The sequence below is a fragment of the Ochotona princeps genome, chromosome 1, assembly GCF_030435755.1.
Source record: "Ochotona princeps isolate mOchPri1 chromosome 1, mOchPri1.hap1, whole genome shotgun sequence".
In the NCBI taxonomy this organism is placed as follows: domain Eukaryota; kingdom Metazoa; phylum Chordata; class Mammalia; order Lagomorpha; family Ochotonidae; genus Ochotona; species Ochotona princeps.
Window position 1 is genome coordinate 158933366 of NC_080832.1, and position 143188 is coordinate 159076553.

The 143188-nt window shown below is 49.1% G+C and overlaps 2 protein-coding genes across 4 annotated transcripts; both read right to left on the reverse strand.

Annotated features, from left to right (window-relative positions):
* Positions 1–13129: 13129 nt before the first annotated feature.
* On the reverse strand, positions 13130–82107 carry GCNT2 (glucosaminyl (N-acetyl) transferase 2 (I blood group)). Of its 3 annotated transcripts, none has more exons than XM_058667968.1 (3): positions 81067–82107; positions 19517–19609; positions 13130–13757 (listed from the first exon to the last, which is right to left on the reverse strand). In XM_058667968.1, exons 1-3 carry the CDS (start codon positions 81989–81991, stop codon positions 13567–13569), a joined length of 1209 nt encoding a protein of 402 aa, XP_058523951.1. In that variant the 5' UTR covers positions 81992–82107; the 3' UTR covers positions 13130–13566. The 3 variants fall into 3 exon arrangements, with proteins under 3 accessions (XP_058523951.1, XP_058523954.1, XP_058523942.1); XM_058667971.1 differs by lacking the exon at positions 81067–82107 and adding an exon at positions 56609–57571; XM_058667959.1 differs by lacking the exon at positions 81067–82107 and adding an exon at positions 39148–40424.
* A 15370-nt stretch (positions 82108–97477) lies between these two features.
* LOC131481008 (N-acetyllactosaminide beta-1,6-N-acetylglucosaminyl-transferase-like) lies at positions 97478–98145 on the reverse strand. The gene has a single exon (XM_058667980.1). It carries the CDS (start codon positions 98069–98071, stop codon positions 97484–97486), a length of 588 nt encoding a protein of 195 aa, XP_058523963.1. The 5' UTR covers positions 98072–98145; the 3' UTR covers positions 97478–97483.
* Positions 98146–143188: the final 45043 nt, after the last annotated feature.

The window sequence follows — 143188 nt, forward strand, 5'->3', positions numbered from 1 at the left end:
AGAATTGTCCTCCAAGGAGCCCTTGGAATGCACGAATTTTTTTTTTTTACCAACACTAGGGAAAAGTTACATTTCTTTTAAATTATCTTATCTTACTTTATTTTGCAAAAATTACTGATTTTTTTTTTTTTTTTGGAAAGGTGGATATACAGAGAGGAAGAGAAAAAGAGAGGAAGATCTTCCTTCCGATGGTTCACTCCCCAAGCGGCCGCAATGGCTGGAGCTGAGCCGATCCGAAGCCAGGAGCCAGGAGCCAGGAGCCAGGAACTCTTTCCCCTGGGCCTCCCACATGAGTGCAGGGTCCCAAGGGTTTGAGCTGTCCTTGACTGCTTTCCCAGAAAACATGCAGGGAGCTGGATGGGAAGTGGGGTCACCGGGATTAGAACCGGCTCCCATATGGGATCCTGGCGTGTGCAAGGTGAGGACTTTAACCACTACGCTATCGCGCCGGGCCCTACTGATTCTTTTTTTTTTTTTTTTTTAAGATTTATTTTTATTACAAAGTCAGATATACAGAGAGGAGGAGAGACAGAGAGGAAGATCTTCCATCCAATGATTCACTCCCCAAGTGAGCCGCAACGGGCCGGCGTGCGCTGATCCGATGCCGGGAACCAGAAACCTCTTCCAGGTCTCCCACGTGGGTGCAGTGTCTCAATGCAGTCCTCAACTGCTTTCCCAGGCCACAAGCAGGGAGCTGGATGGGAAGTGGAGCTGCCGGGATTAGAACCGGCACCCATATGGGATCCCGGTGCGTTCAAGGCGAGGACTTTAGCCGCTAGGCCACGCCGCCAGGCCCGGTACTGATTCTTTTTTAAAAGATTTATTTGTTATTAGAAAGACAGATTTGCAGAGAGAAGGAAAGACAGAGAAATATCTTCCATCCGTTGATTTATTCCCCAAGTGACGCAACAGCCGGACTGGGCCAATCCGAAGCCAGGAGCTAGGAGCTTCTTCCAGGCCATCCACATGGGTACAGAATCGCTAGGCTTTAGGGAACCCACTGCTGCTTTTCCAGGGCACAAGCAGGTAGCTGGATGGGAAGTAAAGCAGCCAGAACAAGAACTGGTGCCCGCCCATATGGTGTCACAGCACTTGAAGTTGGAGGATTAGCAAGTTGAGAGATTGTGCTGGGAGAGAAAGATCTTCAATTTTCCAGTTCACTACTCAAAATGCACACAATAGCCAGAGCGAGGCCACGTGGAGGCCAGGAGCTCCATCTGCTGCTTTCCCAGGCGCAAGTACGAGGAGCTGGATTAGAAGCCGAGCAGCTGGGACTTGAACCAACCCCTGATATGGGATGCCAGCATTGCAAGAAACAGCTTAACCCACACTGCCATAATGCTGGCCTATGTTTATTTTTGTTTTATTCAAGAGGCGGAGAAACAGACAGAGACCTTCCATCCACTGGCTCACTCCCCAAGTGCTCACAAAGGCCACAGTTGGCCCAGGATAAAGTCAAGAGCCTGGAACCCAGTCTGGGTCTCCCCCATGGAAGGTAGGAACCCAAGCACTTGACCCAGCACTGCCACCTCCCTGGCACACACGAGCAGGAAGCTAGATTGAAAGTGGAGCAGGGGCCCGGCGGCGTGGTCTAGCGGCTAAAGTCCTCGCCTTGAAAGCCCCGGGATCCCATATGGGCGCCGGTTCTTATCCCGGCAGCTCCACTTCCCATCCAGCTCCCTGCTTGTGGCCTGGGAAAGCAGTTGAGGATGGCCCAATGCTTTGGGACACTGCACCCACGTGGGAGACCCAGAAGAGGTTCCAGGTTCCCGGCATTGGATCGGCGAGCATCGGCCCGTTGCGGCTCACTTGGGGAGTGAATCATCGGACGGAAGATCTTCCTCTCTGTCTCTCCTCCTCTGTGTATATCTGGCTGTAATAAAATGAATAAATCTTTAAAAAAAAAAAAAAAAAAAGAAAAGAAAAGAAAGTGGAGCAGCCAGGGCTCAAACCAGGTACCCTGGCATGGGTTGCTGGTGTCCCTGCTGCTCCAGGTACCCACAGCAAGGGAAACGTTAGTAAAGTCAAGTCCTTATGTGCAGCCACAGCTGTCATGATTCATTGTGGGTGCCGAGACGGGTGTAGAAAATACCACCTCTATAGGGACAGCTTAACCAGAGGAGGTGCATCCCTGCAACCCGCCCCCCTCGCCCCTGCCCCATGTGCTGATCAACCCAGCAATGCCCACGTTTACCTACCAAAATTAATTTACATTTTAATTCCTCTTTCCATGAACTTAAAATAGTTGTGTACCACCAGGCTTCGCTTTATTTTTTTTTCTTCTCAGCACTTAATCACCTAAATTGTCTTGTTTGCTGGCTTGTTTTATAAATTTTCTTTCCTTTCCACTACAATATGCAGAACAAATCAGCTTTTGTGCTTTATCTTTGCATGGTGACACATGAGGAGAGATCATGTTGGAGTTACTTCAGGTAGAGAGCAGGTAATATTTTAAGTACAGGTCATTTAGAACCCTTCGCATCTTTCTGTTAAAAAAAAAAATACAGCAGAGTTCTTTAAAATTCCCAAAGATACACTAGCCATGAATTTCCAGGAGGTCGAGACTTTGATCTGTTAATCTTCAACAACCACCCCAGTGCCTGGTTACTAGCAGGTACTTAACTATTTGCACGTGAACCGAAATTGACACGGGGCTGTCTACAGACGTGAGTCAAACAAAGTTCTGAAAACAAAGCTCACTGCTAGCAAATATTGACCGCTTTGTCAAGTGCATCAGTCGTGACTGGGTGAGGCCACGCCAGTCTCAGTACCTAGAAGTGTATCTAGAACCTGGCCTGAGGTGTCCAATCATTGACGAAAGCAGGAAAGGAACTTTCCCACTGAGACATTCTACAGCAACAGCTCTGCATCTTTACCCCCAGTTGATGTTTGTGGAACTTTTTCAAATGACATTTCTCCAGACACCTACCATTCCTTCAAAAGGTCCCCTGATTATATATTCAGATGGGAAAATTCCCACACCGTGTTCATGGTTTTGTAAATTTCCTATATTCTGAAATACATTCGTACATTCTCTCCCAGCCTCTTGTATTGAAACCCTTGTGTTGCATTTAGCGTGTGTTACCCTCAAACACTTTTATATCGATGTTGGGTTACTCTTTAACCAATTTCTGATAAATAACCCAGATATTGGAATGTCTAAATATATATGTTAAATATGTATCCATAGATATAATCTATAAACCAACAATTAATGTCAGAATACTTAAGATCTACATGGAAAAACTGTAAAACCTACTATACCCTCAATACACTATGTTAACCTGCAAAGGGGAGGGAGTGCAGGGAAGTCTTTCAGGACCATAAAAAGAGTGAGAAAAAAGTACAATATAGCCTATCAAGATCAAATCTGGTAATTCATAGACAACAGACTCAAAGCGGCACTAAACAACAATAAAACTACTATACCAATGCATGAGGGGGGAATCGGGTGCGATCCTGACAACCTCTTAACAGGAGGTCATGTGCGTGGAGCAGGGGGGCACTCCAAAGTGGAGCAGGTGGTAAGGAGGAAGCTTAGATCCCAACCTTGAAGACTCCCAGACCTTCACCACAAACTATTAACACGAGCAACAAGGACTATATCCCAACTGCCAAGGAGGCCACAGGGAGTTGGATGCCCTCGGAGGCCGAGTACTCTGAGATCACCCACCCCCAACCGGAGCTTCCGCAGGGGATGGAAGAAGTCCAAACACTACCGTGCAGAAACCAACATCATCGGAAAGACAACCAGAAGCCCTGAGCGGTTCGCAGAAACAGAACAATAAATGTCCTTCGGGACCAGGGAGGAGGGCTTTCCCTGGTCCGAGCCTGGCTGCAACTCTGGACACCCACCCTCCCTCGCAATGACCATCGGGATCGCTTCGAAAACCCCTCACAGCAAACAAACAATCATACAAACTAAAAAAAACCTAAAATAAATAGACACAACAGAAAGTAGAGCTTGAAACCTGACAGGAAAGAGCTGGCGTGGATTGGCTCATGCCTCGCTGGGTGGGACACAAAGATTAGTCACTCCTCACCATGGTGTTGGGGATTTCCCTGCACAACCCCCCCCGCAAAAAAGATGTTCTGCACCTTAATTGTCGACAAATGTCTTGTTAGAGTTACAAGCCAGTCTAGATTATCCTAAAATCTGCCAAGATCAGCAAAATTATACTTCAACACAACAAATGGCTAAATACTAAAATGAAGTAGACACGAGACAGCTGAATGGTACCCTATAGCCATTTTAAGGTATATAGCAGCCGGTCCTGTATATAAACTAAAATTGAAATGTCAATGAGCTAATCATAGGTTGTCGTTAGGACTTGCTTTTTTTTTTTCTTTTTTTTTTAACATACTGGTTACTCAAAACCATGTCAATTCCATAATATTGCAAATTGCTGTTGATGTTATATTGGGACTCTTAATTGACTGGGATGATATTCTACCAGCTCTGACTTCGGACCAGAAATGGTCTCCCCAAGAAACTGTTCAACCCATCCGGACAATAAGTAGCTGGACTCTATGCTTGGTATATGTTTGCAAGGAAAGAATCTTGATTGAATTTGAACTGTAATACTGCATCAAGGTGGAGAAATCCACCAGGGGGGGAGGGGGAGGGGGGAGGGGTGGGGGGATTCCCAGAGCCTATGAAACTGTCACATAATGCAAAATAATTAAAAAAATAAATAATTTAAAAATATGTATGGATAAATTTTTAAATAGACACATTAGATATATATATTTTAGGGGCCAGCATTGAGGCATAAGCTCCCATCTTCAATGTCAGCATCCCATATGGGTGCAGGTTTGTGTCCTGGCTGCTCCACTTCCAATAAAGCTCCCTGCTAACAGCTTAGGAAAGGCAGTGGAAGATGGCCCATGTATTTGGCCTCCTGCTGCCCACACAGGAGACCTGGAATAAGCTCTTGGCTCCTGGCTTTGGCCTGGCCCAACCCTGCCTGTTGTGGCTATATGGGGCGTCCAACAGGGCTGGCAAGGACTCATCAACACTCCAGCCATTCCTGCTGCGTGCATTGCCTTGGCCTCCCTGCTCAGGGGTATGCAGAGAGGATCGCAGAAGGCGTGAGGCGCCAGAGCTCTCTGTGACTCATCAAATCTAATTAGTCAGAAATTGAATTTAAGGAAGTGGATCTGAGTCTGCGAGGCTGTCAGATCAACAGTGACGTGGCAGTCGCCAGACACCTGTTTTTTCCTCCACCTGTTCACCCACAGGATCATGGTTCTGCTCTTCCCACCTCCGTTCCATAGCTTGGAACAGAGAACGTTCTAATATTCCTTTCCATGTGTCAGTCGTTTAGGATTGCCGTAACAACAAAAATACTTTAAACTGAGTTGTGTTGGCTGGGAAGCTGCTGGTGCAGTTGGCGTCTGGTTCATTGCTGACACCTTCTTGCCGTGTTTCCATGCCATGGAAGGGGCGTGCTATGAATCCCTGATCGCTTCCTCAAGGCCCCACCTGCTACCATCTGCTCCTTGGTGATCAGGCTTCTGTTGCTGGATACAAACACTCGGATGGCTGCACCGCAGAGCCGCTGTCCTCAGGGCTCCCGCTGGAGATCAGTCCCTCACTGTTGCGGAGTCCAGCATGATGACCCTGCTTGTCACAGGGACTCCGCTCACCCATCTGGCCCACTCCGGGCAAAGGCAAGGTTAGCTGGCCTCCCCACACAGCCAGTGCACAACGAAAAACAGAACGGAACTGGTTTTGAACCTCACTTATGTAAGATGTTACCATAAGGAGATGCTGGGTGAACGATGGGCAAGAACTCCCTGTACTGATTTTGTAACTTTTCCCTAAGTCACAAATTCTTTTAAGATAAAATATTTTCTAAAAATCCTCTAGAATTTAGGTTTTTGCCTAGCTTACAGCTATTGATCTGAACTTGAGATAACTCATGCTACTTAACTTCACACCGGTGTTTTCCACTCTGTGTCCTAACACCCTCAGCACCCGGCAGGCCACATGATGCCTGAGGTTTGCACCTGCACGCTGACACCAGATGTGGCCATTGGTCAGCTTCTGGATGATGCTGTCCTCTCTCAGGTGTCCTTTCCTTCTGGATAGTTCTGCCCACCTGTCAGAAGCGGCTGCTAGGATCCCTCCTCTGATGCAGGTCAGATGTTACTCCAACAGTACTGCCGACAGTCCCTCGGGTTACCCACTGCCCTCAGAGGCAGGCCTCATGACAACATCAGCACAGTCAGCTCCCCCTACAAATTCCCCCTCTCAAAAACATTTGCCTCCCAGGAGAGTGTCCATTGGTGTTTTTCTCATTTAAAAAAAAAAAAAGATGTATTTTCTATTGGAAAGGCAGATTTACAGGCAGAAGCAGATACAAAGAGAACCAACTTCATCCACTGGTTCACTCCCCAAGTGGCTGCAAGAGCCAGAGCTGAGCTGACCTGAAACAAGGAGCCAGGAGCCTCCTCCAGGTCTCCCATGTGGGTGCAGGGTCCCAAGGCTTTGGGCTCTCCTCTTCTGCTTTCCTAGGCCACAAGCAGGGAGCTGGATGGGAAGAGGAGCATCCAGGATTAGAACCAGTGGCCAGATGGATTTAGCCACTGAGCCGTTGCACAGGGCCCATTGGTATCTTTCTCAATAGGCTGGGCCCTTTAGTCCTTCAGCATCCTGCCTGCAGAGGGAGTAGTGATACTGGAGTCTTCCCGCTCAGCCATCAGCCTTCCCAGGCCCAAACTTGGTTGGCCTCCTTCACATCACGTCCCATCTTTATTTGACCAACACCACTTGTGTTGAAAGCAGGAGGCACACTGATCTTCCTCCTCGTCTGTTGAACTAACATGTGCCAAGACAAACCCAAACGAACAGGTCACCCATAACTCTACTGGCCAACACCAAGGACATTAGGAATTTTAAATAAATGACAGTTATATTTGCTCTCTGATACTCTGATTCTTAATAAAAGATATCGGCCAGAATGCTGTATCCAATCTCTGCCATCATGCACAGTAGCTTCACACGCCCTGGAAAGTTAGAAACAAGGCAAGAACTGCTACCACTGCTTTTGAAAAAGATTTATTTATTTGTATGAAAGGAAGAGTCAAAGAGGGAAAAGCACACACACACGAAGAGAGAGAGATCTTCCATCTGTTGGTTTACTTGTTGGATGTTGATAATATGCAGCTCTGGTCTGGCTGAAACAAGTGAGGAATTAGGTCTTCCGCAGGGGTGGTGGGATCGAGGGCTGTTCCCAACATCTCCTGCCTTTCCAGATGCGCTAGCAGGGAGCTGGAGCTGAAGGGGTGTAGCTGGACTTGAGCTGGCACGCTGATACGCGGTGTGACTTCCCTTCTGTACCACAATGCCAACCAGGCAACCGTCATTTTTAAAACTTGTTATTGGGACATGAATAAGTCAAGATGAACGAAAGAAAGCTCAGAAAAATTCCCATAAGTGTGTGAAAATTAACAATAATGTTGACATTTTAAATCCATGTTCAAGAGATAGGGGCCCAGCACAATGGCTTAATCGGCTGATCCTCCCCCTTCAAGTGCTGGGATCCTATATGTGCACCGGTTCGTGTCCCGGCTGCCCACTTCCCATCCAACTCCCTGACTGTGGCCTGGAAAAGCAGTCAAGGAGAGCCCAAAGCTTTGGGACCCTGCACCCACATGGGAGACTTGGAAGAAACTCCAGGCTCCTGGCTTCTGGTCGTTGCAACCACTTGGGGAGTGAACCAGTGGATGGAAGATCTTTCTGTCTTTCCTCCTCTCTGTAAATCTGCTTTTCCAATGAGAGAGAGAGAGAGAGAGAGGGAGAGCATGAGGATATATAGCTCTAAAGAAGTTAATGGGTCCCTATTAGAAGTTATTTGACAAAGTAAATTTCAGATGACATCAACATTCACAAATAACAAGAGGGGGTAGGAAGAGTAAAGAAAACGTAAATGAAGCTTTGCACCATGTCTGGGTAGGGACCAGGTTACAGGTAAGGTTCTTCAGAGGTAAAGCTCTCACATGGAGAGGAGCATTTGCAGAGCATCATGAGCCTTGGGGGGAAGTGAGGGACTCAGGACTGGGCAGGGAAGTCAGACCGTGATGCAGCCACAACCAGTTTACCCTGCAGGGAGCTCAGAAAAAGCAGTGAGTCAGGATGGGGCAACGGCTTTTGGTCCCCGTAACCCTACCTTACTCAGGCTCACCCCAAAACGGATGTGATCTTGTGTTGAGGTGCTGTCCTAGGCCGTGAGTGTTCAGGTCAAGGCTTAGGTGTTCAGGTCCGCCAGACCCCTCTGTGCTCCTGTCTGCATGGTGTACCTCCATTCCTTCCTGTTAGTTTAGCAACCAGCGCCTCTACTTGGGGCAAACCCAGGAGGATGAGTAGTGTGAGTTCTCCTTCCTCAGTTCTCATTATAGGTGCCGCCTGTCCCCTGCGGGCACCACTGCCCATCTGCACGGCTCACTGCTGCAATGACCCGAGCCCTCCTCCCAACGGGGTGGGCCTCTGCTCGACAGACTGTGGCTGCTGCACTTGACCTTCTAGTCTCAAAACCCGATGAGAGAGCACCCAGAGAGCCCCGGGCAGCAGGCATCCTGCCCAGGAAGAGACCTCACACTGACAGGGCATGTCAGAGGTACCAGGAGCCAACAGAGTAACCAGGGGCCAAAGCTTAGGCAATATCGGAATCAGTAACCAAATGCAAAGTAAGTAAAATTATATATGCATTAGACTCTAACCTAAAATAGAAACTATATACAAACCTGGGTCCAGCGTGGAAGCCTAGTGGCTGAGGTCCTTGCCTTGTGTGCGCAGGGATCTCCTGTGGGTGCCAGTTCTAATCCTTGCGGCCCCATTTTCCATTCGGCTTCCTGCTTGTGGCCTAGGAGAGAAGTCGAGGATGGCCCAAAGCCTTGGGAACCTGCACTCGCATGGGAGACCCGGAAGAAGCTACTGGCTCCTGGCTTCAGATCAGTGCAGCTCTGCTGTTGCAGCAGCTTGTGGAGTGAATCAGCGAATGGATCTTCCTCTTGGTCTATCTGACTTTCCAATAAGACTAAATAAATATCTTTTAAAATGTGAAAAATGAAAATATATACAAACTAATGTAGATAAAAGCAGATGGTTGCAGGGCTGGCTCGATATTAGGGCTGAAATATTAATCAATAGCTAGTGAATTCTCTGCCTACAAGCACCAGCATCCCATCTGGGAGCCGGTTGGTCTCCCAGCTCCTCCGCTTCCCACCCAGCTCCCTGCCTATGGCCTGGGAAAGCAGTAGCAGATGGCCCGTGGCCTTGGCATCCTGCATGTATGTGGGAGACTTGGAGAGGCTCCTGGCTCCTGAACTAGCTCCTTCAGATCGGTTCAGCTCTGGCCATTGTGGTCATTTGGGGAGTGAACCAACAGATGGAAGATGTTTCTGTCTCCTCTTCTCTCTGTAAATCTGCCCTTCCAATGAAAAGAAATATAAAAATCTCAAAAAAAAAGATGATTGAATAGAGGCAGAGATACGTCTACAGAATTTCTAAATAATTTAGCCTCTAAAGGAGGCAGACTATAACTCCCTACTCCTTAAGTTTGGGTGGCAAATAGTCATTTTCTTCCGAAGAATAATGGACAGGAAGAGGAAAGATTAACCTCAGGGCAGAGAACTGTGACCACCTGCTCCAGCCAGGTGGTCCTCAGCCGTGTGAGGCTGTTAGCATACACCCTGGATAGGAGGTCCTGACCATGGCACTTGACCTCTGAGGACTGCTTCCCTGAATACTAGAGTCCACTCCAACCAGAAGAGCATCAGAAAAAAAAAACAAAACAAAAAAACCCATTTGGAGTCATTTTCTCAAACTAGTTATGCCTCCTAACTGTTGAGGGCATCAGAAACAAGGCAGGCTGCCGAGGCAGTCACAGCCGCCTGGAGACGGTGACTAAATCTAACAGCACTTCTGGATAAAATCCTGGAGAAGGACGTTAGGGACGAGGTACCGGAATTTGCATCAAATCTGATGTTTGCTCAGTAGGAATGTATCACTTCTTCTGCCACATACATTCATTCTTTTGTGTCGGCTTCTGCTTCCGGGGAACCCAACCTCAAGTCTCTGGATGCAAGAAGATGAGGTTTTTATCCTTGAGCATGCATTGCCTGGTGGGAAAAGCGGACGGCCCTCACCGGGGCAGGTGGGGGTCAGGGAATTGCTAAAACACTCACCAGTGAGGGTGGGAGAGGGTCGCTGGGAAAGGGATGTGGTGGTGGGTTTCGTCACCCGGAGCACCTCCACCTCATGCAGGGAATGAGGGCCATGGATGGGATGGGGCTGATGGCTGGCACGAAGGACCACAGGGCATGTTCAAATGGTCGCCTTTGTGTGCAGGCCTAACTGGAATGCACACACACCACACACACACACACACAATATCCATCGTGATTAGAGATCAAAGTTCACTCTTTTTTTTCATCTATATTTTCCTGTATTCTTTCCACTTCTATACGCACACATTTGGCACAGTGACACAGAAAGGGATGTGGATATTCCATACGCCGAATCCCTCCGCAAACAACAGCAACAGCCAGGATGGAGACTGACCGGAGCCAGGAGCCAGGAGCCCCACCTGTGTCTTTCACATGGATGGCAGAGACCTGAGTCTCTGGAAGATCTTCTGTTCATTGATTCACTCAAGTCGCTGCAATGGCTGGTGCCGAGCTGATCCGAAGCCAGGAGTCAGGAACTTCTTCTGGGTCTCCCACATGGGTGCAGGGTCCCAAGGCTTTGGGTTGTCCTCGAGTGCTTTCCCAGGCCACAAACAGGGAGCTGGATGAGAAGCGGGGCTGCTGGGATACGAACCAGCGCCTATATGGGATGCCGGCGTGTTCAAGGTGAGTACTTTAAGCACTAGGCTACCGTTCTGGACCCCTACCTCAACTTTTGAGGTAGCTGTTCCTAACCTATTTTCTTCCTCTTTCTTGTCATTCTCAGTTATTATCCAAACATCTGACAAAGGAAAATTGTTTTTCAGTGATGCATGTATGAATGTATTTCTTCTTCTTCTTCTTCTTAATGGTAGAACTGCCATGTGAAACTTTTGGAGCCAGTGTGTTGTTGTTTCAACTGGTTAATCCTCCACCTCCAAGCACCAGGATCCCAGTGGGCACCAGTTTGTGTCCTGGCTGCTTCCCTTCCAGCTCCCTGCTTATGACCTGGGAGAGCAGTAGAGAACAGCCCAGAGCCTTGGGTCCCTGTACTCATGGGAGACCAGAGGAGGCTCCTGGGTCCCGGCTTCATTTCTGCTCATCTCCAGCCATTGCGGCTGCTTGGGGAGTGAACCAGCAGATGGAAGATCTTTCTGTCTCATCATCTCTCTGTAAATCTCACTTTCCAATAAAAACTAAATAAATCTTTTTCAAAAAGATGAAAACAAGGTCTTGAATGGACTTTTAACCATCCAGTAGCAAAACACAGCAGCCGCAAAGATGGAAAATAATTTATTTCCAAGAAAACCACACAGAACATGATTAAAAACAAAGATACAGTAGTTACAGGGCATCCCCGTGAGCCGGAAGAAATCTGTGAGCCAAATGCTGTGTTCTTCCAACGTTAACGCCTTTACGACGTAGGTGAGATGACCAGCAACGGACATGTAAACATCAATTCTAGAAAAATCCCTCATGCTAGTGGGAAAATCCAGTGTAATATGTTTTTTCTTATGTGCTGTCGCTTACATCGTAGGTTCAAAAGACACAGAGTGCAGACTTCAGTGTTGACCTTGGCTGTGCTCCATACGGGTCAACCCCTCACTGCCCGGTACAACACCATGCTTTTTTTTTTTTTTTTCAGTAGCTGGAGAAAAGGTTCTACTTCAAAGCCATTCCCTTTTAAATAGGATTAAAACATTCAACAGATAAAATCGCAGGAAAAAAAAAAACAAGAAATGTATTAATTTAGGATCTCATCAGTCACAGTCATTGGTTTTCATGAGAGCAATAAATAAATATTCCACAAGCCAGTGGATGTGAGCAATACCTCAGCAGACTTCACATCTCCCGGAGGCGGCGGGACTTCTCAATAACACTGGGCCCATTCCTCACACCTGCCCATTTAGGGACACTAAGTATGGCTGGACTCCCCCTCCTCTCTGCAGTCCATCTCGGGAAATGAATGGAGTGGAGCGGGGAAGAGAATCCCTGGCCCCCCTTGTGGAGACCTCATTTGCCCACATTCCCGTGCCCCTCTTGGCCTCAGCAGCTTCACCGGCAAAGCGAGGGTGATGACGTGAGCGAGCCCTCGGGAGTGTGGTGGGGTTCCCAGGAAAGGAACAGACAGCACCGCCCATGGGACTTCCCTCTGCTCCCTCCCCTTCGATCCCACTTGGTAACTACTGAGCTACTTGGCCTGAAATCACCATATACAATGTAGAAATAATCACAATACAACTTGTTCCTGATTGTGCTGCACGCAACGACTCTGCAAGACGTTCCCTGACAGGCTCTCCAATTTTGACATCATCGCAAAAATAGAAGTTCTGTTTTGCTACCTGTCTCAGCATCACTCCGGCACCTACCAGACAGTGGATGGGTGTAGGAGTGTATGACGGGTGGATGGAGGAGTGGCTGGGTAGACAGGTGGAAGCGGGCGGGGAGATAGCTGACAGACACTTGCTTAGAAATGAAGGCACTTCCAGGGTCAGCCAAGTCCCTTGGGGGACATAGCAGTGTGTGGGTATCAGCCTTGTAGGAGAGAACCCATAATTTTGCAAGTCACGTCGCACCGGGGCTAGGGATAGCGGGTGGGGAATTCTAGCTGCCGGGAGTGGTTTAGTCTGAGGGGCTTCGGCCGCCATCCTGGATTTGTGCAATGACACCTCTGCCAGAGATGTCTTTTTGCAAGGACTTTGAGGTTGACATGGAGAATCAGCACAGTCCGGCAAAGGCAGGGAGACATGCTGTTTTCCGATGTCCTTCTGCTGGGGCAGCAGGCAGTGGGGTCTAACGCATGGATGGGCTTGTGTTACGACTTTCCACCACATGCAGAACTCTGGACAGGGGCAGTCGGAAACGCCACTGTTGGAACTCAAGCCGATTTTACAATTCCAGGAGCTTCAGCTTTAACAAGATGGATGAGTTGCCCAGAAGAGCTGTCTGGACACGAGCAGAGAGGGGAGAAAGTACAGCTGCCACTCCCAATGCCCGAGTCCTCTATCAGCAAGCCTGGTTGAGAGGTGACAATGTATTATAAGAGACTTCCTTTTTTTTTTTCTTCGAAGAACTCAAATTCTTACTTTCCTAAATACTATTACCTACTCTTCGTTTTCATTAGAACATGTTCATAGGACGATCGGGTGCAAAGATATGACAGCATTTAAATTTAACGTTGATCAAAAGAACAGCGTCCTCTCGTAGAGTTAGCAAGAAAACTGTCAGACTGGCTAAGGTGCCAGGATAGCTCGATTCAGCCACCCTGCAGTGTATTTCAGAGCGTCTCAGCGCACAGTTCAAGTCCAGTTACCGAGCCAGGCCCTGAAGCCGCTCATACAATCTAGGCACGAAAGCTACATCTGCAACTTCCCCTCCATCTCGAGCTGTTGTGGGTCAGAAATACCAGCTGGGCTGTACTGCGGTTTCGCTCTGATTGAGGGCTCTTTCGCGAAGCCTCAGTTCCAGGCATTCCACGGTGAGAGGGTATGTGTTGAGCTCAAACTTGTTGGCAAACAGGCTTGGCGAACTCATCAGCCACTTCAAGTCTCCATTTCCGTAGATGCAGATGCCGTGTACGTAGTGGCCTGCAGGGGACAGAACAAGCGACACGGTGAAGGCAGCCTTGGGCTCAGAACTGGGGCCACACTTGCACACACTTGCCGCCTGTGCCGAGTGTTACGAGGTTCCAATGAGACACCAGCCATGTCAACCCACAGGGACATGAAACTCCACGAGGACAGCAGGTACCGGACAATAGAATACAATGAGACTTAAATGATACGAAACAGTAACAAGGAGCTGTCATAAGCCAGCTGCTCAGGGGAGGAGCGCCTGACTCCGTTGATGTGATCATGGGGGGTGAATCAGCAGATGAAAGTTTCTGTGACTCTGCCTTTGAAATCAACAGATAAAAAAAATTTTTTTTAAACATTTATTTTTATTGGAAAGTCAGATTGGATATAGAGAAGATAACAGACAGAAAGATGTTCCATCCACTGGTTCACTCCCCAAGTGGTTGCAACGGCTGGAGCTAAGCCAATCTGAAGCCAGGAGCCAGAGGCAAGGAGCCAGGAGCTTCTTCTGGGTCTCCCACATGGGTGCAGGGTCCCAAGGATTTGGGCCGTCCTCAACTGCTTTCCCAGGCCACAAGCAGGGAGTTGGATCATAGCGGAGCAGCCGGGACTTGAACCATCCCCTCATATGTTTGCCAGTATTACAGGTAGTGGCTTAACTTATCACAACACTGACTCCCAACTCCTCCTCTTTTTAGTTTAGTGTATGTATCACCAGCTGACAGAGTTCAGATTCCTGGCTTCAGCTTGGTCTAACCAAGGCTATTGTGCCACTTGGGAAATGAGTCAGCAATGCAAGATCTCTCTCTCCTCTTTCAATGTCATCCTGTCTTTCAAACAAACAAATCTTTAAAATAGAAAATACTATTCTGTTAATTATCTTTCCAGACAGCTGTGTCATCTTGCTCCCCAAACCGTTTTGTCTGCTTCTGCATTCTCTGTGTAGAACAACGCCTGGCAGATGTTAGGTTACAGATGGGCAGGTGTCACCTCCAGGGCTGGCGGGGACGAATGCCGTGTCAGAGAGTGGCCTGGGATAGACTGGAAGAAACGCCTGTGGAAAAGTCGGGAAGTGGCAGTTTTCTGCTAGAATACGACGTTTTGTTGGAAATAGGTTAGAAACAAGAATGAGTGAAAGTTGGAACTATTTTCCAGTGGGACAACTTTTGGTCAACTAGCTTAGACTAAAGGGCTGGGTGTTTCAAGCATGTTAACCTCAAAGATTTTTTTTTTTTCCCAATGAAGAATCAAATGATGATCTGAACATGCTTAAATTTGTGAGGTACATTCGAAACCAAGAGACAACAGCAATAGCTGGAAGCTTGTTCGAGAGAAGGCGGTGATGAGCGGCCCTCGGACATCTGCTGGCTACTGTAGCATCGCCAAGAGGAAGCACGAGCCAGGATTACATTAAGTTAATGACTGGCGGATAGCTGGCAAGCAAAGAGACTCGAAGATAGGATGCAGGCTTTAAACATTTTAATATATGACTACTTCTTAACAGTAAGTCTTAGTCGCAAAATTAGTTTGAGGGAGTGAGGATTATTTGTTTGTTTGTTTATTTTATGTGAAAGACGGAGTTAAAGGGAAGAGGGGGAGAAAGATCCTCTATCCGTTGGTTCACTCCTCAAGTGGCTCCAACGGCCCAATGTCTCAAGCCAGAAGCCCAGAGTTTCCTCCATATCTCACACTTGAGAGCAGGGACCCAGGGGCCTGGGGCATCTTTGGCTGCTTTCCAGGGACATCAACAGAGAGTTGGATTGGAAGTAGAGCAAAGGGACTCACACTGGTACCCATATGGGATGTGGTGCTGCAGGCAGAGGCTGCAACAATGGTGGCCCTGACTGCAGGCTCATCAGGACTTAACGAAACGCCTAGGGTTTATCCAGTGATTCTCTTATTTAAATGCATGTATTTCAGAGGGAGAGAAAGAGTGAGTGAGTCTGAAATAGCTAGGGATCAACTGGGCTAGACTGGGAATTCAATGTAGGTCTCCCACGGGATAACAGGAACTCAATTACCACTGTCTGCCCTGACCTGCAGGAGCAAAAAACGGAAATGAGAAGATGGAATTGCACAGGAAGCCCAGGCACTCTGCTAATCCCAATTCAAACAAACAAAAACATTTCAAACAACAACATGGTTTGGGCGTACGGAATATAACGCTGCACAGACCGTCAAAACCCTCAGCTCCCTGGGTACACTTATATTCTGTTCTAGAAAGAAAAGGTGGAGCAATATATTGTATGGAAACTGGCAGCAGAATGAAGAGATTACAATCAGAAATGAGGCCTCCAGGTTCTAGCCCATTCTAAGTGCCAAGAGGACTGATGAAGGACGTACGTACTGAAACGGCTTTGGAACAAATGCTAGTGAACGTCGCACTGCGTTGGCATGCAGTATTCTACCTATGAATCATTTGCTTTTACCTATACAATGGTTTGGAGAATTTTAATGTATTTAACCGCATACAGATATCAAATGTGCACTGGCATGATAGATGTCAGGGAAATGAGACATTCATCCGAGAGGAGCAAGCTTTGAATATCGGCTCCTGGCTAAGACTAGCTGTCATGGCTCCCCCACATGTCATGCGAACACTAAGGGTTTCTGCAAAAATGCAAACTCATTGGAGCAGGTATTTGGTGCAGTGGTTGAGAATGTCCATTCTTAGCTCTGCTTGCAATCTAGCTTCCTGCTTTGCATACCCTGGAGGCAGCAAGTGATGGCCCAAGTACTTGAGTCATTATCATCCACTCCAGAACCCGGATGCAGTCCCAGGCTCCTGACTTTTTATTTTAGTGTGAGCTAGTCCTGAGCTAGACCTGTCTGTCGAGCTCATTTGGACAGTAAACCACCCTACAGATGATTTCTCTTGGTTTTTCCACCTTCCAAGTCAATAAAAAAATAGAATTTTCAAGCTAGGCAAGCCTGTCTAGTCCATACCTTCTCTACTGGGGTAGATGTGGGTACAGGTAAGGCCATGACCCTGGGGTTGAACTCCCCTGCGGGGGAGAACTTCTGTGGTGGGGAAGCCTGAGCTGTAAGGTGGTAATGTCATGTGGGTCCCTGTGTGCACAGGGTTAACCTCAGGTTTAAGAGTGGTGAGCAGGTGGAAGGCAGGTCAGAGGGCAAGTGCACGGGACAGTGGCAGACAGGAAGGATGTGGGGAAGGTGACATGCCAACAGCGGGCTTGGCGTGAGGTCCGAGGGGCCCAAAAAGCCAAGAACAGTCTCCTCTGCCATCCTTCCACAGGGAGGTCAGGCCAGCATGGAGGAGGAGGCAGAGGTGCTGCCTTCTGAGGGACATGTGGGCCAGTGAAGGCAACCATAAGGCACACGCTGAAACCTCCGTGCAGGGATGCAAGGACACGGCCTTGCACAGGGGAGGGCGCTAGCTGGACACTGACTCACCGGTGGAGGATCTCAGGGAAGCAGCACTGTGATGTGCTCCTGAAACCTCAGGTGTACAGAAGACCAACTAATAAGCGAAACCCTACATGGAGTGGAAGACAGAGCCTTGTGAGCAGAGGGAGAAAGCCAAAGCATACACATTATTGTCTCATTCATTCCATTGGGTGCATCTTTATTTATTAAGATTTATTTACTTATTTGAGGGCCCGGCAGCATGGCCTAGTGGCTAAGGTCCTCACCTTGAACGCGCCGGGATCCCATATGGGTCCCGGTTCTAATCCCGGCAGCTCCACTTCCCATCCAGCTCCCTGCTTGTGGCCTGGGAAAGCAGTCGAGGACAGCCCAAAGCCTTGGGACCCTGCACCCGTGTGGGAGACCTGAAGGAAGTTCCTGGCTCCTGGCTTCATAGCGGCATAGCACCGGCCATTGCGCTCACTTGGGGAGTGAATCATCGAACGGAAGATCTTCCTCTCTATCTCTCCTCTGTCTCTATATATCCGACTTTGTAACAAAAATAAATACATCTTTTTTTAAAAAAAGATTTATTTACTTATTTGAAAGGCACCATGACAGGCAGAGACAGAGAAAAGAAGTCTTAAGAACTGGCTTATTCCCCAGATAGCGACCCTAGCTGGAGCTGGGCCGAACCAGAGTTAGGAGCCTGAAATTCCCCCTGGGTTACCCAAATGGGTGGCAGGGGCCCAGTGGCTTGTGTCATCCACTACTGCCCCAGGCACATGAGCAGAGGCTCCATGGAAGAGTGAAGCAGCTGGGATTCAAAGTGCTATTCAGGTATGAGATGCCATTATCATAGGCAGTGGTTTAACTCACAGCACCAAAATGCCAGCCTACTGGGTAAACACTTAGTGCAGGCTGACTTGCTGTAACTCCAAATTTACATGTTAAATCCTAATACTGGGCCCAGCACAGTAGCTTAGTTGCTAGAGTCCTCGGCCTTGCATGTGCCGGGATCCCACATGGGCGCCAGTTACTAGTCCCGGCAGCTCCACTTCCCATCCAGCTCCCTGCTTGTGGCCTGGGAAAGCAGTTGAGGGCGGCCCAAAGCCTTGAGACCCTGCACCTGTGAGGGAGACCTGGAGAAGGTTCCAGGTTCCCAGCTTCAGATAGTCACAGCTCTGGCCATTGCAGTCACTTGCGGAGTGAATCATCGGATGAAAGATCTTCCTCTCTGTCTCTCCTCCTCTCTGTATATCTGGCTTTCCAATTAAAAACATAATAATAAATCTTTTTTTAAAAATCCTAACACTGGTACTTCAAAAGGGAGAGAGAATCTTTAAAAGGTAATTCAGTCAGAAACTAAGCTGGGTGATTGGACAAGACAGTCACTTGCAACCCAAGGGAGCGTCCTCAGAAGGACTTTGTGCTGCTGACACCTTGACCTTGGATTCCCAGCCTCCAGAACTGGCAGAGCCGTTTGAGCTGCCCTGTCTGTGCTGCTTGCTTGTGCTGGACGGACTCATCACCGGCTGCCCGCTGAGTGCTGGGCAGTGCTCTGTGTGGAGCGGATGTTATGTCAGAACTCCCTGAGGTTCTGTAGAAGTGGAAGTGACGTCATAGCTTCTGGTTCACGTCCTCCTGCAGAATACGCTCCTCTCACTAGCCACCTTTGGGGGAGCTGATTGGTGGTGCTCCAGAGTGGAAACACACCATCTCTTCCTTTAATGGGAGCAGCAGGAGGAAGAGATGCTAAGAAAGCTGGAACTAGTGGTGGGGAGTGGGCCTTGTGCTCTGGGTACTGCTGAACACATTGTGTCTCATCCTGAACCCGATTCCAGCTCTTTTACTTTGTTTTAAACTAGACTTTTTTTTTAAAGATTGATTTATTCTTATTGGAAAGGCAGACCAAATTTATGGTGAGGGGAGACAAAGATCTTTTCCACCTGCTGGTTCATTCCCTAGGTGCCAGTAATGGCTGTTTCCTACCGATGTGGACCATAGGAGAAGGGGGTGATGGCTCTAGTTACTGGATCCTGGCTACCTACATGGCAAACCTGGACTAACGTCCCAGCTCCTGGGCATCGCCTCCCCACCCCATCGCAGGGATTGTGGGCATGTGGCCTGGCACATGGAAGCTTTTTTCTCTTTTCTGAGAGTGAGCGAGTGCAGAAACCAGCAAGAAGAGAGTATAGTTACAATTTGAACTTCTATCGACATCTCCCTTGGTGATTACTGGCGAAACAAGGGTGAGATATTTGGTAAGCGTGCCAGACTACCTATTTGCCTGTCTGTTAGCAGATGAGCAGTTCTGCATCTGGGAGAACCCCAACAGGCCACGACTGCATCGATGCCATCGGTGACAAGCAGTCTGGCCTAAAAGCATGTAAGCAAGGGCTCACCATGACAGCCTCCGTGCTGGTCCTCCATGTCATTCCACTTCACCGCCCTGAGGTTCCCGGTCCACGAGGCATTGGGCATGGAGCCAGGGACATCTGAAACGTTGACAAAGAAGAAACACAGAGATGAGAACCACAGGGGAAGGGCCCCAGCTCCACCAGGGCGGCCTCCAGCGCTAACGACTTCCTGTCACATTCACACAGACCTACACATGGTTTGTTTCTTCCAGTTAATCTGATTGAAATCATGAGTGGCTGACTCGTTATTTAATTAGCATAACAATATCTAGGTCAAGTAATATGTGATCACAATTCCAATCAGTAATCTAGTATCTGATCAGGAGTTAGTTCTTAGTACAAGGGACTTCAAACAGTTGGTGGAAGGGATACGTGGCATCACAAAGCAGGTAAAACTGATTGGAGTGCCTACATCCCATTCCCGAGCACTGGTCCAAGCCCCAACTCCGTGGCTTCTGATCCAGCTTCCAGCTGATGGGCCTGGGAAGGCACCAGATGATGGCCCAAGTCCCTGGGCCTCTGGCACCCTTGTGCTAGACCAGGATAGAGTTCTGGTGCCTGGCTCTGGCTTGGTTCAGCCCCAGCTGAAAACGGCATTATCATCATCATCATTCTCTCTGTGTGTCATTCTGCCAAATAAATTTTTATAAAGGTTGATTGAAAGACAAAATCAAAATAAGCTGTTTGGTGCAAACATTTCTGAAATCATACATATGGCTTTTCCACACTACACATTTTTCATGAACTTTTAAAAAAACCCTGGCATACATGAACTTTTGAAAGGGTGTTTGTATGAAATGTAGTACTTTGAAATACAACACACTTGGGCCCGGCGGCGTGGCCTAGCAGCTAAAGTCCTGCCTTGAAAGCCCCGGGATCCCATATGGGCGCCAGTTACTAGTCCCGGCAGCTCCACTTCCCATCCAGCTCCCTGCTTGTGGCCTGGGAAAGCAGTTGAGGACGGCCCAAAGCATTGGGACACTGCACCCGCGTGGGAGACCCGGAAGAGGTTCCAGGTTCCCGGCATCGGATTGGCACGCAGCGGCCCGTTGCGGCTCACTTAGGGAGTGAATCATCGGACGGAAGATCTTCCTCTCTGTCTCTCCTCCTCTGTGTATATCTGGCTGTAATAAAATGAATAAATCTTTAAAAAAAAAAAAAAGAAAGAAATACAACACACTTAGCTGTTGTCTTGGCTTTCCCTGCTGCTCAGTGAGGGTGGGACGCTTCGGAGCTCTGGATGCTTTGGGCTGGCTAATCCTTGGATCTGGGGGCCTGGTACAAGGTTTGGCAGCAACTCTAGCCTGTACCCACCACCTGCTAGAAGAGCCTTCTTCCCAGTGTGACAACCAAAGTATCTGCCAGCATTGTCCAAGGCACATGAATGAACAAAGCACTGTGTCTGAGAAACACCGAGCTAGCTCTCATCAGCTCAACCCATTCTGAAGAGTCACAAAGACTGAAAGGGTTGATTTCACCACCTAGGGGAGTTATACCCCAAGATAAGAATATACAAATCATGACTGGAACAGGAGCATGGCAGCCCCTGCTGAGCTATGGGGGACACATTCCAAGGCCCTCCCAAGGGATGGATGTAACTGCAGAGAATTCAACCTCATGCCTGTTATGTTTTTCCTATACAGCAAACCTATGATAAAGTTTAATTTATAAGTTAGACACAGCAAGAGTTGAACAACAGTAAATAACAATGAAATGGGACAGTTCTGATAATGTACAGTGGTAAAACATAAGGGAGGGTCCGCCGTGATGATTCAGTGGCTAAATTCACGCCTTGCAAGTGCTGGGATCCCATCTGGATGCCAGTTCATGTCCCAACTGCTCCACTTCTACTCCAGCTCCATGCTTGTGGCTTGGGAAAGCAGTAGAGGATGACCTAAAGCCATGCATCTGCGTGGCAGACCCAGAAGAAACTCCTGGCTCCTCAGCTCCAGCCATTGCAGCCACTTGGGAAATGAACCAGTGGACAGAATATCTCTGTCTCTCCTTCTCTCCGTAAATGTGATCTGCTTTTCCAATAACAACAATAAGGTAGGTGAATGTGGTCTGTCTCTCAAAATACCTTGTATCTTTTCATTTCTTCACCTAAAGGCATCTCCTTACAGCCTCTCCTTGGCATCTTTCAATTGCTAACATTACTGCTCCTGTGCTTTGGGGCCATTATTAACTATGATACTGATGACCTGTACACACACACTGAGACACCATGACAGTCAACCTGATAATCAAAGTCACTACTAAGTGCCTAACGTGAGGGTAGTATATACACACAGATGCCTGTGCAAAAGGATGCTTTATATCCCGAGGGATGGAGCAGCACAGGTGCCAAGATTGGGCTGCTCAGCAAGTTGTGCAACTGAAAACGTAGGAAGCGCTTATTTCTGCAATTTTCCCTTTAATATTTTCAGATTTTGGAGTTGACTTTGGCTATGTGAACCTTTAGAAAGGTTAAGTATGGATGGGTAAAGGGGAACCGCTGTTTGTGGGAAGACCATGCAACCCAAAGGAAATCTGCTTCTAATGTTAGTTAGAAATTCACCCTGGTGTTTGAAAGGTGCTGAAGGAACAGGAAGCACCTGCGGAATGGAATGTAGCAGCAAGCCCGCCTTGGATGCTGCCAGTATGTGACACTACAACGTGCTGACTTTATGGAAAGAAGTCCCAGGCCGAGGCCGGCTACCCAGGCTGACACCACTGGGTAGGAGAACCCTTTGTCTGGGAGAAGAGGGCAGAGGGAGCAGAAACAGTGGGGAGAAGTGGCCACCATGCCTATACAAACCCCAGCCTGCCTCTACACTGCTCCCACGGTCTCCAATCCCTCCAAAGAGACGCTAAGCCCTTCTGCTGGATGTGCGACCTCATGAAACCTCGTTATCTGTTCACTGGTACCCTGTCTCATGACTGAAAGTCTTCCCTCACAGGAAGACGAGAGTCTGTATTTCGGTCCCCCACGCCAACACTCTCAAGCCCAGCTGAGGCCCAGCGCCCTGATGGGACACACACTGGCTTAGGCATCGAGGAACTTTGTTCTGACCCCAGCATTGCCTCAGTAAATCAGCTGGGTACTCCTGGGTGTCATTAAACACTTCCCAACCTCATCTCTCAAACCAAGTAGGTAGATTACATCAGTGGTCTTTCATTTACACAGCAGCCCGCTGTGAACAAGTTTCCATCCCCTCCGACACACAAAAAACCCAAAGTTTCACAAATACTTAGTCTCATCACCTATAATGTGTTTGTTTCTCAGTTTTCTAAGTTCAGTTTCATTTTTAGAGGTTTAGTGACAAGCTGTGTATGAAGTGTGGCAGGTGTTTGGCCCAGAGGGGAAGGCCCTCCTTGGGGGGGGGTCTCTGCGTCCTCCATTGGAATGCCTGGGTTTGCATCCCAGCTCTGCTTCTGATTTCCGCTCCCAGCGACTGCACGCAATGGGTGGCAGTGAGTGAGTGATGGCTCAGTTTCTCAGACCCCTGCCACTTCCCCAGAAGACCTGGAGTGAGTTTCAGGCTGTTGTGGGCGTTTGGGGAGTGAACTCACACATAAAAGGTCTTTGTCTCTCTGTCCTTCAAATGAATGACAGTAATACATTTTTGTGAAAAGGATTAAAGTGATTTCTGTTCCTGCTAACGGAGCACATTTGCTATTTGAAACATACCACTTCTGGTTCTAGCTGTTGTTGCAAGGCCTCTCCTTCGGGGCTGTCAGGGGAGCCATGGGATATGGGAGTTACCCTCAGGTCACAAGGATCCTCAGAAGAGCCAATTTTTCATTATTCCAAAAATGAGGTAAAAAAGAAGCTGCCAACATTATCAGAGAAAACATTTTAAAACTACAAAACCCAATTCCCTCATTTGCTCTTCCTAGGTTTATGTAAGCAAAACGTTTGAGATAAAGTTTACACAGCAACTAGGAATGTTTTCCTTGGAGCTCAGCTTTTATTAAACATGTAAGTCCATTTGTTAAATAAATGAACATGAAATGCAAGCTGTATTTAAATTCTCTTAGCTTCCTCCATATTGCTCTTACTGATTTGGTTTTACTTTGGGAGGTCTGTATGTGGTAACAAGTTCCAGCAACTGTTTATGATGTAAGCTCAGATAAACAAGATTTTTTAAAAGAATTATTTATTGGGCTTGGTGCGGTAGTCTAGTGGCTCAAGTCCTTGCCTTGAATCCCATATAGCCGCTGGTTCTAATCCCAGCAACTCCACTTGCCATCCAGCTCCTTCCTTCTGGCCTGGGAAAGCAGTCGGCTCAAAGCCTTGGAACCCTGCACCCATGTGGGAAACCCAGAAGAGGCTCTGGGCTCCTGGCTTTGGATTGGCTCAACTCCAGCTGTTGTGGCAGCTGGAGGAGTGAATCAGCAGGTGGAAGATCTTCCTCTTTGTAGATCTGACTTTCCAATTAAAAAAAAAAAAAAGAGTAAAAATGTAAAAGAATAAATGTATTCGTTTGAAAGGTACAAGTAACGAGGAGTGAAAGAGGTATCTTCCACCTGCTGGCCCACTCTGGTAATGGCTGCAGCGGTTAAGGCAGGGGCGGCCTGAAGCCTGGTGTCTGGAACTCCATCTGTGTGTCCTGTGTGGGTGGCAGGGGCCCAAGCTCGTGGGCCATCACCTGCTGCTTTCCCAGAAGCAGACCCTGGGATTCAAAGGGGCATTCAGATACAGATGGAGGCATTGCATAACCCCAAGTACAGGGCTGGTCCCAGCAATTTTGTTCTCAACCGTCATTAAGTGAAACATGGATTGTGCAGCGTTGTTTCTGTCCTTCTAATGGCAGGGCTGTAAATTGGCACAATTGTAGAACATCCATTTGGACACCCATAGGGAAAAAGCACCATGACTGACAATTCCCCTTGTTCCTTTAATTAAACATTCTCAAGATCAGATAAAGCAACCATTTTTAAAAGTCAGATTCCTATAATAAAGATGTTCGTAAAGGCACTATTATACATATAACCAATAACACAGATAAGGGGTTTTTAAGACTTATTGTTTATTTCTTAATTGGAAAGGCAGATACACACAGAGAGAAGGAGACAGAGAGAAAGATCTTCCATGTGCTGGTTTATGCCCCAAGAGGCCGTCACGGCTGGAGCTGAGATGAGCTGATCTGAAGCCAGGAGCTTCCTCCAGGTCTCCCATGCAGGTGCAGGGTCCCAAGGCTTTGGGCCGTCCTCAACTGGAGTGGGGTAGAGTAGGAAGAGCATCCTATGTTCTCCAGGGTGTTTAGCAGGGTCCCTGGTCTTAACCCAGTAGCAGTATCCCAATCCCATCTGTGAGAACAAGAATATATTCCGGATATTCCCAAATATTCCTTGAGCATAACATAACCTCTGGTTGAAATTAACTAATCTAGGGCTCGGCAGCGTGGCCTAGTGGCTAAGGTCCTTGCCTTGGTCCCATATGGCCGCTGGTTCTTATCCCGGCAGCTCCACTTCCTCTCTATCTCTCCTCCTCTCAGTATATCTGACTTTGTAATAAAAATAATAAAAAAAAAATTAACTAATCTAAAGTTAAGAGTATGAAATTATATACTCTTCCTTAAAAAATTATTTATTTTTATTGGAAAGTCAAATTTTTAGAGAGAAAGATCTTTCATCCACTGGTTCACTCCTCCAAAACGTCGCAAATACCGGAGCTGAGCTGACCTGAAGCCAGGAGCCAGGAGCTTCTCCCAGGTCTGACTTGAAGCCAGGAGCCAGGAGTTTCTCCCAGGTCTCCCATGCGGGTGCAGGGTCCCAAGGCCTTGGGCCATCCTCTATTGCTTTCCCAGGCCACAAGCAGGGAGCTGGATGGGAAGTGGAGCACCTGGGAGATGCCCCGGCATCAATATGGGACGCTGGCCATTGTAGACAGAGGATTAGCAAGTTGAGCCCTAGCGCTGGCCCAGAAATTATACACTGTTAAGCCACGAACAAATAATGGCATAGAAAATTTTACTGGAGGAGATACTGTTTATTTTTCTTTACTTATAAAAAGTTTTTATACTGTCTTTTTCTGAATAATTTCATTTTTAGAAATAAGACATACATTTGTTTTCCCATGCTGTTTGTTCATTAGTCACTTAGAAATTGTAATGCATGAAACTTCAACCCTTTACTCAAAACTTGCTGGGAAATCTAAGTGGTTTTTCTCTCTCTCTCTCTCTCTCTCACCCACACTCACACACACACACACAGGCCCAGCACAGTTCAGCTTTCTTTGCTATGCTAACCTAGATGTTGCCCTTGTCCATTGGCCGCCTGCCTATCTGTGTCTGCCTGTTTATCACTGTGGCCCTTGTCAAACACTCCTTTAATTAAGACTTTCCTGAGGCCGTGCAGGCCTTCTGCCTCCCTCCGCTCAGGCACCTGGCAACTGCTCTTCTTTCTTCTATGAAACTGTGATCCTTGTTGCAAAATCCTTCACTCTGATGGGTCACCTAACCCCACTGGCTAGCCCCTTCCAATCGTGGCTCTTAGAATCTTGGGTAGCACAAGAGCCCCAAACTGACTTTCAATCAGCCAGCAGCCCCTCAATTTATTTGGTTTTTGAGAATATTGTTGTCCCTGGCTCATGCCATCTCTGGCCAAACCTGTGTTAGGTGTGGACAGGTGGCGCTCTCTGGGTGCAGCCGGCCTGCATCGTCGGCCGTACTGCCAGCCAGCGGGCTCTGTCACTCGAGTCGGTTCCGCTGCCCTCTTAGTTTGCAGGTTACTTTGACCAGCTGGCCAGCGTCTCTCCTTCAAGCCAGCTTGAGATGCCCACCAGCTCCACGGGCAGCCACAAATGGAAGCAAATGTGTATTTGCCATCACCTGGACCGCACCTATGGACGCCCGTTTTGCCTCACAAATCTCTCTTCCAGCTCTCCTTTGGACTCTGCCTAAACCCAGTTCTGTTATTTCTTTGTTCCCATGGGTCACTAACCCAGCAATTTGCCCCAGGCTGCTCCTCAGAGCTAGCCCCACCCATCACCTCATTTTTCTTTCTTTTTTTTTTTTTTTAAGATTTATTTATTTGCATTGCAAAGGCAGATATACAGAGAGGAGGAGAGACAGAGGAAGATGACGGAAGATCTTCCTCTCTGTCTCTCCTCCTCTCTGTATATCTGACTGTAATAAAATAAATAAATCTTTAAAAAAAAGATTTATTTATTGACTGTAATAAAATAAATAAATCTTTAAAAAAAAGATTTATTTATTTTTATTGGAAAGGCAGATATACAGAGAGGGGGAGAGACAGAAAGATCTTGCATCCGATGGTTCACTTCCCAAGTGACCGCAACGGCTGGAGCTGAGCCAATCCGAAGCCAGGAGCCAGGAGCTCTTCCGGGTCTCCCACAGGGGTGCAGGGTCCCAAGGCCTTGGGCTGTCCTGCACTGCTTTCCCAGGCCACAGACAGGGAGCTGGATGGGAAGAAGGGCTGCCGGGATTAGAACCAGCGACCACATGGGATCCCGGCGCGTGCAAGGCGAGGACTTTAACCACTACACTATCGCACCAGGCTCTGGCCTGGCTATTTCAAGGGAGTGAATCAGCGGATGGAAGACCTCTCTGTATCTCTGCCTTTCAAATAAATAAAATAAATCTGACCAAAAAGAGAGAGAGATGTTTGTCGAAGCTAGAGGGAACAAGTGGACTGCATAGGGAAAAGGCCAGAACATGCCAGGAACTTTGACATCTGACAGCAGCCAGCTGGAGCAGAGCCGGCCTGTGGCAGAACCCACAGAATTACATCACCCTGTCTTCAAGCCGCTACATTCAGGAAGTTCTTTTAATCCCAGCGAAGTCTTAGCTTGTTGTTTTGCTTTTGGAAGTAAGCATCGACTGCAAATGATTGAGAAGTCAATAATCAATTCCATCCTTTGATTTTTACCTCTAACTTTAGTCCTAGGTCTCCCTGTTTCCTCATTGATTGCACGTTATAATCATCCATGGAACTTTTATAATACGGTACTCACTAAGCCACGCCTCCTGAGTATTCTGAACACTTGGGTCAAGGGTGAAGCCAAGGCACTGTTACCTTCTGAACTGCCCTGCCTGACTATCCTAAGTAGCCACAGTCGGAAACACCTGTTCTTTGTAAAAGGCTTTCATGCACCACGTCTTCACACAGGCATGAATCTGGATGGTACAATCAGTTTTATATGTCCATGGCCGACGAGCGCCTTGCCATGCCAATATCGCGTATCAGAGCCGAGCCGCTCCACTGCTGATCCAACTCCCTGCTGACGCATCTAGGAAAACAGCAGCCAAGGGCCCAAGTCCTCAGGCTCCTGCAATCCCAGCGGGAGGCCTGGATGCAGGCTCAGGCTGCAGGTTTCAGCTCAGCCCAGCTGTGGGCCACCTGAGGCGTGAGCCAGCTGATGAATTCTCTCTAGCTTTGACTTGCACGTCAACAAGTCAATCTTTTTTTTTTTTTTAATTCACCGATGTACAAAGCACAAATATAAAAATGTTTTAAAAATGTATCTGCAGGAAACAATTATTGATACAGCAGGTTAAATTATAGGCCTGACATGCAGGTACACAATACAGACGCCGGTTCGAGTCTCAGTTATTCCACTTTTGATCCGACTGCCTACTAATATGCCTGGGAAAGCAGCAGCCCCCGCCACCCACCGGGCAGACCCGAATGTTCCAGTATCTTGGCTTCAGTCTGGTCCAGTCCCAGTAATTACAGCCACTTTGGGTGTTAACCTGTGGATGGAACAATGTGCTGTCTTCCCCTTAATGTCATGTTACCTTCTAAATAAAAAAGAGATTTTAAAACATTATTTTGAGCAGTGGAATCAAACAACAAGTTTACAAGAAAAAAGACGGGGATGGGGTGTGCATGCTCAGCTTGGAGGCGTAGTGGGTCAAGCCACTGCTGTCCCAGAAGGTGTCTGGTCCTGGCTGTTTCATTTGATGTCTTTGTTCACCACTTGGATTAGGTATTTTGCATTTCAAATGGCATTTCCTAGGCTGTATGTGACCTTCAAGTGAAAGTACAATATCGATTTCTCCTCAAGGGAGAGTCCGCCCTTATTGAAACTGATAGAAAAACAGCCTGAGGCGGGACCGCCCTGTTCACGGCCTAGGGAAAGGCCCTCAACAGCTCCATCAGACAAACTTTCATCTTGTTCTTTCTTCACCTTCAAAACAGGCACCGGGCACCGGGCTACACACCCAGCTGGAAGCAAGTCAAGAATTCATTCTCACGCTGTAAAAGCTCCCCTCCTAGCCCCTGTAAAAGCAGCCAAATTCAAAAGCTTACTTAGTGGAGTTGTCTAATTTGAACCTCTACTTGCAACCCAGCTTAGAGCACAAGTCGCTAAAAGTCAGAGATGAATTCCCGTGCTGGGATATATATAGACTGCCCATTCTGGGAAGAAAGCTCGCGTCCACCATAGGCCTAATGTTTTATACAGTGAAGCCCAGCAGTTCTGTTTACAGTCCTGTGCAAATATGAGAAACTCCTAAATAAACTGAACGAGGCGACACATGGGCGGTGAACTCTTGTAGAATGCTTGGAATTTGTGGGCACCTCTCCCCCTCCTCTGAACTCCGTAAAGGATGCAAAAATACAGGATACCTAGACCTAGCCCTTCTTCCCGAAGCATTCATTTAGCCTGAACCTTTGGGTGAAAAAACACGAGCTGCAGTTAGACTATCACACTACAAAACAAAGCAAAGCTAGTTTGCGGGGTTAGGATAGCTGTTACTTGTGGGAGTGATGGCAGAGGAGGCTGTGTGAGGGCTGACTCCTCTGGCAGCAGGGTTGTACAGTGAGAGGCACTGTGAAAACCTAGCGGTAACAGATTGATTCTGACAGGTACACGGCTCCATATGTATTCGTATTATTCCAGTAAAAGGTTTAGGAAACCTACAAAGTGGACAGTAACACAATCACGCCAGACACTGGTGAAGTCAAACGGGAGACTACAACAGGCAGGTGTCCACTGAAGCCCCCCGAGCGTTCATGCCCGCATCTGTACATCAGGCCATTTCATATTTTAGAAATACCAAATCAGGGATGCCTTCAGCTTAAGACCAATATCTAAAATATTCCACTTGTGGGGCTGGCGCTGTGGTATAGCCAGTGAAACTTCTGCCTGCGACGCTGCCATCCCACGTGGGTGCTGGTGCCTGCCCTCCCTGTCCACCCCTTCTCAAACTCCCCCTTCATGTTGACTGGGAAGGCAGTCGGGGCTGGCCCAAGCTCGTGGGTCTCTGCACCCACATGGGAGCCCCACTGGAAGCTCCTGGCTCCCAGCTGTTGCAACCACTTGGGAAGTGCCTTTCCAAGAAGTAAAATAAAAAAATAAATAAAATCTTTGAAATCTTCAACTTACAGGAAAACATGAACCCTGGGTCAATCTACTCTAGCCTGAGACGCCTCTGAAGATGCTCTGATCCACGGAGATGTTCAGTAGGGTGCTCGTGTTGGCTCTGATGGGGAGGGGCTTGGATGGGGGCTTCAGAGAAGCAAAGATAGGACACAATTTTGGTCACTCTTGTGTTGTTGTTGCTGTTAAATTCTCATACCATCACCTGCTGCTCTGCAATCACACAGCTAGGTTGGAGGTGTGGGAGAGCTGGGACTCGGGCCAGGTAGGGACTCGGGTGCAGGGTGTGGGTGACTCAAGTGGTGGCTTCCCCGCAAGGCCCACCTCCCACAATATTATCGCACTTGGTTCTTTTTTAAAAGTTGCCTTATTTTTTACTTATTTGAAAGACAGTGCTACAGAGAGTGAGACCTTTCACATGCTGGTTCACTGTCCAAATGGTTGCAACAGTCGGGGTTAGACCAGGCCAAAGCCAAGTGCCTGGAGTTTCTTCTTGGTCTCCCATGTGCAAGGACTCAAGCCACCTTCTACTGCTTTTCCAGGCATATTAGCAGGGAACTGATTTGGAAATGGAGCAGCCACGTCTCAAACTGGTCCCCATATGGAAGGCTGGTATTGTAGGCGGTGGCTCACCTGCTATACCGCAGGGCCAGCCCCTACAGTTTTCTTCTAGTATCTAGAACAATGTGGAAAGAAATTGTGAGAAGCACTAAATATACATATGTAAAGGCAACTACAATGAAACTTACAATTTCCATCTTCTTTTATTTTTAAAGTCATGTATCTACATTTATTTATTTGAGAAGGAGAAGATAGAGAAACCTTTTTCGGTCACTACTTCACTCCACAAGCGGCCATGACCACCAGGTCTGGGTTAGGCACAAGTCATGAGCTGGGAACTCCATCCGGGTCTCCCATACAGGTGGCAGGGGCTCAAATACCTGAAGCATCTTAAACTGCCTTCCCAGGCACAACAGCAGGCAGCTGAACTGAAAATAGAGCAGCCAGGACTTGAACTAGCACTTGGATACTGCCATTACAAGTGTTCGTTTAACTTGCCGTACACAGTGCTGGCCCCAGAAGCCCCACTTTTCCGACCCAGTTGAGCTGCTAAAATCATGTGATACAACAAATCATTTCATCTCTTTGGGCTTGGTTATTGTTAAAGTAGGAGAATATCCCTTTTAACTCCAGCAGGAAATTACCCATTCCATTTCATAAAATTATTTTGCTTTCCTTTCCATTTTTATTTATTCTGAGAGACAGGGCTGTTATCTGCTGGCTCAATCCGTAGATGCCTGTGATGACTGGGGCTGGGCAAGGCCCAAGTTGAGTGCCAGGGAACTCCGTGCAGGTCTACCTTATGGGTGACAAGGGACCTAGGTAGTGAAGCCATCCTCCGTGCATTAGAAGGAATAGAGAGCCGAGCCAGGGCTGGGATCCAGGTGTTCAGTCACGGGGTCCAGATGCTCCAACCAGTATCTTCTGGGTTATGCTCGGCTAAGCACCTGCATCCCCTTTGCAACTTTCAAAGTAGCCTATCTGAGGTTGCCTATCTTCCACTATAGGCTTTGCAGTCCTGATCAGAGTTCATGTTTCACTTCACAGCACAAGCCCGCTTCACCCACTCCCCACAACGAGGATGGTACTTGTCGTTTCTCAGACGAGCAAACCAAGAGTGAACAGAAACTGGTCCCAGATCATAACAGAAGACACGAATATAGGGTCCAGCCTTTCGGAAGTGGAGTCCTTCTTCTTCATTCATTCTGCCCTGGTTCTCAATTCCATGTGGCCATCTGACACACTCCCTGCTACCCTGGCCTTGCTGGACACAGTGCCCGCAATCTCCCAGGGAGACGGGCAAGATGCCGCACACTGCGACACCTGTTACAGGCATCTGCGGCAGGTGCCTGCCCATTAAAGTGGAAACAATACTGCATTATTTCCTGAAGCAGAGAGAGTACACAAGACTGCGGTCTTTTGTGTTTGTTTCCTAGCACACACATTGATGCCCCCGCGAACACTGCTCAAGGTTCGGTTGATCCCACTCATTAGTGACTTTTCTCAGTTACTCTGTTCCCACCACCTCCCTGGGCAGAGGGAACCATGGGCGGTCAGTCGTATGGAAAGCTGAGAGAGGGGGGAAATTCACGTTAATGTGTGTCTCAACTCTAGAAAAATCTTTTAAATCCCTACTAATATTCTCAGACGTGTCTGTATTTTACAGAATTGCATTTCTTCTCCTCCCCGTGGCCTCTTTTCAGAGCAACTGGGTAGAAAAACAAACAAACAAACAACTCCAGGCACCATGCTAGGCATGAGATACATAGAATTAGTTCACAGTGATGATTTTATTAAATGCCCACTTTATAAATATAGCAAATGAGGTTCGGAGATAGTCCCACTTTTTCAACAGTTACACACACACACACAGCTTTGCAAGAATCGGCAAAGGTGGCAACTTAAAATTTCCAAATTCCCTTCAGTGTCAGCCCTGAGTCCCCAAGACACGCCCGAGGTAGCAGTGGGCATCCAGGAGCAGGTGTGGTTATGACAAGAAGAGAGAACTTCACTACCAGCAGACCACTGTAGCTTGGACCCCACTGGGCCCAATAATACATGAGGGAGACGGAACAGGGAGACTAAAGATAACAAATCCAGTAGCAGCTGAGCTCACGGCTGTCCCTGCATTGCTTTATAAGCCCTCACAACAATGTCACAATATCAGTATTGTCCCCATTTTATAGATAAATAAACTGAAGCTCCCCTAAGATCTCTCTCTTTTTTTTAAAAAAGATTTTATTATTATTGGAAAGCCGGATATACAGAGAGGAGGAGAGACAGAGAGGAAGATCTTCCATCTGATTTTTCACTCCCCAAGTGAGCCGCAATGGCCGGTGCTATGCCGATCCGATGCCGGGAACCAGGAACCTCTTCCAGGTCTCCCACGCGGGTGCAGGGTCCCAAAGCTTTGGGCTGTCCTCAACTGCCTTCCCAGGCCATAAGCAGGGAGCTGGATGGGAAGTGGAGCTGCCGGGATTAGAACCGGGGCCCATATGGGATCCTGGCTCATTCAAGGCGAGGACTTTAGCTGCTAGGCCACGCCGCCGGGCCCTCCCCTAAGATTTCTTAATGGCACGTGATCTCGCAGCAGATAAATGCAACCTAAGTTGGTTTCTGAAACTTTCGCTCCCTCCACTACTGCTTCAGACCAAGAGCAAAAGAACGTGGGAGTGGACCTCACCTAACCTGGAGAATGCAGAGGTCCAGAGAGGGGAAGCAAGGTCCAAGGTCAGGGACTGGATAAAGGCTGAGATTAGAATTCAAAACAACCACCGGCCCGGGGTTGCGCTGGGTAAACTGCAGCCTGAGGCCCAAGCAATGGTCCCTGCTATTCCACTCTGGATGCAGTTCCCAGCACTGTGCATTGGAAAACAGAGGGAATGGCCCACACGACTCGATTCCTGCCACTTCTGTGGGGGAGCTGGAGGGGATTCCTGGCTCCCGGCTTTGGCCGATCCGTTTGGGGAGTCAAGCAGTAAGATCTCTTTCTTTCTGTCCATGTCTCTGTAACTTTACCTTGCAAATAAATCTTAAAAAACAAAACAAAATAAAAAGAACTTAGGGCCTGGCATGATGGCTCAATGACTAAATCCTCACCTTGCAAGCACTGGAATCCTATACGGGTGCTTGTTCATGTCCCGGCTGCTCCACTTCCCTGCCTGTGGCCTGGGAAAGCAGTGGAGGACGGCCCAAAGCCTTGGGACCCTGCATCCGCGTGGGAGAGGCTCCTGACTCTTGGCTTTGGATTGGCTGAGCTCCGGCCATTGTGGCTACTTAGGAGATGAACCTTCGGATGCAAGATCTTCCTCTGTCTCTCCTCCTCTCTGTGTATCTCACTTTCCAATAAAAATAAACTCAATCTTTAAAAAAAAATAGAAATAAACAGAAAAACCCCAATTTTAGGTGAGGGTATCTAAGCCATTAGCCTGTAATACACGGTCCAGTGGCTGGAGTTTGGGGTAATTACCAAAAAAAAGGAAATGAAATACCCCTACATGGAGCTCATAATCCATTTGCTTAATATTACACTCTTGTTAGCTGGGTCGTGTGAACTGCTTCAAATGTCAGCGTTCTGGAATGACTGCTCCAGGGTGCACTGTCTGCTGACGTCACCAGGACCACCAGCTGCTCACGGCCCCCAGAGGACTGCTTCAGCCCTCCACAAACATCTTTGAAAAGAAATGTTAGCAGGTCACAGGCACTGCTATGAGAGTCGTTGTGTGCCAGAACTATTTCAGATCTACTCTGTGGGGACAGAGTTGAATTGAAAACAATCCCGACTTTTGAACACATTCTCAAACCCCTCCCCAAAACATTCCCCTGACATCCTGAAAGCGACATTAGCTGAGGCTTGAGCTGGTTAAGTAATCGGCACAGTGTTAGACAAGTTGCTAGCAGCTAGTCTGTGGCTCAAAGCACATTTCTTCTACTCCAAAGACCAGAGTTGGTCCCCACACCACCACGGAAGCTCAGTGCTTGGGGCATCTTTGAATGTCATGTGAGAAACAAACAAGAGAAGCTTGTGTAAGAGTACATAGAAACAGAGCTTGGTGTGATAGCGTAGTGGTTAATGTCCTCGCCTTGAGCGCGCTGGGATCCCATATGGGTGCCGGTTCGTATCCCAGCAACCCTACTTCCCATCCAGCTCCCTCCCTGTGGCCTGGGAAAGCAGTTAAGGACAGCCCAAAGCCTTGAGACCCTGCACCCGCGTGGGAGACCCGGAGGAGGCTCCTGGCTCCTGGCTTTGGATTGGCTCAGCTCCAACCGTTGCGGCCGCTTGGGGAGTGAATCATCAGATGGAAGATCTTCCTCTCTGTCTCTCCTTCTCTCTGTATATCTGCCTTTCAAATATAAATAAATAAATCTTAAAAAAAAAAGAGCACATAGAAATAGAAATATGTTCTGATATATTCAGATCAGTTCCATGTTGAGACACAGTGGTTTCATAAACAAACACGCTCATGAATTGAAAAGAACGTGTTTAGCCCTGTGCTAAGTGTTAGGGCGGGGACAACTTTATGAGACGCATTGGTAGCTCATGAGGAACTTGCAATATTACTATTATAGGGTTAATATACTGTCCTGGAGAAATACCAGCAGCTGTAACCAGCACAGCGAGTCTTCAGAGAGGTCCAATGTGCATATCGTAGAGAAACTATGTGTGGATTTCAAATGTTTTGCCACAAATTAAACTTACATTTTGATTACATTTTCCATGAATAGTTCAAGCTGTCCTTACCCCTTCCGAAATTCCTACGATCTAACACAGTAAGTCTACTTCATGGTTAAGAAAACAAACAAACAAGACTTATTGGACTCACAAAAGAATGTCAACTCTTTCAGCCCAGCTCAGTTAACCTCTGCTCTTAGTAAAACGGATTCGCTCCCATTTCCCCGACAGAAAGACAGATCCAACAGAAGGTAACCCCTGAGCAGAGGTCTGACCCTACCCTGACAAAAAGCAACTTTATTTGTTCGAAAGGCAGACTTAGGCGGGCGGAGGAGAGGGTAGGACCACTTCCCAAGGCCTTGGCCCCCACATCCACGTGGGAGACCTGGAAGAAGTTGCTGGCTCCTGGCTCCAGCTGCTGTGGCCATCTGGGGAGTGAACCAGTGGATGGAAGGGCTCTGTCTCTCCTCTGTCACTCTGCCTTTCAACCAGGAATAAAATCTTTAAAAAAAAAAAAAAAGGTTCTTGTAATTCCTATTTCTATTCTCACCAGAATTTATCTCCTCATGGACCAAACAAGGGCCACTGTGACATTGCCCTCAAGCCACAACAAACAGTGTGATTGTGGCCCTGACTCTTGAGGTGCCAGGTCATTAAGATGGCACTCCAGCAGCCCGTCCGTGTTTATAATTCTCACTCCCGGAGACAATGGACATGACTGAATGCTCCCATTGTGGTTCTGGAAACTGCATTCTCAAACTGGGCCGAAGGACTCCGAACACAATGTATACTTTGCAAAAGACTGGGATGGACCCAGCCACACCCAGGCCTCCAGCCCCATAACACCTGTCTTCCAAATAGCTCAGTGTTTACAATGAGAACTACACCTGCAGGAGTGTTTTAGATTTCTTTCTATTATTGTCTCGGTTTAACCTTTCATATCCTTTCATTTCCCTAAGCCTTTAGATCGAATCAAGCCAGAAGTGCCCACTGTAGGAAATGCAAAAGCCCAAGAAGAGCTGAATGGGTGTCAGGTGTGCCAGAAGCTCAACCAGGAGCACACAAGGCAGAAAGGAACTGGGACGTCCACAGGTGCTGCCTGTCGAGGTTCCCCATGGGCATCGGGTGCTGACACACGGAGAGCGGGCTCCCTACAGACAGGCTCCCAGGCAGGACTGTCCCACGCACCTTGCATCTGGAACTCGGCCAGGTGACAGTGGAATTCTAGCCCCAAGCGGTAATTTACCTAATTCTGTTTCTCTTCATTCTTACCATCGAAATTTACCACTGCCTCTCCGCCCAGTCCCCGCCAAGTTCTGGACACTTGCACCTGTTCCTCCTCCTCATCATGACCTAGCACATTCCTCCCCACACTTCAGCCCCAACCGTCCCACGCCCTGCTTCTCCTCGCATCAGGCAGGTACACAGAGAGAAACGGCAGGCTGGGGGCAGAGATGGGACATCCAGGGACAGCTGTCCCTTTGCTTAGCCCAGGCATTCAGCCACCGAGGAGGGAGGGTTCCTGCTGGCATTAGCAACGCGGGGACACAGAGCTGAGCACCAGCTACCTGGGAGGGCGCTGGTGGGAGACAGCTTCTGGAGGAGGGGACACTCAAGGTGGGTTAGAGGAGGAAAAGGAGTCGGAAAATACTTCTTAGCAGAGGGAAAAGCTGCAAAAATATATTTTTAAAAATGTATTATTATTTTATTGGAAAGGCAGATTTACAGAGAGAAGGAGAGACAGAGAGAAAGATCCTCCGTTCGCTGGCCTACTCCCCAAGTGGCAGCCATGGCCGGAGCTAAGCCGATCCAAACCCAGGAGCTTCCTCAGGGTCTCCCATGTGGGTGCAGGGACCCAAGGTTTTGGGCCACCCTCCACTACTTTCCCAGGGCACAGGCAAGACAAGGATTTAGACAGTAGACTACCACGCCGTGCCCCACCCCTCCCCTGCAAACATATCTTAAGAAACCAAAACAAGAAGGGAAAAAAAGGAAGGGAGGGCGGAGATGATGAGACCATGGAGGCGGGTGGCGACAGGTCATGCAAGCCAGCAGCCACACTTAAGAGATGAGACCTGGCCTTGAAGCTGGGGCAATGCGACTGGAGTGTTCCAAGCAAGCCTGGCAGTGCTCTGCCAGCTGGAGTTGTGCCACAGGCAGGGAGCCAGAGACCCAGCCTCACAAACTGCCCTGTCCTCAGATCTTAAAACACGTCAAAATAGGAAAAGGCTGCATTTTTTACGTGAAAAGCAGTCTGCGAGGCCTCCGCACATGATCTGCTCAGATAACAGCACATCTCACAGCATTTTTGAATCTCACTCACACACAACAGTGTACCTAAAATATTTTCCATTTGCTGAGTTATTTTTTTTTGGGGGGGGGGTGAGATTTTAAAAATTCAGGTGCAATGTTTTCCACTAGGTGTTTAATTACCGCCATTGCCAAGGAATGTAGTCAAATGTCCATAGATGAACAAGCACGAAGTAGTATCGTAAGCAGCCGATGGAGTGCAAGTTTGAACATTTTTAACCTTCTGAGTACACATTATATATATTTTTAAAAAGCTAATTTGAGGGACTAGCACTTTGGCATAGCAAGCTAACCCTCTGCTTGTGGCGCTGCCATACCATATGGACACTGATTATTCCCTGGCTGCTCTACTTCTTTTCCCAGGCCACTCACACAGAGCTGATCCTGGCCTAGGAGTTTGTCCAACTCAAGGGGCCTGACTACCTATGGTGGGTCCCTGCAGACTTCCAGAAACAAGAAAGGATAAGCGTGGTTGGGGTCAGAAATGATGTGAAATACCACACATCTGCCACAAACCCTGCCAAGAAAGCCAACCTCAGATGCCACGTGCGGAATATTTCCATGTGCTTCAAACAGGTCGTTGCTAGCACTCAGTGGGAAGGGCAGCTCTCCTTCCTGATCTGCGATTTCGGCATTTGTGAAAATCACCTGCTGCTGTGACAACACGCGAGCATGCGCCACCGTGTCTGCCTCTAAGTGGCTTCCTGACCACACCTACATGTAGGAGTGATTAGAAACCCAGGCTTGTCTTACTGCTGGGCGCCCACCTCCAGATGTCAAGGTGGCCTCAAGCTGCACTCCACTACCTGGCCAGATAACAGCCCAGCACACGAGAGCCAGGAGTTATTTGAAGAATGGCAGGCTCGTGGTCACCCTGGCAAAGGGCATTCAGCACCACCGCATCAGGCACAACACTGGAACAAGTGTAAAGCGGCAGCAGGCGCCAGCCTGCCCAGGACACGCAGACTTCTCAAAGAGGACCTAGCGGCTATTTTCTGTGTCTTGCTACCTGACACACCTTGACCCCTTCTCCAAATGATCAGAAATACCCACAAAGCTTTGACCAAACAAACAAACACACACAAAAAACCCAGCCCAACCGCAATGTCTAAGAAAAACCTGTGAGCTAAAAATGCAGGCTCCTCTTCCAAGGAGCTCCAGCTAGGACCTCCCTCTGGACGTTTCAATTCAGTTACCCACTCCTTCAAGAAGCAACCCAGCAAGCTATATTTACTGAACAGAGATGAATGGAGACCCGGGTCTTTGTTCTGCTCTTCACCCAGAGATATTTAAGCTGAGTGCTGATCTGTAGCCAGCCAAAGGGATTTCCAAACTTCTAGGAACAGTCACCACGGATTCTGAACCAAAAAAAACAAAAGACATCTCCTCTGAAGGAAATAACAGCTTCATCAATGCCTGAGTTCTAGGATGCTGCTTCAAAGATCACTTTCCTTGTAGCAGTGCTTATCAGGGACTGCAAGGGTATGAAATCAAGCGACTGGGTTAGACGGCAGCCGCTATGGGACACACCAAGGCAGTCAGGCCAGAGCAACTGAGCTCACCATTTCTACATCATTGTGTCACAAGTCTGTAAGCAACAGCTTTGGCACTAAACTGTCACTAAAAGCCACCAAATCCCTCATTTCCCAGTTATTTTTCCCCCCTATATAATTTCAAATGAGTCACCTCTTGGCAAACTCAATCGATCACTAAAACCGACTGGGAATGGAAATTGGTTCCTACCTGGAATCCTATTGAGCGTCACCCAGAAATGTTCATCAGGGCTGTAGGTATCTCTGGACCATTGGAGCAGATCAACGGCCCTTTTGTCACTGAACACAAAGTTGACAAACTCCCTGGTAAGGGCCACGTAGGCAGAGCCAAAGTAGATGGTCAGCTGATGTGGAGGTGAGGTTTTCAGAATATAGGTGTTTTTCACAAAAGAACGTCCTTTGCCTCTATACTCCCTGTGGCTGTATTTGGTCCTCCCAATGGCATGAGCTGGGGGCAGCACCCCCGGGGTGATGTTCTTCCCTTTAAATCCTTTCAGGTGCTGAATGATTTCCCGGTTGGTCTTCAGGGGGAAATCTTGCCCGCACGTGTTGATGAGGTATTTCCAGGGCACCGTGGAGGCCACGAGGTCCTTCATGCAGTTCAGGTCGGCCTGGAGCCTGGAGATGCCCCCGTAGACCACGGGCTCCGTCTTGGAGGCCAGAAAGGCGTTTTGGAAGCAGCTCAGTAAGCGCGACACGGAAAGCTGGAACTCCGAGGAGGCTTTCCGGTCCACGTGCACGCAGTAGACGTTCTGGGGCGTGTAGATGGCCCGGAAGAGCCTTTCGAATGTATCGAAGTCCTTGTGGATGACCATGACGTAGGCCAGGGGGAAGGCAGCTTCCTCTTCCGACAAGGGGCTGGTGATGAAGTGGTTCTGGACCAGGTACTCCCGGCAGGGGACACTGCCCAAGGGGGCTGATGGTGCTTTGCCCCACACGAAAGCTGTCTTGTCTTCCAAGGCGTAACTACAGGCATTTATTCTAACAGACCTCTCCCAGGACCTGTTCGCCCTCTCATTACTTTTCGACAGGTTTAATTGGCTAGTGTAAAATATCACGACAATAACCACACTGAGCAGAGTGAAAGCAAAAAAGTAATTCTTCCAAAAGTTCATTATTTGCACTTGCCTGGGAGGAAGGGAATCTCTGTGGCAGGGATCTGAGAAAGGAGATCACCAGTGTGCGCGTTTGGCCAGTCTGGGATGTCCACAGCTCCTCCTGAGGGCTGGCTGGCGTGCCGAGTCCTTTCAGCTTCGGGGCGTCTCGTCCATCCTCCTAGGGCTAGGCTCCAGTGATGCTCTCCCAACAGCTCCGGTCCGCCTCCCAGCAGTCTGAATCCAAGCTGCTCACCCGGGCACCGACCGCTCCACCCATCCCTCCCGGAAGCCTCCTCATTTGCATATGAGACGTCAGTGGTGGATCTTAGGTTCTGGAATGTCCTCCCTAGAACCTGGAATTCTGTGGCTCTAACTCTCCTCTCCTCCTTCCATCCAATCTATTGCAATCTCATCTCCGGCTTCCCAACCCAACCTCCTCTACCATGCTTTCCAGAATAAATGGCTCTAAATTTGTGGGGAAGGGAAGGGCTGGCTCCACCACCTGCTGTCAGCTCCTGGATGCCTCGGTTAGGACAGCTGCTCCTGGGGGTTCACTTCTCTTAGTCTTTTCATGTCAGTCTTACCTCTACCTTTGCACACAGGTAAGGAAACACACACACACGTCTTAAGTGGGGGATTTTCAGAAGCAGAAATACCTGTGATGGTGAGTTTTCTGGATGAAATCTGACAGATTCTAAAGGGGTGACAAGGCTTATTGTGCATCTGGTAGGCTTACTGGGGAACAGAAGGCGAAGCCTCGCCCCGGAGGGCCGGCGAGGAGCGCAGAAACAAGCTGAGTGGCTCAGCACATGAAAGGGTCAGTGTTGACGATAAATAATGCAGTAAACACACTTTAGCTTGCAGGCGGGAGAGAAAGAGGATAGCCATTGTTCCCAGAGGAGGATCAGCTCCTGTTTCCCAGACCTGCGCTGTGGAGGGCCATTATCTGGGGGGTGTGGCGGAACCCTGACAACTACAGATTGGAGGTTTTATCCCAGAGCTGGCAGGGGTTTTTTTCCCCCCAATTCTCCTCCCCCCACTACTCCTTCCCCGCCCCCCATCCTATACCCTGAGGAAACAACAAAAGCTCCTGGGCTGGTGCAAAATTCCTGGAAGTTTCAAATCAGTGAAACCCAGGGGAACCAGGAAGAGCAGGTTGGGTCACATTACAGTGGGGCTCTCTGAGCTCCAGGCGGCAGCACCAAGACGCTCTGGGAGAAGGTAACTGGTCCAGCAGAAGGGTGGGCAGCACTCCCACCTCCAGGTGTGTTACACTCAGCGTCACCCAGCAACCCTGCCTGCCCGGGCAAGACACAGCTGAAGGAAAACCTCGGGTGCCTAATGCAACACTCTCCCTCGCCTACTCCCACCTCCCACCATCCCTTAACTTCCTGGAGGATCACCGGAGGAACCGATGGCCGCGGTGGCAAGGACGGGATGGGTATTGATGTGGATGCGGGAGTTGGTTTGCACCTGAGGCAGCCCCCTACCAGGTGAGGAAGTTGAGACTAATCAAAGTACTCTTTGCAGAGTCCTCAGTGAAATGGAACCTGGGGCTCCTGAGTCTTCAAGTCGGGGGTTGGTCTCTTTGGCTCAATCTCAGGAGGTCAAGGTGACTTGGTTAACCTTTTTTAACCTTTCTCAGTACTGTTGGGTCCCACAGTACCAGGTTGTCTGTGAAATGGTGAACAACAGCACCTCCCATTTCACAGGGGGAAGATTAAGAGAGGTAGGCTTTGTTCAGGGCACCTAGTACATATTCAAGGAGCATTAGCTACGATCGCTGCCCTTTGTCTTTGAAAAAGAGCCAACACTGCGGAACCTGCTAATGGATCATAGTGTTTTTCATGGACTGATCTACTCTCAGGAGGTATGGCTTCTCTCCTTCCCTACTGCTCCCTAGAGAGGAGTTGAACACACGTAGACACACACGTGAAACTTTTCTATATGAAAGGCAAAAAACAGCCCCATTTTTATGCCTTCACTGCCTTTCATTCTGACGAGATCCACACCCTTTTTCTGTAAACCTTGTCCCTGGCAGAACTTGTGGAGGACACAAAAAGAGCTGGAGGGAGGAAGAGAGGCAAGGTGTTTACCCTCACTGCCACTCCCCCCGTCCCCCCCCCGCCCCCCATCTCCCGCTGATCCTCCAATGGCGAGCTCAGGTGGATGCCAAGGCAAAGCACGCCCAAGAAGTCTTTCATCGTGACCCATCTGTCAAGCCAGGCTGCCTGTAGTGGGGAGCTACAACATCATCTAGAGCTCCAAAGAGAGATATCAAAAACAAAAACAAAACAAAAAAAAAACTATGCCACTTCCATAATTTGCCCTGGCGTATTTACAATGGTCTAGATAAATAGCCTGAGATTAGAAAGCAATGCCTACTTATTGGCTGGTTCAGGCATCAGGTTTGTTTTGCCTGGTATCTGTGGTAACCGAACAGGCATTTTCTGCCAGCAAATAATTGGGTGAACGATTAACATCCACTGAGACATTATTTCTACTCCATTCGCTCTAGTTGGTTTAACAATATTGAAAATGTTGTTGAATGGGCATTTTGTCTCCTGCCTCTCTATGCCCCGGGATAACCTCTGTGGTCACAAACAAAGAGATGGTACAAGCCCTGCAGGTGACAACACACACCAGCCCGGCCCAAACAGGAAAACAACAGGGCTTGGGAGCAGGAGCAGGTGGCTGGCTCTCTTTCTCTGTACAATCTGCTTGGCTCTCATGAACCTTCCCTGCTCCTCCAGCTGGGTTAACAAGGGCCAAGGTGAAGGCTGCTCTGCAGAGGTTCAGCACCGACAGAGTTCCCACCCACTACACCACTTCCCAGATGCCCACGGAGTTGCAACTCAATGTAGTGGTCCCATGTGGGTAGCGGGAATCAAGTGCCTGACCCATCACTGTAACTACGCATTAGCAGGAAGCTGGAATTGGTAGCAGAATCAGGATTCAAACCGCGCAGTCCCATAGAGGCTATGGAGTGTCACAATCAGTTTAACCTACCACACAACACTGGTTGCATGAATAGACGTCTTATGCACCATTCCACTTATTTTCAAAGGCATTTCTAAAATGTTTAGTCAGTCATTTTTTTCTTAACTATCTTGTGCACAAAACAGTAGGCTATGATTAGCTAGAACAATTCATTACGACTAAAGTTTCTTTTTGTCCTAGAATGTTAGGCAGATGTTTCCCACATGCTTCTACAAGCGATAGCACTTCTTCGCTGACGGACCCTGATGTGGGGACAGGGAGGGGAGCTTGCAGGCTTTGGGCCTTGCACTTGGTCTCTGCAGTGCCACTGCTGCAGCATTCAGCAGTCCTCCCAGTGTGTGCCTGTGTCCTAGTGAAACCCTGCTGGGAGCGGCAACTGGAGCGCCTGCACTTTCCAGATGCCCAGCTTCCCCAGGCAGCTCCAGGGCAGTGCTAAGACAGAATTAGCCCAAGGGCTGTAATTTACTAATCTCTGCTCTGGATCCTAATCACTCTCCTCCAGGCTGACTTTCTGGTTCCCCATCCACCGCTCCCTGGGATCTTTGAAACCGCCTATGATGCCAGTATTTTTCCATTCAGGAAAGCGTGAAATAAGGGGACAGAATTATGTTGGTCATCCTGATGCTCACAGGAAGTCCTTTTTCAGTATCTGGGCTGCAGTTCAAAGTTCTAGACTTACAGGACCAACCCAAATAATTTTCATTTTAGCTTCAGGTTTCTTTCCTGGAAGGTAACACAAGCTACTTCATAGGGTGTGAGGATCGACTAGGATGGTAAATACTCAGACACGATCCTGACACCCAGGAACCACTGTTGTTGCTGGAGGTAAAAGAACTTGGAAGCAGACAAGCTTCTCTGGTCCAGACTCCATTTCCAGGAGATCACAAAGCCTCCCTGCCCATGGAAGCCGTGGTCACCCTTCTGCTGGATGGAGATACAGAGCCCTGACCTCATAGGGCTCTTAAATTGAAAAATTTGCTGGGCTGTGCCACTTCCTGCAACCCTGGCATCCCATGGGAGCACTGGTTTGAATCCCAGCTGTTCCATTTCTGATCCAGCTTACTGCTAATGTGTCCGGGAAAGCAGCAGTCGATTGGCCTGTACGTAGGCACCTGCCATTTACGTAGGAGATGTGGTTGGAGTTCCAGGCTCTTGGCTTTGGCCTGGTCAACTCCCAATGGCTGGGCCACTTAGAGAGTAGACCAGGCAATCAATGTCTAGCTCTCCTTCCCTCTAAGCCTGCCTTTCAAATAAAACAAGAAATCTTTTTAAATTTTTTATTCTTAAATTCTTAGTTCTTAACAGATGCAATGTGATTTGCAGATATACTCCTTTTTTTTTTTTTTTAGATTTATTTATTTTCATTGGAATGTCAGAATTACAGAGAGGAGAAACAAAAGACCTTCTGCCCTCCCAAAGTGGCCACAACAGCTGGAGCTGAGCCAATCCTAAGTTAGGAGCTTCTTCTAAGTTTCCCATGCGAGTTCAGGGTCCCAAGGCTTTGGGCCATCCTCTACTGTTTTCCCAGGCCACAAGCAGGGACTGGATGGGAAGTGGGGCAGGTGGGACATCAATTGGTGGCCATATGGAATCCCAGCGGATATAAGACTGAGCCACTAGGTTATCACGCTGGGCCTTGTAGATATACTTCTTTTGCTTTTTAAAAAATTATTATTATTTACTTATTTTTATTGCAAAGTCAGATATATAGAGAGGAAGAGAGACACCTAGTAAGATGATTCATGCCCCGAGTGGTCACAATGGCCAGTGCTGAACTGATCTGAAGCCAGGAACCAGGAACTTCCTCTTCCGGGTCTCCACACGGGTGCAGGGTCCCAAGGCTTTAGGCCGTCCTCAACTGCTTTCCCAGGCCACAAGCAGGGAGCTGGATGGGAAGTGGAGCTGCAGGGATTAGAACCAGTGCCCATATGGGATCCCAGCGTGTTCAAGGTGAGGGCATTAGCTGCTAGGCCACCGTGCTGGGCCCATTCTCCCTCTATTCTTCCTCACCCCCACTCCCCACCCCAGCTTATCTGCTCCATGTAGGCGCCAGCTGCTTCGGGCTACTTTCATTTCCTTCCTTTTAGGGGTTGACAGTGCACGTGTGATCCCTAAATGTCTATAGCAAAAGGAAGAGAACAAAATCAAGAAACCACAAGCCGAACTTCCACCGTAAATTTCCCAACACCATAAGGGTTAACAATTTGCCTTTCCAAGTCACTTTGCCCTGATGGCAAGTGTGTACTCTAGAAAAAAAAATGACCAATTCACGTGGCAGGGAGTGGACCTGGACGTCTGTCCTGATCTGGAACTGCTTTGGAATTTTCTTCTCAGGCCAGCCAACTCCTTTGTGCACTCCCAGACCAAATCTTGAGTGTGGAATTAATTGAAATCCCAAGGGGTCAGATTTTACAAGGAGCTTGTATTTTATAGTCCAGCTGCTGGGCCAGAGGTCTCTCTGAACAAGATCTCATCTTCTTTCCCTTCTGAACATCTTCACAGAGATTAAACAAAACAGTCTTAAAATAGAGAAGGCAGTCATTTCCCCCAACTCTGTGAAGTGCCCCATCAAATTCTTAATTTGTTTTTACTTTATTCAAGCCACTCTGGAATCAGCTTCATTCCCATGGAGCCTGTCACTTGCTTGAGTTTGGATAGTTTGTTGGGACAGAGTGCTTGGAAAAAATCCCCAAACATAAATGTTTCTTCTGTTTTCCTAGAATTAAAACTTGGAGCAAATTTGCTTCCAAGGTAGGTCGTGTGTTTGTAATTGAAGATCGTTTTTGCTTCTCATTGTCCCATTGGCTGAAGTACTTTTCGATTCAGTGGTTTACCAACCCATCCTTTTGCAGATGGTCCCTGAACTCAATACTCAAAAGCAAAGGGGAGATTGTCACAACAGAATAGGCACAAGACTGCTTGGGGCTGCGATGGCTAATATCGTAAATTTGCTTAGTATCCTTTAATGTGTTGTGACCCACCCCACTGAGAAGGTTCACCGAGGGTCTCTCTCCAGTGTTCTGCCAAGTGCTTTTCTGCAGAATCGCAACACGGAGGGTCCTCTACACAGATGCGTCCAGGAGGTGGAAAGGTGAGAGTTCCCAGTTAGCCCAGCACTGAGGAATTTCCCAGAACATGGGATTCTCAGTGTTTCAACTGAGTAACTCCTGAGCAAAACAGGAAGAGCAGGTCATTCTGAGCATCAGTGATCCCACCCACTCGCGGCACAAGAATGTCGAACCGAAGGTGTGACTGTCTAAACAATCTTCAGTAAGCCGTCAGGGTGGAGAGTGATCAAAATACAGCTGGCTCTCGGGGCAGGGGAGAGCAAATCACTTGAGTCAACAGTGCGGAAAACCTCTATGTGACACTCCTGCCCATTTCTGGGAACCACTGAGGCACAGGGAAGAGGTGACTGACACACGTGGGGTTGCTGTCTCCAGCAGGTGTAAGGGCATTTTACACCTACACAGGAATAAGAGAAACTCAAAGCATCCTAATTGTTACCATCATGTTGTTAGGATCTCTGGGGCGAGCACCGTGGTACACTGAGATAAGCTACCACTTGAGGTTCCCAGATCCCATACCAGAGTGCTGGGCCAAGTCCCAGTTACTCAGCTTTGGTTAATTCATCGGGAGGCAGCAGATGGTGGCCCAAACACTTGAGTTTGATGTGGGTGCAGTGCCTGGCTCCTGCAGCCTGGCACAACCCTGGCTACTGAAGGAGACTGGGGAGTGAACCAGCAGTTGGAAGATCTCTCTCTCTCTCTCTCTTCTCCGTGTCACTTTGCCTTTCAAATAAATAAATCTTTAAAACGCACGCACATACTCCAGATTGCCTCCCTCCCCACCACATGTGACCTGAGATATCTTTCTGTATGGGGTGAGATTAACAGAAAAATATGAGATTTTATGAATGGAAGGCTTATACTAAGATTTCTAACATCTGCGCAGTGAGGCGAGGAAATGCACACTCTCACCAGCAGCCTTTCGGTCTGTCTCACAACTTCCTAATTTGGACCTGAGGATTGGAGCTAACAGCCCTCTGGCCCTATTTGGCTCCGAATGCGGTGATCATTCTACATTCCGCATGGAATAAGGACGAGGCTGCTTTTACAGGAAAACTGTACTTGGGAGGATTGGTTAGCTTGAGTCATTGCTGGGGAAACTCCAAAAAGTAGAAGCCCAACGGAGCTGAGATAAACAGAGATGCCTTGGACACGGACTGCAGGGAGACTGGCACAGCCTGGCATGGGAGGGGAGGCACCACAGCCCCTTCAGGAGATGAATGACCCCTGGGTTAACTCGGCTCACTCAGAAGACCCCAGAGGACACCTGGAGTCCAGGCCAGAATGGGCATTCTCTGCAGCCCCCCAAAAGGACTTGGGAAACAGCCCAGATTTATATCATGGACAAAAAAATCACAGATTCTCTGGGAAGCGCAACTTAAATCTGAGCATTGAGACTAAGGAAGGAGATGGATAAAGACAAAATGAAGCAAAGAACATCCCAGAGGAGGACAACTAGGCCAGAGACGCGAGGATGGCCTGGGTGTCCCTAGCTGACCCAGTCACAGCGTCAGCTTTGTCCTATGATATTACCAAGGACAGGTTTTGAGCTCTTGAATCCAGCTCAAGAGACTATGGGGAATTTCCGGTCATGAAGAAGCTTGCCCTGCGAGGCAGGCAGCAGGTGACGGGCTCGGTACCTGGGTCCCTTGGGTTCATGTGGTAGATCCAGGCCAGCTGTTTCGGTTCGGCCCATCTTTCGCTGCACAGGGCATTTTGGAGTGAACCAGTGGATGGCAGACTCTCGCTTGCTCTCATCTCACTCCCTATCCTTCTCTCCATAAATCTGGCTTTCAAATAAAGAATACTTTTTTTTTTTTTAAGAATGAGTCTTAAAAAAAAAAAATGAGTCTATAGCATGGAAGATAGGACACAACACTAGATTAGAAGATGAGGATTTTTGCCCTTGGCTTTGGTGTTGATAAGAGATTCAACACTGAATGCCAGTACTTCATCCAACACAGAGGCAGGTTGCAAAGCCAGCAGAGTGGGCCAGCAATAACAGAACTCCTCCAAGAAACGCCCTGGGAACACGCCACATGCAGATGACATTCAGCCTCTCAAACATTTCAACACAGGCGGATGTCCCCTTCCTGGTGACCCTGGGGAGTTGCTTTCTGCTAAGGAGCAGCAGATGAAGATGCTGACATGCCACGGGGAGCAATGTGGTGAGGAGGCGGCCCGTGGGAACCAGCAGAATGCTTTGCTCCTGTGGCATGCCAGATTCCAGGGGCAGAACAGAAGTCAGAGAGTGCTGGCCAATGGCTTGGTGGAGAATAGGAAGACAAGCACACATCAGTGAGATCTGGGAGCCCAGGGAGCATCCCAGAAGAATCCAGAGCATTCTGGAGAGAGGCAGGGAGGCAGCCAGTGGTTGGCTGCTGTTCCCTGAGTGTTTCTTGCACACCACACACTGCCGAGCTTTCACACCCAAGGTCCCGTGCCATCTGCCAGTCACCCCGCAAACAGGAACAGTCAGGTCCTGGCAGGCCTCAAGCCTGGTCCAGCTCTGGCCCTCGCCCGCTCAGCCAGACACAGCACTCCTGTTGTCTTTCTGTTCCGGAACACTCCAGGCTGTCACTCCCAAGACCTTTGCAACCCTAATCGCTCTGCCTACATCCTTTCCCTGGGGTGAGTGGGGGAGGCTGGACCACTCTCACTGCACACATGCAATCTCTGTGCCATCTTTGCCAAGTTCCCCTTCTGCCTCTGGCCTGTGTGTTTCCGCCATGGCTGCATCCTGCTTGCCAGTGATATCATTCCCTGGCCTGCTTCCCTGGCAGGGATATGTACGCTGTGAGGCCGTGGACTGATTTGCCCACAGTCCCAGGATCTAGCACGGCCTCTAGGTGCTCCATAAATGTTTACTGAAGGAATATTCAATTCTATGGGTAATACATGACATGAATAAAATACATGAATCTGAGGATTCCAAATTCTGAAATATTCTGAGCACTGAAAGTGACACCATGATTGGAAAATTACACTTCATGCGCCAAATTACCAAAAACGTTATATGAAACTGAAGGCAGGAGTTGGGCCTGTTGGTTCTGATATCCCTCATATATTAGAGTTCCTTGACTCAATTCCTGGCTGTAGCTCTGGAATCAAGTTTTCTGCCAGCACAGACCCTGGCAAGCTGCAGATAACGCTTCAATCATTTGGGTTCCTGCCACTCACATGGAAGACCAAACGTGAGCTCCTGTCTTCTGGTTTCCACCTTGGGGCCAGTCCTAGGGGTGCAGGAATTTGAAAACTGGATCAAGGCCCAGCGGGATGACCCAGTCAACTAAATCCCCACCTTGCAAGTGCCTCACCTTGCAATATGGGCACTGGTTCCTGCCCTGGTTGCCCCACTTCCCATCCAGCTCCCTGTTTGTGGCCTGGAAAAGCAGTAGAGGATGGTCTAAATCCTTGGGACCTTCCACCCATGAGGGAGACCTGAAAATAGCTCCTGGCTCGGAGTTTCAGACTGGCTCACTTCCAACCGTTGTGGCCATTTGGGGAGTGAACCAAGAGATGGAAGCTCTCTCTTTGTTTCTTCTCTCTATAACTCAGCCCTTCAAAGTTTAAAAATATCTTTAAAAATAGGTTTTTCAATGCACTGTTTCAATTCCATGAAAAATTATTTACTTCTATTTATTTTAAAAGCTGAGAGAGAGGGCCTGGCTTGGTAGCCTAGAGGCTAAAGTCCTCGCCTTGCACACACTGGGATCCGATAGGAACATCATTTTGTTTCCCAGCTGCTCCATTTCCCATCCAGCTCCCTGCTTGTAGTCTGGGGAAGCAGTCAAGGACGGCCCAAAGTACTGGGTCCCTGCACCTGCGTGGGAGACCCAGAAGCAGCTCCTGGCTCCTGGCTCCTGGCTTAGGATCAACTTAGCTCTGGTGTTGCAACCAATTGGGAAGTGAACCAGAGGATGCAAGATCTTTCCATCTCTCCTTTTCTCTGTTTATCTGACTTTCCAACAAAAATAAACAAATCTTAAAAAAAAAAAAAAAAACAACTGAGAGACAGGTGGGGCAGAGAGAGAAAAAGAAAGAATTTCCATTCACTGATTCATGCCCGAATTGCCCGCCATAGCTAGAGAGGTGCCCGGCTGAAACCAGGAGCCAGGACCTCACTTCAGGTTTCCCGTTTGGGTGGCAGGGACCCACGCACTTGAATCATCCCTGCGGCCTCCCATAATTTGCATTAGCAGGGAGCTGGAACTGGGAGCAGAGCCAGGACTCCAACCTGGAGACTGCGATACGCAGTGTGGCTCCCAAGAACTGTCTGCATCGTGGTGCCGAACACCTGCCCTTGTTTGAGCGCTAACTTTAGCTTGTTCTGGAGCTTGGAGGGTATCTCAGTTATGTAAGCTTTGGTAAGTTCTGGTGTTTTAAAAGTTCCTTTGTTACTCTGAGTTGAATTTCTGACATTCACAACCGAAAAAGTCATCACACCCTCCCAAAGAATGTGTACTTTGTATATAAATAAAGGCATGGCTCAACAAGTAAAATAAATCAAAATAGGAAACATGCTATTTTTGGAATTTAAACGCGAGGAAATGTCATCACATGGTTCCTTTTGAGGTAATTTATTTGACAATGGAGCTCTGAAAAAAAATGTATACAAAATGGAAAAAGGCAGAGAGGTAGATGAGAACATTCTTACGGACACAAAACATCCTAGCGAGAGAAGCAGTAAGCGGAACACATGAGCCTAGAGTCGGGGGACAAGCTGAAGGCAACCACGGGGCAAGACGGCGCTGCAGCCAAAGCACGCCACAGCTGGGCGTCAGACTCGCCCTGCACTGGGACCAGAAGACAATCTAGCCCCAGGGACCGACTGTGGAAAAATTCAATCCAGGTCTCCCAAGGGGGTGGCAGGGACCCAAGTATGTGGACAGCACCCCACCTCCAGGGTGCAGCCTATCAGGAAGTTGTAGCAGAACAGTTAGAACTTGAATCTATCCCTTCCCTGTAAGGGAAGCAGGTGCCTTGGGCACCGCGCAATGGCTCTATTGACTAATCCTCCCCTTGCAAGAGCCAGGATCCCATATGGGCGTCGGTTCATGGCCCAGCTGCTCTACTTCCCATCCAGCTCATTGTTTGTGGCCTGGAAAAGTAAAGGTGTCCAAAAGCTCAGGGACCCTGTGTGCACACAGGAGACCCAGAAGAAGCTCCTGGCTTTAGATTTACTCAGCCCCAGGCATTGTAGTCATTTGGGAAAGAAACCAGTGGATGGAAGAACTTTTTGTCTCTCTGTAGATCTGCCGTTCCAATAAAAATAAATAAAATCTTAAAAAAAAAAAAAAAAAAAGGCCATGTGTCCACTCCCAATACCATTTTTGTCACACTGAAACGAGAAGACTCTCCAGAAAGATGACATTGGGAAAAGATCAGTGTGGGGGCCCAGCGTCATGGCTCAGTAGCTGACTCCTCGCTTTGTATGTGCCTGGATCCCTTATGGGCGCCAGTTCGTGTCCCGGCTGCTCCACTTCCTATCCCGCCCTCTAACGCACCTTGAAAAGCAGGAGAAGATCACCCCCGTGCTGGGGCTCCTGCCACCCACACGGGAGACCCAGGTGAGATTCAAGGCTCCTGGCTTTGGCCTGGCCCAATACCAACCATTTTGGCAATTTGGGGAGGGAGTGACCCGTGGTTGAAGAGATCTTCCTGTCTACCTCTTTCTAATCTGCCCTTCAAATAAATGTTAACACACACACACACACACACACTCACACACATTCACACACACACACACACTCACACACACACACACACTCACACACTCTCACACACACACATTCACACACACACACAGACACACACACACACACACTCACACACACTCACACACTTGAGTTATTTCAGACAGGGAAAGGTTAGGAGAGAAGAAATGGACAGACACCCTATAAATTCAGGCTTGCAAATAAGACACTGAGTTATGCTGACAGCGTTCTGTCCCTTACCACATGGCATGAAAATGTATTGCTAAAGAACCGATGTCTAAAATCCTAGGAGCGCTAGAACACAAACATTGGAGTTACTTAAATGTGCGGTTAGATTTTACGTTGACTTCAAAGGAGTCACAATGATTTATTTCTTTTTTAAATTCCTGCATACCCAGGCCACAAGGAGGGAGCCTGATGGGATACGAACTGGCGCCCCATGGGATCCCAGCGCCTGGGATTTTGTAATTTGGAAACATCCTGCCTGTGAGTGGTACAGCCACCCTCCCTGAACTAGAAACTTGTCCACGGTGTAAGAAAAGAAGGAGGCGGCAGCATGGCCTAGTGGCTAAGGTCCTTGCCTTGATCCCATATGGCCGCTGGTTCTAATCCAGGCAGCTCTACTTCCTCTCTATCTCTCCTCCTCTCAGTATATCTGACTTTGTAATAAAAATAAAATAAATCTTTAAAAAAAAAAAAAAGAAAAAGAAAAGAAGGAGGCAAAAGGCCTGGAAAAGTCATCTTATCAGGAAACCTATCCCTTGCAGAGTCAGACCGGATAGACACCTGCTGTGGGCGGTGCTCAGTTTTCTGTGTGGGCAGCTGCTGCCCAGAGGAGCTGTCACCTCCTCAATTCCTGCAAACAAAACAGGATGTTCTAGCCAAGTTGCAAGTGGCATGGATTCCACCATACTGCCCACTTTCTCTGGCTACATCTGGATTTGTGACATCTGTCTGACCTTCTCAGCATTTTGTCTTCTGAAGAGAAAAGTGCATTGAGGAGGGCTGAAATTATGACAAAAAAAGTTAAAAATGCTGCTTCCAATGCTGTCACCCCGGCATCCCCTATGGGCGCCAGTTCAAGTCCCAGAGTCTCCACCTCCAATCCAGCTCCCTGCCAATGCACTTAGCAAAGCAGTGGAGAATGGTCCAAGTTCTTAGGTCCCTGCTCTCCATGTAGGGAACACAGATGAAGCTCCTGGCTCCTGGCTTCAAACTAGCACAGCCCTGGCCATTGAGCCATATAGGGGTGAATCAACAGATGGAAGATCCCTCCTGTTCTCCATCTCACTCTATAACTCTGGTTTTCAGCTAAATGCATCTTAAAGTAGGAAAAGGAAAAGAAGGACATGGCATAGTAGCCTAGCGGCTAAAGTCCTTGTCTTGCAATGCGCTGGGATCCCATATGGGCGCCTGTTCTAATCCTGGCGGCTCCACTTTCCATCCAGCTCCCTGCTTGTGGCCTGGGAAAGCAGTCGAGGAGTGGGACCCTGCACTTGCGTGGGAGACCTGGAAGAAGTTCCTGGCTCCTGGCTTCAGATCAGCACAGCACAGGCCATTGCAGTCACTTGGGGAGTGAATCATCAGTCAGAAGATCTTCCTCTCTGTCTCTCCTCCTCTCTGTATATCTGACTTTCTGATAAAACTAAATAAATCTTATAAAACAAACAAACAACAAAAAAAAATCAAAGCAAAAGGGGCAAGTGTCGTGGTGCAGTAGGTTGAGCCACTGCCTGGGCCAACTGCATTCCATAGGGCAGTGCTGGGCCCTGACTGCACCAATGCCAGCTTCCTGCTAAGGTGCCTGGAAAAGCAGTGGAAGAACACCCAAGCACTCAAGGCCCTGCCACCATCTGGAAGTCCTGAGTTAAATTCTGGGCTCCTGGCTTCAAGTTGACCCAGCCCTGGCTATTGCGGGCATGTGGAGAGTAAACCAAGAAGATGGAAGAATCTCTATCTTTGTAATATAAATGACTTTCTTATTAAAAACACCTTTGTCTGGGTACAAGAATACGTAACCAACCAGGTAGCCTGTTGAGTTTCAGAGGAATACTAACAACAGTACAGAGCTCTTTGAACATGGACATCAACTTCCCTGTTGCCCTGGGGACCTTATGCCAATGATGGGAAAGGCAGGTCAGGAGTGGAAAGGACAGACAGAATGCATAGCCTGGAGTCAGCCAGCTCACCAGCCAGCACATCTGGGTTCCAGAGACCAAACCCGGCACTTGGCAGAGAAGCCTGGCATGTTTATCACCCAAGGCCCTGCCCTGCATCAAGGGTACCTACCAGTCTCTAACTTGGCAGGCCCCCAACAGCTAGAACAATCATGGCTTTTCTCCTGTTGTAATTACGCTGTCCACTTCATCAGTAGTCCATGTCACATATTTTTTAAAGATGTATTTTTTTTTTATTACAAAGGCAGACACACAGAGAGGAGGAGAGACAGAGAGGAAGATCTTCCATCCAATGATTCACTTCGCAAGTAGCCACAACAGCCAGAGCTGAGCTGATCTGAAGCCAGGAGCCAGGAACTTCCTCCGGGTCTCCCATGCGGGTGCAGGGTCCCAAAGCTTTGGGCCATCCTTGACTGCTTTCCCAGGCCACAAGCAGGGAGCTGGATGGGAAGTGGGGCTGTCGGGATTAGAACCGGTGCCCATAGGAAATCCTGGCACTTGCAAGGCGAGGACATTAGCCACTAGGCTACTGTACTATGACTCCAAGTCACACTTTAAATTGGACCCAAAGGACAACTGCCTTCCAAAGAAACCCTATCATGTTTTATATGTATGTATGTATGTATGTGTGTGTGTCTGTGTTTAAATAATATATATGATTAATAAATACCACGGAGACAGCTTGGTAAAAGTAAAAGGAATCTCTCTTGGAATCTCAATATTTATCTTCTGTAAAAACGTATCTTCAAAGGAAACCCTAGGGGCCAGCAGCATGGTGTTACAAAGTAAGCCTCCACTTGGGAGTTCTGGTCCTGACTGCTCCACTTCTGATTCAGTCCCCTCTCAATGTGCCTGGGAAAGAAGCAGAGGATGCGTTAGGTCCTTGGGCCCTTGTGTTCATGTGAGGGACCCAGAGAAATCTCCTCACTCCTGGCTTTGGCCCAGTCCAACTCTGGGCATTGTGGTGATTGGGGAAGCCAAAGGATGGAAAAATCTGTCTCTCCTCTCTGTGGTTTAATTCTGCCTTTTCAATAAAGTTAAATAAACCTAAAACAAAAAACAAAGGGCTCTATGGAATTATAAGCTTGAATTCAACAATATATATAATCCTGTATTTAAAAAACCAAAATAAAACTCAATACAGGTTATCTGACATATGCACAAGTCAAATATTTCTCAGCTCCCAGAGTCAGTAATACAGCTGTGTCTCGTAGCGAAGCCTCACGCATTGCTTTTCACTCACCTAATATCTATCTCATGGCCATAATGGCTGAGTGGGCCGGGAGCTTTATCCATGTCTCCCACAGAGGTGGCAGGAGCCCCAGGACTCGGGGCGTCTTCTGCTGCTTTCCCAGCAGCATCAGCAAAGGAGCTGCATGAAAAGCAGAGCAGCTGGGATTGGGAAAAGCCATCCTATGGGGTAACTGCCTCATGGCCAGTGGGTTAAACAGCTGTGCCGTAACGCTGGCCTCATCTAGTATATATTTATTGAGCATTTACTGTAAGTTCCAAGCATTGAGGCTACAGTAGTCAGCAAGCCAGAAAATGACCCCAATGTCGCCCAACTGGTGCAGATGAGGCCAAAAAACCAACCCAAGCAAATAGGACCATATCCGATGGTATAAAGTCCTTAAAGGGAATTCAGGGTGGGTAGCTGCTGACGAATGGCCCCGGGGAAGGTAAGAACCACGGAGCCTGGCAGCTAAGAGCTGGCTGCTAGGAGGGAGCAGGTGTAGGATGGCAAAGGTATATAGGACGACCAAGGAAGGGTCCTGGGATACAAGCAAGACTGACAAATCTAAGGGAGAGACAAATGGCAGTGTCACTAAGAACATCAGATCTACTACAGCAAAGACCAGATAAGACGATACACGCTGGCTGGGGCCTGGCAGCTCAAGTTGCCACTTGCGATGCCAGCATCTTGTACTGGATTCCGGGCCCGCTGCTCTGGCTCCCTGCTAATCGTGCCTTGGAAGGGGATGGCCCAATGTGCTTGAGTCCCTGCCACCCAACTGGGAGACTTGATCCTGGCTCAGGCTTGGGCCCCACCCAGCCCTGTTCAATGTGACCATTTGAGAAGTCAATCAACGCATGGAAGACATCTGTCCACTCTTTCTCTCACTCTGCTACCCTTTCAATGAAACAAACAAGCTTAAGGGGAAAAATATATCCTATATGTTAAAGCTTGATAAACTGTAAAGCCGTGTCATGGAAAGGTGCTATTTGGCACTGCTAGAATATTCACATTACCATATGAAGAGCATCATTCTGTATTTACAAAGACCAAGAGTTTAAATTGTATAGTTCAACCTCCATCTGTACGCAGAGGCTCAAGTGCCCTATGTAAAATCAAGTATATTTACGGGTAACCAACACCCTCTAACTCATCGCTAGCTTACCTACACTATTTAATACCACCTAAGGTCTATGTAAATAGTTATGCTGGGTTGTTTCCAGAGGAATGATGGGAGCTCAAGTCTGGATGTTGTTCAGTACCAATGCGATTGTTTTAGATCAATTTCCATCTCCTTTGGGTTGACCCAGTGAATACACAGGGCACAACCCCTGCAGGGAACATGTCATCACACCTACCTGGAATCCTATTGAGTGTCACCCAGAAATGCTCATCGGGGCTGAAGGTATCTTTGGACCACTGGAGCAGGTCCACGGCCCGCGGGTCCTGCAGGACAAAGTGCGCAAACTCTCGGGAGAGAGCCACGTAAGCAGAGCCGAAGTAAATGGTGAGATTGTGCGGGGGAGGGGGCTTCAAAGCAGTGGTTCTCACCACGTAGGAGACCTCCTTGCCCAGGTGCTCCCGGTGGACGAATTTAGTCCGCCCCAGGGCATGAGCTGGGGGCAGCACCCCCGGGGTGATGTTCTTCCCTTTAAATCCTTTCAGGTACTGAATGATTTCCCGGTTGGTCTTCAGGGGGAAATCTTGCCCGCACGTGTTGATGAGGTATTTCCAGGGCACCGTGGAGGCCACGAGGTCCTTCATGCAGTTCAGGTCGGCCTGGAGCCTAGAGATGCCCCCGTAGACCACGGGCTCCGTCTTGGAGGCCAGAAAGGCGTTGGGAAAGCAGCGCAGCAGCTGCTCCACGGCCCCTTTAAACGCGGCGGGCGCCTTCTCGTCCACGTGCACGCAGTAGACATTCTGGGGCATGTAGACGGCCCGGAAGAGCCTGGTAAAGGTGTTGAAGTTGTGATGGATGACCATGGTGTATGCCAAAGGAAACTCGGCTTCCTCCTGGGATAAAGGCGCCGTGATGTAGTGGCTTTGGGTCAGGTAATCCTTGCAGGAGGCCTTTTCGTGGATGGCGAGTTTGTTCCTCCACAGGAAAGGTGTCTTGCCGTTGATGAAGGACGTGCAAACTTGAGCCAGCAACAAAGCCTCGGAGGCGTTGAGCCTCGGGGAGCTCTGCTCGCCCCCGAAGCTGAACGCATAGAACACGATGAAAATGACGACCGTGGAGACGGAGACTACGAAGAGATAACGCATGGAGGGAGGCATGCCTCGAGACAGGGGCGGATGTCCGATGCCGAATCTCCAAACCCTCTGCCAGGTGCTTATTTCGGCACATACTCCGGTCCTTCCTACCCCGAAGAACGTAGCCGATTTCACACCGTGAATCCAGCTGCGGGCTCTCCCTCCCTCCTCATGCCCGTGTTAGAATCCGATCTGCCTCCCTCAAACTTCCTTTGTCTGAATCCTAGTAGCAGGTTGCTTAAGCTCAGCCCGTGCCTCCTCCCTCTGCAAGCTCGTTGGTGAGCTCTCGCACGGAAAACGCTGCTAATTCTCTTTCCTCCGGTTTCAGCTCTAGTTTTTTCAGAGCTCTCTCCTTTCATATCCCGCGTTCCTCCCTGCCCCCCTCCTTATTACCGCCCAGGGAACCGGCGCCGCGGTGGAAGCCGAGGCTGAAAATGATAAGCTCGGGCTTCGTCCCCTCTGTGGCTCATGGCCCTGTCGGCAGGCCAGCCCACGCCGTTGTCACAGCCTCTGTTCTGCTGTCTCATTGAAACAGGACTCAAGTGACAAACTCGAAAATAAAAGGAAGCCTCCCCCGTGGCAGCTCCATTGTAACGCTTTCTGGCCCGCCCCACCCTTTTCTAAGCCCCGAGCTCGCAGGGGGAGGAGTTCCAGGCCCACTCCCCACCCCCAACCTGAAATTGCTGGGAGTCCTAGACTTTGAAGGAACCGGTGGTGGTTGCCGTTGGATGCTGGAGTCCGCTCAACCAGCCCGAGCTACAAGCCCTGATTTGCATGAGACCTTAAAGTTACACGGGGAAGAACCTAAACTCCCTCACAAATGATTTTCAAGTTGGGGATTAGAAGCCAGGCGGGTTTTTTGTTTTTTGTTTTTTTTAAACCACCCAGAGAATACAATGGAATCCTCAGAGAATGCCATCTGGGAAATGCGTGTTGTTTTTTTTTTTCCCTTGCTGGAGCATATACCAGTGTCTTGGCAAAGGACCCAACCATTTCTTTTTCAACTTGCTATTGTTGAATCCAACGCATTCTTTCTAAGATCCTCTTAAAATGAATGACTTCTAAAGCACCCGCTTGACGACCCATTGCTTCCCACTTCCCCTCACTATTTATCTGAATTTACCAACTCCAAGCCTCCACCCAATCCCCAGGGTCGACGTCCGTTTTCGCCTCCTCCCTGTGGCTTTTTGAAAAGTCTCTACACAGGCCCTAAAGGAGGGACCGAACGCTAGCTGAGCCTTGGCTCTCCACTCCAGGAGAAGAACAAGAGATCCCCGACCCCCACCCCCCCGCCCCAGGAAGCACCATTTCCTGGGCACTCTGGAATTTTCATTCTTTTAGCTTTCCTGATTCGCCTTTTCTCACTTTCCCAGAGTACCTCTCTTTCTCCCTCCTCCCGCCATGGCCCTGCTCTTCCTACTCCACCCCTGGATTCTGCAGTCAATGCAAAGGGGACGCGGAGCCATTCCCTAGCTGCGGCACAGGAGCGGGATTCGCAGTGTTTTCCATGGAACGCAACAGTCAGAGCCGTCACAAGTGCCCAGGACCGAGGCATTCGGCCTCAAACGCCTCTTTTTCCAAACAATTATTTCAATACAATTGCATCTCTAAAAATATTTGTAGAATCTATAAAAGGAAATATGTGTAAGGAACAGACACGCTGTCCTATCTATTTCTGAGCAGCACAGTCATTTCAGCACCTTGTTTGGCAAAGCCTGTTGGTGGAGGGGTGGACATGAAGATATTTAGCACTTGAGAAACCGACAGGACAGACTCAGGGCCTCATTAGGGCAGGAGAACGGGTTCGAGTGTTAGCTCCATAGCAATGGGTTCAAATGTTTACAGGCTTGGGGGCAGGCATCAGGAGGGCTGAGCTCTCAAAAGATGAAGACTCAGCCAAATCAGGAGTTGTCATCATATTTCTGAATCCCAGGCAGTACTTCACATGTGCTGAAAAACAGAGCTGTTTCCTCGCAGCTCTGTTGGCTAGCCTTGGTTGATGCGCTCCGCCCTCAGCCTCTAGCGTTAAATCTCTCCAGGAAAACTTCTTGTTCAAGAAGAAATTGCTGCGTCTGGAAGAGGATCTGTCAGACATAATCTTTCCCTTGTGACACGCCTCGCACATGATCCCCCCTCCGGAGGGGACACTGTGGGCAGTTCAGCCTTCCCTACAAAGGGAGGATACTCAGTGCTTCTGCGGCCAAAGCTTGTCCCTCGCTTCGGAAACAGGTATTCCCAGACGAGGTAATTCATCAAGTGAGGCGTATTCACCCTTCCCTGGGCCTATCTGAAAGGCCTTCTCTTCATTCTATTCATATTTATTTCTGTGTGCAAATTACTTCAAAAAGATTGTGATGGGGCTACTTTGGTGACACAGTGCTTCCGGGGTGTGCAAGGTGAGGACTTTGGCCACTAGGCTACCGCGCTGGGCCCATAAACACATTTTTTCAAAAGATGTATTTATTTTGGGACCGTGCAAAGGCTCAATGACTAAATCCTCACCTTTTAGGCGCCAGGATCCCATATGGACACCAGTTCGTGTCCCAGTTGCTCCACTGCCTGCTCCCTGTCTGTGGAGATCTAGCTCCCTCTTTGTGGCCTGGGAAAGTAGTCGAGGACGGCCCAAAGTCTTGGGACCTTCCATCCATGTGGGAGGCCTGGGGAAAACTCCTGGCTCCTGGCTCCGGATGGGCTTGGCTCTGGCCACTGCAGCCATTTGGAACCAGGAGCCAGGGGACGGAATATCTTTCTTTCTATCTCTGCTTCTCTCTGTAAATCTCCCTTGCAAATAAAAATAAAAAAAAAGAGAAAGATTTTACATTCACTGGTTCACCCCTCAAAGGTGCGCAATGAAGCCAGGGACCTCAAAACTAAAGAACTTAAAACTGAAAAGGCAGCTTTTATTTGAAATGATGAGGGATTTAGGATCTTAATAAATAAGATAAATAAATAGAGGCTGGTGCTGTGGCATAGCAGGTGTACCTGCTGCCCGCCGCGCAGGCATGCCATATGGGTGCTGGCTGAAGTCTTAGGTGCTCCAGCTCCCTACTGATGTGTCTGGGAAAGCAGCAAAGGATGGCCTAGAACTCGGGCTCCTATAGCAACGCGGAGATCTGGAAGCCTCTGGAAGCCTTTCACCTCGCACAGCCCTGCCAGTGTAGCCATTTGGGGAGTGAACTAGCAGATCAAAGATCTCTGGCTCTCTCCCATGTTTCCGCCCTATAACTCAGTTCTTCAAACTAAAATAATAATGATAATAATATATATATTTTAAATATTTTATTTATTTATTGAGAACTCAGATATACAGAGAGGAGGAGAGACAGAGAGGAAGATCTTCCGTCCGATGACTCACTCCCCAAGTGAGCCGCAACGGGCCGGTGCGCGCCGATCCGAAGCCAGGAACTGTTGTGGGCTGAGGAGTTGATTTACATTCCTTAAGCTGAGCACTCAGGAATCGGGCCTAGGGCAGTAGCACCTAGCCTTTGCAGACTCATTGGCGTCCTATTGTCCTGTTGATGGGCTTGGGGGAAAGAGGAGATAATATGGTAATAAAGAGGCTTGTGGAGAGACGGCTCGGAGAGACGGCTCCCAGCACTTCTAACACCATCATGGTCTCCGTGTGTCGGTGCTTTTCACTCGGACATTCGCCGTGCCTACTATGCCGGCTCAGCTAGCCGCGACAGGGAACCAGGAACCTCTTCCAGGTCTCCCACGTGGGTGCAGGGTCCCAATGCATCGGGCCGTCCTCAACTGCTTTCCCAGGCCACAAGCAGGGAGCTGGATGGGAAGTGGAGCTGCCGGGATTAGAACTGGCGCCCATATGGGATCCCGGGGCTTTCAAGGCTAGGACTTTAGCTGCTAGGCCACGCCGCCAGGCCCAATAATATATTTTTTAAAAAGGAAAATACTCAAGGGACAATGGTCTAGGAGAATGGCCTTCTCTGTGCATTCAGGCCTTTGTAAGAGAAGGGGTCAACCAGCCCCGGCCTAACTCAGCCGAGGGACAGCATAAAATAAGTGCACTGGGCCTGAAGGAGCGAAGGTGAAATATCTCGCCCTGCCATGTGGATGACAACATTCTTTAGCTTGTCGTTTTTCCTTCCTGAAGTTTCTTTGGGAAAGAAAAACCCTCAATTATGAAGGCTCCAAGATAGACTTTGTCACCAGAGGCTAGCAGCCGGAGCTATAATGAGCTGGAGTAAGAACACATGTTAGAGCGACGCCTTCCTGCCGCCAGCCCTTCCCGCCCCACCCTCCTCCGAGGAACAGAACTGGAATGAGCCACTCTGGTCAGAATCACAGGTATCATGCCTTTTCTTTATTGATCTATTGTGTTTTTATCTCAAAAGTGCAAAGGTACTTCAAGCAGTTCACGCATGCTGTGGGGGAAAGAAAAAGCATATATGGATTTCAAAAAAGTTTGGGCACTAAAATAAACTTGGGTTTTAATTGTGTTTTCCATAACAGTATGAAGTCCCCTGATAACATCACCATACCCGGTTCATTTCTTTGGACTTCCCTGTCTTGTGAGAAACCCCATACACACGTGAAATTAACAAAACACACTAAGATCTGTGTTTGGGGCACAGTACGTTAAGCCACTGTTTGCAACGCCGGCATCTCATATGAGCACCAGTTCAAGTCCCAGCTGCTCCACTTCTGATCCAGCTCCTTTCTAATGTAACTAGGAAAGCACTGGAGATGCTTGGTCTCCTGCCAACCATGTGGGAGACCCGGATGGAGCTCTAGGCTCCTGATTCTGCCCTGATGCAGCCCTGGTCACTGTAGTTATTTCTCGCACTGAACCAGCAAATGGATTATTTCTCTGTATACCTCCATCTTGCAAATATATAAACCTTTTTTTGTTTGTTTGTTTTTAAAGAATTAAAGTCATGCAGTCTGGCACAGTAGCCTAGTGGCTAAAGTCCTCGCCTTGCATTTGGCGGGATCCCATATGGGCACTGGTTCTAATCTCGGCAGCCCCACTTCCCATCCAGCTCCCTCTTCGTGGCCTGGGAAAGCAGTCGAGTACGGCCCAAAGCCTTGGGACTCTGAACCTGCGTGGGAGATCTGGAAGAGGCTTTGGGCTCCTGGCTTCGGATCGACATAGTTCTGGCTGTTGTGGGCACTTGGGGAATGTATCAACAGTTGGAAGAACTTCCTCTCTATCTGACTCTGTAACAAAAAAATAAAACTTAGAAAGAAAGAAAGAAAGAAAGGAAGGAAGGAAGGAAGGAAGGAAGAAAGAAAGAGAAAGAAAGAAAGAAAGAAAGAAAGAAAGAAAGAAAGAAAGAAAGAAAGAAAGAAAGAAAAAGAAAGAAAGAAAGAAAGAAAGAAAGAAAGAAAGAAAGAAAGAAAGAAAGAAAGAAAGAAAGAAAGAAAGAAAGAAAGAAAGAAAGAAAGAAAAACTCATGTTGGTCAGCTTTGGAATTAATTCACTTCCGGGCTTCAGTCAGACTCACATAAGGCTGAAGGCAGGTGGAGGGCATCTCTCTGTCCTCAGCGAATTTTCTGCCTGCTAGGCTAAGTCAACAAATGAAGAGGCAGAAAAGACATTGTGTGTGTTATAACTAAAACAAAACAAAACGAATTGTGGCCTTCACCTTGTTGGCTGAGAGGCGCCCAGAAGCCTTGGCTGGAGGAGCGCTTCCAGGCACAGCCTGGCACGCGGTGGAAATGTCTGCGCTTGCCTCTCGGTGCCCCTTTCCTCTGCTCACTGCATGTGCCCAGACAAACTTCAGTATGCTTTCATAATTGTTCTGGGACTTGTCTTCCCATTCCCAATTGAGTTGAGAGAGAACTTGATGAGATGGAGGACTGATTAGAGACACTGAGTTGGTGAAGTTAATAGCAGAAAAGGCACATAGACCCCTGGCTAGTGTAAACTTTGCTGAAGTGTCATGGAGAGCCCAAGGCAGCTTGGGAGAAAAGGCTAGGTCAACGAGATCAGACCGTATCAGTCCCTGCGCTTTTCCGGGTGAGGGTTTCTCTATGTGATTTGCTTTGCTGCTCAAGCAGGCTAAATGACTCAGGGATTCATTCTTATAAGATACAAGGATCTGAGCGGGACCCAGGCACAATGGCTCAATTGGCTAATCCCACCCCCCTTGCAAGTGCCAGGATATCAAATGGGCATGGGTTCATGTCTGAGCTACTCCACTGTGGCCTGGGAAAGCAGCAGAGGACAGCCTAAGACCTTGGGACCCTGAATCCATGTGGGAAACCAGGAGGAGAATCCTTCTCAACTAAGGCCTTTGCAGCATTTGGGGAGTGAACCAGTACATGGAAGATCTTTTGAAAACAAAAAAAATAAAACAAAAGATCTGATCCTTCTCTTGAACTAAGAATTCAGGAGAGAGTACAGACTACTGGCAGTTAGGTTTACTTTGAACAGCCCATTTAATAATTCTGTTCTGGGTGGCCAGATGGCTTATAACTGGTACCCTTTCTGTTTTATTTTGTTTTTAATGGAGCTGATTAGGATGCTAAAGAAGAAAGAAGACATTTCCAAAGCAAGCCCCTAATTAAAACAACAATCCTCCCATGTCTAAGATATCCTCTGGTGGGGTTCTCTGGGGACACTCTTCCTTCTCTTGAGGCCCAATCATCTTGCTTTCCACACCACTCATCTAATCAGTGGTGTTACTGCTGCCTCTGGGAGACGAGTCCAGGGGTGGCTGTGCTAGACCACGCTGCGCCAGTGGGATCTGCACTTGGTTTAGACGCAGCTACGGTATCAGGGAAGCACGTCCTGGCGTCCTGGATGCTGCGTGACACTGCAAATATTTACAAAAGATCCTGCACAAACTATTCAATGCGAAAGCACTGTAGTTAGGTGGCAACCTTCTAGTTCAAAACATTCAACAATTACAAATAGGAAGACCCTGTCAAGGCAGGCGTATAGAGAGTGAACAGGCATTTCTGGACAGTTAATGCTTTAAGATGCAACTTATCAATGAATTTACATTTGGAACTATCTGACTTTGGAAGGGTATCACCAAAGCACAAGTATTCAGCAGAAGTGGGTATGGCTATTTTTTGGAGAAAAGTGGAGCCCCAGGCCTGGCAACATGGCCTAGCAGCTAAAGTCCTCTCCTTGAATGCCCCTGGATCCCATATGGGCGCCGGTTCTAATCCCGGCAGCTCCACTTCCCATCCAGCTCCCTGCTTGTGGCCTGGGAAGGCAGTCGAGGACGGCCCAATGCATTGGGATGCTGCACCGCGTGGGAGACCCGGAGGAGGTTCCTGGTTCTCGGCTTCGGATCGGCGTGCACCGGCCGTTGTGGCTCACTTGGGGAGTGAATCATCGGATAGAAGATCTTCCTCTCTGTCTCTCCTCCTCTCTGTATATCTGACTTTGTAATAAAAATAAATAAATCTTTTTAAAAAAAAAAGTGTAGCCCCGAGGAGTGGTTTCCAGTCTTCAGTTTAAGCCCATCGCCTGGTGTATGCTGTTAAAACGCAGGTTGCAGGGGTCCCAACCTTGCTTCCTGGGGAGTTTGGTAATTTGCATTTCAGTCACAGATCAAAGCGATCAGGCCTGGTAGCTTAGTGCCTAATGTCCTCACCTTGCAGGTGCCTGGGATTCCTTATGGCCACTGCTTCCAATCCCAGCAGCCTCACTTCCCATCCAGCTCCCTGTTTGTGGCCCAGGAGAGCAGCTGAGAATGGCCCAAAGCCTGGGATTCTGCACCCATGTGGGAGTCCCAGAGGACGCTCCTGACTCCTGGCTTCAGATCAGCTCAGCTCTGGCTATTGCGGCTACCTGGGGAATGAATCAGCGGACAGAAGATCTTCCTCTCTGTCTTTTATTCTTTCTGTATATCTGACTTTCCAATTAAAAAATAAATAATATTTTTATAAAATATTTTATAAAATGATATTTTTAAAAAATGAGCCAGACACCAAAATTCCTTTTCTTTTCCCCCCAACAACCTCACTTACTTGCCTAAGCCTAAGCAATTTAACAAAAGCACTGGGGACAAACCTCAATGTACAAATTGGAAACACATCATAAGCAGGAACTCAGACGATGGATAATTGGTACTTAGAGCAAAACTTTCTATGGAAAATGCTTCGTGGTGATGTGGGCAGGGCAGCAAAGGGCCAGGGAAATGAAAGTCTATCAGCACCCAAGCCACGTGCAAGCCCCAAATCCCACTGCCTTCCCTATAAACTCTGCCCAGTTGAAGGATTGGCCCTCTCACCAAGCAACTAAGCCTCATTTCCCATCATGCATCAAGATGCCATGACACCTTTCTGGAAAAATCCATGTAGGCTGAAAACTCTGCCGCCTGAGACTCACTGAGCCATGGCTTCCCTATACAAAGAGGATCCCAGTCTGGGTGGGGTGGGGCAATTCCTGCTGGGGTTCCCCGCACCCCTGTCTGAATACACGCTCTCTCTGCCTTTCAATAAATCCTGCTTTTCTGCTCTCCTCTGTCTGTGTCTTCTGGTTGAGGGAAGAGAACACGTAAGTGGGGATGCTGACCACTACAACAGCGCTACCAGGAACACTGTGAGCAAGTGGATGTACCCACATGCCCACTGTGGTGCTCTTTTGGAAAGAGAGCAAGCCTAGCCGGGGGTTGTCCCACCCCAGATGCCTTCTCTGATTACCACACAGAAGGCCCACACCTGTGCCTAATCCGCTTTCCACAAAGCGTGAAGCAGCATAAATGGACAGCAAACACGGCTGTGCCGATGAGAAGGAGCTGTCAGAAAAGGATTAGAGAGACCACGAAAGGGCGGGGAGGTACAGGCCCAAGATACCAGGATAGGGAGAGACACCACACATCTCCTGGGAAGCGTGAATTGGAAAACTGACAATTTTCACTAATACTAGGCAGATTTATATTTCCTTGCCCAGCAGACCTGTTCCCAGGCACTTAATCAACAGAAATGCAAAGATGTGAGGGGTAAGTATTGGGTGCAGTGAGTAAGAGGTTTGGCTCACTCCCACCCCATACCAGAATGCCTGGATTTAAACATGGTGACAGCATACAGAGCTTCCTGCTTAAGTGTCTCCATCCCACAACGCAACATGGGATGATTAAGGCAGTCAGGTACCTGCTGCCCACGTGGGTGACCTGGCATGCATGTCTGGCTCCTGGCTTTGGCTCAGTCTAGCCCGAGCTGTGGTTGACAGCTGGGGAGTAGTAAAACTGTTGATGGAAGATCTCTCCCTGTTTGTGACTCTCATTCTCTCTATTGTTCCACACTGCAAATAAATACAACTTGTATTTTAACAAACACATAAATCAAAATCTGTTTTGAGCATCAACACAGAACTGGATTGTTTAAGGCACGTGTACAACCTAAGCCCTTTGGGCCCGGCGGCGTGGCCTAGCCTTGAAAGCCCCGGGATCCCATATGGGTGCCGGTTCTAATCCCGGCAGCTCCACTTCCCACCCAGCTCCCTGCTTGTGGCCTGGGAAAGCAGTTGAGGACGGCCCAATCCTTTGGGACCCTGCACCCGCGTGGGAGACCTGGAAGAGGTTCCTGGTTCCCGGCTTCGGATAGGCGCGCACCGGCCCGTTGCGGCTCACTTGGGGAGTGAATCATCGGATGGAAGATCTTCCTCTCTGTCTCTCCTCCTCTCTGTTTATCTGGCTGTAATAAAATGAATAAATCTTAAAAAAAAAAAAAAAAAAAACCTAATCCCTTTAAAGAGGGGACCTTGGCTGCACAGAGCAGCAAAGCGGGAGGGGGAACCAGGAAGCCAGAGTGATGAGGCTGCCTGCTGGCGCCTGGGGCTGTGATGATCCAGGAGAGAGCCCTAACCTAATCAGTCATGCACCTGGCAGCGATCCTGAGGAACCAAGTACCCAGCCTCTTCTCTCTGCGGAGAACAAGTGACCACGCCCACCCGCAACACCCAAACCCGTGTACATGAAGGATGTTGGCATCACAGAGGGTGGATCCACCAGCTACCCAACAATGCCAGCCCCAGAAACACTGTATGTGTTTCTTCTCTATGATCCATATTTCTGTCCTTCTTTGGTAATTTCTTACAAGAAGATGTATGGATGCTTTTAAAATTTATATGTGCATACTTTTCTACATATAATTTTATGAATGTTTATTATATTTACGATTCTTAAGGATACATTGCAAATGAATAATAAATATTGAGCAAAAATGTATATTTAACATGAAAAAAAGGATAGAGGATCTGGCATAAAGGAACCTCTGAATCCTCCTCCCCCGTGGGAACGGTAAGAAGCAAATCTGGTAAAAATGGTGAAATTCGAAATTCATTCAACGGAATAGCAATCCAAGTCCCTAAGGACAGACATTAACAAACGCATGGGAAAACAGCATGGTCTGTGTTATCGTTGACAGGAAACTCCTAAATACAGCAGAAGAAGGGGCCAGAGTGTCAAAGAAAATCATAATTTGATAATCATCACAGTAACATCAATGGACATCAACGGGTGTCCCACTAGCAAGTGAACATTTAACATAAACAGGATAACTACATAGTCTCAAAGTGTCGTCTCAGAAAATGCTACTTACTCCATCATAAAGTCAAAATACTTATTAATTATCTTTGTAGGAGAGCAACTTGGTAGAAGCGACCTTAGCCAAGCGGGATCAAAACATCAACTCATCCCTCTGTGTTCAACTCCATACCGCACGCTCCCAGCACCTTATTTCTGTGGTATCTTTGTCCAAAAGGCCTAACTCCAGTCTGCTCACAGGAAACCATCGCATGAGCATTCCTTAACAGTGGTTAAGATCCTAAAAGGCAAGGAGATGCAGAAACTGCTCCAGATCGGAGGAGAATAAAGGGACATTCTGGCCTAACGAAAATCAAGATTCTTCATCAACAATCGGTGATGCGGAAACGGGAGTCTGTGGATGAAGCTTCAAGGTCACTGCCTCTTCTGTTGGCTCTGTGGCTGCTAGGGGTCTCTGCTGAACCCCCACACGCTGAAACAGGAGCAGAGCATCAGCCAGAGGTTCAGGACAGATGTGAGAGAGGTGGCTGCAGGGGGGACTGGGAGATGTGACACAGGGTTTGGGGACTGTGTGTAGAGCATAAAGGAGAGTGGTACCACTCTTGTCAGTACAATACATTTGGAGCAGCTTAAACGATCAAGGGCAGGCATGTGGCGCTGGAGTGACACACTGCTTGGACGGCCTGGGTTTTCTATTTGAGTTCTTGGGGTCAAGGCTGCCTCTGCTTCCAGTTAATGTGCGCCTTGAGAAACACCAGAGGATGGATCAAAAGCTTGGATGCCACGCAGCAGAGACAGACTGCTCCTGGTTCCCAGCTTGCTCACAGCCCAGGCCTGGCTCTTAAGGGCACCTGGGGACTGAACCACCTGATAGAAGATCTCTCTGTATCTCTCTCTCTCTTTCAAATAAAATAAGAAGAAACAAGAAAATAAGAGGTGGAAACTTCAAATCTTGAACTACTTGAAAAAAAACATCATTTATTGGAAAGGATAATTTATTTAAACCTCGAGGAAATCATTTCACCTGTGCAGTCTCAGTTTGCTTACCTGCAAGTTGGAGCTAACGGCACCTCCCTCAGAGGTTTTCTGAGGTTCAAACTCTTTAATTAAGTGAGTAACAATGTTAATCTTGTACTTTCTCATGAAATTACATAACTTTTTCATTAGAAAAACATGCAGGTGACTTCCTCAATACACCGATGGAGGTCCGGTGGTTCCTGGCGTGAACCAGTTTCCCCATTCTACAGAATTCACATACAATTTCCACTACCACGTAATTCTACCTAACAAAAAAAACAAAAAACAAAAAACAAAACAAACAAACAAAAAGCAAAAACAACAACAACAAAAAACAATGCTCTCTTATTGGACCTGGCTCTCTCCTCTCTTTTGTGATCACATGAAAACCTTGCCTGAGATTTTTTAAATCTACTGTCTGATGTGGGGTGGGTTATGAAAATTCATTTACTAATGAAGAAATTTGTATTTAATTATAGAAGGCAAAATGTTTTAAAAGATTTATTTACTTGGAAGGCAGAGTTACAGAGAGAGTTGAATGGAGTGAGAGTGTGAGAGATTGAGAGCTGGAGAGCTTCCATCTATTGACTCACTCCCCAAATGGGTAGAGGGACTGGGGCTAAGCCGAGCCGAAGCCAAGTGCTTGGAACTCCATATGGATCTCCCCGGATGGGTGAAGGAGCCCAAGCACTTGGACTATCTTCTGTTGTTTCTCCAGGAGTGTTAATCGCATCAGGGAAGGAGCAACCTGGACTCAAACCAGCGCGCATGGCACTCCAACCTTGCAGGCAGCAGCTTAACTCGCAGTGCCACAATGTCTTCCTAAAATAAAAACTTCCCATGTCAAAAATAAATTAAGTTTTTAAATTCCACTTTTGACAATATGTTTAATATTAATGGCAGAGAAGCAGGAAGAGAGAAAAACAAAGACAGAGATTTCCCATCTCCCCAAGTGCTGGCGAGGGCCAAAGCTGGGAGGTCAGAACTCGAGCCAGGTCCTGTGGGGATAGTGGGGACCCTGCTGCCAACTCCCTCACCCCCTGCAGGGGGCACATCCGCAGGAAGCTGGACGCAAACCCAGGAACTGTGATACGGAACATGGGCACCAAATATGTGCCGGTCCATGAACTTTTTGAAGAACCTTCATAGCAAGGACAATTATTTGCATCTGTAAACAAAGACAAAGCTGCACTCAGCCAGAGATGTCCCGCCAAGGGCTCCAGCCCTTCGCAGAACGCCCGCTGCTGTGTGCTACACCGTGCAGCCACTCTGCAATCCAGCCCCAGCTCGGTGGGCCTGCAGAGCTGTGGGCTGGCCCTTCAGCAAGGCTGCCATAGCAGGAGGTCCCACACACAAACACAGGAAGAAGATGGAGTGCCTTCCAGCCATCGTACGGTTAGGGTTGTGAGCGCTGCTGACTTTGGAATCCCAGGAGTCTGTCATGCTCTCATCCTGCCACTGGTGACCAGTCACGGAAGTGGTCCCATTCCTAATCCTGCCTTTTCTCCCATTTTCCCTCCTGTCTTCACCTCCCCCTTCCCTTTTATTATTATTATTATTATTATTGCTGCTTCAAAAACACCCTGCCTTGCTCCTCCGCTTGGTTTTGCTTGATTCGCACGCCTGCTGTGCTGGAGTCTGGCAGAGCAGGGCTAGGGGCTGTGAAGTGGCTAAATACAGCCTCACACGGCTCCCTATTGGAGTGGAAAATTCTACAAGGGTGACTGATTTACCCTCCATAAAAAAATGATTAGGATTTTCCATCAAGGCTTGAAGCAGGTTAGAGTTTGGATGATTGTGGCAATTTGAGTTTTACTTCCTGCCTAGTAAGGAGAAAACACATTTATGAATCCCCGAGGTCACGGCTGTACAATCCCGTTAGCTGCTGCCCTAAACTTGTCAAGTCCAGGCATACAAAAATGCGCATTTGAGGCTGTGACTATTAACAAAGGTGCTAGGCTCAGACTTCAGCCGGTTCCCTTGGCAATCTCTAGGTGGCTAGGTGGAAGTAAGCACAGACCAAAGAACACACAGACGAGGATTCCTCTGAACTGGAGGAGACCAGACCCACAGGAGTGGTGCCGAGGGCTGTGGCACACACCCCTGGGCTCACAGCCACCGAGTGGACGAAAACCCACGCAGGCTAAGGAGCTGGGATACAGCCGTATCAGGAAGAAGGGAGCAGCAGTTATGGCTTGAATAAAACCACAGAAAAGGTGTCTTGTCACATATATTTTGTATTAGGAGACACTGGGTTGCTTTATTTTCTAAGTGCATCTTAAAGAATTGCTTGATCCAAGGGCACAGGCAGTAGAAACGTGATGACATTTTGCCCAAGCAGTGGGTCCTTCATTCAACATTGGACAGTTTCATCTCTCAATTGATACTTTGAACTGGCCAGTTACTGCCTTGGGTAAGTAAAACAAGCCCCCCAGGCCTCAGTTTCCTCATCTGTGAAATAAGGATGGAACCGTAACTGGCTTCCAGGATGATGTCCAAAGGCAGTTGGTTCTCTTCTGAGAAGACCTATGGTGGCCAGTTAGAAACAGATACCAGTTTGCAGGCAGTGTTTAGAATAGATAACATGAAAATGGCCCTAACAAGTGTTGACAAGGATGTGGAGCAGGTGGAAGCCCCAGCCACTGCCAGTGACCATGCCAAATGCTCTGTCGTGGGGAACAAGCTTACAGATCCCCAAAGAGCTGCCTGTCCCTAGAGGTCTAGCACGTGGCCTGAGCATTTCGCTACCGGCATGAGCCAGAGAGACAGGAAGACGTGAGTCCCCACAAAGATGTGCACAGCTTGTCGACAGCAATATCGTTCACAACAGGTACAAAGTGGGAACAACTCAAACACGCATCAAGAGACAAGAGCATCCACGCCGGCAGTCCATGAAATGCCACGGGACTCGTCCACATCAAGGGTCAAGGTTCTGATTCATGCCACAACATGAATGAATGCCCAAACCATCAGGGTGAGTGAGCGGCCGGTGTTGCTGTCCAGCCAGTTAGCCCTGTGCTTGGAGCATCCCTCAGTAACATGCTGCTTTGAGCAATGGCTGCTCTGCTTCTGATCCGACTTCCTGCTAATGTGCCTGGGGAGGCACAAGCAAACACACAGATCTTTAGAAATAATCAGAGCAAACAAAAGGGGCCAGACACGAGTGAACCCATGTTGGGTAGCTCAATTTACAAGAAAGGGCAAACTTGCAGAGACAGCAAAGTAGGAACGCTTTGGAGAGCTAGCAAGTAGCTACAGACAGGAGTGAGGGTTCCCTGAGGTGTTAAACAGTCTTCCAAGTTAGATTGGGGTCATGGATGTACAACTCGAAGGGTATTGAAAGTCATTGAATTTCACACTTAAATGCTTTGTGCTATTTGAATTTTATGGTGTATAAATAACACCTTGGTAAACTTGATGGTATGTAAAGTATACCTCAGTCAAACTTTAAAGGGAAAAGCAATTTGTCATGCCTGACGTTGGAAAGACTTAGGTTGCAATGGCGACTAGTCCCCAACCCTCTAGAAAGGTGCCAAAACCAGCCAGCGACATGGCTGTCATGTAAGTTCTGTCCGAGCAGTGGACAGTCGAGTGTAGCAACCACACCGTGTTTAACACCTAGTGCCAGGTGCACTGCTGCTCCGAGGACCAGCTCCTTCCCCGCCCAGTTAGCTTGCATCAGTAAGAGGGGTGCCGGGAGCACCCTTCCCCCAAGCCTCAACAACAAACTCACAAACTCCAGCAGGAAGCTGTCAGTCAAGGGCAGCAAGGAACACCTCAGGCTCCGGTTGGGGTCAGGTGTGGGTCAAAGGTGTCATTGCTGAGTAGAACTTGACAGGGCTTCCTCAAATCAGCAGGATTTTTTCCAGGCAAATAAGGACCAAGGCGGTTGGAGGGGGGGAATCAGCATGAAAGCACAGAGCTCTCCCGAGGGATTAGCGATTCTACAGCAAATTCAAGCAGGAGGCAAATCAACCACTCTCCATCCGTCTGCCAACGTTCATTTCCAGGGTCCAAGGAACTCGGGCTGGATTTCACTCCCCTAGACCTCGTCCAAGTACACTGTCAGTGCTCAAAGTATACCAAGACAGTAACTGGCAAAATCTCAGCCACCTCCACAGACCACACCCACTCCCCAGAGGACTGGACGGCGAAGTAACAGAGGTGGCAAAGGAGTTCTGCGCTGGGAAAGGCAGGGAGGGAGGGGCGTGGGCTACTGCCTCAGGGGCTGCCTGACTTTTCTCAAGCTGGAAGGCTTTCCTCCTTAGCAGACAACATTCTGAGGCAAGCAGAAGAGCAGGGCTGCCTGCTGGTGTCCCAGGAGCCTGACCCAGGGTGTCCCGTGGGAAGCACAATCTACAGACGCTCCAGCCTCATGCAGGTGTGCAGTACCTGTGCCCAAGCGTCATCTGTGGGTCACTTATCCCACCTGACACAGCGCCAGTGCTGTGGAAATAGTCATTAGCCTGTGTTTAGAGAGTCACAGGGAAACGGTACAGATTTCAAAACAATGTTCATAGCTATTCAGCTGCAATGCCGTCTCTCTCTCTCTCTGTCTCACACACACACCACACACACACACACAGAATATCTTTCATCTGCTGGATCACTCCCCGAAGCACCACAACGCCTGCGGTTGCGCCAGACGGAAGCCTGCAGCCTGAAACACGCTCCAGGACTTCAACCAGCATTCCTATGGGATGTTTAGCCTGCTATGCCACGGAGTGCCCGCCAGAGGCTTTGGCCTTCTAAACCTCACCAAGTGAAATCCTGTCTGAGCAGGCAGGATGTCAGTTCACTTGTTCAACACACCCCAATGAAGTCCAGCGTGCACTCTAACGGAGGACCACTGATAGGGAGTAACTTTTTTCTCCCCTTGTCTGCAATCTATTTTTGACTTCTTCGCTATAAAACTAAAACAGGTCACCACAGGAAGAGGTGTCATTCAGTGAAATGTTTTATAAATTTTTATTTATTTGAAAAGCAGAGAGCGAGAGAGCGAGAGAGAGAGAGAAAGCAACTGAGTGCAAGTATCTAGCTACTGGTTCAATCCCCAAACACCTGCCATGGTCAGAGAGGGGCTCTGACCTAACCTGGGAGCTAGAAGCACAGCCCAGGTCTACAGGTCGTAGCAGGAACCCAGCGACCTGGGCTCTACCAGCTGCTTCCCTGTGTGTTCATAGCAGGAAGTAGGTATTGGGATTCAAATTCAGGCTCTCTGACAAGGGGATGTCGAACATCTGTCTCAGAAATGTTATTTTTTCGGTGCTATAGGTTAGTGGGCCAATCGTCTGCCTTCAAGCACTGGCATCCCATGTGGGCGCCAGTTTGTGAACCACTGGCTCTGCTTCCCATCCAGTTCCCCACTTGTGGCCTGGAGAAGCAGTCAAGAACAGCCCAAAGCCTTGGGACCCTGCACCCACACGGGAGACCTGGAGGAGGCTCCTGGCTCCTCAGCTGCAGCTATGTGGCCCTTTGGGGAGTGAACCAAATGGTGGAAAATCTTTCTCTCTGTCTCTTTCTGCCTTGCAGGTAAAAATAAATTTTTTTTATAATAAAGAAATGCTATCTTTTGATTTTACTCCTCCTGCTGCTTGGAGGAGTAACAGAATACTTTTTAAAAAGATTTATTTATTTTTATTGGAAAGGCAGATATACAGAGAGGAGGAGAGACAGAGAGGAAGATTTTCTGTCCACTGAGTCACTCCCCAAGTAGCTACAAAGGCTGGAGTTGAGCTGATCTGAAGCCAGGAGCCAGGAGTTTCTTCTGGGCCTACCACACAGGTTCAGGGTCCCAGGCCTTGAGCCGTCCTTGACTGCTTTCCTAGGCCACAAGCAGGGAGCTGGATGGGAAGAGGGGCTGCCGAGATTAGAACCAGCGCCCATATGGGACCCTGGTGCATTTAAGGTGTGAACTTTAGCCTCTAGGCTACCATGCTAGATCCAGAGAAATGGAATATTAAAACAGATTTATGTCTGTGGCTTTTGCCAAGATCCTGGAAGATGGTATAATTAACACAGTGAAAGTGTAATTACACATTCTCATGGCAGTCCATTTTTGATGATGATATTTGTGGAAACATAAAATAAGTTACACTATCTATTGAGGAATTTTTTAAAGATTTATTTATTTTCATTGGAAAGGCAGACATACAGAGAGGAGGACAGACAGAGAGGAAGATCTTCTGTCCAATGGTTCACTCCTCAAGTGGCTGCAACAGTCGGTGCTGTGCCAATCCAAAGCCAGGAGCCAGGAACTTCCTCCAGGTCTCCCACGCGGGTGCAGCATCCCAAGGCTTTGGGTCGTCCTCGACTGCTTTCCCAGGCCACAAGCAGGGAGCTGGATGGGAAATGGAGCTGCCGGGATTAGAACCAGCGCCCATATGGGATCCTGGCGCATTCAAAGCGAGGACTTTAACTACTACGCCACTACGCTGGGCCCATATTGAGAAATTTTTTAAAAGATTTACTTCATTTATTTGAAAGGCAGAATTAAAGAGAGAGAGATCTTCCTTCTGCTGGTTTACTCCCCAAAACGGTACAATAAACAGGGCTGAGATAGGTCAAGCCAGGAGCTTTTACATTTCCCATGTGGGAGGCAGAGGCCCAAGACCTGAACCAATGCCCATATGGGGGATGCTGGCATCTCAGGTAGCAGCTTAACTTGTTATGCCACAGTGCCAGGCACAGGCCAAATAAATAAATAAATACGACTTACTTATTCACTTGAAAGGTAGAGCTACACACACACACACACACACACACACACACACACACACAGAGGCAGGTCAGGCCAGAACCAGCAGCCTGAAGCTCCACCTACGTCTCCCGTGTGGTGCAGGGGCCCAGTCACGTGGGCTGACCCCGACTGCTTCCCCAGGTTCATTAGCCGGGAGCTGGATAAGAAGTGGGAAGACCAGGGCTAAAACCAGCACGCAATCTTGACATTGCAGATGGCAGCTTAGAGTACTATGCCACAATAAGAGCCTCAGGGCGGTTTTTGAGTCCAGGAAATCACAATGTTTTTATTTTTATTTATTTATTTTGTTTTTTTTTAGATTTATTTTTTTTAATTTTTTTTTTATTACAAGGTCAGATATACTGAGAGGAGGAGAGATAGAGAGGAAGTGGAGCTGCCGGGACTAGAACCAGCAGCCATATGGGATCAAGGCGAGGACCTTAGCCACTAGGCCACGCTGCCGAGCCCCAATCACAATGTTTTTAACAACTCAACACAAGGTCAGGACCTCCAGCAGCCTTCAATTCTGCTGAGTTATTACATAACTTCTGGCAACTGAGCCTGCTCTTCTGTTTAAGCCGCGAGATTTCCAGGGCCCTGAATCTTGTCAGAGTTTAAGCAGGCATGGGTATGAACGAACTTCCTGGGAGAAGGAGCCAGGGAAGAATAGTGAAACTAGCTGAAAGATTAAGAACAGGGCGTAAGCCGTGGAACACTCCATGGAAAACCCAACGCCTGGCCAGCAGACAAAGTCACCCAGACTGGGTCCCTTGCAGGCCACAGCCTCCCAGCTGCAGCTCCTTCTAGAATGCTCAAAACTCGCGCCACGGATAGTCTGATCGTATCTGTGACAGGTCAAGTCTTCCCCAGAGAGTGAACTTCCTTGAAGAAAACTCACGGGTGTCCCAATTCACAGATTTCCTTTATTAGCAGGAAAAGCCAGCATCTCCAGCACACAAGATTGTTAAGGCACACTAATAATAAGACGTGTTCTCCAAATGTGCCTTCCCTTTAAGGCTGTCGAGGCATCCATGATCTCAGAAGCTCTCCGAGTGGGAAGCGTTTGCGCACACGAATGCCCCCGGGATGTAGAAATAAGCCAGTCATATAGCACTGGGCCTTGAATAGTGGCACCTGCCAGGATCTTGGCTTCTGGTAATGCAGCACCAACTTTAAAAAAAAAAAAAAGACTTATTCATTTTTACTGGAAAGGCAGATATACAGAGAGGAGGAGAGACAGAGCGCAAGATTTTCTATTCTCTGATTCACTCTCCAAGTGGCCGCAACGGCAAGAGCTGAGCCAATCCGAAGCCAGGAGCCTGGAGCCTCTTCCAGGTCTCCCACGCGGGTGCAGCATCCCAAGACTTTGGGTCGTCCTCAACTGCTTTCCCAGGCCAGAAGCAGGGAGCTGGATGGGAAGTGGGGCTGCCGGGATTAGAACCGGTGCCCATATGGGATCCCGGTGCGTTCAAGGCGAGGACTTTAGCTGCTAGGCTATTGTGCTGCCCCCACTTTTTTTTTTTTTAAATGATCATCTTCTAACTTATAGGCAACTATCTTCTTTAAAAGCATTATTTAGTCCAGTGTTTGTCATCTGTGACTCCACTATTCCATATGAGCACTGGCTGGAGAGCTGGCTGCTCCACTAATCCAGCTCCCTGCTAATGTGCCTGGGAGAGCAGCTGGATACGGCCCAAGTGCTTGGCCTCTGTACCTGCATGGGAGACCCTGAGGAATCTCTGGGCTCCTGGGTTTGGGAGGGCGCAGCCCTGGTCATCGCCGCCGCTTGAGGAATGAAACAGCACGTAGAAGACCTCTTTCTCCTTCCTCCTATTTTGTTCTCTAACTCTGTCTTTCAGATAAATAAATCTTTAAAATGATTCTTTAGGTTTAATTTACTTGAAAGCAGGGGTGGGATGGGGGAGTGGAGAACGCCTGCAAACAGCTGGATCTGGGTCCAGCCAATGACAGAAGTCAGAAACTCCATCTGGGTCTCCCATGGGGGCGGCAGGGATCCAGGAACTCGGGCCAGCAGCACCTGCTGCCTCTCGGGGGGTACATCCTCGGCAGCTCGAATGGAGCGTGGACTCAGTCCCGTACCCGGGCACCTCTGGGCTGTGAGCACTCCAGGCAGCGCCTCAGTGGTTATGCCAGCTCGGAATTATTTTTTTTAGAAAGATTTATTTAAGGGGCAGAATGTGAGAGAGAGTCAATGAGAGGATCTTCTATGTGCTTGTTCGCTTCAAAGCCAGGAGCCTCATTCATATATGGGTGAATATATAGCCTCTCATATATGGGTGCAGGAGGCCAAGAACTTGGGTCATCGTCCTCAGCTTCTCCCAGGCAAATTAGTAGGGAGCTGGATCGGAAGTGGAGCTTCCTGGACTCGAACACACAGCTCTATGGGAAGTCAGCACCCTAGGCTGTGGGTTTCCGTGCTACTCCACAGTGTTAGCCCCACCAGCACTGAAATTTTCCATATGTTGAGAATATATAGAGTCTGAATGTCCTCCCCAAAACTCAGGTGGACATTGAATTGCCATCACGAAGGTGTTAGGGAGGGCTTTTGGTCTAACGGAGTCCTGGCAACCCTGACGCAAGCTTCCCACTGGCATGAGCGGCAGTGGGCAAGGCCCAAGCAGGTGGGTTCCCACTGTCCATACGGAAGACCGGGAATGAATTCCTGGCTCTCCCTTTCCTTACAGGCGCCTGCTGAATGAACTGGTGACTAGGAGGGAAAAAGAATTAGGATCTTTAAGGGGCGTAAAGGAGACGGATGAGTCTGCTAATTCAGGCCTGACTATGCCTACCTCCCTTCCCTAATTGGAAATCGTGGGCAGAGCTGACGCTTAGCTGAGCTGAGACACTGCCCTCTTGTGGTGGACTGGACAGGAACGGGCGAGGCGGGAAGGACTGAGCCGGTGAGCACTGGGGGGGAAAGAGGGAGGGAGAGGAGAGAGGTGGGCCCGAAGTCCCAAGTGGAAGGCAGCCAGCGTCCTCGGTGGGCCCCGCCCACCTTTCATTCAGCCTTTATGGTCAGCGATGAGGCCATGCGGTCTGACCTTCTGAGGGACCTCCAGAGGCACAGCCACTTCTTAGGGGACAGCCGATGACCAGGTGACCGTATTTGGGTTTGTTAAGACCTTGCGATGCTGTTACATTGGCCATAGCTGACAGCGGCACTCGGGTGGTGCAGCTAGATGAGCTCCAGAGAGGAGTGGCTGTGCATGGGGCAGCAGGGGATTGGCAGACGCAAGGGGAAGAAGCAGAAAGGAGAAGCTTTAGGCAACTGAAGCCACAGGCAGCTGTGCCGCGAGGCAAGAATAGGGAAGAGACATAGACCAAGCATGGTAGGCAGAGGTAGGAAGCCAGCTGCTGGGTAGGAAGCCACCCCAGTGCTGGGTGCCCACTGCCCTCAGAGCCGTGACCATACAGTCACTTCCTCTGCTGCCTGTAACTTTGAAACGCTAGTTTGAAAAGATTCATCTATTTATTTGAAAGGCTGACTTAGAAAAGCTTCCACCTGCTATTAGCTACAGTAGTCAGGTGTGGGCCAGGCAGAAGCCAGGAGCCAGCAACTGTACCTGGATGTCCCAGAGGAGTGACGGGGCACTGCTGGGCTAGCCTCGGCTGCTCTCCCAGTGTGTTAGCAGGAGGCTGGATCCGAGGTGCAGCAGCCAGGACCCAAACCAGTGTCCATCTGGTGATGGCAGGCAGCAGTCTTGATCTACTGTGCCACAATGCCAGGCCCTGTTTTTTTTTTTTTTCCTAGAAAATCTAAATTATTCTATGTGATTCACACAATGTTTCTCATGAGCACTGCTGTTCTAGCTCCCTGTTGGGGGATATGTCAGTTGTCAAAAAAATTTTTTTCGGAGCCTATTGCTTCACTAAGAATCCTAATAATAGGGCTGGACATTGTGATGCCACAAGTGAAACTGCTTTTTTAGGACCCTGGCATCCCATATTGAAGTCCTGGGTTCTAGCTGCGGCCAGTCTTCCCCCCATCTCCCCGCTCCCTGGGAAGGCAGCAGCGGAAAACCCAAGTACTCGGATGGCGGCCCAGGGTTCTGCCTTTGGCCTAGCCTCGTCTCTGCTCTCGCAGGCATTTGGGCAGTGACCCAGTGGATGGAAGACCGCTCTGTTTCTCCTTCCAAATCTTTCTGCCTTCCAAATAAATAAATCCCTTTTTCTCTTTTGAAGCATTTTAAGCCTATGAGGCTTTGTACACCAACATCAAAAGCAACTATGTGCATTCGCAGTCCTAGCTGACCCTTGAATTATCTGGAAGCTACTCAAAAAATGCCACTGGCCAGGTCTGGCCCAGAGGAGAGGCTCTCTAGGAAGCAGGTTTGGTCTCAGACACTTTTTGAAAGTTCCAGGTGGTTGAGACAAGCAACCAGGCCTTAGCCACCAGTTTAAAGAAGCCATGAGTCAAATTCTCACATGGATTTCATTTCCTCTTCCCTTTGCATTATGAATCGGAATTTTTAATTGCAGATGGAACCAGCAGACCTGAGTCAGTTTACCACATACAAGTTGAGATTATTAAATCATTTGGCATTGGACCAAAGGAGAGGTGCAGCTAACTTAGGAGCCACTGGGATGTAATTGGAAATCAACTTATAAAGGACCTCAGGCCAAGAATTCCTGGTGTGTAATAGACAGGCTCCTAGCAGGGTGACTGGAACACACATCGCACATCACACTGAAGTTTGACCATCAGTGAAGCGAAACACTGAACTAGCCGTCTATAACGCACTTCAACTTTCAGACTCGATCCTGAGAAAGCTGTTGCAAATGAACAATTTTGAAGTTGTGTGCTTCTCACATTTTGAAAGGATGGCCACTTCAATGGGGCAAAAATATTACTAAAACGTTCAAAGCGTTGTTGCTCACACTTCACGCACAACTGAAGTGTTTACAACTGAAGTGTTTACTCCTGACTCAGATGTGGTGCTGGGAGAAGTGAAGGCTTACCACTCGCTTGTACAGCCACCGACTGCCCTGTGTGCAGTTCACAGCACACGATTCTGACACAAAGACAGCTGAGCATGTGAGCACCACCCGCTTACATACTTGGGTTTCCAGTCTGCCTTGACTGTCTCAGCTGTAGCATGGAGTTTTATGTCTCTTCTGTGACTACAGCTGCTATAAAGATCATTTCTATAAAACTGGAAACCATATAGAAATTTAACTGTCAAAGATTCTATTTTCTAGGCAGCCTACTAGCTTTCTAAGTTTGAAGTGCTCATTTGAACAATTCTTATTAAGCAGTTTAACGGTAACTGCTGTAACATTTAGTTCACCCATAGAAACAAAAGTTAAGGAACATACGTACCGGGAATCCTATTGAGTGTCACCCAGAAATGTTCATCGGGACTGTACGTGTCCTTGGACCAGGCGAGTAAGTCCCGGGCAAGCTGGTTTTGGAGGACAAAGTTGGCAAATTCTCTCGTGAGAGCCACATAGGCAGTACCAAAGTAAATGGTCACATTGTGAGGAGGAGGAGGTTTCAATTTGGTTGTTTTATGCACATAGGAGTTTCTCTTGTTTAGTAGTTCCCTGTGGACGAATTTAGTCCGCCCAATGGCATGAGCTGGGGGCAGCACCCCCGGGGTGATGTTCTTCCCTTTAAATCCTTTCAGGTACTGAATGATTTCCCGGTTGGTCTTCAGGGGGAAATCTTGCCCGCACGTGTTGATGAGGTATTTCCAGGGCACCGTGGAGGCCACGAGGTCCTTCATGCAGTTTAGGTCGGCCTGGAGCCTGGAGATGCCCCCATAGACCACAGGCTCCAGCTTGGAAGCCAGAAAGGCATTGGGAAAGCAGTTCAGTAATTGGTGAACAGCGACTTTAAATGCACCTGTCGCCTTCTCATCCACGTGCACGCAGTAGACGTTCTGAGGCATGTAGATGGCCCTGAAGACTCTCTCGAAAGTGCCGAAGTCTTTATGGATGGTCATGATGAAGGCCAGCGGGAAGCCGGCCTCCTCGGCGGACAGCGGTTCTGTTATATAATGACTTTGTACCACGTACTCGTGACAGCTAGACGCCTGGAAGGTTGTTCTCAGTGCGTTTTCTGATACCGGTAGGACCTTCCCGGAAAGAATCTGCTGACAGGCGTCTGCTAACACTGACGCATTGGACAGAGCTGCCCTCAGAAAGCGTTTATTCTCCCATAGCTCACTGTTGTACACAAACACGAAGACTAGCGCAGACACCAGGGACATGCTGAAGAGACATTGCCTCCACGAGCCCATCATTCAAAGCCAGGAAGTGAGTCAGCCGCGTCTGGCTCTGGGATCACACTGGCGACAGATCCAACTTACATTTTTTTCCCCTCCGGCTCCAGAATCAGCCTCTTGCTGCAGGCGGCTGTGCCGGCTTTGTCCTCTCAAGGTGCAGGCTGCCGTCCTGTTCGCTCTCCTCCCTTCCCCCTTCATTGGCTGCTGTGCGGCCGAGGCTGCGTTTTCACTTTTCTTTGACACATTTCTGAAGTAGTTCTTTTGCATGGGCTTTATACCCCTCCAGGTCAATCTGCGACCTGTTAACTACGCAAAAACAGCCCGCCCCTGGGAGGTCCTGAGTCCCAGGGCTCCACCTGTCCCCACAGGGAAGTGGGCAGCCAGTGAGCTTACCGGGCGGCGGCCAGTCGCGGCTCCAGACTTCAACCCCAGCCTCTTCTCCGCGTCAAAGGCTGCTAACTGTGTCAGCTCAGGCTTCCTGTTAATCATTGCGTTCGACTGACCCGGTTTGTTTGCTTAAACAGCACTGCCAAGTTAAAAGCTTTCAGTTTGCAACATGTGAGCTGCTGCTAGGGGAGACATTCTGCCGATAAAAACGTCCCGCTTAAAAATAAATCGCTTAGCCCTTCCCTCACACCCCCACCCTCTGCAGCCAGGCTGGGCTTGCTTTGCAGCACGGCGCACGCACGACAGCCCGTGGGGCCAGAAGCTTGGCAAAGCTTACGTCCCCCCCCCCCCCCCGCCGGTCCTGGAAAAAAGTCCTTGAGAATGTTTGTTAATTAGCAAGCTTTTACCTCATCCTCCAACTTCCTGCACGGGGAGATGGCGGCAGGGAAGGGATATACAGGATCGGAGTCGGCTGATGCTAAATGACTCACTTCATGTTCATTTTTAGAAAAACTGATTTATTTTAGAATTTTACTTGTTTATTTGAAAGGCAGAGAGAGAGAGAGAGAGAGCGAGAGAGAGAGAGAGAGATTCCCTCTCCAAATACAACAGCTGGGCTTGGGCCGCGATGAAGCTGTTGACTCAGTGAAGGTTTCCTGTATGGGTGGTAGGGACTCAAGGACTTGAGTCATGCCACCTGCTCCCCAGGAGGTGTGGTACTACGAGACTGGAGGGGGAGGGCAGGAAGAGGGGCCAAGATCTGAACCCAGACACTTTGTTTTGGAACGCAGGCATTCTAAGCAGTGTTGCCCTGGATAACCTCTTAAACACACACACACACAGAGGGAAAAAAAAAAAAAAGGAACAGATTGTAAAACTTGTGTAAGGGGTAAAGCTAGCGACTGAATGACAAGCACAGCATACTTGGAGGTAGGGGAGAGACGCTCTCTCAGTTTCTGCTCCTGAACTGGGGAGAGGCTCTTCGATTCAGGTTTATCCGTGCTTTCAAAGGAGTTTCGTTACGTGCAGAAAAGCAAAAAGGCTTTTTCCACCATTGCTCCATTGGGAGAATAAAGTGGCGTATAAAGCTGACCATCCCACCCGGGAACAAATGGGTGGAGAAGGAAGTGACACTCAGCATGGGAGTCCACGAAGCACACCCATCCCTCACACTCAAGGAGCGCCCCCCACAAGACGTCTTCTTCCTTTTTTATGCCTGCCTCTGTCAACCCGTGACGATGGCATCTCCAGTCTACAGTGGCAAGGTTGCGTTCTGTGACATTTAGCAGCCAGCTGCTCACATGGGTGTGGCAGGGAGTTCCAACGGGCTTTGGGCACCCATATTCCTCACGGGACTTGCTTCCGGGATTGTCTCTCTAAAGCAGACAGTCACATATGGATTGATTGAGTGCTCAAGTTCTCGTGGTCTTGTTTCCCTGATGGGGTTAGTGAACGGCTCCTGGAAGCAGTCTAAGGTCAGACGAAAGGCTTGTATGCAGGAACATGGTATATAAGACGCGTATTTATGCAATAATCCTCTTAACGATAAAATGAGGTGTATCACAGTTAGTGTACAAAAAAGAGCATTTTCCCATCCTATACTTGCAATTACCTTTTGCCCACAGACGTAGACATTTTTACTGTATTAAAGCACATGTCCAATGCAAGTTTACATCCTGGTTTTGGCATCTAGTATAATGGGGCGCCACCGCTGCTGGTACACACTGCTTGTCAGGTTAACTGACAGTGGACAAGGAAGGAAAATGGAGTTTCTGCCCCCCGCCCTTCCTACCTCCTCTCGCACCATTCAAGTTCACAGAAGGTGTGAAAAGTGCACCCCTCCTGCCTTCCCCACCATTCACAGCAACTGCCAGAGTGGAAATTACTCCGGAGGCTCCACGCACCTGGGTGCTCCTGCCTCCTGTTGTGCTGTTAGGTTAGTTAACTACAGGAAAACTTTGGGCTCTGGCAACGCCCTTCCTGCCTGAAACTTGGTTTGTACTGCATGGCTCTCAATCAGGTTGGAGGATGAGAGCCAAAAACCCCTGACTTTGGCAGCTCAGCGCAGTGGCTCCTGGAGTGTAGCGGGAGGTGCTGTCAGCAAACTTGGGAAATAAAGCCTCCTCCTAACATCCTACACTTGGGTCTGGTGTGATCTCTCTCATACTCACAGCAGTAATAGCACGTTATCCATGGTCCTCAAGGTTATTCTTTAAGATCCAAGCCTGAGGGCCCGGCGGCATGGCCTAGCAGCTAAAGTCCTCACCTTAAACATGCCAGGATGCCATATGGGTGCCGTTTCTAACCCCGGCATTTCCACTTCCCATCCAGCTCCCTGCCTGTGGCCTGGGAAAGCAGTGGAGGACAGCCCAAAGCCTTGGGACCCTGCACCCGTATGGGAGACCTGGAAGAAGCTCCGGGCTCCTGGTTTCAGATCGACACAGCTCCAGCCGTTGCGGCTCACTTGGGGAGTGAATCATCAGACGGAAGATTTTCCTCTCTGTCTCTCCTCCTCTCTGTATATCTGACTTTCCAATGAAAATAAAATAAATCTTAAAAGAAAAAAAAAGACCCAAGCCTGGAACTGTTACTGCTTTCTTCTCCCCAACCAAGCAGAATGCTAAAACATTCATTGGGAGCACAGGACATGATGACAAGAGGGAACCCCAGGAAAATTATCCAGAACCGTCTGCTGTCGTCTTAGAAGTTGGAGGCTAGGCCCATGTGGATCTGCAATCCCTTCACTCATATTATCAATATTAAAATAACAGCTAAAAAATAAAATCAAGAACTGGGGAAAAAATGAATTGGACTTTGCAGGCTAGTGCGGGCACACACAATCTTATTGTCATAGAAAGTCTTCAAAAGTTCATGGCAAATGCCAATGATGCGAAAAACCACACAAGGTTTTTAAAATTGTTGCGTCAACATAAATTTATCTTTTTTATGTAATAAGGATATGTCTTTTAAGAAAAGATTTACTTTGGTTATTTGAAAGGTGGGATGACAGACAGATCTTCCATCTGCTTGGCCACTTGCCAGATGGCCTCAGTGCCTGGGGCTGGGGGTTCCATGTGGGTCTCCCACGTGGTAGCAAGGGAACAAGCACTCAGGTCATTTCCACTGCTCTCCCAGGTACATTAGCAGGGAGCTGGATCCGAACTGCAGCAGCTGGGACTCCAGCTGATGTTCTGATTTGGGATACCAGCATCCGGTGGTGGCTTGACCTACTGTCCCACAACTGTGGCCCCTTGCCATTTTTCAAAGAATGTTTGTATGAACCTATTTTCTTTTCCCCTATGGGTTGTTTTTGGGGAACACTGGTTCTCCTGATCCTCTGGCCTTCCTGACACCCTCTGGGATCTGTGATTTCTGCTTCTGACCTCTGGGCTCAGGCTAGATGCCCTTGTCTTTCAGTGAGATAACAGGGCGTGATGACAATGAGTGACTCAAAAGAACAGGGACTATCTATCACAGTAGAACCATTAGATCAAAACTAATTATGTAAATTCTAAATTGGAGGTGTGGTTCAGATGAGATAAGGGGATCAAAGGCTCTGTGAGTCAGGATAGAGGTATGGTTTGGTCATTCAAAAGATGTTTCTTCCTATGTAATGCACACCCACAAATTCCCACTCCAGGAAAGAAAGCTGACTTCTACTGCTCTAAGTTAAGTGCACTCAGATCAGCAAATGAGTGTAGGAAGGGCCCAAGAAAAAGACAATTTCATTGTCTTTACCTTACTAATTTATAAGTCATGTGATGTCCAAGTACCTTTCACACATTCATTTCAATATGACATCATTTCACCGTTCGTGGGTTGGAAAAAAAGGGGCTATTGGAATTGTTAGAATAACAATGAAAAAGTGAGTTCTCAGAGAAAGAACACCTTGCAGTAAACTCATTCTTAAGCGCCCCGACACCTGCTGTTTTCTTACTGCCCCACACGTCTTCCTTTGCTTTCTTTACTCTTGTTCAGTGTTTTACCCAGCCACATTTCTTTGCAACCACAGGAAATGGCCTGAAGCAATGTGGCTGAAAATCGTCAGGAAGTGCCGGTTGAACGGAGCCCTGGGTGAACCGAGGCCACTTCTTGACAGACTTGGAGCCTTTCAAAAAGTCACTTGATCTAACTCACAGCTTCCGGTGGAGCCAACGTGACAAAACCACGCTCACAGATCCTGCAGGCCACAAGGGGTTTGTGAAAAATAAAAAGTTCTCATGAAGGGAGCGAGAGAGCCTTTCAGTGTGGAGTCAGGGAGAAGCCATGGGGTGCTGCCAGCCTCTAGCTGCGGCCTGCACCTGCTGCGTCCTGCACCTGCCCTTATGTCGCCTCCACACATTGACCACGGGAGACAGTGACGCTGCGTAAGAACTTGCGAGCTACTTGGACATGTGCTTCATGGACATTTCTGTCCTGTTTGTATACATTTTTTTTTCTATTGTTCACCTAGATCCTGTTTCCTTTCAACATGTAAGTTCCCATGTTTCCTGTCTTATATGGAACACCGATTCAGTTACCTGAACCTTTGTTTTCCAAACCGTAACTCCAGGACCACCCGGAAAAAAGCCCTTCCTGCATATTTGTCATGTCTGAGTTTGCTTTCATGGACAGAATCTCCACACTTAGGGAGAGAGCCTCGAAGTCCAGCCAGAGCCTCCTTCCTGGCTGGGTCGTCCACAGCTGTGGTCTTGGTTGGTCTAGACATTCTGAAGGTCATTACCCAAGGTGTCAGCTCAGTCTGGTCAGTGATGTCAGGGCTAATTACAGAACTTAAAGGGAAGCCAGGAGGGAGGAAGAGGGCAAGGGGACAGGTTGCAACAACTTAACCTAAAATAGCAGCTAACTACCTCCCTGGAGGGTGTGAGGCTGAACCTAGAAGCTGAACAACAGGGCCCAGCCATGATGGCTCAGTTGGCTAAATCTTCATCCTGTAAGTGCTGGGACCCCACACAGGTGCCCACTCGTGTCCCAGGCGCTCCACTTCCCACTCAGCTCTCTGCTTGTGGCCTGGGAAAGCAGTCAAGGCTGGCCCAAAGTCTTGGGACCCTGCAGCCACATGGAGACCTGGAAGAAGCTCCTGGCTGCGGATGGGCTCAGCTCCAGCCGTTGCAGCCACTCGGGGAGTGAATCAGCGGATGCAAGATCTTTCTGCTTCTTCTCTTTGTAAATCTGCCTTACAAATAAAAACAAGTCAATGCTTTTATAAAGAAGCAGCAGCCGTACAATAAAGGGCAGCTTAGTGTGAGTTAAGCATCTGCTTCAAAGGCACTTTTTTAACTTTTTTTTTTTTTTATCGTAAAGTCGGATATACAGAGAGAAGCAGAGACAGAGAGAAAGATCTGTTCGCTGATTCACTCCCCAAGTGACTGCAACAGCTGGAGCTGCGTCGATCTGAAACCAGGAGCCCGGAGCTTCTTCCAGGTCTCCCATACGGGTGCAGGGTCCCAAGGCTTTGGGCTGTCCTCCACTGCTTTCCCAGGCCACAGGCAGGGAGCTGGATGGGAAGTGGGACTGCTGGGGTTAGAAACGGTGCCCATATGGGATCCTGGTGCGTTCAAGGTGAGGACTTTAGCTGCTAGGCCATGCCGCCGGGCCCTCAGGCCTGGATCTTAAAGAATAACCTTGAGGACCATGGATAACGTGCTATTACTGTTGTTGAGTGCGAGAGAGATCACACCAGACCCAAGTGTAGGATGTTAGGAGGAGGCTTTATTTCCCAAGTTTGCTGACAGCACCTCCCGCTACACTGCAGGAGCCACTGCGCTGAGCTGCCAAAGTCAGGGGTTTTTAAGCTCTCATCCTCCAACCTGATTGAGAGCCATGCAGTACAAACCAAGTTTCAGGCAGGAAGGGCGTTACCAGAGCCCATATGGGATCCCGGTGTGTTCAAGGCAAGGACTTTGGCCCTACGCCACCCTGCCGGGCCCTGAATGAAATGTTTTAAATGCCAGATAGTACCAGGTGCCTTATTAAATGCTGAAAACATTACACCTTGCCCAAAGGAAACAATCATCTACCATAAATCATTAATTTAGCACTGAACATTGGTGCTCCCATAAATCCTTCAAACTTGTAACTGACATACAACACTTATGATTTAACAAGACAGAGCAGCCCTAACTCCCTGCAGCAGCATGGCCCTTTGTGGACCAATACACAAAAGTGCTCCTCTTGGAACGAGTTTCAGAAATAGACAACTCAGGTGTCAGAACCAAATGGCTCCTTCACTCACCCCACATCGCTTCGGGACTTATGCCACACGTTGTGCTAGGTTCCAGAAACAAAAACATACATGTAACCCAAATGGGTACCAGTGCACAGAGGCTTCACTGCGCCCAGGGGTTCAACGAGTCATGGAGGAAGAGGCGCATCCTTGGCTTTCCTGCCTCCAGTATTTCCCCCCAGGAGAACAAACTGCCTGGGAGTGGTTTACAGGACCGCTGGGCCTCCTCAAGGTAAAGACAGCTGAAAATTAACAAAAGCTGAAACATGAAAGTGCCAAGGTCACTTAGCCTCCAGTCCCACCTGGGAGGCTGTTCTTAGAACCTGGGAGACAGCATACAATGAGCCCAGCATCTGGATTACTCAGGCTACCAGAAGTTCAAGTGCTCCCAAGAGCATCTGATCCTTTCCCCACAGAATCCTGGAAGCCTTTGAGTCGAACACTCCTTACTGTAGGAATATAAGAAATCGCTGAGGGCCCAGCCGCATGGCCTAGTGGCTAAAGTCCTCACCACCTTGAATGCGCCGGGATCTCATATGGGCACTGATTCTAATCCTGGCAGTCCCATTTCCCATCCAGCTGCCTGGCTGTGGCCTGGGAAAGCAGTTGAGGACGGCCCAAAGCCTGGGAACCTTGTACCCGCGTGGGGGACCCAGAAGAACTCCAGGCTCCTGGCTTCGGATTGCCTCAGCTCTGACCGTTGCAGTCACTTTGGGAGAGAATCACCAGATGGAAGATCTTCCTCTCTGTCTCTCCTCCTCTCTACATATATTTGACTTTGCAATAAAAATCAAAAAATAAATCTTTTTTAAAATATATTTTTATTTTGAATTATGTGGTACAATTTCGTATAGGCTGGGATTTCCAACCCCCCAAACTCCCACCCCCGACAGATTTTTCCCATTTTACTACAATGGTATAGTCCTTCATAAGGAATCATAATTCTATCAGTCTCTTACTTAAGTGTACCCCGACATTGCTGGTACAGACAATGTCAGGCAGTCCAGCATCCCATTGTCTACCCATGTCCAACAGTTTCATTGGGAATCCATCTTTCATCTGGAAGCAGGAATGAATGTTGCATTATACCCCCACATCTGGATATGGTGGACCCCAGTGCTCCATCACTGTACATTTCCATAATTGAGAAGCCATGAAACAAGGTCAACAACTGGTATGAGTTGGAACAGCCACAACAACAACAACAACAACAAATTACAGCACCATGAAAACACGCGCCACTGAGTAACCAACACATGGGTGACAAAAAGGAAACACAAAAGTCTCTTGGGAAAAATGATGCCACCGTGTAATGCATGAGCCAGTGGTGAATTCGACAAGAGAAAAGAAATTATTTGGAATAAACCAGGCTGAAATAAAAAGCATCAAAACACATGGGATACAGCCAAAAAAGCAAGCAAACAAAAAACAGTATGGATTGGATTATTGAAGTTACACTTTCCATGTTGGTTTCCTTATATAAGGAAATCTTTGGTGACTGACTCATTTCACTGAGCATAATGGCCTCCAGGTGGGACCACCTGGTTGTAAATAGAATAATTTCATTCTTAACAGCTGAATAATATTCCATGGAGTAGTTGTACCACAGTTTCTTTAACCACTCTTCCTTGGATGTACATCTGGATTGCTTCCATGTCTTTGCTATTGTAGATTGTGCTGCTGCAAATATAGGATTACAGATCCCCTTCTCATATGTAGATTTCACTTCTATTGGGTATATTCCTAGGAGCGGGATAGCTGGGTCATACGGCAGGTTTATTAGCAATTCTCCAAGCACTCTCCATCAAAACAAATAAGTCGCTGAGAGTGGATGGACCTCTTGGCACAGTGGATTGGGTGGCCACCTGCAACGCTGGGATTGTGGGCTCAAGCCCTAGCTGCTCTGCTTCCAATCCAGTTCCTGGCTAACACATTCTGGGAGCAGGCAGCAACAGAGGGGCCGAGAACTTGAACCCCTGGCTGCTGTGGATATTCAGTGAGTGAATTTGGTGGGTGGGAGACCCCAAGACCCCAAACCCTATAATGTTGAGGCAGAACTCCCTGACTCTCTTCTGTCTGCCTTCGTTCCAAGTGTCCTTTGTCAAAAGGAATTCACCGACCTGAAGTGACGCAGCTGGCCCAGCAAGGTTCCAATCATTAGACCTGCTTCTTCAAGAGCTAAAACCCTGTGGGCCAGTGTTGTTCAGGGAATTCCAGATCAAGGCAGGGGAACTGCAGGAGGTAACCCCCTTCTGCGTGTTAACTGCACACCCTGCCCCTCACCAACTGGAGCCCGTCTAACCGTGATAAATTCCCCCAGGGTACAGCATCACTGACCAATAAAAGGAAGGTCATGAGCTCCGTTGATTAACTAGGAACTTGGACATGATCATGCACCTCTCAGCCCCAGTTTCAACCTACAAGAAATTTCACCCCTAACTGTTTGGGGAGCCGGGGAATGAAGCATGAGTTGCCCAGCTCGTGGCTCTGCACTCTGCGTAAACACCTGTTTCCTTTCATCACCCTGTAATCAGGGAGCGATTGGCTTTCTGTGTGTTGGGAGGATGAATTCGAGTTGGGATTGTGCAGCAACCCTCCTGCTAGTTTGAGGGTTGTTCTGCAATAGTCTCTTTGTCTCTCTGCCTTGTAAGTAGGCAAAAACAAGTATACCTAAAAAAACTTTGTGATTTATCTTTTTAAAAAAGTTACTTATTTTTTATTGGAAAGTCAGACTTACAGAGAGGACAGACAGAAAGATATTCCATCAGCTGGTTCACTCCCCAAATAGCAGCATGGCTGGAGCTAAGCTGATCTGAAGCCAAGAACCAAGGTCTCCCACGCAGGTGCAGGGTCTCAAGGCTTTGGGCCGTCCTTGACAGCTTTCCAGGCCACAAGCAGAGAGCTGGGTGGGAAGTAGAGCAGCTGGGACACGAACCGGCGACCATATGGGATGCAGGCACTTCCATGGGGAGGATTAACCAATTGAGTGATTACATTGGGCCCATAAAAGTCATTTTATCTTTAACAAAAAAAAAGCAGGAAGGGGATAATTGCTGAGAACTCTGCCCTGACTGTCCGTGGATCTGCACTCTGAAGCTGCCCCCACGGGCTCAGCACAGCACATTGCCTGGAATCCCTCCGCCTCCTCACACCACCATGGGGCTTTATTCAGGAAAGGATGCTCCGAGTGTGGCCCCCCCCCCCGCCCTGTGCTGAAGGGTCTGTCTTCCCATTTAGTTCCAGTTAGGAATCCTCTCGCTTCAAACACGTCCCCGGGAGAAGAGTCATGCAAGGGGGCAGCAGGAAAGCGTGGAAGGTGCCCAGCCTGGGGGTCGACAGGCAGCATTCTGCCCCTACTGCGCCAGCTGACGACCCAGAGAGTTACTTCTAAAGGTTGGGCTCGTCTAAAGCAAGGCAAGTGTCTTTTATTTTTTTCTAAAATGGTCAGGTATTATTAGTGCAATCTTCTTTTCCATAGTTTTATTTATTTATCTTTTTTGAAAGACAGAATCCATCCACCGGCTCACTCCCCGACTATCCCCAACAGCTAAGGCTGCTTCATTGGGCTGAAGTCTGGAGCCTGGAACTCATAGGGTCTCCTATGTGGCGGTGGGGACTCAGGCATTTATCCACCATCTGCTGTCTGCCAGAACAGTGTCCACAAAAAGCTGGGTTGGAGGTGGAGTAGGTGTGACTGACCCGGGGGCTCTGATATGTGGTATGTGTTTCCCAAGCAGTAGTGTGACTGAAGGTGCCACAACTCTTCAAGAAATGAAATAGGGGCTCAGGCGCAGTAGCCTAGTGGCGAAAGTCCCTGCCATGCACGCACTGGGATCCCATATGGGCACCGATTTGTATCCCAGCTGCTCAGCTTCCTATCCAGCTCCCTGCTTGTGGCCTGGGAAAGCAGTGGAGGACGGCCCAAAATCTTGGGACCCTGCACCCGTGTGGGAGACCTGGAAGAAGCTCCTGACTCCTGCTTCAGATGGGCTCAACTCTGGCTGTTGTGGCCGCTTGGGGAGTGAACCATTGGATGGAAGATCTTTCTGTCTCTCCTTCACTCTGTAAAAATCTGACTTTCCAATAAAAAATAAATAAATATTTTTAAAAAAAGAAATGACCCTGCTCCTGGGAACAAGCTACATGTACTTATCCATGCTCCTCTCCGCCCACAAACAGTTTGAAGTAGCTTACAAAATTCAACAGTTAAAAAGTTTGGAGATGGACAATCCAGAACCAAGAAAAGGACTAGCAAAGCAACATTCTTTTTTTTTTTTTTTTAAAGATTTATTTATTTTATTACAAAGTCAGATATACAGAGAGGAGGAGAGACAGAGAGGAAGATCTTCCGTCCGATGTTTCACTCCCCAAGTGAGCCGCAATGGGCCGGTGCTGCTCCGATCCGAAGCCAGGAACCAGGAACCTCTTCCAGGTCTTCCACGCGGCAGCAGGGTTTCAAGGCCTTGGGCCGTCCTCGACTGCTTTCCCAGGCCAGAAGCAGGGAGCTGGATGGGAAGTGGAGCTGCCGGGATTAGAACCGGCACCCATATGGGATCCCGGGGCGTTCAAGGCGAGGACTTTAGCCGCTAGGCCACGCTGCCTGGCCCGCAAAGCAACATTCTTAAAGACCTACTCCTGAACAAACTAAGAAAGGTTCAACTGTTTTCGCTTTCTTTCTAGTGTATGAATTATTGGAAATTGCTTTACTCCATATGCTCTTCCAAGTTTTCTAAACTGGCCATGAATTACAATTCTGATTGAGAAAGAGCAATTGTAGCGGCCCCGCCTGATGACCTCCTTCCTCGTCTGCCGCTGTACAGCCTGTGGTAGGTCAAGGTCTACTTCCTCAGGTGCACCTGACTCACAGCTTCCCCATAGCCCGGACCACTTGTTTGTGGAGATTTATTCATTATTCGAAAGGCAGAATGACAGAGAGAAGGGGGAACACACAGAGAGAAAGGGAAGGAGGGAGAGAAAGAAAAAGAGAGAGGGGGGGAAAAAGGAGGGAGGGCAAGAGAAAGAGGAGGAGAGGAGAGAGAGAGAGATGGATGGGGGAAAGGCAGGAGGGAGAGAAGGAACAAGAGATCTTCCATCTGCCGATTCACTCCCTAAATGCCCACAACAGCCAGGCTAAAAGTGTTGGTTATTATTAATAGTACCGTTTTATTCTCTAAAGCTTTACTTATTTACCTTCATTTGAAAGTAAGGTCTGGGGCTGGTGCATTGACTCAACTGGCTAACCCTCCATCTCCAAGTGCTTGCGTTCCATATAGGCCCTGGCCAGTTCATGTCCCCACTGCTCCACTTCCTGTCCAGCTAGCTCCCTGTTGGTGACCTGGGAAAGCAGCGGGGATGGCCCAGTGCCTTGGGCTCCTGCACCCGTGTAGGAAACCCAGAAGAAGCTCCTGGATGCTGGCTCAGCTCTGGTTGTTGTGGTCATTTGGGGTGTGAACCAATGGGTAGAAACTCTCTCTCCTTTCTATAAATCTGCCTTTCAAATTCAAAAAATAAAAAAAGAGCCAAGGACTTGCACCATCCTCTAGTGCTGTTTCAGATGCATCACCAGAGAGAGCTGGATAAGAGTGAAGCAGACAAGACTCAAAAAAACCAATGTCCATATGGGATACCAGCATCGCACACGGAGGCTTAACCGGCTATGCTGCAATGCTGGCCCCTCTTTGCCGTTCTTCTGTCTGGTCCGAGTCTCCCACGCAGGTACAGGGTCCCCAAGCTTTGGGCTGTCCTTGACTGCTTTGTCAGGCCACAAGCAGGGGGCTGGATGGGAAGCGAAGTCACCGGGATTAGAACCAGTGCCCATATGGGATCCCAGCACATTCAAGGCGAGGACTTCAGCTGCTATGCTATCGTGTCGGGCCTAGAACCATTATCTGATGATACCTTACAGACTCTGATATTTTGTCTGACAGTAAGGAGCAGTGGCGGGGAAAAAAGGACTCTGGTGTGGGGAAGAATGTTAGGAGGTTGTTACTAGAGTGGTTTTGATAATTCTGAAACATTGTCAGCTCAGAAAAGCTTTGCAAGGTCTATTGGCTGACCAAGTCCATCTCCCAGGCCTGCATCTCATGTGCACTGGCAGTGTGTTCATAGATCTGACACTTGTTGCAAGGCTTGGCCAGGATTGTTGTCCAAACAGTTCTTTGCACCCTCTAATGAGATAGTCAGTGTTCCCTGCTGGCCTGGAGGAGCTGGCTGGCATGTCCCCCTTGAGTATCAGCAGCTGAGGCGGCCCAGTCCTGACACATGTTCTCCAAGACTGGCCTACATATTTTGTGACTTTTCCCTGTAGCTAGGGTTTGAGTCCTGTGATCTAGTTGGGAAGTCCCCCAAGAAACCTTGCCTGGGTTGACCTCAGATTTGACTTTTATGTGCACCAGCTGTTCAGGGTCACATTCGGTCTGTTACCCACACCAGCCACCAGACAGACTGGTGGATGCAGCTGCTTGGTCGGTGCAGCCTGCAGCCCCATACCTCACATCAACTGATGGGTGCTGTGACCTATTTGGGGTGACTCCCAACAGCGCTCCTTGGCCTGCCTCCAAGTCTCGGTTTTTGTGTGTGCCAGCATGTGCTGTGACCTAGCCTGGTCTGTCCCACATTCCATCCGGCTCTTGTGCATACCCATGGGTGCTGCAGCTTAGCTCAGCCCAACCAGCTCCCAGACCCGACCCATAAGTATTCCAACAGGTGCTGGCTTGCCCCCAGCCCTGTCTCTCATGCTTATCAGAGGAAGTTGAGCCCAGCAAGGGGGTACCCAGTTTCCCTACCAGACCTACTCCCAGCCCTGGATCTTGTGTCTACCAGGGTATACTGCAGTCCAGGATAACATTAATTGCATCCAGTCCTGGCACTTGCCAGCTGATGCTGCAGCTGAGGCGGGCTGGCCTGCACCCATTCTGGCTCTCTCTTGTGCCAGTGGGTATGGTGACCTAGCCCAGCCTGGCCTGTCCTCAGACTTAGCCCAAATGCTGGCTAATGGTTACTGCAACCCTGCCCAGTCTGATCTCTCAAGCTCACCAATGAAAGCAGTGGTACAGCACGAAGTTCCCCTATCAGGCCTGCCTCTAGACCTGGGTCTTGTGTATGCCAGTAGATGCTACAGCTCAGCATGAGATGGCCCATCTCCATTCTTGGCAGTTGCCAGTAGATGCTGCAGCCTGGCACAACCTGGCCCACCCCCAGTCCCAGCTCTCACTGGCAGCTGCAGCAGCCTAGTCCAGTGTGGTCTACTCTCAGCCCCTGGCCTCATGTGAATTGGTGGGTGTTACAGTCCAATCTGGCTTGGCCTGCACCCCATTCTGGCTCTTTTTTGTGCAATGTATCTGTGGACTGGTCCAGCCCAAGCTTTATTCCAGACCCAGCCCACACATATGCTGACTGGTACTGCAGCCCACCCTGACATGGCCAGGCTCCAGTCCTGGCACTTACCTGCGGGTACTGTGACCTAGCTCAAGTGGCCCACACCCATTCTGGCTCTCACTAATGGGTGCTACAACTTAGCCCAGCCTGGACAGAACTCTAGCAAGTGGTGCAGCCTTGCTCAGCCTGGTTCACTCACAGCTCTGGCTCTCACACTCTCCAGTGGGAGCTGTAGCCTAGCAGGGGAGTCCCCAAAGTTCCCCTACCAGACCTGTTCCCAGCCAAAGATCTTGCATGTGCTGGTGGGTGCCTAAACCAAGCCTGGCATGACCTGCCTCCAGACTTGGCTCATGCTAGAAGATGTCGCAGCCTAGCCTAGTCAGGCATGGCCCACAACCTGTCATGGCTTTCATGCATGCCAGTGGACGCTACGGCCTGACCCAGCCCAGCCTGCCCCCAGTCCCAGCTCACACAGATGCTGACAAGCGTTGCAGCCTTGCTTGGCATGATTTGCCCTCTGTCACAGACTTTGTAAGTGCTGGTGGGCACCACTGATTGTAATAACATTTTACAGGGTAAGAAATTGGAAGGAATGCTCAGTCATGGATGAATTAGCAAACAAGGGCTACCATAACAAAGTGTGCAGTTATTTAACATTTTCAATAACCGGGAAACTGTGATGTAATGAAACCAGCAGGATATGAAAGTAACCAATCAGCATAACTGAGTTGTGCACAAATGCAGAGAGGAAAAGTATGAAACATGTTAACACCCATTGCTTTTTTAAACGGAAGTCTCACATTCTTGTTCATGTTTTCCTGCACTTCCCAGATTTTCTGTACTCAGACCAAACTTTGTAATAAGAAAACACACTTCTAAGTTTTCAGAATGCCAATTCATGGTTCAGGGTTTTCAAATTTACCATGAAGAGAGAGCGCTTCAAGATTCCTGGTAAGCTGGCCTAGAGAAGGGCTGTGTTCCCCCATCAAAGCGAAGCTGCCGAGCGGTGGAGAGACCACACGACCAAGGCGCATCTCACCACTGTTTACCAAACAGCTTTGGGCGTCAGATGAAAGGTGTGTGACACTCAGTACGAGCAGACATTGAACAAGCACATGCTACAAGCAAACAGGGTACTTAGCGATATGCCGGAAGTGAAATTTATTTTATATGACTTCACTGAAACAGATACGCCAAACCGTCTACAGGCTGTCTGTGAAGTGTGGGAATAGCTGAACGTACATAATACAATCGGGGACACCCTCAGTGTGACACACACACACACACACACACACATATGGTAGACTGTAGAATAGAAGTCAGGTTCCACCTACCTGGGGGTGCGTTGTGCGTCACCCAGAAGTGTTCATCAGGAGAGTAGGTGTCCTTGGACCATTCCAGGAGATCGACGGCCCTCTGGTTTCGGAGGACAAAGTTAGTAAATTCTCTTGTAAAAGTCACATAGGCAGAGCCAAAGTAAATGGTCAGCTTACGGGGGGCAGGCGTTTTTCTCTTCCACGTCAATAACATGAAGGAAAACCAATGATAATTGCGCTCCAAGTGGCTGTATTTGGTCCTCCCAATGGCATGAGCTGGGGGCAGCACCCCCGGGGTGATGTTTTCCCTTTAAATCCTTTCAGGTGCTGAATGATTTCCCGGTTGGTCTTCAGGGGGAAATCTTGCCCGCACGTGTTGATGAGGTATTTCCAGGGCACCGTGGAGGCCACGAGGTCCTTCATGCAGTTCAGGTCGGCCTGGAGCCTGGAGATGCCCCCGTAGACCACGGGCTCCAGCTTGGAGGCCAGAAAGGCGTTTTGGAAGCAGCTCAGTAAGCGCGACACGGAAAGCTGGAACTCCGAGGAGGCTTTCCGGTCCACGTGCACGCAGTAGACGTTCTGGGGCGTGTAGATGGCCCGGAAGAGCCTTTCGAATGTATCGAAGTCCTTGTGGATGACCATGACGTAGGCCAGGGGGAAGGCAGCTTCCTCTTCCGACAAGGGGCTGGTGATGAAGTGGTTCTGGACCAGGTACTCCCGGCAGGAGATGTGTGTCAGTGGTACCACGGGCATACTCGCACGAGAGTTGATTTTCGTTCCGGTCACGATCATGTCACAGACCTGCGAGAGGACAGAAGCATTTGAGATGTCCTTCAGTCGCAGGTGGTTTTGCCAGATGACATTGTTGCTACACTCTCGGGGTCTCCTGTCCCGCAGAAGAAATCACCCGATACTTCAGGCTCTATATCAAGAGGCATTTTATTCTTACAACCAGTCCGTTTCCCAGCCGGTCGACTGGACTTCTACTACCTCCCGTTTTTCTCCCGTTTCTCTCTGCTTCATTCCCCAGTCTCCTCGTCGCCCCTAGTCTTCTTCTGTCCATCCATCCATCCGTCCGTCCCAGTCGTACCCTGTCCTCCGTCTCCGTCTTCTTCTTCCTGTCCTCGCCCGCTTCTTCCTGGAACCCCCACCGCTAAATACAATCCTAGTCCAATCAGCTTAAAGGTCACTGATGCACGCGGTGGGCACGCCAATCATAGCTCTGATCACGTGTAGCACACGCCGCAAGCATGCAGCTACGGGCCAATCAGAAGGCACTTCCTGAAACCTGTGTACCGCTAAGCTCCGAGGGGAGGAGAGGTCTCAGCGCCATCTTAGGGCACACGTGCAGCGCTCCCGACAGTACACAGGAAGGACACGGTCATATACACGGCTGTAAGCCCCGTGACAGACGCCAACAGCTCCCGCTGCAGTCTGGACCTCATCAGCTCTTCTGACTTGTGTCACTTCGGGGACTTCAGTAAATCACTGAGGTCGGCCTGCAGGTCGAGAAATCTGCTCTAACCTCTGCTTTTCAGCAAGATGAGTAAAAGGGCCATGCATCGAAGGGGAGCAGGCCGAACTCTGAGTCTGCAGTTCTCAGCAGCTAGAGGTTTCCAGAGGATCTTAGCACGCGAGTGGGGCACCTGGCACACTCCACGCCTCTGTCCAGCTCGGGGTCAGGTTAGGCGCTGTCCCCTCTGGCCTCAGCTGCCAACTCAGGCAGGTATTCCTGCGTGGACTGAAGGCAGAATGCAGGTCTGTCTCACAGCACCTCCCCCTGCCCCAAGACGATCAAAATCACAGTCACTGAGGTCGCTGTATTTCCTCAACTCCAGCGTCCACCATCATCCTGAAACAGCTCACCCTTGACATCGACAGCATCGGTCAGTAGCCACTTCTCCTGACCTAAATATAAAGACCAAGAATTCACATTCTAGAAAGATCTGCGCAGACTGCCCCTGGCTTGTTCCCGATTTAGAAATGAAGAACACTGAAAATGAACTGTAAACTTTTTTTTTTGAAGGTTTTAAAAAAATTTATTTGAAAGACAGAGTTAATGGAAGAAGGCAGCAAGGTCTTCCGGTCACTGCTTTACCCTCCATCCGCTACGACGGCTGGGGCTGAGCCGGAGCGAAGTCAGGAGATTTTTCTAGTTCTCCCACATGGAATCAGGAAACCAACCAAGCCCTTGGCGCATCTTCTTCTGCTTCCCCAGGCACGTTAGCAGGGAGTTGGAGAGCAGGTGGAGCAGCCGGGGCTGGATCTACCCACATGGGGTGCCGGTACCACAGGCAGTGGCTTTGTGCGCTGTCACACAGCACAGGACCCTGGAAGTAATTTCTATCAGACTTCGGTTTCATCTGTCTGCCACGTTAGAAGGCAAGTGCTGCCATTAGAAGAGTTCTCCAAAAAGTGTGCAACATGAAATTGGAAAATTTATTTATTTATTTGTATTGCAAAGTCAGATATACAGAGAGGAGGAGAGACAGACAGGAAGATCTTGCATCTGATGATTCAATCCCGAACTGACCACAACGGCCTGGAGCTGAGCCGATCCAAAGCCAGGAGCCACGAGCCTCCTCCAGGTCTCCCATGTGGGTACAGGGACCCAAGGCTTTGGGCCATCCTTGACTACTTTCCCAGGCCACAAGCAGGGAGCTGGATGGGAAGTGGGGCTGCTGGGGTTAGAAACGGCACCCACATGGGATCCTGGTGCGTTCAAGGCGAGGACTTTAACTGCTAGGCCACCATGCCGGGCCCTGAAAAAAAATTATTTTTAAATATTTATTTTTATTTAGTTTAAATGCAGAGAGAGATCTTTACATGTTCTGGTTTGCTACTCAAATGGCCACATGGCCCAGGACTGGGCCAGGCTAGAGCTGAGAACTTAGGACCCAAATACTTGAACCGTTGTCTGTGGCTTTCCCAGAATGCCTGGCTGGAAGGAGCCAGGACTTGAACCAGCACACCGGTGAGGTGTGTGGGTGTTGCAAGCAGTGGCTTAACCCTGTGAAATCTGACTCCTCCCTGGAGTGTGTGCTCTTATTAACTCTTCTTCTTTTTTAAAATCTCTTTCATTTTATTGCAAAGAGTGTGACCACTTCTGTCACCAAAGTACAGTACACATAAATATCATTTCAACAATTAGCACGTCTTTACTGGAATAAAGTCTATTTGCCTAAAATGAAGTTACAAGGATTTCACTAAGAGACAGTCACAGGGAATAGGAAGAACTACCTAGATACAGCCTGCGTGCTCAGCACGATGTTACATTTGGGAACTGGCATTGTGGTGCAGTGGGGTAAGCCGCCATTTATTTATGTAAGAGTCATTGATTTGTTTGTAAATCAGAGTTGCGGCGAGGGAGAGAGGAGTTTCCATGGACTGGTTTTCTCCCATGACTGGCACCATGGTCAGGACTGGTCCAGGTTGAAGCCAACAGCTTCTTCTAGGTCTCCCACATGGGTCAAGTCTGGGGACCCTCCCCTGCTACTTTCCCAGGCGCATTCTCAGGGAGCTGCGTGGGAGATGGAGCGACCCAGGCAGAAACCAGCGTTGCAGGTGGTAGCTTTACGTGTTGTGCCACAAGGCTGACCCCAAGCCTCTAGTGCTGGCATCAGCATTCCGTATTGTAGTTGCTCCACTCCTAACTCCTCCGTTTCCAGCCCAGCTTCCTGCTAGTGTACCCTGGAAGGCAGGTCAAGATGGTCTAAAGCACTTGGTCCCGGCCGCTCTCACTGGAGTTCCTGGTGCCTGGCTTTGTCTTGGTCCAGCCATCTGGGAAGTCCACGCGTGGATGGACCATTCTGTCTCTCTTTCCCTGCCTCTCTGACACTTCACCCCTCAAACTAATCAATCTTTTAAAAGAATTGTTCATATTTTGAAATAGCTCAGGGAAAATCCAAAGAAGAATATTTCATGAAAATCATATATAAAACTCAAATTTCAGGGTCCATAGAGTTGGGATAGGAGTGACATTGTAGTGGGAGAGTTGAGTTGCTGCAACTGAAACTCCAGAGCTAAACTACTCGCAGGCTGGCCACTACCCTGCGACTCAGCTCCTTTTCTTCACATTTGCTGTGTGAGTCTGTCCCTTTTTACACACACACTTACACTCACGCACACACACTCAGATCCCCACTACTCCAACAGTCACAACAACAGGAGCTGCAAGGTTGAAGTCAGCAGTGAGGAGGTCCACCCATGTGGCTTTCCTTGCCATCAGCACGGGGTCACTTTCAGGGTCTACCTGCAGGGCTGGTGAATTAGAAATCCGTAGCACCAGGACTTTGCACACTCGGCTGATGCGACCCGAGTTTTGGCAAGGTATGGTGCTGCCACACAGTGGCCGTAAGAAGAATAGCTGACAGATTCTTTCCTTTAGGCGGCTGAAAATTATTTTCGAAAAGCAGCGCTTTGTTCCCCATCGAGTCTATGAATAATACGTCTTTGCTTTTTTTAATTTTAAGATTGATTTATTTTTATTGGAAAGGTGGATATAGAAAGACAGAGAGAGACAGAGAGGAAGATCTTACGTCCGATGGTTCACTCCCCAAGCAACCACAACGGTTGGAGCTGAGCCAATCCGAAGCCAGAAGCCAGGTTTCTTCCGGGTCTCCCACGCGGGTGCAGGGTCCCAAGTCTTTGGGCCATCCTTGACTGCTTTCCCAGGCCACAGGCAGGGAGCTGGATGAGAAGCAGGGCTGACAGGAGTAGAACCGGCGCCCATATGGGATCTGGGCACTTGCAAGGCGAGGACCATTATGCTATCACGCCCAGCCCACGACTTTGCTTTTTTAAAGCTACACATTTAGTGCAATATTTTTTTTTTAAAGCTCCCTCGGTGGTTGTGGCACAACATACTAAGCTGCCACTTGCAGCACCAGCAACCCAACTTGCTGCTAATGTGCCTGGGGAGGTAGATGATGATCCACGTACTCAGGCCCCTGCCATCCATGTGGGAGGCTGGGGTGCAATTTTTGGCTCATGATTTGGCCTGGGCCAGATCTGGCTGTTATGCTCATTAGAGAATTGAACCAGGGGATCTTTCTCTCTCTCTCTCTCTCTCTCTCCTCTCATCACTTCTTCCCTCTCTGTCTTTGACTCTCTGTCACTCTGCCTTATATCTCACTCTCTCTCTCTCTCTCTCTCTCTCTCTCTCTCTCTCTCTCTCTCTATAAAAATCAGATGATGCAAAAGAACCAAAGCATAAGAAGGCAAAAGGCGCCAGCTCCCTCCCCTACCCAAATCCAGGCCACGGCCAAAGCGCTCTCATGACAGCCAAGCAAGACTCTCATGGACCCAAGAAGTGAAAAGAAAATTAATGGAAGGGCAAAGTCATTAAAAAAAAAAAAAAAAAACAGGGGTGGTGCCAGTTTCTGTAAGGCACAGCCCAAGAATTTGCCAGAGTAAGGCAGTGACGTCAACATGGAACAGACAGCAGGGAAACATCCTGTGTCCATTCAAGACTTTTGGCTCAAGACTTGACTCACTGTGTGCCTGCAGACGGTCAGACTCGGGCCTCCAACACGCAAATCCAATAAGGCGTCTTGCTCTGTGTCTGCCTGCATCGAACCGCCTTCTGATCACATTCCGTTCTGCACGGGCCTCCATTCAGGGAGCGGTGTGCCAGCCAGGAGCCATCTGCTGCTCTCATTGTGTGTGCAAACAGGGTGCTGATCTCATACTTCCAGCCTAGTGGTTTCATAAATGCCCATTTCCTGAGAGACAGGCCTGGGCTTGATTCCCTAACAACCCCTTCCCAATTAATCCTCTCTGTTCACATCAGCGAGCCTTATTTTCTGTTGTTCACTTCCCAGAAATCCAACTGACTCAGCCAGAGGAAAGATACCATGCTGGACGCTGGAGCTGGACACCTGGTTCTTGGCTGGCCACACATGTGCTGGTGCACAGCACAGCTGTGACAACACAAGAACACGAACTTCTGGGCCCCCTGGGGCAGATGTGATCCACTGTTATTGGAAGTGTAATTTTCATGGTGTGTGACTGTATTCTTTGTTAGTTCTGCTGTAACAAATGATCACTGATTGATTATTTTACACTATGGAGGGCCAGTGCCTTGAATGGATCTCATTGGCTAGAATCAAAGAGTCTGACTTCCGGAAGCCCTAGAGGAGAATCCGTTTCCTTCTCTCTCGCATCCTCTGGGGGCTAACTGAGCTCTCTCCCTGATCTTCATGAAGCATCTCTCCACCCTCCCATCCAGGCTCACACCCCAAGGGCTGGGGCTCCTGCCTTCCTCCTGGGGGGCTTTGTGATCACACTGGGCCGACTTAGATGATCAGCCATTTTCCCAGCTCTGGATCTTTAACGTAATCACACCTCCACAAACTGCTTTTCACTGTAAGATGTTCTTGTCACAGCTTCTGAGAAGCAGGACACGGACATGTCTTGCGGTGTTATGGCTTGAATGTTTTCCTTCCAAAGTCCAGCTTTTTATCAAATTGGTAGGTTTAACAATCATTCTCCTAAGAGTTGAATGGGCCATGAGAGCTTCTTCCTCATTTCTAAAATAAAACATTTACTTAGTTAATTAGTTAGTTAGAGACCGAGAGGTGACACTCATATCTGGAACCCCAGTCGTGGGGCTGTGGCTGGGGGTACCCGTGCCAGCCCAGGCTCCCTTCTGGGGATCCTAGCTCCCCATCCACCACTGCTAGGCGGAGGGAGGGTCCTGGGCTTGTGGGCAGCCAGAGCGCAAACTGAAACCGGGCTCCACACACTGGTCGCCTGGTGGTGAGCTCTGGGTTCTTGGGGGTATGGAATTGCTGTCTAGGGACATTCATGGATAAGGCCACTGTACATTTAGGTGCAGAATGAATCCTGAGGGACTTCCAACAACAGGGCCACTGTACTTGCAGGTAAGCGAGGGGACTGAGACCTGGTGGTTTGGAGGGGAGAGACTTGAAGATCCGTATGGGTTAGACTCATGTACCAGCCCACATGGAAATCCTGGTTTGGCTTGTTATCATTGGACATGGCTGAGCACCACATGCCAGCGCACACATAGGCTATGTCTGGGGCTCAGGCTGGCAGGGTGGCAGCTTTACCTGCTACAATGCCAGCCCTGAATCATTCCTCACGAATGGCACTGGGTGCCCTTCAAAAAGGGCTTGAGGGCGGGAATGTTCCCTTTTTTGCCACTCTGCTTGCTATTGTGTAAGAACGCCTCTTGAAGCCTCTTGAAGCGAGCAGTATGGCGTAGTAAGGGAAGCCTCTGCCTGTGGCACCAGCAGCCCACACGGGAGTTGGTTTGATCTTTAAAAAGGATTTAGTTTACTTTTTCAAAGTGCGGAATGAAAGAGATGGAGAGGGAGACAGATACAGGTATCTTTCATTCACTGGTTCACTCCCCAAATGTCTGCAACAGCTAGAGCTGGGCCAGTTCAAAGCCATGACTCAGAAGCTCTATCCTGGACTCCCACGGGGATGACTGAGGCCCAAGTCCTCAGGCTGTTTCCCACTGGCTTTCCAGGGGCATTAGCAGGCAGTCGGATAGCAGGACTGGGGTAGGCTGTCTGATGTGAGATGGGTCTCCCCGAGTAGGGGCTTCCCCCATGGCACCACAACACTGGGTTGGCCATGCAATCCCTGAGGACACTGTGGCTGGTCCTGACGGATCTACTGAATCTGGAGTGCTGTGGCGTTTCATTCTCATGTACCACTTCCATATCTCCTTCCACCTTAGCCTGCACACATCAGAGTGGAAGCTTCTGTCGGAAACCCCAAGAGTGATCTCCCTCTGCGTTGCTCAGCTCAGCAGTCAACACAGGTGATTTTCTGGGACCCCAAAGGGCAATGGGGTTGTCCCCAGGAGCTAACAAACAATGAACCCTGAAGTAGACACCAGCTGCTCTAACTCTTCAATCTGACACTGTCTACAGAGAGAGCCTCAGCCCCCACAGGTCTGCCCCACAGGACTGCTCACCTGCTCATCTCAGACGTCGGTCCCAGGTCCCAGGTTCTCTTCCAGGCAACTGCCTACAAATGGGGTTCCTGTAATCCTGTCGTCATCTTTGATTCCTTTGCTAGAGCAATTCACAGAGTTCATGGAAGCATTTACTTAAGTGCAGTGGTTTATTACAAAGGCTGCTCCAGAGGTCACAGATGGAGAGAGCTCACAGGGCGAGGACTAAACAGCGCTCTGTCTTCCAGGAACCTCGATGCAATCAGCAGCTGGGACATGCTCTGACGCTCTGCCTTTTGGGGTTTTATGGGGACTTTATTGCATATGCATGACTGCAACTAATCCAGGGAGGAACACCCAGCCAGACCTGCCGGCTCACATTTCCCCTGGTTCTTTTGTGTAGCCTTTCTTTCCCCAGGGTATGGGGCAGTACACTTCCCCAGGGCAGAGGGCTTTAGGTTGCTGTTACCAGACAAGGGAGTGTCAGGGAAGTTCTTTGTTGCCAGCGCCCAGCCAAAAAGGTTGGGAAAAGATTCATTTTCGCCATCCCTCTAGAACAGAAATTCTAGTTTCTTTTGATTCATCTTGGGGAGACAGTTATGAACCAGAAATGGAGGAAAAAGTGAAAATATGTGTTTATCATAGTGTCACAGGTTACCCCGTGTTTCGGACATAGACTCTTACATCAGCCAGGTATACTACTCAAAAAATGTCTGTCACATGGTGGTAGTTAAGGCGCTGGTTGGGAAGCCCGTAGCCGAGGGCCTGGGTTTGAATTCTGGCTCTGTCTTGGAAAATGTGAACTCCCTTGGGCTTCTCAAGGGAGAGGTTTATCCTTCACTACGAATGCCAGCCAGCCAGCCAGTACTCCTTTCCAGTTTGCTACTAGGAAGCCTTTATCTCTGACCTTGCCTTTGAATATATTTCCTTGGTATCTTGTTCAGGAAGTCAAGAACAAGCAACATGGTACCAGGAGAGAGAATCAATACCCATTGACATGTATGAGAGCAGAAGGGGATGTGGGACAGACTAGACTAGTCTGCCGCACATACTGACAAACCAGAGTAGGGGGCGGGCCTGGTGGGGGTTATTGTGGGTCACTCCAACTAGGCTGCAGCTCCCACTGGTTTATGCGAGGGCCGAGTATGTGCTGGGCAGAACTCGGCTGGACTGCAAACACCCTTTGGTTCCAGTGGAAGACAGGGATGGAAACAGAACCAACCCAGCAATTGCAACCATCAGCTGATGGGGCAATGGACTGTGCCAGGCCCTGTGCTTGGTAGAACATACAAGAATCTGGTCTGGGAACACCTCACACAAAGTTTCTTTGGCGATCCCCCCAATTGAGCTTCCGGACTCAGAACCCTAACCATCAAAAGACAGAGGACAGAACAGTCAATCAACCACCTCAGCTATATGTTGGCAATGAAAATACTGGGTAAACGGAGACTCTATGATGGACTATGCCAATCAGTGGATTCTCCAACGAACTCATTGTGCTTGGAGTGGTGAGAGTGGCAGCAATTCAGAACTGCTGAACTATCAAAACCACTTGAGCAAGACCCTCGGAGCATGCCCCACATCCGGGACCTGGGGTGGGTAGGAAACTGGGTGGGGCTTCTCCCTTAAAATCCCCTTTCACATCAGATATATTAAGGAAACAATACAGAACTAATTGTTTTGTCCATCTTCCTGTAGTGCTTGAACCTTTTTACCCTAATTAGGTCAAGATTGTAAAAAAATTAATTAATTAATTTTTTTTTTAAAAAAGGAGAGAGAATTAGAGTTGGCCTCAGAGGTTGTCCTCCACATCTTTCAGTTGTGTGACAGACACTCATCCATAATTTTTGGTACCTGCTTGAGATTACTTTAACGTTTTGTTTATTTTTTTACTTTTATTTATTTGAAGGAAGAAAGAGAAGAGGAGGAGGAGGAAGAAGGAAGAAGAAGGAAGGATTTCACGTACTAATTCATTACTTAAATGCTCGCCAATGGCCACGTTGAGCCAAGCCAGAGCAGGGACCCTGGAACTCCAGCCGGGTCTTCCCCATGGGCAGCAGGGACTCAAGCGTTTGAACCATCCCCTGCCACATCCCAGGGTACACTCTAGCAGGAAGCTATAATTGAGAATGGAGCTGAAACTCCAACCCAGGAACTCCAATCTGAGATGCAGGTGTTCAAGTGGAATGTTAACTGCTAAGCCACATGCCTGCTCTAAGCTCATTTTAATATGATATGACATGACATGATATGATATGATATATGATATGACATGACATAGCTATTCCTAGCTCTGGGTCTCTAGTTGCTATGACCCAGCCTGACATGGCTTGCCTACAGTTTCAGCTCTTACTGGTGGATGTTGCAACCTAACCCAGTCACATGGCCTACACCCTATCCTGACTCTCATGTGTGCCAGTGGGTGCTGCAGCCTGGCCCAGCCTGGCCTGTACCCAGACCCAGCTCTTACAAATGTTAAAGAGTGCTGTACCCTTGGCTGGCCTGGCCCACCCCCCCAGCCTTGGCTCCTGTGCTCCTCAGTGGGAGCTGCTGCCTGGTAGGGAGTTCCCCAAGTTCTCCTACTAGGCCTACTGCCAATGCTGGATCTTATGCATGCTGGTGGGTACTGTGTCCTTGCTTGGCATAGTCTGCCCTCAGTCCTGGCCTTTGCATGTGCTGGTGGGTGCTGCAACCTGCCCCAGCCTTCTTCCAGCCTCTGCTCCCATGTCAGGTGAGCTCCTATCAGGTGAATTCTGTGGTCCAGCCTGACTTAGGCTGTCACCACCGTCAGCACTCTGTGAAAACCAGTGGGTGCTGCAGTCCCACAGAGGTGAACCCACAATTCCCCTACAGAATCTGCCTGCCCAGATCCAGTTGTCTTACATTCTGGCGGGTGCTGTGACCCAGCCTGACGTGGCCCACCAACACCTGTTCTGAATCTCATGGGCGGGTACTGTGGCCTAGCTTAACAAGGCATGCCTCCTACCCCAGCTTTCATGTGTGCTGGCAGGTGGTGGGTGATGCTATTCAGCCCAGCTCAGGTCTCCCACATGGGTGGGTGCCTTGGCCTGACACAGACATGCCCTCCAGTTTCTCCCCTCTAAACTACTCCAGCTCACCTCCCTTAGCTACCTATGAGTGCAGTGGCCCAGTTTGTGCCAGACCCCAGAAGTCATTTCTCCCCTATCAAGCATGCCCTCTGCCGCGCATGCACTCCAACAGGTCCCCAGACCCCTTGAGGCAACCTGCAGCTCCCCTGCCTGAGGGCCAGGGTGGTATGTCCCAGCTCAGCTTTGCTTTCCTTCCCCACATATCTTTAAAACAAACAAACAAACAAACAAAAAACAAAAAGCAGAGGAAGGAGAGCAGAGCAAATTGGTCAACTACCCCAGGGAATTATGACAGCAAATTTCTGGGCACACGGAGATTCGGAGGTGGACTGTGTCAGCCAATGGCCCTTGGAAGGATTTCCTCATCCTTGGGTCTGCAAGGTTGACAGCATGTCAGAACTGTCAAAACCACCTAAGTAGAACCCTTGGCGCATGACCCACATCGGGGACCTTGGGAGACATCGGGTGGGTGCTGAGGTGGTTGGGAGGCTGGGCATGGCTTTCCCCCTTATCTCTCCCCTTCCCCCAGATACAGGAAGAAGGAAAAAAAAAAGTGAAAATAATGGTCTCAGCCACTTTCCCCGGATCTTGGACCCCTCCCACCCTGATCAACTATGTGAACATCCTTAAGAAGAAAATAATAAAAGAAACATAGAAGAGAATAAACAGCTATGCTGGCACACTGGTATCAAAACAAATTGGGCATTAACCAGGCCCAGAATGCCTGGCAGCTATTGGCCTTTTTCCCCAAGGAGTGTAACACTTGCCTAGTCCAAGGCAATCTAGATATGGCCTGTAACTGGGGTCCACTTGTGTTTGGTGGAATTTTCCAGAGGCTATAAGATATTGTAGTAATATGTTGTGGTGATGAGTAATATGATGTGTTCTTTGCCCGCTTGTATTTCAAAACCTTCTTAGTCATAAAGTTTGATAGAGTAGGCATAGAAACAACCCTTATAAACAAAATCTTTGTGGTGCTGCAGCATTTTTTAAGACTGTGAAATGTTCCTACCCCAAATCCAGGAGCAAAGAAGCAGGAACTCCATCTGGTGTCCTGTGTGCTTGGCAGGTGCCCACTGCCTGGTACATTAACAAGGACCTGGATTGGAAGTGTAGCAGCCAGGGTGTCAAATAGTTCTCATCTGGGATGCTGGCATTGCAGGCACAGGCTGAGCCTACGGCAGCACTCAGAATTCTCTCTAGGATGGACTCAGGAAGACTGTCCAGGGCTCTTGCAGCCACACTGCGTATTTTACTGTCCACCCCAACACTGTGTGTACAATTCTACAAGAAGCAAAAGCATATTAGTTTAGCCACAATTTTCACTTCATGCCCGTAAACAGTCTCTGGTTTATGAGTGTGCTGTGTCTTGGTCAACGTGGGCCTGCAGACGCTAGTGAGTTTTTAGGTTTTTTTTCTTCTGGCTCTGAGCTAGTCAGATAAAGCATTCTCAAACGGTCTTAGTGAACAGAACTCCGGATGTTTCAAGAATCAGTGAGTGTGGCCGTTCTTCATTGAGTTGGTAGCAATCAGATGTATATCAACTAGCAGTGGTGAGGGAGGTATTAACACAATAATAATGATGATGATGAAGATGCTAGCAGAATAAAACAATACTCTGGCACCCTCTTCACGTTAGCTTCAAACTGCAACACTTTGTGTCAATCAAGTCTTCTACTGGGTGGTCGTTTTGCATTACCATTGGAACCTAACCTTGTTTCTGATTCCAACAGACTCAAAACATGTGGACGTCACATGAAGTCCGTGCTACATGCTGAAGGACAGTGGTTTTTCCTGCCGGGTGCTATCCTGGAGCTGGAAGACCGGCTGCAGCCCAGGAGTCACCCTCATCCTGCCAGATCAGTAGCTGCAGAGAGATGATGTAGGACCAGCAGGCTCTGTGATCACGTGCCGTGTGCCACAGCTCCTTCGTTATTGAATCTGCAGCTTGGCCCAAGGTGCCGTCACACCGATTCTGTGACGGGGAGTCATGCATAGTGATCAGGGAAGCCTTATACCTCTAATGGGTCCTCCGTGATGTCTCCAGGGTTCAAGTCGCTTCAGGCTGCATTAAGGTACAGACACAAGAGTTAGCATAACCCTAGGGCAAAACCTGGACTACGTGCAGTCAACTGCAAAACAAAACAACAAAGCAAAACAACACACAACCGAGGCTGATTCTCTGTAAGGGAAAGAAAGGGACACACTGGCTACATCAGTGCCTGTCCTCCCGCAGCGGGCCACACCTGGCCCACCTGCTGCTTTGCTGCTTGGTTGGGTTGTAATGTCTTCTCTACAGGACCCACTTGAATCCATTGAAGCTGTCTAGCTTAAATGGACACATCATGAGATGCTAGGCCCTGTTGCTTAAATGCTTTTTCTTTTTCTAAATTTTCCTGCAGTGACTTCTAGCGGTCATTCTTCTTCTTTTTTAAGATTTAGTTATTTTTATTGGAAAGACAAATTTACAGAAAGGAGAGACACAGAGAAGGGCCTTCTATCTGTTGGTTCACTCCCCAAGTGGCCACAATGGAGCTGAGCCGATCCAAAGCCAGGAACCAGGAGGTTCTGCTGGGTCTCTCACGCAGGTGCAGAATCTCAAGGTTTTGGGCCGTCCTCTACCGCCTTCTCAGGCCACAAACAGGGAGCTGGAAGGCAAGTGGAGCAGCCAGGACACAAACTAGCACCCATATGGGATCCTGGCACATGCAAGGCGGGACCTTAGTCACTAGTCTACCACGTTGGGCAGATCGCTTAAATTCTTAAGAACAGTACTCCTGTTGGCAGCTTCCCCCACCTCCAGTTACACAACCCATCATTCCCTCTTCTCCATGCTCTGATATTCTACCCCTCTCCCAGGATGAAACACAGGTGAGGGAATTTTAAAGAGTTGGTCCCCTTTTCCAAGTCCAGCCTCCTGCAGGCAGCAGGCGATCGCTGCCACTCCTGCACGGATCCCGACCTGGGCCTGGCCGCACCGGAGGCCCTGCAGGCATTTGCGAGGTGAATCGGCAGAGGGAGTTCCCTGACATTGGTGTCTCTCTGCCCCTCTTTCTGTCAAATTAAAAATAATAATAAAGCAAGAAGTTTGTGAGATCATGAAATTAAAAGCTTATTTTGGTGCAAAAACATTTGCGGTCCTTGCCTTGTCTTTCATCATGAACTTCTGGAGCTCTCTCACAGGGCTGTCACATCTCCATATCTGCAGGTGTCGTGTTTATGCAATCAATCACGGGATGAAAATATTTGGGGGATAAAGACTGTCTGCTCTAAACATGGCAGACTGTTTTCTCTGGCATCATTCCCTAAACAACACAGGACAGCATTTTAATGGCATTCCGTTGCATGAGGAGTTACATCACAGGGTCCCAAAACTCTGGGCCATCCTCTAGTGCATTCCCAGACCACAATCAGGGGGGTGGGTTGGAAGTGGAGCTGCCGGGATATAAACCGGTGCCCATATGGGATCCCGGTGTGTGCAAGGTGAGGATTTAGACATCCAGCCATCATGCTGGGCCCTTAAATCATTCTTAACAAGGAGTTTGAGCATCTGAGGACTTGAGTTATCAGAAGGGAGTTCTGAAACTAAGCCCTTGTGGTTTATTTACTAATTAGCTGGGTGACGGGGGCAATTTCACAACATTCCCCTTGGAGTCCCCACTGAAGCTTTCATCCACCGGGTACACGTCCAGGTGAGAGTGTGGCGGCTCTAGACTGTCTCCCCTAAGTGTCCACTGGGGGCTAAAGAAGCGTCTGCTGCTCCAATATTTTACTGTTTCTCTGTCTGAAAGCAAGAGTCAGAAGGAGAGAGAGATCTTCCACTACCTGGTTCACTCCCCAAATAGCTGCGATAGCCAGGGCAGGGTTAGGCCAAAAGCCAGGAGCCAGGAACGTCACCACGTAAGTGCAGAGACCACGTTCTGCTGTTTTCTCAGGTTCCATAGTAGGGAGATGGATCAGAAGCGGAGCAGCCAGGACATCAACTGGCACCCATGTGCAACGCCAGCATCACAGGCAGTGGCACTGCCCAAGAGGCATCTTAACCACCACACCGAACACCTGTCCCCACTCTATCAAATTACTAAAATCCCTCCCAGATGCTCTGCATCCAGAACCTCCCCCTAAAGTCCACCCACATCAATAAACTGACACAACGTGCTGGGCTGCTCTCTAACCCTTACGGTCCATTCCCATACACATTTTCCAGCTTTCTGCCAACACCTAGCAGTGAGACCATGGCAACTTTTTTTGAGTGAAGCCATCTTTTCCTGGGAGACACTTTGAAGCATCTCCCTGAAACATTCTGAATTCTGACTGCAGTTGGAAACCTAAAGGTAACAAGCCATAAAGGGGAAGACAATGACAAGAACAAAATAGCACTTTAAAAAGTTAATGGAAAGTATACTTTTCATTTTGGTTTTAAAAAAATGGAAACCCATTCATGGGTTTTTTTTCTCTAAGATGCATTTTCCCCATGAGGCAAGTTTTACAGTTATGGAGTAATTATTACTGCATTCATTAAAAAATACACAATTGAGTATGAAATGTATGATAGGAATGAATTGAGAAACTTAGTGGGAAGACTTTTTTTCAAATATTGCCTGGGGTACATCAAATTGTGGAAAAATGGAATCAAGACATGAACATAAAAAGATACAAAAATGGCATTTACAGTATGGGCTTACTTTGGTACAAGGCAACTTTGAAATTCCTTTTTTTTTCCATAACGTGCTTCCTGACCGGTGAGCAGCCAGCATCCTGTGCGGCTGGCGGGTGGCAGGCTGCCTGAAGCCAGACATTCTGGGCTCCGTGCGTGTCAAGCTGGCCTCCCCTGCTGCCCTCGGCTTTAAATGTACTCTCATCTGAATTTTCCACAGCTGAGAGCCTCCCGTGAAGGTGAGAAAGAACTGAGGGTTCCACAGATTGTGGAAGGTGCTCAACCACTCCCCAGGGTTGCCTTAGTTCTTCGTTTGGGGCACCTTGGGTTCTTTATGCCCTGAAATCAATTTGTTTCTGCAAAAAACCCAAGAGCTGAAGCCAAATTTTAAAATCCTATAAACATTTTGGAAAAAAAAAAAAAAGCCCACATACAAAAATGTGTTCAGTGTAACATTAAAGGGCAGAAATGATGATGAGATGTGATTACGGAATATTCCGTCACTCAGCCTATGGTGCTCAGATAAGAGGGTGGGCCCAGACCAGGTGGGGGCTCGGCATCGAACCCCTGCGTCTTTCTGCTAATCACAGCTTCCGTGCTGGGTTCAAGAAGTTCTTGCACGTCTCCTTCCCGGGCAGGGTGTGGGGCTCGTGGACCCTCGCCCGAGTCCCGGACTCCCCGCAGCTCCCGCGTCTTTGCTCCTCTCTGCTTTCACTCTGTCCTATTTCCAATTCCTAGCCCTCCTCTAAGTTCTTCCTTCATTCGCCCTCTGTTCGTTTCCTTTCTGCAGGGAAGGCCAGCCTGGTTTCTTTTTCCTCAGCCGGCTCGGCTCCTGATGACTCCATCCCTCTGCAGCGCCATTAACTTTCTCCTCCAAACGGCAGGCTTTTCTTCACTCATCCAAAAGGACGCTCCTACAAGAGCCTAGGGGTCCAAGGCAGGGACCCGAGATGGTGGGCAGCAGCACCCAGCCGCAGTCCTCGGCGTCGTCAGTGGCAACGTGGCGGGAACCGTTCTTGGCGCGGCTTTTCTTCACGGGACTCATAGCTTGAAAGAGCCGACACCATCTTTCATCCCTGAACCAAGAGGGATGCGGCCCGAGTGGGCGCTTCCAGTGACGCCTCACGGGGGGTGTCACGTCACAGCTCGCGCCAGAAAGGACGCAGCTTGGGCTGGGAAGGACGCAGTCCTCGTTAGCAACGACGCAACTCTCGTTAGCAACGACCCAACTCTCGTTAGCAACGACCCAATCCTCGTTAGCAACGACGCAGCCCTCGCAAGAGGGGACGCAGCCCTCGTTAGCAACGACGCAGCGCTCATTAGCAACGACGCAATCCTCGTTAGCAACGACGCAGCCGCGCAGGGAAGGACATAGCAGCCTTAGTAACGAGTAAATTCTTCATTTTGAAATCGCAGAAACTCAAAACTTACCCGAAACATACTTGCTTGCTTATATAGCTGAGACGTGTAAGTCATTATGGGTGAGGTTTTCCTTCCTATTAGCTTGTTCTCTACGTTGACTTTCTTCTTAGAAGCCCCTCCATGTTAGGAAAGGTACCCATGAAAAGTACGAATTAAATACACGTGTTTATAACGCACCGGGGCTAGAAACTTTATTTTGAAAAAAAAAATTGAGATTCGGGTAACCAGGTGATTCATGCAAATGAATAGCCACTAATAAATATAGTAAAAAAGTGAAAATTAATTAGATAAGTAGATACTCAAATTTTTAGGAAAAGAATAGTAAGACTAAAAGGGAAAAACAACCAGTATAGAAGACCACCAAATGTAAGTTGGCTCTTTAAAAAGATTAATGACAGTGTCATCATCGCTTGGCTGCAGATGGAAGTCATGTTCCTGGCCCAGAAAATATTTTTAAGTTAATTTCTGTATCTCTCTAGGTACTGTTTGCATAAGAATCATAGTGCCTGTTAGGTTGGACATTCTGACGACTACAAAAGTGCTAATTTTAAGAGACTGTACAGCCACAAAGTGAAAGTCATTGTAGTTTTAGAAGGTTTTTTATTTTTAAAAAGACGAGGCTGTCTGTAGCAGATTCTGTGGTGTTCAGAGATACGATTCCACGAACATGGTGGCATGCTCTTCCTCCCTTCCCCTCGTCGGCCTTCTTTCCTTTTTTACTTTCTGGAGATAATTTACATTACAATCAAAATTTACATTACAATCAAGAGCTTAGTTGGTCTATCAAATAGAGCGTTGAACAAGGCAAAAAGGTCTTAATTGGGAACATAGACAAGGCCTATAAGCAATAAGCAAATGATTACCGGTTCACCCATACGCAGGCATCACAGGTCCTCAGACCTACAGGAGGGAGCTGGGCTCAGGCACTACTTCTGGTCCCCCAGCTTGGCAGCCACGCCTCCACCACCTGTGTAATTCCTTCCGCCCACCTGTCCTCACCTGGAACCTGAGAGGGGTGGTACTGGATTGCTGCGTAACCACGCCCCTCGCAAGCCGCCCAGAAGGCCCATGATGGTGAGGGGCTCGCTCTCCTGGTTTCTGGCTCTTGCCCACCCCTCCCCCCAGTGCCTGCTTGCTCTCTGGCTTCTCAAGGACAGACTCTGAGGACATGTGTCCCCTGAGCATGGCCCCTTGTGTCTGTATTCCTCACCCTCTGTTCACTGCTTGGGTGGGACAGTGAAGATAGCAATGCTAAGATGCTTTGTGTTTCTAATTTATGTACTGTCCGGAGCTCCAGGAGAGGTGAGGCCTAGCAGTAGTGGAATGTGGGCAGAGAAGCCAGGGAAAGGTGAATGTCTGTGTAAGGAGTTATTCGAATATCCCACCCTGGACCCGGCGCCATTTCCTCTTCCTCACAGCTCATGAAATTCCCACTGGTCTCGCCATCTTCCAATCAGATGTAACCCGGCATTCCACCTGAGAATCCCACCCCCAATCTTCCAGCCTGTTCCCCAACCCCGCCCACTCACCAATCATCCCTAGGCATTCACCTGGAGTCGCCAACCCCCTGGGGCCTGCCCTCAATCCCTCCCAATTCCCGCCCCCACACCTGGCTGACAGAAAGGCCCCAGGTGCTTCCTTCCCCCCTTTTTCCTGATCTCCACCACCTCTACCTCCTTCCTGCCCCGCTGGAATAAACCTCCTAAGATACCTCGTTGGGTCTGGTGTTTTCAGCTCACGGTAAAGAACCAGGTTGCAGGAATTAGCTGTGTGTAATAATATCGTAATACCGTACGTAATAATATCATAATATCCTAAGAACTAGAACTCTACTCATCTTTTTAAAAAACTAACATTTGGTGCTGTGACTGGTCGGTTTCCCCCGGCACTTGGCCGTGTGGCCTTCGGGCCTTTGGCCACTACCGGGACCCGAACTGTGAGAACTGCGATCTGTGTTAACTGTCTTCATCTGCACCACCGAGACTCATCAGCAGCCGTCAGAATCCATCTCCATCCACCCACTGGATCACGAATTCATCTCCAACGGCCTGTTCCTGATTTCGCCGCCTTCGCCTGCCAGTTCCAGAATTTACCTCCGCGTGGCCGTTCCTGAGTTCATCTGACCTGACTGTGCTAGCATCTGCCTCCATCCAGCAACAACATAGCCCAGACGCGTGCTCCCTGATACTTCATCTCCACGTGGAGCACACGAGGTATTCCCCATCTTTCCGAATGCTGAGTTGTTGCATGTATACACTGTTGTAGGTAGGGTTCCCTCTCAGCCCTTGGAGTTTTGGGTGTGGCTTGGCACCTTTGCGCTCCTCCAACTAGGTCTGATTTTCCACTTTAAACTTTTGGGAGACCGGTTCTGTAAACCCTGCCCGGGTGCCGTGTCTCTTAGCCGCTGGGCTGGAAGTCCCCCGACCACTGGGCTGCGGGGGGGCCCCCTGTACCTCTGAGTTGGGCCATTAGGCTGAGTTAACAACTTTGGATACAGGCGGTGTTTTGGGACCTGGCTTGTCCCTTACATAGGGGGTGACGACTTTCTATGAGAGCCAAGTTTTCTGACCACTGGGTCGCCATGGACCACCGGGTCCACTGTGGCAATCAGTCCTAAGTCGTAATCATTGGAGCTACTTTTTCATTGCCAGTTCCTCCCAACACCCCCTTGGGCTGTCTTCTAGCAAATTTATTTTTTTTATTGGAAAGTCAGACATACAGAGAGGATGAGAGACTGAGAAGAAGATCTTTAGTCCGATGATTCAGTTTCCAAGTGACTACTATGGCTGAAGCTGAGCCCATGTGAAGCCAGGAACCAGGAGCCTCCTCCAGATCTCCCACGCGGGTGCAGGGTCCCAAGACTTTGGGTCGTCCTCAACTGCTTTTCCAGGCCACAAGCAGGGAGCTGGGTGGGAAGTGGGGCTGCTGGGCATTAGAACTGACACGCATATGGGATTCTGTTGCATTCAAGGCAAGGACTTTAGCCACTAGGCTACCTTGCTGGGCCCTATAAGAACAAATTTTAATAGTTGAGGGGCCTGGCACTGTAGCCTAGTGGTTAAATCCTTGCCTTGTATGTGCCAGGATCCCGTATGGGCGCCGGTTTGTGGCCTGGCTGCTCCACTTCCCAGCCAGTTCCCTGCTGGTGGCCTGGGAAAGCAGTCAAGGATGGCCCAAAGGTTTAGGATTTTACACCTATGTGGGAGACCTGGAGGAGCTGCCTTGCTCCTGGCTCCTGGGTTCTGGCTTCAGCTTGGGTCAGCTCTGACCGTTGTGGCTAGTTGGGGACTAAATCTTCGGACGGAAGATCTTTGTCTCTCCTTTTGTCTGTAAATCTGACAGAAAGAGAAAAGAAGGAAGGAAGGAAAAAAAGGAAGGAGTGGAGGGTCTGGCATGGTGGCGCAGCAGGCTAATCCTCTAGCATTCCATGTGGTTGAGATTTGTGTCCCAGCTGCTTGACTTCTGATCCAGCCCTCTGCTCCTGGCCTAGCAGGGCAGCAGAGGGTGACTAAAGTCCTTAGGTCCTGCGCCCATGTGGGAGGAGACCTAGAAGAAGCTCCTGGCTCCCAGTTTGGGATTAGTTCAGCTCTGACCATTGTGGCCATTTGGGGAGTTAGCCAGAGGATGGAAGACCTTACCTCTTCTCTCTTTGTGTCCGTGACATCTGCAAGATGGAACTCAGACCCTTGCACTCCCATCTGAGATGTGAACATCCCAAGTGATGATTTGATCCCCGCACCACAATGCCTGATCCTAAGGTTGTGTTCTTGTTCATTGAAGAAAGGTGCTTCCTGAGCCGAGCCAAGCCCCTTGGCTGAGTCATAGCTCACATGGCCCTGGAAGTGAGGTGGCAGATGAGGGTCAGGATTACAGACATCTGGGAGCCATGTCCAGGCCGGGCTTGCCTCCTTTCTCTTCCCAGCATGCCTTGGCTGAGCAGTACAGGTGGGCGTGTCCAATGGGGGTAGAAAATGATTCGTTAACACTGAAGAAGACCCTTCACTGTCTTCAATACACACACACACACACACACACACACACACACATATTTACGCCTATCTATTTTTTTTTTTCCAGCTTTCAGGATTGCCCTTAGAATTCATTTCTGTCTGGTGGTACCTGAACCTAAGTCCTGGGGGAAAGAAGGTACTTAACTAGATGCTGACCTTCACCCGTTGTGGTTGACGCCCACCTGTGGGATCTTCCACAAACTCATCACTGGCCTGTCTCAGTTCCCCAGGTGGACAGAATGGATTCTACCTCTTGTTCTGAGTTCATCCTCTTCCTCCTTCCGAACCCAGCCTTTGTCTGGAATTCTGTACTCTGGAACAAGTCAGGACATTCGGCAGAGTTCACTGTGCAGGACATGAGGGCATGCTTTCCAGGGACATGCGAGTCTGTTTCGCATTCCTACACCAAGAATGACCCAGACAAGCCTCATCTGAGGCTGTTTGGGCAAAGCAATAACTCAATCTGTGTTCAGGGCTAGGATACACTCAGCTAACCCAGGGGGAGGCACTCTCAACTCTGGTCCCTCCTGCCCCTGTTGAGAGACGAGTCAGAATGGGTAGTGGGCAGTTAGGGTATTCTGGGTCCCTGAGTCATTTTTTTTTCCCTCAAATATGAAATGGTATTTTATCCACCATGTGTTACATTTACCAAAGCACGTTTCTCCCAAGAGACAGGTGCATATTTAGCATATCAAGCACACGCTTCCCCAAGAAGCAAGGGCACATTAACATACCAATTCCCCACCTGAAGTGCCAGCCCAACTCCGCCTCGGCCATTTCCAAGGGGGCAGTCTCAGACTGGTCTCTTTATCATGACAGAAACTAAGGAAGTTCCCCAGTAACACCTTTTGGGGGGACCTCTTGTCACAAGGCCAGGTACCATGGAAACCAGGAATTTTCCTTTGTTTATGGAGAAGCTCTTTTGAGGTGAACTTTTAAAAGACACTATCCCCACCATTAACTTGGGTTTTCTCTCTCATTCCTTGCCACAATGGCAGGGGGTAAGGGTGCTTTCTCTCTTGAAGCCCTGTCCCTTTACTAGGATGGGAGTCTCTCTTCTCAGCTTTTCTAACCAATCTTGCTTTAAAACTAAATTGTGTCCGCATGAAAAGTCTTCTTTCTTGCAAGACAAGAATTGAGGTTGCTGCCGTATTCTGAGTCGAAAACTCTGCCACACTGTGACCCCGTCACTGCTCCTGAACGGCCGAGGTGTGAGGGCCAGAAAGGGGCCCCTTGTCACCCTTCCACTCTCGGTAGCTGCATTGGACACTTGGAGGAAACGTGTCCCATGAGAGAGTGGGAACAGCAAGGGGTGCATTCCCAGCAGTGCGATGCAAGGAGCCGAAGACATGACGTTTCCTGGCCTTGGACTGTGGAGTGAGCGCTGGAGCTGGCTATTAGGGGAGTGGCTCCATCGGATGTGGCTGGCTCTGCCCACGATGCACCCACCCCATACCTCTAAATAAGAGGCCCTGTGCCCACTGCATCATGGGAAACCTTTCCTGCTGTTGCCTTGGAATCTTGGCACAATGAAGTCTAGTATTTTTTTTTAAGTTTTTTTTTGTTTTTTTGCAAAGTCAGATATACAGAAAGGAGGAGAGACAGAGAGGAAAATCTTCCCTCTGATGATCCATTCCCCAAGTGACCACAATGGCTGGTGCTACGCCAGTCTGAAGTCAGGAGCCAGGAGCTCTTCCAGGTCTCCCACGTGGGTGCAGGGTCCCAAGGCTTTGGGCCATTCTGGACTGCTTTCCCAGGCCACAAGCAGGGAGCTGGATGGGAAGTGGGGCTGCCGGGATTAGCACTTGTGCCCATATGGAATCCTGGTGCGTTCAAAGCAAGGACTTCAGCCGCTATGCCATCACTGCAGGGCCCCTATTTTTTTTTTAAAGCTGATTTCTTATTTTAATGAAAGATCACTTGAATGATGTCTTTGTTGTTCATGCAAATGTAGGCAAAACAGAGACATATTGTCTTGGTGGGTAGCCAAACCTGGCTGCCCAGTGGACAGCCTCAAGCAGGCCCCCAGCGATAATGCTGTGTTTTAGACGCAAGCAAATCCACCACCTTTGGGGAGCCAGGATCCAGTTATTCACCCTCTGCTCTCTGGGAATCACCTTCAGGATTCCTGGCACAGTAACCCAGAGCAGTCCCCGTGAAGGACGGCACGCTGGGAAGGGCAGCACGGGTGGTCGCGGCATTAAGAAGACGGCCGGACGCGGGTGGGAGTGCTGCTTCCACGGGGATGCTGGCCCAGAAGTCTGCTCTTGCCGTGCCTCTGGGGCGTGGCTGCAGTCACAGAAACAAACCTTGGCTCTTCCTACTTCCTCCCTCCTCCTCGGGTGGCCGTGGCGGGCCAGCCTGGCCACAGGTGCTGCTCTGCGCTGGCTGGGACGGTGTGGGTGTCCGCTGCCTCCTCCACATCCTCCGGGCACAGGGAGATGGAGAAAGAGCGCACAATGGCAGCGCCAGAACAAGGGAGTGAGGTGTGCGCAGCCTTCATTCATAAAATGAGAAGTGACATCAGAACCAAGTGACCCCATCCGTCTGTCCGTCCATCCAGGTCTCTGTGTGTGTGAACTCGAAAAAAAAATAAACAAAAGCAAACAAGCTTCCGTGGACCTAAGGGTACCTTAGGGGCGGCAGGATCTGGGGCTCAGGCCACTCGGGGCTCCCAGCCCCGCACCTGAGGTTGAGCCACAGGCCTGCAGGCCTCCTCACCTCTCCTTGGGCTGCCAGAAGGCCCGTTTACTTTTTAATTTTTTTTTTTAATCAGAAAGTCAGATATACAAAGAGCAGGAGAGACAGAGAGGAGGATCTTTCGTCCTAAAATGCACTACCCAAGTGACCACAATGGCCGGAGCTGCGCTGATCTGAAGCCAGGATCCAGGAACTTCTTCCAGGTCTCCCACGCGGGTGCAGGGTCCCAAGGCTTCGGGCCATCCTCCACTGCTTTCCCAGGCCACAAGCAGGGAGCTGGACGGGAAGTGAACCTGCCGGGATTAGAACTGGCGACCATATGGGATCCCGGCGCGTTCAAGGTGAGGACTTAAGCTGCTAGGCCGTTGTGCTGGATCCCCATTTTAAATGTTTGCTTGCTGGACAAGGGGGTAGTAATCTCATCACTGTCGAGACAGACTTATTGCTACCTGACTTAATTTCTGTTTCTTTTTATCAGCTCTAAGATTCCATTTGTAGAAATTGAATGTATAGATACCAGCAGAGATGAAGAACAAGGGGTCCCTGCAGTACTGCGTGTGATGTGAACAAAATATTGCAAGTAGTTCCATTGAGGAGTGTTCTGGTCCATCCTCTGCAGGCAGTACATAACAGGGGCCAGGGTTGTGAGATGAAGTGATGTGGCCGCCGGCTGCTGCCAGATGGAGGCCAGGCTGCACCCTTCCACTCCAGCTCCCTGCTACTGTTCTTAGAAAGCAGCAGAGGGTGGCTGAGTGATTGGGCCCCCACACCCATGGGAGATCTGGAAGAAGCGCCTGGCTTCGACCTGTCCCAGACTTGGCTGTGGTAGTGTCGCGAACACCGAGCCTGGTCACTCGAACCAACGCCACGAGTTGAAACAATGGATGCTTGCAATCAGGCGTTTATTCAGGCGAGCACACACCAAGCAGGATGAGGGAAGCCACAGAGAGCGCCCCTCGGCTTATTTATCGAGGAAGCCTGCTGGGCCTTGGTTCCGGCTTCGTGGGAACCTGAAGTCAAAGGGATTTGGATCCGGTCTGGTGGGAGCCTGCTGGCTTCAGGTGACTGGGACCAAGGCATGGGCTTATTTGCAATTCAGGGGGTCAAGCCATTAGTTGTTTACAATGTTTGTTTTTTTTTTAAGATTTATTTATTTTATTACAAAGTCAGATTTACAGAGAGGAGGAGAGACAGAGACAAGAAGATCTTCCATCCGATGATTCACTCCCCAAGTGAGCTGCAACGGCCGGTGCTGCGCTGATCCGAAGCTGGGAACCTGGAACCTCTTCCAGGTCTTCCACGCGGGTGCAGAGTCCCAAGGCTTTGGGCCGTCCTCGACTGCTTTCCCACGCCACAAACAGGGAGCTGGATGGGAAGTGGAGCTGTCGGGATTAGACCTGGCACCCATATGGGATCACAGCGCGTTCAAGGTGAGGACTTTAGCCGCTAGGCCACACCACCGGGCCCGGTGTTTCTTTTTAACTATGTCCCAATCTTGAGGATATTGGGGAAGGCCTTAGATCTGAGCTACCATGTTGTTTATCCTTAGGAACAGTATAAAGTGAAAACTGGTTCCAGGTTCCTGGCTTCGGATCGGCGCACCTCTGGCCGTTGCGCTCACTTGGGGAGTGAATCATCGGATGGAAGATCTTCCTCTCTGTTTCTCCTCCTCTCTGTATATCTGACTTTGTAATAAAATAAATACATCTTATAAAAAATATTTATTTTTATTGGAAAATCAGATATATGTAGAGAAGGGAGACAGGGAGGAAGACTGTCCAATGATGGCCAGAGCTGCACCAATCCGAAGCCAGGAGCCAGGAGCTAGGAGCTTCTGGTTCTCCCACGCGGTGCAGGGTCCCAAGGCTTTGGGCCGTCCTCGACTGCTTTCCCAGGCCACAAGCAGGGAGTTGGAGCAGCCGGGATTAGAACCGGCACCCATATGGGATCCTGGAGCATTCAATGTGAAGACTTAAGCCACTAGGCTACCACACTGGGTCCCAGATCCTTTTCAAGATCTATTTTGAAATTGCAAACAAAAACCTACTGCATTTGTATGCATTTAAAGTAAGAAAAGTATCGATATGTAGTTATCAATGCTAAATGTGTAAACATCATGTGTTGTGAACATCCTGTGTTGTGACATAAAGCAGGGGAGAGGAAGAGTCCAGAGGCATCTCCCTGGTCCACAGGTCCATGCCTTTGTTGCTGCTCCTGTGTTGTGAACATCCTGTGTTGTGACAAAGCAGGGGAGAGGAAGAGGCCAGAGGCACCTCCCTGGTCCACAGGTCCATGCCTTTGTTGCTGCTGTGTTGTGTTTCAAATGTGAAATGACTACACCTCCAGGAAGGAAACACAATTCTTCCAGAACATTCTCAGCACTGGTGCCCTCTCCCTGGAAGCCTCATGGCTCCAAGGCGCAGTAGCTCTCCTCACATTCAGGTGTCTTTCATCTCAGGGCCTCAGCCTGCCTGTCCTCCCGCCGCCACTCTGCAGTCAGTCCGTCACCTGGGACCATGTGGGTGTGTCCTCCCTGCGCCTCTCCCTCCTGCTGCAGCCCCACCCCAGGTTGGCTTGCCTGCTCAGGCCCCTCCCCACACCCCTTGCTGTTATCTCCGTTAACTGTGCAGTTCAAGCAGGAGGTGGGTAGCAGGCAAGTCCAGGCCCAGCAACTGCTAAGGCGGACACACCTGACTCCCCGCCCCCTGCAGGGCACTGAGCCTCTGCCACACCCCTGCACACCCCAGCCTTTCTCGAATGTGTTCAATCAACGTGAGGTCTTTGTTTAGGATATCAGATTCTGTTGTGCAAATTTTTTTTGGTTGTTTATTTAAAGTGTATCTTATTTAAAGACACAGTTAACAGAAAAAGAGAGACAGAGATCTTGCATCTGCTGGTTTGTTCCCAGGCCAGAACGGCCAGGGCTGGAAGATGTCAGAACCTGAGGCTTCTTCCAGGTCTCCCGTTTGAGTGCACGTCTCCAAGGACTTGGGCCATTCCTGCTGCTTCCCCTGGTGTACTAACAGGGAGCTGGGTGGGAAGTGGAGTTGCCAGGACTCGAACCGGTGTTGATGTTGGCACGCAATGTCAGCCCCTATTTTTCGTTTATCAATCGAGCAGCCTAAGTGAAGCAATAACGCAGCTAGTCCCTGGAAAGGGTTTTTCCTTCTTGAAACATTTGTCCCACCCACCTCCCACGATATCTGACCCTCCTCACTCTAATCAGAGGCCTACCTGGGGGAACATCTCTAACTATGTAAACAATATAAATATAAATAAAAATAAATGGAGAAATAGCGCCTTACCAATAGCATTTACATTTTTCCAGTTGTTGTTGTGAAGCGTTGCAAGCCGCATACACAGCTCCATCATTTGATGCACTTGCAGCTCCAATGCGCGGTTAACACCTGCCACGCGCTGGAATGACTGGGTTCGATGTGTGAGTGTGTCTCATAGCGAGACCATGAACTTGCGAGCGTGTGGGCAGGTCTCGTGTCTCCTGTCTGTGCTGGCAAAGTGAGAGCATGTCGCCCTGCAACCACACCAGCTGCGTCTCCCTCCCAAGCGGACCCCTGCCCTGCTTGTCACAGGGCGTTCTCTGTGATGCTGGGACTTGGTCCTTGCCGTCAGCAGGTGAGTCTCGTTAACTTTATGACATTTTTACCATCTCACTTTATGACATTTTTACCATCAGCCTCCGGACGGGGACTGTCTTGTTCCTGGGACACCATAGTGTGAGACATAAAATAGAACTATTGCTGCTAATAGTTCGAGTCTGCATCGCCACCTCCTCACCCACAACTTAACATTGCTTAGATTTGAGAGGAATCCCGGGACCAGCATTGTGGTGCGGCAAATTAAGCCACCAGCTGCAGGGCTGGCCCCCCGTTCAAGAGCATCGGTTCGAGTTCTGGCTGCCTTGCTTCTGATACAGCGCCCAGCTAACGTCCTGGGAAAGCAGTGCGAGATGGCCCCATGACTCACATGGGAGACCCGAATGGCATTCCGGGCTCCTGGATTTAGCCCGGCCCAGTCCCAGCTGTCGCAGGCAGTGGGAGAACGAGGCAGAGGCGGGAAGATTGTGTGTTTCTCCACTGCCTCACTAACGCTGGTCAGTTTGTCAGTCTCTTTTTTTTTTTTCCTAGAAAATTTCAAACATAGGAAGAAACTAAATCTGTTATTTGAATCTTTGTGTATTTCTTAGCATTGAAATGTTTAGGATTACATCAAAAATAAAATCATGAGATTTTGCACCTATCAGAAAAAGTGTCACAGCAGCGTGTTGAAAAAATATGCAATAATTGAACTTGGACAAAATGCCGGTAGATGGCAGCATTGGCCAATTTTAGTCTTAAAAGTTAAGCTTTTTTTTTTTTTTTTTTTGGTAAGATTTTATAGTTATTGCAAAGTCAGATATACAGAGAGGAGGAGAGACAGAGAGGAAGATCTGTCTGATGATTTACTCCCCAAGTGACCGCAACAGCCGGAGCAGTGACCATCCGAAGCCAGGAGCCAGGAGCTTCCTCCAGGTATCCCACACTGCTGCAAGGTCCTAAGCTTTGGGCTGTCCTTGACTGCTTTCCCAGGCCACAAGCAGGGAGCTGGAGGGGAAGTGGAGCTGCCGGGATTAGAACCGGCGCCCATATGGCATCCCGGCGCGTTCAAGGCGAGGACTTTAGCCGCTAGGCCATGGCACCAGGCCCTAAGTTCTTTTATTTTAAAAGAACCTAATTAGCTTTTGCCTAAATGAGATATGTTTATTTTTAATGTACATATGGATGAGAATTTAACATGCATTTTATTATCTAGTGTGCTCTAAAGTTGTAAAAATAATAAAAGCCCACCAGTCCCCATCCAGCCCCCTGCTTGTGGCCTGGGACAGCAGTCCAGGACGGCCCAAAGCCTTGGGACCCTGCACCTACGTGGGAGACGTGAAAAAGCTCCCAGCTCCTGGCTTCGGATAGGCACTGCTTCGGCTGTTGGGTCACTTGGGGAGTGAACCAGCAAATGAAAGATTTTTGTCTCTGTAAATCTGCCTCTCCAATAAAGATAAATAAATAAACCTTTAAAAAATATTAATAAAAGCATTGGTTCTAGCAGACCACAGCAGCATCATAAAAGGGAGGTTTCATGGCTTTGAGCAGCAGGCAATGATGGGGCTTTGATGTGGCTGAGCTGTCCCTGCTCACAGAGCTCGTGACCTGAGTCTCCAACGTGACTGTTTGCAGGCAGAGCCTTTAGGGAGGGGATGAAAGACTGTGAGGTCATAAGGGATGGGCCCTTATCTGATAGCACTGAGGGCGCCAGCAGCCATGCACAGGCACCGGCAGGAGGCAGCTGCCCGTCACCTGGGAGACCAGCCCTCACGGGAAGCCGTCTTGACCTTGAACATCCAGCCTCCAAAACGGGGGCACAATATTTTGAAGCCCACTCAGCTGGTGGTGTTTTATTGTGTCAGTCTTAGCTCGCTAGAGTAGACCTCCTAATCTCATCTCTGTAAGACCTCCCTACCCAGAGGTGGGCAGCATTGCACCTGCTCGGAGCAGCAGGCGGAGCCAGCCCCAACCAGGTTCTCATGTGGTGAGTGTGGCTAAAATGTGGGGGCTTGTGACCCGACATGCCTGCTCATTCTGCCAGACCCACTGGCCTCTGTGCGGCTAAAGCCTGGAACTCCCCCTGCCCTCCTCGCTGTCACCCTGGCAACCGTCTTAGACTCGGTGATTCCTTGCTGGACATCAGCTCCCAGGCTTTGCTCCCCCTTCGCAGGCCAAGACTCCCTTGGGTGTGCTTCATCACCCTAGTTCTAAGCCGGGGAGACAGCCCACCCCCACCTCAGCCCATTGCTCTGTGAGCTCGCCCAGAAATGCTCAGCAGGCTGCCTGTGGCTGCTAACACGTACATTGGGTCACTTCGTCCAGTGGCTCATCCACCTTGGAAGAGAAGCCCAAGTCCCTCACTGGCTCACGGGACACGTCCCCAGGGACACCTTCACCCACAGCCCTCACTGGAGCTCAGTGTTCTCCGTGGCTTGGCGGTCACTGCTGTGCTCACAGGCACAACACGCACCAGGCAGGGTTCTGCCTCGGGGCCTTCGTGCCGCTGCTTTCTCTGCCTGGCATATTTGTCTGGTGACACACATGTCCCCTTGTCCTCCTTGGATGTCCCTTTTCAGATCACAAACCATCACTGTCTCAGTACTTACTTCCTTCGTTTAGGTCTTCTGTCTGCTGGCTCACTCCACAGTGGCTGCAATGGCCAGAACTGAGCTGATCCGAAGCCAGGAGTCAGGAGTCTCCTCTGGGTCTCCCACATGGGCTCAGGGCCCCAGGGATTTGAGCCATCATCTACTGCTTCCCAGGCCATAAGCGGGAAGCTGGAAGGGAAGTGGAACAGCTGGGACACAAACCGGCACCCAAATGGGAACCCAGAGGATACAAGACCAGGACTTTAGCCACTAGGCTACCACGCTGTGCCCAGTCCAAGCCATTTTCCAACTACATATTTGATATGTATTTTACTGATTTACCTTATTCGTTGTTGCTTTCTCCCCTCCAAGGGCAGGAACGTTCTTGTCTGTCCTTGTGTTTTGGGCTCAAAGCCTAGAGCAGAGCCTGGCACACAGAAGATGTACATATTTGCTGAATCCTGGAGAACCGTGTGATGGGGCCCCAGCTGGACATGATGACTGAGAATGGGAGAGGTCCCTGGGCAAAGCCAGGTCCCAACAGCTCTCTGCACCTCACTTAGAAAGAAAAAAGAGGGCCCGGCAGCGTGGCCTAGTAGCTAAAGTCCTCGCCTTGAACGTGCCGGGATCCCATATGGGCGCCAGTTCTAGTCCCGGCAGCTCAGCTTCCCATCCAGCTCCCTGCTCGTGGCCTGGGAAAGCAGTCGAGGACGGCCCAAAGCTTTGGGACCCTGCACCCACGTGGAAGACCCGGAAGAGGTTCCTGGTTCCTGGCTTCGGATCGGCGCACACCGGCCCGTTGCGGCTCACTTGGGGAGTGAATCATCAGACGGAAGATCTTCCTCTCTGTATATCTGGCTGTAATAAAATGAATAAATCTTTAAAAAAAAAAAAAGAAAGAAAAAAGAAAAATATGTGCAAATCCCTGTGAAAGGATTGGATGAGAAAGGAAGAAAGCACAAGGAAGAGAGGAGAGGAGAGGGGACGAGAGAAGGGAAGGGAAGCGGAGGGAGGCAAAGCGAGGGGGATGAGAGAGGAGAGGAGGGGAGGACATTTCCCATCTTGTGAGTTACTCCCCAGAGGGCTGCAGTGGCCAAGGTTAGGCAGGCCCCATGCCAGCAGCCTGGAGCTCCTTCAGGCTCCCAAATGGCTGGCAGGGGCCAAGCACTTGGGACATCGTGTGCTGCTTTTCCAGGTATTCGCAGGGAGCTGGTTTGGAAGTAGAGCCTTTGGAACACAAACTGACGCTCATATTGGAAATAGCATCCCAGGCAGAGGCTTAATGTGCTGTGCCGCCGGGTCAGCCCCCAGATGAAACAATGAAACATTGGGGGTCCGGTAGCATGACCTAGTGGCCAAAGTCCTCGCCTTGAGTGCGCTGGGATGCCATATGGGCGCTGGTTCTAATCCTGGCAGCTCTGCTTCCCTCCAACTCCCTGCTTGTGGCCTGGGAAAGCAGTCCAGGACAGCCCAATGCTTTGGGATCCTGTATCTGTGTGGGAGACCTGGAAAGAAGTTCCTGGCTCCTGGGTTCGGATGGGCACAGCACCAGCTGTTGCAGTCACTTGGGGAGTGAACCATCAGACGAAAGATCTTCCTCTCTGTCTCTCCTCCGCTCTGTATATCTGACTTTCCAACAAAAAATAAAATAAATCTTTAAAAAAAATCACTGTAAGTTCAATATTAAAAACAACAACAACGAAGCATTGAATGTCCTTCCGTGCTAGGGTAAAGCCTCCAAGGCGAAGGGCCAGCTCTGCAGGGCTTTGGAAGGCAGCGGAGAATCCAGGCCTGTGGGTGATGTTTACTCTCACGCTGCATAAAGGCATGGAAGACAGGCCTGGCCAACTGCTTGTGGTTTTGAAAGTGCTGGTGTCTATAACCAAAAGTATGTTTTAATCTGATTTTTGTGCATTTAAATATCCAAATGCAGTATCATTGTAGGCTTAGAAGGTTTTATAGGCAATAAACAACTTTATAAAGCATTTTTTCTCTAAAAAAAAAATCTCACAATAATAACAACTATAAAGATAATTATGGGCAATCCTTTCAAATATTGCATGATTCCGTGCCTTGAGAAAGTGTTGTATTGTTTATGTTATTCCCGAGTGTTACTGGCACACATCCATATAGTTTTCTTAGATGAAGCCTGTACTGTGAATGTGTCTCTATGTCAGACACAAGTCATTTGCACTTGATAAGTTCAGGTTTACACAGCAGAGGGAATGTTCTGACACGTGGCCGGCGATCAGTCTCCAACTGGGTTCTACACACGCTGATGGAATTGTTTACGTAAGCTCCAGCTGAAAGTGATGAGACAGGAAGGCATTCCATGACGTCTTTGGGTCTCATGACTGTGGCTTCGTTTCGAGAATCACTATTTCCGGGCCCTGTTTTGGAAACTCAGCTGATGGGTTAGCACGTGATGCGGGGGCTCTCGGGGCCGGATGGGCCTCTGGGACCGACACGACTGCCTCTTCTCTTATACTGCAGGGCAAGCAAATGTCGCCCACTGGCAAGAAGAAACTTGCCCAAGATTGTCCAGCCTGGTGGTGGCCAACTGACCCTCGGGTCCCGTCACACGCTGCTCCAAAAAACCCCTAACAGTCCCAAGCAATCAAGCTGGGTCCACAGGAGCTGGTCCTCTGTTTCAGCAAGGACACACGTGGCACAGACCTAGGCTAGCCACGCACCTCTGGCAGGAGCCAGCCTGGCATGAGAATGCCGCATGGCATTTGAGCACCATGGCAGAAGTGACAAAAGCCTGGTTAGGAAGATGGGCAACCAGAAGGCCTGGCACTTTGCTCTCCTGCTGATGGGGCCCTGGCTCTGACGAGGGTGAGCTCACGCCCCTGGTGGAGCAGCAGGTTCCGAAGACACAACCCACCAGGGGGCTTTGGCTTCTCGGTACACAAAAAGGCGTTGAATAATGGGGCCTTTAGTTAGGAAAGGATATACCAATCCTTTCTCCACTCTAAATCTGGTCTTTAGTCGGTTAAGCATTAGGCCATCTTGTAGTAGAAAAAATGTTTCAAAGACCATGCAAGCTGACCTGAAGTGTTGCATACGAATTGTTAAGTTGTATGTTACAACAGATGGCTACCAGAGTGAAAGTGATACCTCTTCAGGATAGCTGTTCATCTGAAGTGTAGGCACGCGTGTGCCTAATTCACAGGGCAAGGCCCACCTTTGATCAGCATGCCCCTAGGTCTGGGAAACCCAAGGATGCTAAAGACTAGACTCCATTGGTTGATGGAACAGCCACTAATCCCACTGTCTCGTCAACACAGAATGCTGTATAAACATTCTGGAACTAATACGTGATAGTCAAAGTCAAGTTCATAAGAATGAGCTGAAGTTGTGTGGCATCCTTGTTCCTAATGATTCATGTGTGCAAACAGTAAAACACAGACGAGTGAAAGGTCTTACAATACAACCACAAAAGCTGACAACACAAAAGGTATCAAAAGCTCTTTCTTAATATTAGAAAAGTGAGTTCTGGTATGCTTTGTGGTACAGTGGGTTAAGCTGCCACTTCCAACGCCAAAAAGCCCCTGTATGAACAGGGGCTGTTCCAGCTGTCCCAGCTGTTCCACTTCTATTGGTCGTGGGAAAGTAGTGGAAGATAGCGCAAGCCCTTGGGCCCCTGCACCCACCTGGAGATCTGGAGGAAGCTCCTGGTTGCTGGCTTTAGTCTGGCCCAACCCTGGCAGTTGAAGCCATTTGGTGAGTGAGTCAGTGAATAAAAAATATCTCTCAGGTCCGGCACAGTGGCCTAGTGGCTTGGGTCCTCTCCTTGAACGCGCTGTGATCCCATATGGGCACCGGTTCTAGTCCCGGTGGCCCCACTTCCCATCCAGCTCCCCGCTTGTGGCCTGGGAAAGCAGTCGAGGACGGACCAAGGCCTTGGGTTCCGGCACCCGCATGCAAGACCCGGAAGAAGTTCCTGGCTCCTGGCTTCGCATCGGCACAGCACTGGCCATTGTGGCCACCTGGGGAGTGGATCATCCTACGGAAGATCTTCCTCTCTGTCTCTCCTCCTCTCTGTATATCTGAGTTTGCAATAAGAATAAAATAAATCTTAAAAAAAGAAAAAGAAAAGAAAAGATCTCTCGAACCCTGCGTGATAGCATAGTGGTTAAAGTTCTCGCCTTGAACATGCCAGGATCCCATATGGGCACAAGTTCTGATCCTGGCAGCTCCACTTCCCATCCAGCTCCCTGCTTGTGGCCTGGGAAAGCAGTTGAGGACGGCCCAAAGCCTTGGGACCCTGCACCCACGTGGGAGACCTAGAGAAAATTCCTGGCTCCTGGGTTTGGTTTGGCTCAGTTTCAACCTTTGCGGCTGCTTGGGGAGTGAGTCAGCGGACGGAGGATCTTCCTCTCTGTCTCTCCTCCTCTCTGTATATCTGCCTTTCCAATGGAAATGATAAATCCTTAAAAAAATAAAGAAGAAAAAAAAATCTCTCTACCTCTCTCCCTTTCCTTCATCATAGCTCTTTCAAATAAATTAATCATTAAAAAATAAATAGATGAACAAATTCAAATGCAAAACTTTTCAAAGAAATTGTTAAGAACAATCAGAAGATTTTGCTGTGACAGTGAACACTGAATGAGTGACTGATTCCAGGCAAGTGCTGGCCGCAGGGAAGATGATAGCAATAAAAACAGCAGCAGTGACGGAATGGGCGGTGGCAATCCAGGGGCTGCAGCTGTGTGAATTCTAAGAAAAAAATCTCCTTTTTAGGCTTAAGCTTATTCAAGTGAAATAAGAAATTTTCCACTTGTAGCGTATCACTTCTCCAATCCTTGGATTCTTTTTTCAAATAAACAGATTTCTTTTTTTTTTTTTTTTAAGATTCGTGTATTGATTTATTTGTTTGACATGCAAAGTTCCAGAGAAAGAAAGAGACAGGGCAAGAGAGATATCTTCCAACCAATACCTCACCCCACAAATGCCACAGTGGCAGAGCTGGCTGAAGCCAGGAGCTCCATTCAGACTGCCCGTGGGATTGGCAGGAGCCCGAAGGCTTGGACCATCCTTCATTGCTTTCCTGGGTGCACCAGCAGGTCGTGCTTGTATGGGATGCTGATGTTGCAGGCAGCAACTTAACTCACAGTACCACAATGCTGGCCTGGAAGAAATAATGTTCCTAACTTGTGCCCTTACCCGTTTACTATGTGTAGATACACACACACACACACACACACACACACACAATCACACCTACAACATGCCCCTATAGCACATAGCAAAGTCCCTTAGAGTTCCAGGGATTCAGTGGACATAGCTTAAAAAATCTAAATAAAATCCTGTGTTCCTGGCTATTCTTTCAGTACTTTTACTGTTACCGCAATGTTTTGGCTGTGATAGCACACTGCTCACTGACCTACTCGGGTAGTAACAAAACCATCCAAGTCCTGAAATCCTGTCCTTGTTTTAAGTTTGTTACATGGGAGCTTTGTCTATGGTCACAATATGACTGCAGCAGCTCCAGATATTACAGCCCTTGGATCCTTGCATGCTAGCAGTCAGCTATGCAGAAGTCCCACCTCCAGTAAGATGTCCCATAAGCATTGGTGGTTCAGTGGTAGAATTCTCGCCTGCCAATAAGATGTCCCTTCTGTCTCTTTGGTGTTAATTGTGTCCTGTGCTCATTTCTTTTTTAAAGATTTATTGCAAAGTCAGATATACAGGGAGGAGAGACAGAGAGGAAGATCTTTTGTCCGAGGATTTGCTCCTCAAGTGAGCCGCAACGGCCAGAGCTGCACCGATCTGAAGCCAGAAGCCAGGAACTTCTTCAGGTCTCCCACATGTGGGTGCAGGGTCCTAAGGCTTTGGACCATCCTCGACTGCTTTGTCAGGCCTCAAGCAGGGAGCTAGATGGGAAGTGGAGCTGCTAGGATTAAAACCGGTGCCCATATGGGATCCCGAGGCGTTCGTGGCGAGGACTCTAGTCATTAGGCCACCGCGCCGGGCCCCCTGTGCTTATTTCTAAACCAACCCAGAGAAGGGAATGGAATAATTTATTCGTTGACTTGGAAAAGTCATCATAGCCTGGGGTACACATGAGCATCACCTGGAGAGTTTTCAAAGCTGTGTATTGCACGTTGGCTAAGCCAGAATGGAGGCTTGGCTATTTATTTTTCTAGCGCTCTGCAGAAGACCGGATCAACAGTGAGCTTGCAAACCAGCCAAAGAGCAGCTTACCTCCTCAAAGACTCAAGATTGACCCCTGTGGGCAAGCGAAGGACCCAGCATTTCTAAAACACACGAATGTCAAATAGCTGAACACAATCGAAATGTTGCTACCAAGGAATTCTGTGGACAATGACACAAAAAGGCCAAATTTGAGGGTTGTTACAAGGCATAACAAGTTAAGCTGCGCCCTGGAACGTTGGCCCGCACGTGACTGCTTATTCTCTCCCTGTGTCTGTTGCTCTCCCCTTCAAATAAACAAATCTTGTTTGAAAAGTTAAGTTTCTTTGGGTGCTAAAAAACTGAAAACTCAAATGTAAATTTCTTCATCATAACCTCTATTTTCCATGACACTTTTGAAGACCCGCTTATATATGTCTTCAAATATGTGTGTGTTCAAAAACAAACTTGTCTCTTCATCTGCTTCCTGTGAGCTTTTTCTGGTATGTATAAGACAACAGAGCAACTTCACATGAAGTAAGAACTAGTCAGGGGCAGGGCCCGTTGGGTTGCCTGTGCCCCACATGGCAGTGCCTGGGTTGGATCTCTACCACCCAGTGCCCCTTACAGCTCCCTACAAGATCCGGCAGACCTGGATTTTACTGTTGGCTGTTGGCCTCAGCCCCTGCCCACCAGTCTGTGGAGAGTGTGTAAGGAATGAACCAGTGAATCCAGGCGCACAGCCTCTGTCTCCATCTTTCAAATAAATACATAATAACTATAATGTTAATGAAAGAGCTAGGGACCGGTTGCAAGTTAAGTCACCACTTGCTACACCCACATCATGTAGTGGAGTGCCAGTTTTGAATCCCGGCTACACCACTTCTGGTATGGTTGTCTGCTGGCTCATGCTGGGCGGCAGCAGATGACGGCTCACAGATCTGGGTGCTTGTTACCCCCCTGGGAAGCTTGGGCGGAGTTCCCAGCGCCCGGCTCCAACCTGGAGCAGGGTTGGCCACGGCAGGCATCAGAGGAGGGAGCAAATGGAGAACACTCTCTTTCTGTGTTGTTCCACCTTTCAAGTAGATAAAACTAAATCTAAAAATAAACATTAAAAAAAAAATAGTGGCTGAACGAGTCAGAGCCGTCGAAGTATGTGTTACCACCAAATACCATGGGCACAGAAAATGATTTTAATTTTGAAGTCTCAAGCAGTGTACTGCCTAATTGTTGAGCATTAAACAAAATGAATTCCTTCTGTTCTCAGACAGGCTGAGGGTTCCTCAGACACCGAGAAGCAGGTCCATCAGGATGGCAAAGCACTGAGGTCATGGATTCCGGTGACGAAACAGGAAATTCATTCATGAGTCTGGCACGCCTCCCAGTTGGTGACTCCGCTTGCAATGGAGTAACTGGATTCTCCCTGTGTCTCTTGTATTATCTTCCATGAGCATGGTGGAATGTTAGAGCTGGATGGGGCCTTGGAGCGGCCCTGCCCCCCAACACCCCACCTGTTTCAACTTTGCCGAAATCAAGACAGAGAAGTCTGGAAAGAAATCAAGACAGTGGTCTGGGGACCACCGTGTGTGTCCATGACAAAAGCCATGCTCTCCCGGCGTCCACTGCCGCATCCCTAAGGCTCAGTGCTCTGATTGCATTCAGTGCCTTGCGGGAGGTGCTAAGGGAATAGATCTTGCTTTCATGTTCAGTTTCCTAAAGGAACACGTGGGGGCAGCAAATGTTTAGGGAGAAAATAATTCCAGTTTCAACAGACCAGCTATATAGGTAGATTTGGAAAGGGGATAGTCCGTGTTTTTTGTTTTGGGTGAATTTTCTTTGTGGGTTTGTCGTGTGTGTGTGTGTGTGTGTGTGTGCATTTTGGTGTATTTATGTGATGCTTTTGAGATTGCTTCTGATCCAGATGTTTCCATATGAGATGAGGAATTTCAGAGAAGGGAGTGGTGTCCATGATTCAGTGTGGCTTTCCAATCTACATCTGTGAAAAGCACTTTTTGTATATAGGACATGTGTCTTTAGAATGTGTAAAAGGTGGGGGAGCCTATATTCTTTATAGGAATTAATGTGAGTTGGTGTCACACAGATTGGAATAAGAATAGTGAAACACATTGGTGAAGATTTGTTTCAATGATCTAGTATCCTAACCTACTTTTTTCCCAAGGCTTATTTATTGAAGGAGAAAGCGAGAAAGGAGAGCAGATCTTCCATCTGCTGGTTCACTCCCCAGTCGGTTGCAATGTACATGGCTGGGTCAAGCGGAAGCCAGGAGACCTGCGCTCCATCTGAGTCTCCCACATCTGTGGCAGACACGCAAGCCCTCGGGCCATTTTCTACTATCTTGGCTGAGGGGCATTTGCAGGGAGCCGGACTGGAGGCAGAGCAAGCAGGACTTCCACTGGTGTTCAGCACCAGCCCCCTATCATAACCTGCTTTGGGGGTGATGAATGAAAGAATCCCTTTTGGTGGATCTGATGTTCATTTCCCTGCTCCTTCATGGTCTCACTGTCACATGTATCATTTCTTCCTAATAGTCCCCAAGTAATTATCGAGTTTAATTTAGGATTATCCCTGCTTTCCTACTCATACCCATGGAGCACTCTAAGAAGTAATCGTGAGTTTACCAAAAGAGGAAATGATGATAGCATAAGACCAAGCCCTAAACTATGAAAAGTCCTCACACAGAACTGTTAGCACTACTACCGGCCCTAAGTCCAAACTGTTTGAACAGGTGTATTCAGGCCAGTGGTTCGGAGCTGTGGTTCCCATGGCAGTTGAGCTCCTAGAGGGCAGCAATGGCCTTGAACCCAAGAGCTGCATCTCTAGGTTCAGCAGCCACTGCATGTGACTCGCACTCAGTTAACAAGAACACACAGTATTGTGTTTAATCCCACCCCAGTTACAGCAGACTGAAGGCTGTGGGTTAGAAACATTCGCTAGTCACAAGGATGTCTTAATCAGCCCTTTATTCCCACACTGGGAAAAAGTGAGGTGGGAGGAAGGCCACCATCTGAGGCAGCTAGTCCTGATCCCCCAGCCACCAGCAACATGCAAAATGACTTTAGTAAATACAGGGAACTGGGTTCAGTATATACCTCTGGACTGGGCTCAGTATGCACGCATATAGAGGGACAACACGATGAGACCTACAAGGTTCTAAATTCTTTGATTCTGATTATTTCTTCCTCAAAATGAAACACTGGCGAACACATTGAATTCCCTATCTTTAGATAATTTGAGCCAGGCTGCTGTTTACGCCCAGTCATCACAAATAACATTTTTCCTATCGAGGGTTTGGCATTAGAACATACAACAACCTGTCAAGGCTGAATAAATCCCACTGTTTTAAGAGGTTGTGCTTGGTTAGCTTCTTTTTCTGGTAGTTAAAGGGAAAAAGATGTTAAAGATCTTGTCAATATCCTGGGTAATTTTTTTCTTCTGGTATAAATAGCTGAATGCAGTAAGAATATGTAAATTGGATTTGTATTTTTCACTTAACCTGTTTTACATAATAGTCACTTAAGTGCTTTATTAATGAAAGGAGAAAATATGCAAACAATTTTAAAGTAGTTCTAACCTTTAAACAAGTTAAGAAATTTAAAAATCAAAAGCAGTCACATCTTGCTTTGTCAGTCTGTTCGACTAAGAATCTTGGACAATTCTACCCCTAAGGCAATGCAGGCTGTCAGGTTCTCAGAATTAGAAATAAAATATTCAAGCTGAAGATCAGTTAAGTGAGTACCCCACACTTTGGCATGTTAAATGGTGAGTCTTGAAGGGGTGAGTGGAGCTGTAAAGGGAGGTGTGTGTGTGTGTGTGTGTGTGTGTGTGTGTGTTCTGCTAAGTTCTGGTGCTTGTTTTCAATCACTTTCCAGAGAGACTTCCTTTCCATTCTTCTGAGTGCTACACTTCAAAGAAGAATTGTGTAATTCTTATATTCACAACATCACGGCTGAAATTATCTAATTAGAAAGGTTATACAATTTACATGGTCAGAGGCAGAAAGAGCACGTTTGGAGTTTGGAAACAGATGAAGTGATGTGTGTGCACTGTCAATTCTTTTTTTTAAACCTCACATACATGATCTGGCCTTGTTGTCAACTTAAATTTTAAATACAATTTGCCAAGTTGAAATACATACAGAAAAACAGCCCATTGGATCAATGTATCCCCAGCGTTCCAGAGTCAAGTTAAATACTATTTTACCTGAGGGAGGAGGTTGAAGGGATGACTTAAAAACAAAACAAAACAAAACAAAACAAAATAAAACAAAACAAAAAAACCAAATGAAATCTCTCCATACTCAGAAAGTAAGGTACTCCTGGAGTTTTGAATATGTGTGATTGAAAGTCCAGAGATAAGCTTCTGAATCCTTTTGTGAGCTTTGACTTAAAAAAAAAAAAATGTAAGGATAGCAAAATGCACTTTCGCTCTTGCAGCAACGCTGTACAAAGCTCCCAAGGCCCCTCGGATAGAGACAGGAGAGGAGGCTCTAGCAGGGCGGCAGAGATCCAGGAGGCCCACTTGGGCTGTTCTCCAGTCTGTGGCAACGCAGTCGGGAACCTGGACCGCGCGCACTTGGTCAGGGTGTGTCTCTCTGCAAAGCACCAGAGGGCAGGGGCGGGTGAGGCCAGGCCCCACTCTGCGGTATAAGGCTTTAGAGCGCAGTTGTCAACTTCCACGGCCAATTCTTGAGACACTCTACTCATGACATGTTCAGCCATTAGTTAGCCAAGACAAACTAAAAGGAAACGGAGCCCTTCTACGAGTGGATCCGCAGCCCGATCCTTCCTCCCGGCAGCGACAGGACAGAAAGGACATCCCGGGGTCCTAGCACGCAGGACATTGGGGCCGGCCCTGACCGCAGCCCAGGCTTCTCCTGGCACCAAGCTTTTGAGGCTTCCTCCCCAGACTTTCAGGAGACTTGCCTCAATTTAGGAGACTGACTGTCTCCACCGACCTCTCAATTCTGAAAGGGAATGAGCCCCGTAAGCTCCCGGGCCTGCCGGGGTTTGGCGCCAGCGCGCAGCGGGGACTGTCCGTTTGGAGGTACGGCGGGGAGCGCATTCCACCACCAGGCGCGGCCGCCCCCACTTTAGCCGAAGCCGGGGGGTCGCGGGGGTTGGCTCGAGCTGGCTGGGTAGGCACAGCGCTTCCCTCCGAGCCACTTCTAAGGAACACCCACCCGTTTGCCACTTTCAGAAAAAGACACTCGTACCAAGGGCGACCAGGCCACACCTGTGGCAAGGCAGAGCCACCTGGGACGCGCATCCTGCTGTTACATAACGCGTGTGGAGGGGCAGCGGTGCTCCGGTTGCCTGATGCCCGGGGAGCGGGGTGGGGAGCTGGGTGGTCGCGGGTGGGCCCGGCGCTTGCGTGAGGGTGGGTGCCACGGGCCGAGACAGCCACGCACGCCCAGCCCAAGCTGGCTGTCCGATCTGGGATGCGGCATCTGTGCCGCTTCTCCCAGAAAACATTTTCTGGACAAATGTATGAGACCTGGCGGTGGGACTTCGAGTGCACCTGCTCAGAATCAAGCCCGCGAGTTTGGGGATCCCAGGAAACGGGTGGTGGGTGGGATTTCCACTCCTCTTGATTTAGCAGCAGGTCGGTGACTAAAGGACTCACTGAGTTTTGGATCTCTCCTCCCAAGCACCTGGTAGTTAGGTTGAAGATTTGGGAGATGGGGGTGGGGAGGCGGGGGAGGACAGAAAAGGGGAAACCCAGGAAGAAAAAAATTCAGAGCTGGAGTAAAGGGGACCTCTGATTCCAAGTGGGTTTCATTTCAACCCAGAACTTGCCTGAATTTCGTGGAGGTGGGGATACCCTGTGGCAAGGTCCCTGATACTTGGTTTCAAATCGCCGGGGCTGCAGGGGAATGAAGGGAAATGGCTGTGTGCAGGCTCTTGCAGAGCAGGGACGTGGGTTGGTTCTGAAGTTGCTCGGTTGAACAGGTTTTCTCCTCCTCACCCTGCCTTGGACTGGACAGCAGCCTAAAACAGAAGTCTCCCACACGACCAGCGATAAGGAGTGGGTGCACTTTGAAAAGACAGTTCCGTACCCCCAGTTCGCCTCAGGCAGAGGCATGCATTTCCCTTAGTGGTCTCCACATTTAGATGAGCACCAACCTGACCAGTAGGACTTGTTAAAGAACTCGGTGTCAAGTTCCACCCTGAGAATGCTCACCAGAACTCCACGGGTCCGCTGAGAATCTGCACTTGTCACAGGTTCCCAAGGGATGGTGATCCTACCATTCCCATAATCACATTTGGAGAATCGCTACCCTAAGCCTAAGCTGTCCTCAGATTTGCCTGCACAAGTGCATCACCTATGGCGCTCCTAACATACTAAGTCTGGGTTCTGTCCTCTTACCCGCAAGAATTCTGCGTTAATTGTTTTGAGAATCTGTTTGGGAGTGAGGAGGGTTTTAAAAAGAAAAGATTTAAAATTGTTAATTTATTTCAAAAGTCTATGTTAGAGAGAGAGTTTTCCATGTGCTGGTTCACTCTCTGGATGGCTGAAAGGCTGAGCCAGACTGAAGCTAGGAGCTCCACGTGGATGCCAGGGACTCAAGCACCTGGGTCATCTACAGCTGCGTTCCCCAGGTCATTAGTGGGGCAGCTGGAAACCAGCAGCAGGTGCCACAAGCAGTCCTCTCAGGCAGCAGCTATGTCTACTGTGGGCACAGCAAGAATTTCAAACTGTTCAGGTGATTCTGATCTTCAGTAAAGTGTGAAGCCATTGCCTCACTGTCACTCACTGCCCCCAGACAGCTTCCTGCGGAGCATGAGAGGCGAGGACCTTCTGGATCATTCTGCCTACCTGCTCCGCTCCAGTTCCCCACCCTTTGGACAGCGATGCTTCGCCTCGCAAAAGTTTTTGCACAGTGCAGTCAGCAGGGATGCTCCTCTTTGGCCAGTCAGGCAGGAGTGACAAAAACATACTTTTCTGGGGCTCTCAATACGCACAAACTGGAGATTGACTTCAGCCTGCAGCACGGGGTGAACTGCCTGTCCCTTGGGGGCTCAGGATAGCTCTGTCATGAGTCGTGGTGAACTCTCCACTTTGCAGGCTAGGGTTCCAGGAACCAAAAGCGCAAATCCAGACGGCAGCACACTCTCACCTGTGTGAGTTTAAAGTCATCAAATGCTGATCTGCCACATTCATAAATCTTACTGGTGTCTAGAACAGACAGGGCAGGGAGGGGTGGCTGGATGAAGGATGGGGGCAAGGCCAGGGTGTCCAAGATGGCTCCTGCATAACCTAACCTGCTGGTATTCAAAGGTGACATTTTGATTCAAAAACCACCAAAGTAGCTGCTTCCTATGGGACACCTGAAGGACAGGTGTCTTAACCTTTCCCCTACAGAGAGGCTCCCAAAAGGAATTTGCCCTCCTCCCACTCCGCCCCATTCCACTGGCCTTGGGTTTGGCCACCTAAAGGAGTGAGATGCTGGGGGTGGCTGACCTGGACAGGATTGCTCAGGATCCCCACAATGGCGGTCCTGCTGCAGTGTCTGCACTTTCCTTCCGTGGCCTTTCCTGAACTCCCACCTCTCCAAGCGGGAGCAGGTGTGCAGGTCTGAGCCAGGGGGGAGGCAGCAGAACCGAAGGGAAGGGAGCAAAATCCTTCACCTAGCCCCCTCCCCCAGCTGGGAATTGCGCGCCAAAGACAGATCGAAGCACTCCCAGAGGGCAAAAGTTCACTTTTTAAGAAAGCGGTACCGAGCGACTGTGCGGGACACTAGGAAAGTAGGTCTAGGAGGGAGGGGCTGCGGATCCACCCATTCCAGAAAGAGACAAGAGTGTGATTTCTGGTTCCAAAGTTGGCCCAGCTCCGGGAGTTATCAGACCCCTGCTACAGAGCCTCGGAGGACCCTGGGTCTTTTCTGACCAGTCCGGACTGGGCACGACCCCTGCCGCGACTCACTCACTGGAGTTGAGAGAGCTCTCCTTTCCAGGGTCTCCCCCTCTCCCTGCCCCCCACACCGGGCGCGGTTCTCCGCTAGGGTTTCCCTCCGGGCAGATTACTTTATGACAGAGTGTGATAAGTGGTGATTTGGTTCCTCTTTTGATGGCAGGATTGCTTTGTAAACAGAAGCGTAAACTCGCTCCGATAGTGGTTCCGCACCAGTGCGCGGCAGCAGCCCTGGCACAGCGGGCGGCTAAGACAGTGGCTGAACCTGTCGCCCTGGACTAGAGAGGCCCTGCGTGGAAGGGCGCACCCAGAGGTGACGCTCGCCTGTGCCTGGGAGGCGTTTCTAGGATTTTAGCCTCTGGACTTGGCATGTTGCTACATACAGAAAGTCCACTGCTGTCGGTACAAGGTGAGCACCAGGGAGTGACAAGGTAGCTCACTCCACAGGGCCTCGGTTGCTCCAGCGCTAACTTCTCCGTGGGCACCTGCGCTAAGTAAAGAGTTTGGTTCCTCCCCCACCCCCACGATTACTGGTAATCCTATTTCTTTGCCCTAATCCAACTGAAGAGCCAAGAGGATCCTCCGGGAAGGCCTAGAACCTTGGTGCAGTTAGGATCGCCACTGGGTTTCCTTCACTCCTCTTTGCTTGTGGAGTTCGTCTTTCTGCCCTGCTGGCTGCCATCCTAATGCCCGTTTTACCATTCCTATAGGCCCAAGAGAGAACCCAAGGTTTGCTTGGCTCAAGAGCAGAGAGAAGCAGACCCAGAAAGGCAGAGATGTCTGGAACTCATGGAAGGATGCTTCACCCTGCCCAGTGACCTTGACTTCCATGAGGTTGAAAGTAAAGTTGGGCCACCACAGGAGTTGGCCCATTACTCAGATTCAGATGGAGATTTCCATGTGCCTTTGTGAGGTTTGGGCCAATGAGAGCCCCAGAGTGTTGAGATGCAAACGAAGTGCCAAGGCTTCTGATAGCAGATCACTGCTGCAGCCCAGGGGCTGCCAGTTCTGGGAGGAGGATCGGATCACTAGATAACCATTTCCTGCAGCCCAGCTCTCCAGCATGAAGGCTGCACAGACAAGCTTGTGATCCACAGGGAGAATTCCAGGTCCTGCAGAGCCTCCTTCCTGGGGGAAGCACCTGCTGTATAATCCCTGATGCTCTGATCCCCACAAAAAAAGTCACAGGTCTCTGCACCTCCTCCAGAGGCTTCCTGGGTGCTGAGGCCAACAACCAAGAGCTGTTAGCATCTTTGTCCCTGGCCAGCCTTCTAGGATGGCCAAGGGGAGCCCAGGTGCACAGTGAAGCTGGGAGACAGCTTCTCTCCAGCCCTGGCTGCTGCCTTCTGGGAAGGGGCTGAGCCTGGAAAGACCACTGTATGAAGAAAAGCTCTGATGAATTAAGCAAGTGTCCAGAAAGTGGGGGTGGCAATATCAGAGTTCCTGGGAGGGAGGTGTGTGTGTGTGTGTGTGTGTGTGTGTGTGTGTGTGTGTGTGTAGCAGGTGTCTGTGAGAACGGCAAAGCATCTTACATCGCCCTGAACTGAACTGGCCTGATGGGTTATCAATGCACCTCAGTGCCCTAGTGGGCAGAGTGTTGCCCAAGAGGATTCAAGCCAGCTGCTTAGCACAACCTGGGGCCTAGGGGGTTAGTGACAGTGATGACCACTGCCCACATTGTCCACTCACCTGACCTGGCCATCACCCTGAGCCCCATCTGCAGCTTTGCCTCCAGCTTTCAGTATGTGAGAATTCTCAAAAGTACTGGATGAGGAGCTGACAATGCTAGCACCTGATCCCAAACCCTAGCCCTGGCACTTGCTCTC

Bases quoted from the DNA above. Each gene is read 5' to 3' on its own strand.
- GCNT2 (XM_058667968.1), bottom strand. From the start codon at position 81,991: ATGATGGGCTCGTGGAGGCAATGTCTCTTCAGCATGTCCCTGGTGTCT. The intron at 19,610-81,066 runs GTACGTATGTTC...TCAACGTTTCAG, and splicing joins GACACTCAATAGGATTCCCG to ATGTCCCTGGCTCCATGCCC. The intron at 13,758-19,516 runs GTGAGCCCTTGC...TGTCCCCTGCAG, and splicing joins CCAGCACGGAGGCTGTCATG to GCCACTACGTACACGGCATC.
- LOC131481008 (XM_058667980.1), bottom strand. From the start codon at position 98,071: ATGATCGTGACCGGAACGAAAATCAACTCTCGTGCGAGTATGCCCGTG.